Source organism: Scleropages formosus, chromosome 1 (genome assembly GCF_900964775.1).
Source record: "Scleropages formosus chromosome 1, fSclFor1.1, whole genome shotgun sequence".
Taxonomy (NCBI): Eukaryota; Metazoa; Chordata; class Actinopteri; order Osteoglossiformes; family Osteoglossidae; genus Scleropages; species Scleropages formosus.
The window spans coordinates 36825790-36968832 of record NC_041806.1 but is presented as its reverse complement, the minus strand read 5'-3'; the positions used below and the strand labels follow the sequence as shown (position 1 = coordinate 36968832).

The following is a 143043-nucleotide window of genomic DNA, read 5'->3' as shown; positions in this document are numbered from 1 at the left end:
TGATCACAAAGTACAAAGGCATCAATAGAAGAACTGAAAAAGTGTGGTGAATATATGCGCTGTATATTAATGCAAGGGAACTGAGGGTGAGTTGCCAGCACTGCATAGAATTATAATACATTTGAATAGAAAATGTATCGATAGCTTTGCCATAATTGAGCAAAAAGGTCCCGAAAGGTTCGAAGTAAGCCCTCAACTTGCGATATTTGTGGTACTTTACACAAATCTTACATTAATAAAATGCTTTGAAAGGACATCCTTTATGTCAAAGCAAAAAACAACATTGCTTTCAGCGATAAAACGAACAAACAGACAGAAAGATGAGGGAATATAAGGCCCTCTTATCTGAGGGCTGGGCAAGGCAAGCTTCCCGACATTGTCTAGGGGACATGGAGTCACGTGATCTGCGTTAGTGTGGCCATGCTGGCCTTTGATTGTCCCTCTACCTGAGAACCCTGCAAGTCTGTATATTTCCTTTACTTAGTTATTCACAGCTAAACCTCTGGCTGTCAAAAATTAGCCTGAGAAAACAAAGTAAAGTCACCAGATTCCTCCATTGCTTTGGATTGACTTCAGACATGTAAATAAGCAGAGTTAAAGACCATGCCATCACTTTGAAATAATGGATGAGACTGCACACACACACTATCTGAAACCGCTTGTCCAATATGGGGTCGCGGGGAGCCGGAGCCTAACCTGGCAACACAGGGCATAAGGCTGGAGGGGGAGGGGACACACCCAGGACGGGACACACCCAGGACGGGACACACCCAGGACGGGACACCAGTCTGTCACAAGGCACCCCAAGCAGGGCTTGAACCCCAGACCCACTGGAAAGCAAGACTTGGGTCAACCCACTGCACCACCATGCCCCCTGGGTGAAACTGAATATATGTCCTAACAGCAGCTTCTTGTCAAAGAAAAAACACTCCATGTCACTATCTTGGTGAAGCATTTTGGGAGGTGCATAATGATCCTGAAGAACTGTGAATGTGAAGTCTTTCCTTATATTAGTAAGAGCAGTTTTAAACACCATTCCACTATAAGGCTGTTACCCAAAATCTCTATCTTTATAATGCTAAGTAGCTTATTCTTACCATAAACAATGAAACTGATTAATTAGCAAAGCATCACTAAATCACTCACTGACATTGATGATACACTGCTTTTTGAAAAGTCAAGAGCACTGACAAAATTGTTTGTTTCACAGATACAGGTTGTTTCATATTAGATAATTGTTCTTAACTTAAAAGAAGCCTTCATTCAATGCTATTAAAGCTCAAATCTCTGGCTACTTGTCAATGGGACTGGTGTCCCACCTGGGTGTGTCCCCTCCCCCTCCGGCCTTGCGCCCTGTGTTGCCGGGTTAGGCTCCAGTTTGCCGCGACCCCACTTGGGGCAAGTGGTTTCAACCAATGTGTGTGTGTGTGTGTGTGTGTGTGTGTGTGTATATGTGTGTGAGAGTTACACAAGGGAAAAATCTGGAAACCATCAGGTTGTATGCTCCCAAACACATGCATAAGACATGATATGCAGAGAAATGAAAGCTTTAATCCAAATGAAACAAAAGGTTATTTTCCCAACAGTCAACCACTCGCCCAGAATGCAGCAATAATACATAGATCTGGCACTCCACCATCTGCTTATCTGTCCAGTGCTTGTAATCTGACACAGACATTTAGCAGGTCAAACTGGCAAATAAAGTAACTACACATTCCTACTTAATCCCCTTAAATCTATTGGTCATTACAAGCAGTCCTATAGAGGGAAAACAAACCCCATATGCCTAACTGAGGAATAATGGTTATTCCCGGGTCAGACATTCTTCCATAATTAAATGTGCAGTATTGTGTTTTTTCCCTCACATATACACATATTTAAAAACATATATATGGATATACAGATACATACACATAGATAGACTTTTGTCCAACAGTATTTTTTTTATTTTAGGAAAAAGCACTTAAAAACACTCAAAACTGTATTTCAGTCCATATGGCCCAGTTGCAGCTAGGAAAACTGTCGATCTGCACACACACACACACACACACTTGCTGAAACCGCTTGTCCCAAGAGGGGCACAGCAAACTGAAGTCTAACCTGGCAATACAGGGCGTAAGGCTGGAGGGGAGGGGGACACACCCAGGATGGGACACCAGTCCATCACGAGGCACCCCAAGTGGAACTCGAACCCCAGACCCACCAAAGAGCAGAACCCATCCAAACCCGCTGTGCCACTGCACCACCACACTCCCCTCTTGACCTGCGCAGTCAATCTGAATTAACTTCCTAACTGTTCAAGAGGAAAACCGTGAAACTACCAAGAGGCTAACTCTATAAATTGCCATCTTCAAATTTTACCATAAAAGAAGCTCTGTGGAGTACAAAAAGTGTAAAGAGTGAATACAAGTAATGACCGCTAACAATGCTGTAAGTGGTGTATAAATCTATTATATAGTACATTTTGGGGTAAGTACAATACATAAAATAAAGCAGTCGCTGTTTTAACAGCTCCAGCTCAGTATACATTAATCACGAGTTCCTTTTGGGTTCAACTGCTTAAAAATATAACTTTCCAGTAGCTCTTTGAAATTGAATGTCTCTCAAATTACTTGAACACTAGGCAATGGTCCATCTTGCAGCCATGTCTGGCTTTACCATGCTGACATATAAAAATACCCTGCTTTTGCCAGGTATTCTTAGGGTAGAAAAACAGGCCTAAAAGGTCACATGCAGGACATTTATCTTGGAAACAGGCAGCATGAGTCTCCCAGACCTGAATTTCCATGACAGGAAGTACAGTGAACCTGTACCACCCAGGTTCCATTCCCTGGAAAACTGAACACTTCAAAAATAAACATTTATAGAATCACTCACTTGGGTAAAAGATTTTTGAATTCAGTGACTAAATGAGTAAAACAGTGCAAAACTGATACTTTTTTATTACCTGTTTATTTCATACTATTAATTTTCACTGTTTTAATTAAAAGACATAAAATGATCTCTCAAAAACTTTTCTCCAAAAACAATTTTTAAAATGAAGTTTAACCATTTTTTTTCATCAAAGCGATGACTCTTATGCACTTTGACAGATCAGACCCATCTCCTAGACATAGGTATAAGCATGTTCTTTGCGTGACAACCCAGCTCTCACTCTTTTCCTTTTTCACATACATTACATGCATCTAATCTCTTTACTTCCTCTGCAGTGTAGCTCGGCTCTGTTGTCTGAGGGCGGATGTTTTCTAGATTTTCTTTCTTCTCTTGTTTGCCGATTTCCATGGGAAGTCAAACTACAGACCAATCATTCTAGTTTTTATTAAGATTTACTGATAAAGCTTCACATTCATTACTACGTGGAGATGCATGAGGAAAGGGTGGGGTGCCAGCCTCAATTAAGCCCAATTTGAAGAATCCATGGTAAGAGAGAAAAAACTGAATATTCTTAATCATACTAAAAATCACATTATGACACATACCTGTTCTTAGCCTGTTCTTCACCTGTTGCATAAATTTATTTGTGCATATGTCAAATACTGAAAAAATGCATGGCACTTGAATTACTGATCTAAAAATAAAGTGTGATTTCTGTCTTAGGGAACAAATTCAGAGATCACTGAAAGCTATAAACAAAGACTAAAGGGTACTGATGATCGGTTCAACGTAAGAAGCGTCATAATAATTAAATTGAAAAATCATTCAAACATGAACAGCAAAGTTGTCTGACAGTCAAAGTAGACTTTATCAGGAATTTCACATTTGCAGCCAAGTGAAACCTGATTTTGTTTTGTTATCTTAGTAATTGGGAAAACTCAAAGGAAAAGCCAAAGATGCTTTATCTGTCTGAAAAGTAAGAAGTCCCATGATATCCGAAAAAATAACTACGGGACTCTACCCGTCCCGCCTCACCTATTATTTCTCCAGTATCGTAGCCAAGTTGGCCGATTACAGCAGTCTTGCTACTACTGCACTACTTTGGAATAACACCTTAAACAGTGAATACAGACACTGGCTGAAACCACTTACATTTACATTTATTCATTTAGCAGATGCTTTTGTCCAAAGCGACGTACATCTCAGCAAAAGTACAATTGATGCATTACATTAAGAGAAGGAGACATGGCTGCAGACATGTGACTGTCAAGTAAACCTAGTTTGTTACCTTCCACTTGCTGCACCGATTTTCATTGTTCACTTGTCCCCAGCGGGGGTCGCGACAAACCGGAGCCTAACCCAGCAACACAGAGCGCAAGGGAACACACCCAGGACGGGACGCTAGTCTGTCGCAAGGCACCCCGAGCAGGACTTGATCCCAGACCCACCGGAGAAGAGGCCCCGACCAAACCCGCTGCACCACTGCACCCCCTAAACAACAAATAGCAAAAGCTAATTATGCAATTATTCAGTGACATATATCATACATTCATATATACACACTGACTCACTCACTCATTGCTAACAATCACTTGTCCCAAGCAGGGTCCCACAGGTAAAGGGTGCAAGGCTGGGTAGGGTTCTCCTTGGACAGGATATCATCCCATCGCAGAGTAGCCCCACAGGCAGTCACTCACACTTTCACAATCTCTGGGAGATTTAGAATCACCAGTCTACTTGAAAACTTGTCTTTGGACCATATTTCAATAACCAGTTGGCCTGAGCAGCATTGCGGTAAACTGGAGCCTACCCCAGAGGTATTGGGTACAAGACAGGGAGGGGTACACCCTGGGCGGGACGCCAGTCCATTGCAGGATTAGATAGATATGGGTATATTTAAACAGCCACACAGTTTTCTAGACTTTAAACTTCTATAAAATATGTAGAATGTCCGTAATCATGCATTATCTTCAAATTTTTCATGTTCAAACTTGGCATTAGCAATAAAATTGAGAACTAAGAAAAGTTCAGCCACAGTGAGGATTCTCTACAGCGTTTTTTCACGTCGCACGGAGGGTAATACATCAGTATTCCTCTTCACTTTTTCACACAATCTGGGCCTGTGGTACACGCTGTACTATACCATGCTTTTCTGCCCTCTAAGTGCTAAGGCTGTGGAGAATACCGCTCATCACCACTGTCAAACTGTGACATCATAATCTTTCAGGTTTTTGCCTTTATGGTAAAAATACCCGTATCAAATTGCAAATTTTTATTCAAGGGCACAGCCAGCACCTCTATGCTGTACTATAACAGGAATGATGAAAACTTTCTTGCTTACTTGCTTAAATGTGAAATAATATTTATGTCCGTATGCAAGTTTTTTAAATATTAATCAAGACAGGCATTAGATCTGTTTTCATGCATCGGTCTTTATAATAAAAACTGATTAAGGTATAATCCTTATAGGCCCAGAGTTTGATACGTACATGGTCGTGAGGGTAAAGCTGCTACCAGCGCAGCTGAGACAATGAGCACATGGAGAAGTGCTCCTGCACAGACTGTTCTGAAACAGCATATAAGGTTTTATGAAAATAAACAACATGTTGTTTCATGATTGTTCTTCATCAGCAACATGTAACAACCTGATTGCCTGCCTGCTTAGACTTCCGTCTGTGCCTGCTTATCAGGAATATACAAATTTTCCCTTATGCTGCAGGAAGCCAGTGGCGTAGTGATGGCCGAGTGGTCAGTTCAGGGACAGCAGCAGGAAGCTCTGTGATGTGAAGCACTCCAGGGTACCTCCTGTAAGCCTGCGGTCATCAGGTATCCGCTATTGCTTCAGAAAGGTCAGGGCTCATTTAATGCTTTAAACAGCTAATGAGTTTTTTTTTTTTACCCGTTTATAGCCGCATGTTTTACTGATGCATGAAAGCAGAGTAGACTGCTTTAATCCCTTATGTTACAGCAAGGTGCCTTCAAGGATGTGAGCCACTAATCTTCTGCTTATAAGTTCTGAATTTCTCTAGTAGCAGATTTAAAGCTTTTTGCTTTCTTTAGCTACCATTTTTTATGGAATAAAAGAATCACATCTTAAGCGGTAACATTTTGTAAAAGGCTAAAGAGGTAGATTACATCATAATTTTGACACTTCCCCGCAAATTTTAATCTGTTCTGACTTCATCTTAATTTCTATATACAGTACTTTCAGATATTATAACCAGAAAAGGTTGCTTTTATTTTTTATGTCTGTAACTGCTGAAATAGGTTTAAAAGTGAAGGAACACTGACAACCAGAGTGGTTTCATATTTAGATGTGCACTCATCTGCTTTCCTTGAAGCTAGTTTTTCAGCTGTTGCCTCCTAGAATTTAACACCAAGAAGGTTAACGTCACCAAATAGCTTCTTGGCAGCTGTGAGAAGACACTTATGATGGCTACATCTGGGAGGGCTTCTGGGAAACAGGTTGATGATATCCTGTTCCAGCTGCGCTCTTTGGGCTCCTTGGTAACATGAATAATATTTTTTGAGACACAATGGTGTCAAAATAATCAGTCTCTTGAAATGCATTCACAGGATCATGTGTCATAAAAACTTTTGTTCAAACGATTAAGATGAATCACTGTGTAATACAATTAGACCTAAGGTCAATTATTCTTTAAAGAAAACAGAGAATGTTGATTCTGTGTTAGGAGAAGAGTATTTAATTATCCTGATGTTGGGGTCTAGAAAGATATTTGAAGATAAAGTTGTGCATTTGACAACCTTTGCAGAATTCATTGGTATACCTCAAGGGCACCTGCATGGAATGACAGATCTCTAGGAAGCCTGTCTATACAGCATATATTTAGTGGCAGAAATACTATTTTTCACTGTTCATAAATGTTACCTTTTGTATTTACATCACACTGGTAAATTACACACACACACACAGTGAATGAAACCATTTATCCCAAGTGGGGTCACAGCAAGCCGGAGCCTAACCCAGCAACACAGGATGCAAGGCTGGAGGGGGAGGGAACACACCCAGGACGGGATGCCAGTCCATCACAAGGCACCCCAAGCAGGAATTGAACCCCAGACCCACCAGAGAGCAGGCACAGGCCAAACCCACTGCACCACCATGTCCTCCATTGCTTAATGAATGGAGTTATAATTATGGTTGGTATAATTAAAGTTCATTAAAATTCATGGAGTCATACACATTCAGATATAAACGTTTACCTTAGATAAAAGGAAAGGAAACGCTTTGGAACAAACACATTAATGGAACAGGTAATGAAGCTGCTGTGTTTCAGTGTTCTTTTGAAAGTAGTGTGGGCTTCACACTGAGGAGATTTACTGTCTGCAGGGAATTGTTTCCTGTTATGTAACTGTGAGTGCCAGATGGAGTACCCCCCTCTTCCAGAGACCTACTTGTGACCGCAGAAAAATAAAAATGTCAATGCTTGTTGCAGCCCACAGCTTGCTACATTCAGAACATAGAAAAAGCAGATATTGGTTGTGCCTTTAATGATGGTGATAGTTTTTAAGAAAGCGAGAAAAAAGTTGTCATTCTCAGTTGTTTTTCTTTTGTAAAAGTATTCTTACATTGTATCCAATCACAGCTCTGATTTGTTTCATTACTAACCTTGACGTTGTCCCCATATCTCTTGTAAAACTGGATTATAGCATCTCTCAATGACTTCAGTAGGAAGGCGTTATTGTGTTATTGTGTCTTTGTGTGACAAGCCTTCGTGAGCAGAAATGATTTCTTCTTGAAATTCATTCCATTGCAGTAATATCCTTTCCAATAGTTCTCAGTCCTATTTTTGGCATATCCGTATAAGGTCATTTTTATACTGACCGGTAAATGGGTGAATGTGATTTTTCAAATAATGTTATGATTTATGAAACTCGAGATATCTCATTCTCCCTCACTGCCTTTCATTAATGCCTTGTTCCTGTGAGGGTTCCAGTGGTCCAGTGCCTATCCCACAACTACTGAACACTCGGCTAGGAGGGGTTTACCCTGAACAGAACACCAGTCCATTGTAGACTCCAAATATCTTTAACAAAATATTACATGTTTCTGAGATTGTCTTGTAGTCTTTGGACAGTGTATTTCTGCATGCTGCATGAATCCCTTTATATCAGTCCTCCCCCTCCACGCCTTTTGGTGAAGCTGAGAATTTCACCATCAAAGTCATTTACATTTATTGGCTTTTCCTCTTTTAATTTAGTGTGCGTAAGTAATATTAATTTTTCCACCTGATCTCCTGGCCAAAACATTGCTAAGGTATAAAGTTTGACATACACATTAATTGGTATATCATCCCTTATCAGTACCACTGTAGGGTACATTACCACTTTATTCAGAGTATTCAAATTCATGTGGGTTCTAATGTATATTCCTTTCCTTATGTTAATCCCTTTGCCTACAAATCAGTTTTGTTTATTGACTTTTTGTGTATATAGCAGATGACATTGTACACAGCCCTATTTTTATTGCAGAGTTATGATTTATTTTTTCCTGGAATAACAGGAGCACCTTCCAATGTTATATTATGACATTTAAATCCTCATACTTGGAGATTTCAGGTATGGTTGAGAGAAGAGGTTTTTTATAACTTCTTTGTCTGCATAGTGAGTAACAGTTACCACGTGTGAGTTCCCAGTTTCCCCTTCCAACAACCTCTAATTTATAACTCAGCTACTCTAGGACAACATTTCTCCCATTGCACTGCTGTCCTCCTGTCTATGTACATTCGGTTTCAGAAAGTCTTCCAGGGCTTCTATTAATCTGAATTTCTCTCATGCACTAAACTTTTAGCCATGCTACAAGACAGCACTAGAAATTTACTATCTACATTAAATTTGCCAAACCTTCCTGTGAAAAATGAAGGGTTTGTCATGATATATTTTTGAATATCAACATATAAACAGATAGAACACAACAGGACATAGAATTTTTTTCTACTTCTACATTCCTGGGCTCTTTACTGTCTCATTATGCTCTAAATCCTAGCTGTTTTACTCACAACTAGTCTGCTAATTTCACGCTGTTAGAAATGTTGGGCAGCCAGGGTTCAAACAGGATTCTGATATACTTCACTACACAGCCAGTTCTGCTAAACTCTGCATCAAAAGCCAAAGATGTAATCAAAATATATAAGCATGTGATTTACCTGTGGTTAAGAAGGCCTTAAGGCTCAAAGAAACCCATTCATTCCACTGTAGTGTCAGAGCTGGTCAGTTATTTGCCTGATCAAGATAAAAAACTCAAATGTAATGTTTTTTGCTGAGGTATGTGTCTTGGGAGTCCCGCGCCATCACAGTACGAACTCAATTATTCATCGTAGACTGCTGAATGCTTGAGTTACACACAAAGGGAGTAGATAATGATACTATGTGGTGGTCTCTGTGGGAACACAAACTCACCCTTTGAACTAACTGCTTCTACAGAGACACATGGATCACAAACTTGAGTGATGGGGAGAGGTGCACTGACCTTTGTCCATCACAAGTGGCCTGCGATCAAGCCAGCAGCAGCTCAAAGACCTGTAATGAAATTCTCAAGGCCATAAATGTGGCTGTTGTGTAAGATCAGCTGCAGAAACACTTAATCAGCCTTGTAGCACAGAAATAAGATATAGGAACTAAGGCAATGCACAGATCATGGCCCTGGAGTCTATGGAATACCTTTAAACATCATTACAATGTTGAATGTGAGAACGAGACGTTTGAAGAAGAAACATGGCGAGGAGTTGAGTGTGGATAGATACTATCAGTCTTTACAAAAGAAGGAAAGCTTTGAAACATGTAAAAAATTTCAGCTGTGTACAGCACAACTACCCATATGCCATAGTAAAACATATGACTAGCATTAGACTCTCAGCTTCCAAGCTTTTGTATGCTGGACTGTTTTATCACTTATCAAGTATTAAGGGAGAAATTTGCTTGTTCCAGAATGTGGGAATGTGTGAAAAGAAGTTGATAAAATAAATAATAAATAAATAAATAAATAAAACTGCTAAAATAATAATGACTAAGAAAATCTGATCCAAAAAAAAGGACAGGTACTCATGAATTTGCACTAAGGGAAACGTAACATGAAGTTTACATTCGGAAATGGATGTGTATATACTCCTATGTTATGATATTCCATTTTTCAAGAGTATTTTAACATATTGTATGTTTTTCTTCAAGGTCAGTTATGAATTTTTACAAAATCATGACTGTCTACAAAATGTATTGTACAGCAGCTTGCATTTTATACAAGAAACAAAAATCTATACAGACTATACAGATGTGTTTTTTTTTTTTGTTGGTCTGTGGTTTACAGTGGACTTCAAGTTAGTACTGATAATGTCCTTAATGGCTTTCCTGGAATGCAGAGTTCACAAAACGGTTAGATTTAAATAAAGATTGGCCTTGATTAGAATACTCCTCTGCTGTTAGCAGCTGGAAGACTTAATTGGGGCGGGCTTTTATTCTTCGCAATAATAATTTCCCTTATGAGTGCAATCTTTAATTTCTTTTAAGACTGTCATGACGTACCCTGTGATTTGAAAATTTGCCTCACATTTAACAATGAAAAATACAGAACTGCATTTCAGAACTACGTTATTGAAATGTCAAAATTTTTACAACCATTTCAACCTTTTAATTGTAAATAAAATTTGAAATATACCTTTTATGATCTATGTATCATTAAATTGATACAAGACTCTTCCATGTATAATGTGAGAGTGTAACAGAGCGTGACCTCTGTGACCTTCAGTGATTAAGACAAACAACCTATGACTGCTGATAAATTCTTCTATAGGATTCCTCTAGTAGTGTTTTCTCATTTCCTCCAATAGATGCCTGCTCAGTCCTCAGAATGACAAAGCAAGGTACCACCTGATCATGGCACACATGCATGACACTCAGCAACCGAAGGAGTTCTGACCAGCGCCCATCTCACTCCTTAGCAATCCCCAGTGACCTTACTGGTCACTGGTACAGCTCTGGAGTGTAACCCTCTGCAGAGTGTCTCAGAAAAAGCCCAGCAGAAAGACATTACAAGGAGAACGCAGCAATGTTAATAGTCATACATTTAATAAATCGAGCACAGCTCCTGTTGTTTTTCTAAAGCTATTCAGTAGAGTGATATTACTGAAGAGCAATATAAAATTTTTAGTATGTTGATAAGTCAACCTGGGCCAAGAGGTAGCATTGCAGGTATAGTCCAGTGACCCATGTTCGAATCCTTGCCTCGACTGTAAAACCTTTGCTACAGGTACGTACCATGAAGTGCACGAGTAAAAATTCACGTAATGTCTAAGAAAACAAAATTTATATCATGAAAAATCTCACGCTGCTTGGCCGTCGACAAGCAATAACTGTAAAGAAGCATCAGATTCACTGAGTGCTTGTCCATAAAAAATGTTTTCAGAATTAGTATTTCAACACATGGATTCTACACGTTCAAAGCATACCTTTTGTGGCCGAGGCACTTAGAATTAAAGAGGAAATGGTTCCAAAAAGTTAGGACACAACAATCGGGCCACAGAGGCACATTTTGCCCAGTTATATTCTATCACAAAGAGTTGCTCAGGGTATACTTTTGCCATAGGTGAGTTAATAATCTCACACCTTCAGGCTTAGCCAGTTAACACAGATGGAACCGAATCCAGTTAGTGGAAAAATGATTATGTCTGTGCTGCAACGTAGGGTGTCTTGTCTGTGGTGAAATGTAGACACAGACGTAGGAGGAGGCCCATGCTCATAAAGGACAGGAATCGTCCTGGCCCCAGAGGAGGGGCTGTGATCGTTGAGCTTGCTCTCTTCTGCCCTGTCATTGGTCTCTACAAACTCTGTTGCCAATTTAAAGCCAGACTAGAGTCACTCTCCCTTATCAAAGCACTACAGTACCATCGGGACACAACCATGCCTGCCTACTCCACCAACATGAGGTTCAAGTTCCCCATTTTTGCCATCATCCTTGAGATTATAACCATCGTTCTGTTTGCCTTCTTTGTGGAATATGACAAAGGAGGTCATAGTCATGGGAGCAAAGAGCACGGAGGGCATGACAGGCAGAGCAACGACACAGAGGGCGACACGAACATCAGGCTGTACCCCAGTGAGTATTACCTGGTAAGGGTGACAAGTGGACTCACCGCTCCTCGACCGCAGTTCCTACAGGGGAAGCCGGTGGAGTCCGTGCACCTTCTTGTGGGCTCAGTCTTGTTATAGAACCCTTGTGGGAAAAGGGTCAGGAGGGTTTCACTAATAAGACATTATTAAATGAAGCAAGTGAATTTTTAAACTCTGTTTTGTTTCGTGAAGCGAGAAGCTTTGTTGGATGAATTGTGGATTGTAGGTTTGTCTGTTCTGGTGCTTTTTTTGTGAGTGTGTGAAGTTACACTAAAGCAGACTAATCGTGAGTAAAAGTGTGGCTTACAGCAGCTGATATCACTTCAAATGGAAGGAAGGCACACAGTACTGTCACTGATAGCAGTGCAGTGCAAAACTGCAAATAAAATGGGTCAGATGAGAATGGACAAGGTTTGTCAAACATTTTGTTCATAAAACAAGTAACACAGTATGTGACACAACTAGCAGATGTTCGGCGTGCCACAGACACACGTTCGTTCCTCTTAAGGGGTCAGTTCAATCCAATTATAACTACATTAGTAAACTGAATTACCCCTAGAATTTAATTCAGCGCCATGATAAAGTAAGTTTGTCTTTGAATCCTTTAATTTGTTTCCAGAGAAATCTTAAAATAGTACACACACACACACATTTTCAGAACCGCTTGTCCCATACGGGGGTCACGGGGAACCGGAGCCTACCCGGCAACACAGGGCGTAAGGCCAGAGGAGGAGGGGACACACCCAGGAAGGGACGCCAGTCCATCGCAAGGCACCCCAAGCGGGACTCGAACCCCAGACCCACCAGAGAGCAGGACCGTGGTCCAACCCACTGCGCCACCGCGCCACCGCGCCCCCCTCTTAAAATAGTATAATATATTATATATATTACATTGTAAAATTACACAAATGGGTTATGTGTATGTTTTAATTAAAGTAGTTTAGCTATGCCATAAAATTTTACTGTCAGAGTCATGCCAAGTTATCATTAACCACTGTCTTTATTAAACAGCTCAGCTCTTGCATAAATTTGTTGTTTTTATGGTTGTTCTTTTTCAGCAGGTTACTCTCAGTTCCTCCTCTGCTGTTTTTCAGTTCCACTGCACAAACATGTGAAGTATGTCAGTCATGCATCGGAGATGCTTGTAATGTCATCTCTTAGACATACAGAAAAATACACATTTATGTAAAGATAAAATTACATTCCGTATCATTTTCATCTTATTGCGTATTATTTCATATTAACATATTTTTCTGTTTTTTTTTTCAACCAGATATTGTAGGTTAAATTTACCTATTTATACAGTTATTTGCTGAAGTTAGATATAGCTGTTTGAAGAATGGGAACTCTGTCTGTACAATGAAGGATATTGCCACATGTACTAATAAGGTTGCAGATCCCATGCATGGAATTTGTTAATTCTATGAACATCTGCCCCTGTAAAACAACCTTGAATGGTAACTTTATTATCAGTTTCTTAGCTTTAATATGAGTTGCTCAGAGCTTATTTTAAATAAAAGTGTGCCCCCCCTAAAAAAAACACTAACTCTGTTAAGTAGAATGTCAAACTATATGGATTATAAAAACAGATGTTTCATGTAAGGTCATCCAAGTGGAAAGATTCATACTACCACAATTATCGGTTCAAAGAAAGAAAACAAGCACAAAAATGTGGCTGGAAATTGGCCCAGCTCTGTTGTCTAATCAAGCAACAAATCAGTGTGGAGAAATGTAATTGGGAGGTACCCATCATCCTAAAGTACTTAGCGCGAATACTCTTTGAACATGAGGCCATTTAGATGTTATCAGCCTCAATGGTTAAATGCAGTTAGTTAACATCCAAAGCTCGTCTGCAATTTCTTGATAAATATTCTACAACGGAAGACTGAAAACCACCCAACCTACTGTTATGGATACTACGTAACAATATGCTCATTTTAATGCAAGACATTGGATTCTTCGTTTTCTGGCTTATGTTAGCCAACACAAATTTTGCCTCAAATCTTGCAGTTCTATTCCACAGTATTTTAAAAAAGTTCATGACTGAAAAAAGTTGCAAAACTCAAGCTATAACAATCTTGTGTCAATACAAATTAGTCCTACATTACTGGGGTTACTCTTCTGAACTGGTAACACTTTTTCTTTTAAAGTCCCTTCCCCAAAGCATTCACTGCTGTAATGCCAGTGGCATCCCACGGACGAGACACTTTCCAAGCTGCCCCTAGCGGTCTCACACTGATACACCCCCCGATCTCTCAAGAAAACAGGAAAGGGTATCAATGATTTCCAGGTATCAAGAATGAGGTATAATGAACAATATAGCATGCTCATAAATTACATGAGACATTTACAGTTATTCACTTCTCTGACACTTTTCTCCAAAGCAACTTACAATTATTTACCTATTTATACAGCTGGTTAACAATACTAGAGCAATTTATAGTAATCAGGCTGCTGAAGGGTACTACAGACAGAGGTGGGGATCAAACCTGTAACCTCTGGGTCCTAAAGCAGCAGCTGTAACCACTATGCTACCAGCTGTCCTGAACAATGCTGTTAGCTATGGTTCTGTGAAAACTTTAATAGAGAAATAACAATACATTGACAGAAGCTGATGGTGCAATGATATTTTAAACTGCAGCTCTAGCATTACTGCATCTCATGGACATGTCAAGGAAACAAAAACCTAGCAGGAAGCCATCAAATTAATTTTTGTATAGAGTAAGTCTTTCAGAGCTAAAATATATGACAACTTATAAAATTAAGTACACACACACACACACATCTTCAGAGCCGCTTGTCCCATACGGGGTCACGGGGAACCGGAGCCTACCCGGCAACACAGGGCGTAAGGCCGGAGGGGGAGGGGACACACCCAGGACGGGACGCCAGTCCGTCGCAAGGTACCCCAAGTGGGACTCGAACCCCAGACCTACCGGACAGCAGGACTGTGGTCCAACCCACTGCGCCACCGCACCCCCTTTTAAAATTAAGTATACTGAAAAAAATGAAAACATCTGAGGACATTTCAGAAAAGTTGAAGTAATTTTATTGTGTATTATACAACAATCAATGCTTACAGTACAGTATAATATAGTACAGTATAGTATAGTACAATGCAGCATATGGTCACCGACAGCAAATATTGGAGGAGAGATATATCTTGAGTCCCAGACTGAAACAGAGCACTGACATCTCAATAACAGAGCATATCCTGGATCTGCATCATCTATACAGGATACAATGCTGACCAGACATTCTGTTTATTCTTACCCTCATGCACAGACCTGAAACTTAATTTTCCAGATGCTGATCACACAAAAGGCCAAATGTTTCCTTGACTTCCGGCTTACAGTACAGTGGAATTTGGAAGTGTTCGGCAAGGGAGGTGTATTGAGAAGGGTGGATCGAGTGGAAATGAAGATAACTTCCCGGTGCAAGGAACTGTGGTGCTCAGTTGATTGTGTATGACCCGCTGGGATTTCTCCCTGTGGTCCAGCCCAGTAACCCATACTATGTCTAGATGACACCTTGCCGGTGCGCACATCCTGTGAAAGGACACTTAATCACAGCAAGCTGACACTGATAAAGTATCTGCTTCTGTGGTAGCAAGTTTTAAGAGCTCACACCTTATTGTTCATGAAAGAGGGTCATTCACATGCTTTGGTTTGCAATAATATCTAGTACACACTTTGAATGCAAAACACAATTTCAAAGCCATATGCAGCAGTAATACAGAAAAAAACCTCAGGGGAAATTTTTAATTTGACCTCACCTACCAGGCAACCACAGTTTCCACACGCCCGCATTTTTAACAGACCGGTACTGTTAGGATCAGCTGCATTTGCATCCATCAATAATTGGGTCTCTCCCAAAAACTTATGGTCAGCATTTGCTCAAAGCACATATTTTTAGGTGACCGCTGCTTTTATTACGTGTATTTAACTTGATTAAGCTCTGCAGGTTCAAAATTGAACGAAGAATCAAATTTTGAAGAAACAAAATTTCTTTAAATAAGAAAAACAGTCTATGAAGGTTACAGTAAGTTGTCATCTCAGAATATCAGGGTTGTGGGAAGGTATTTTTAAAATTCCAGTTAGGACTTTACTAATGGAAATCACAAGTAGCAGATAAGAGAGTGAAAGGCCATGAATAAGTTAAACTGTTAAGAAAGGCATGTCTCGGTAATCTATTCAAAGCTTAATTCAGCTCCACTCCTCTCCCAGGCAGCAGAAAAGCCGTAGACACAAAATGTATAGAACTAATGTAATACTGTATTACTGAAAAAGTATGTTTTAGTACCAGGAGGATTAACTGAAGCACTGGAAGACAGACATATAATTCACATCCACATTTAGGAAGAAGTATCTTGAACAATCACAATGTTTATAAAAAGACAACAAATGGAATTACATTCTGTTTACACACACAGTTGCTATATTACAAATCATTTCTGTGAACTGTATATATTTTCCAATACGGGGTGCGAACCAGCAAACTTTAGGCTACAAGTTCACGTTCTTAATCGGTGCATCACTTACTGCCCCATCTGCTAGAAAAACTTGTTGACAGAAAAGTACAATTTTAATTCTTTCTCAAATTCTGTATCTTTTTGTCTGCAGTGTTCCAGGATGTGCATGTCATGATCTTCATTGGCTTTGGCTTCCTGATGACCTTCCTGAAGAAATATGGCTTCAGCAGCGTGGGCTTAAACATGCTCCTGGCTGCCTTTGGTCTGCAGTGGGGGCTGCTCATGCAGGGGTTCTGGCATGGTGGCGGAAAAATCCACGTGTCAGTCTATAGGTACGAGCACAGGTTTGCAGCATAACAGCTGGAAGCAGAATTATTAGCGCTGTTGCCTTCAGACCCCAAGGTCGCAAGGTAGAACGTCACCTCAAGCTCTAGTACTCTTGAGGATGGTGCTTAACCTAAATTGCTCCAGTAAATTTACCCAGCTGTATAAATGTGTAACTTATTGTAAGTCACTTTGGAGGAAAGCATCTACTAAGTGAATAAATGAAACTGTCACTGGAGCACAACAAATAAATTACAGGAAGCAAAGGAGCTACTCCACTCATACCTCATATATAAAAGCCATATGTAGAAACTGAGTGTGCTGTGCTGAACTCTTCTAGGGCAAATAGGGTACAAATTCACTATTGATTTGTGAAAATGTCTGTTTTTTATCACAACAATATTATGGCTCATTGTAGTTACCTAAAAATCTTCCATCTCACCCACAGGATGATAAATGCAGACTTCAGTACAGCAACAGTTTTAATTTCCTTCGGTGCTGTGCTTGGAAAAACCAGTCCTCTCCAGTTGCTGATCCTGACCCTCTTAGAAATCACCACATTTGCAGTCAATGAACACATTGTTGCTGACCTTCTAAAGGTATGTATATCAATTAATTTCTCAAATACGCTTCCACATATGAAGGAAAAACTAGCAAGCCTACACTATCGAACTGACATCACATGACAGATTCATCATATGACGGATCACAGACTCATGAAAACGAAGTATGCAGAGATTCACTTCAATGAACTCCTGAATGAACTTTTGTTTGGTTTACCCGAACAGTCTAGTGATGCTGTTTCGTTTGTTCTCCTGTCAGAGACCACTGATGCTGTTTTATTTGATTCTCCCACACAGAACAATGATGGTGTTATGCTTGTTTTACCCATACAGGCCAGTGATGCTGGAGCGTCAATGACTATACATGCTTTCGGAGCGTACTTTGGCCTGGCCGTGGCTCGCATGTTATATCGCCCAGGGCTGAAGAACGGCCACGAGAATGATGGCTCTGTCTACCACTCAGACATGTTTGCCATGATCGGTAGGGCTAAATGGGAGATTTTGTCACATTCACAGTTTATACTATCTTTCTCTGATTGAAAAATTCAGTACTGAGAGGATTTAAAATGCTGCGATGGGAAGTAAAATAATACCCTTTAACATTTTCACTATCAAAAACAATTTGTTTGATGATTCCTTCTACCTTTTTAATAACTAAAAATTAAAATGGAGATGGACAATTTTTGGGCGTAGCCTATCGAAAAAGATTAAACATCAGCAAATTAAAAATGAGCACTGAGCTGAGCACGCAGAAGTAAACTGCTATGCTGTACCATGTTGGAGGACCAGTCATTAAAGACATTTAAAACTACTTCTATGTGGCATAATACTAGACACTTCAATCCAACTCAGTTCAACTATTACTGAAAATCTTTTGTTTCTACTGTCATTACTGGTGAGATTTATTTATGACTAAATTTGTAAGGGATTCAAACTGTACCATATATCCCATCCCTTATATAATGGGTTTCTTTACAATGTAAAAACACAAAACTGCTTATGAAAATATAAAATATATGAAAATCACATACACACACAACGTCTACAACTGCTTGTCCCGAACCGGAGCCTAACCCGGCAACATGGGCGCAAAGCTGAAGGGGACGCACCCAGGACGGGACATCAGTCCGCCGCAGGGCACCCCAAGGAGGAGCAGTACCCCAGACCCGCCACACAGTGGGCCCTGGCCAAACCTGCTGTGCCACCATACCCCATAGATATGGAAATATATATCCTTTTTTAATAGAGTGGGCTTATTATTTAGTACAACAGCATTTTTCCCATTACATGGTCATTTTACTTCCATAATTTGTATTTTACTCTGTACAAAGGCATTGCCACTTGTATCAGACACACGAGGACAGAGACATACAGAGAGTGTTTCAAGCTACTAAGGTTTTGCCCCCAAGTGGTATCACTATGGCTGTTTTCTGGTTAATCTGCTGTATTAACATCAACGTTACCCTGGAAACAATGACCACTAGTGTAAATAATATGTTGAGCTCTGGCTCTGGCAACTGAAACCAAATTCTAACACTTCCAGGCACTGTCTTCCTCTGGATGTTCTGGCCCAGTTTCAACTCCGCCATCGCTGAGCCAGGTGTGCCGCAGCTAACGGCTGTGGTAAACACATACCTCTCACTGGCAGCATGTACCCTCTCAGCCTTTGCTGTGTCCAGCCTGGTAGAACACAGAGGGAAGCTGGACATGGTGAGTCATCTTTAAAGCAAGTATTTTACGAGGCCCTTGTCTCATCCTCTGGTATAAGGGGTCTTTATAAAAGACTTCAGTTCTTCCCCAACAACTTCATAAACATAATGCGTTTTTTTTAACTTAACCTATTTAAATTTAAAATTTCAATTTAATTTCCAGTTTAAACCATTCCTACCAAGAGAAAAATTAATACAGCAAAAAGTAATTAATCTTAGGAGAGTCACTCACCTCAACCACTTACTTGACACACTCGCATGCGGTGTTCTGTCTGTGTTTGCATGCCTTTCTCCAGGTGCACATCCAGAACGCAACGCTGGCCGGAGGCGTTGCTGTGGGAACGTGTGCCGACATGGCAATTGGTCCCTTTGGCGCCATGCTCATCGGATTCCTGGCTGGCATCATCTCCACCTTGGGCTTTAAATTTCTGTCTGTAAGTGCAGGACAGCAGTGTTTCTAGACAGCAGTGGTGGGCAGGAAGTCATGTCACACTAACTGCTAAAGGATGACACTTTCAGATTAAACATTTCTGCCCCTAACTTGAATGCTTGTGCTTCAGCCAATCCTCGCGGCAAACCTCGGCATCCAGGACACCTGCGGAGTGCACAACCTCCACGGCATGCCTGGCATTCTGGGTGGACTGGCTGGGATAGTGGCTGTGCAGTTTGGAAAAAAAGAGTAAGGCACAAGGATGCTCTTATTCATTGCATTTATTCCACTATTTAGATTCAACTTAATTGCTGAAATACAAATAACATCACACAGAGTATTTTAAAGCAAATTATGTGTCTAATCCCCAGTTGGTATTTGAGAGTTTTCAAAGTAGTATTCATACTATTATATTGTTAGAATCATGAGCAGCTCCATCAGATATAAATATTTCATGTAAACGATAACAGATCATAGAGCTGTGATTAGCCAGAGCGGTTGTATACATTTCATTGAAACAGCAATGTGAAAGTACTGGTAACCAAGGCAACATAACCACCTACAAGAAGCCTTGTGGTAATACTTGAGCATCTGACCACCAGTTATCATTTTCCATCCGGTGTTGTGCCAAAGTGTTAACTGTTATTATGGAAACAGTGTGTATGCGCTGTAAAGTGCCCATCGACAAAGCTTACAGTGTCATTTTTTTAAAAAACATTAATCGTTGGAAGTTCTTCTCTCTCACCTGCAGTATTTTTATGTTTACCTAGCGGCAGTGCTGGTATGCAGGCTGCAGCCTTGGGATCTTCCCTGGGATTCGCGCTTGTGGGAGGAACTATCACAGGTCATATGCTTTTGAAAAAATCATACAATGCACATCTGGGGGGGGGGGGGGGGGGGTGCGGTGGTGCAGTGGGTTGGACCAGGTCCTGCTCCTTGGTGGGTCTGGGGTTCAAGTCCTGCTTGGGGTGCCTTGCTCCGGCCTCCTGCAACCCCCTATGGGACAAGCGGTTCAGAAAGTGTGTGTGTGTGTGTGTGTGTGTGTGTGTGTGTGTGTGTGTGTGTGTGTGTGTGTGTACACATCTGGGTTCCTGGTACTGGGTTCTTGATTTATGGGCCAGACCAGTAAAAATTGGTCAAAACTGTTAACATATTTTACTCTAGAATCTGAAAAGCTTTCAGTTGAAATAAATGTCTGTGATTTCAATTTCTGCATGTGCTGTGCCACACCTTTTACCTAACAACCCAAAGGAATTTATGGTATTTCTCATTCCTCCAGGATATGTGAGGTAGCTATGATGCTCAAAGGTACTGCAGCAATGCCTTTGACTGGACTTGGAGCTACCTGATAGTGAACAACAAAGTGGCCAAAATCAGAAAGCCATGAAACAATGATTAATGATTAAAAACAATGTTTACTGCTGACTAACACTGACTTTATGATGCAGGTCTTATAATGAAACTTCCAATATGGGGACAGCCACCTGACCAAAACTGCTTTGATGATTCCATCTATTGGGAGGTGAGTGCGAAGGAGGACTTGGGCTGATGTGCCAAATCCTGCAGATTTTAAGGGAACGTGGATTTGCACGTTGCTGGCGTGCACATGTCAAGACCACACACAATTTCTGCAAGTTCCATGTGAACCCAAGATAAGCTGCTTATATTTACCTCATCTCCCCAACATGACTGCGACTTCCGAGGAAGTGGGGTGAACTACCGAATTGTGCCTTTTCCTGCATCTTCCATATTTTTGGGAACAGTTGAATATGATGTTCTTGTCAGTGTAACCGTAGTTTGTAGTTTTGCACTGAATCAATGTGGAATCTGCTCTGCTGGTCATGGCGTTGAACAGCAAAGCCTGGTGAAGGCATCAGGCCATCAGTCCGGTAGGTACTGACAAACATGTGCTTCCCCCAGGTACCCGAGGAGGAGGAGGAGAACAATGAGAGTCTTACTCATGGAGAGCATTCCAAGAACAAAGCTGAAGCCTAGAAACCTGTTTAAACACAACTTTTACAACTACCCCTCAAGTCTGGAAATTTTTGTTAGCATTGCACTGCCATGTGTGACTAACATTTCCTTACAGTATGTAAGCTACTTTGTTCTGTTATGACTACTCTGGCTCTAAACCACTTTAATGAAGTTGATTTTTTTTTTCTGTAACCATTTCATTATTATGATCGTTCAGGGACACGTTTTCTGGCAGTCACCGATCAATATGACACTGACCTGAGCCAAATCCAGGTTCATTATTGGTCTTTGGTGTAACATTGAGTGTACTGAAGGTTTTTTTAAAATGACAGCACATATATTGTCTCCCTCTATTTTAGAGTAACTATATAATTAGCTAAGGCATTTTTTCTAGTAGACATTTTAGACCATATTTATTATGCAGTATATTGCCATGTGCCATGCTATGAATGATATTCTACAATATATATACAGATAGAATAAATCAGGTCATAGCAAAACAGGTCATTCAAGAGCTACATGAGGCATTTTGTGGGCATAACAAAAAAGAGGAGCAGTCTGCACGGAAAACTTCAGAAAGATGCTATGTATAAAGCAACACGGCAGCTTCCTTCTGGGTATTAGTTCGGTATGCAACCAGAGGGCACCTGTTTCAGAAGTTCTCACTGATGCCCTACTACTCATCAGTACATCCGACAGCGTTAGGTTTGTCAACCTTGGCCGTACCTCTTGCTGTATGTATCGAGTGACATGTTTCACTACACCCTTGCATTTAAAATGGTAAGCAACAAGTTTCAGGGGACTATTTACTGAATAATTCACCCTAAAATGTGATTCCTTTTGTATGGTATTTGGGCATAATGTTCAACAATTGTGATAAACCTTACTAATATTTATGTCAAATGGCAAAACGTCTTTCCTCAGGCTAGGGAAAACTGAAGCAGGATAGCAGATTGATAAACACTTGACTTTGTTTATGTGACATACTGAAATATTACGCATCGAGCACCAATAATATAAAGACTTGTTGTTCTCAACCAAATACATGTGATAAACTAGACAAAATGTACTACTTTTTAAAATGTATTATATACTAGTAGTGTCATTTTAAATGCAATTTGACTTTGTAATGAATAAACTGTGCTATTTTCCACAAGTGCTTTATTAAACAGGATGTAATGTTCCTCTTACTGGGTGCTGTCAATATCCCACAGATCCATTCCAAATGAAGCATGCAGAGCATCTTACAGTATATGTAACACCGGCATTTTTATTATAACAATACAATTAATGTAAAATACATGAACTGTTTGGAGAAAAGCATTTGTTAAACGAATGAGTGTAAATTTAAGGCATATGTCTGACAGCTGTTCATGTTAAGTTTTTGTTTTTATCACATTCTTGCCAACTCCAGCAACCATAGTATTTGAATGTTTGAAGCTACTCAACTGTATTTGCTGCAAAACACCTCGGACCCCTACTTGAACCACTATGCATCGTTCATCGGCAGGCTCTCAGTTCACATATCCGACTGTGGTTGGACCTCAGAGGCTAGCAGACATGTCTGCCTATGTCAGTCTACCTGTATAAACATACACTAGAAGTCTAGAAGTCACATTGTACAGTAAACATGCAGGCCATATAATAATGGTTCTGCACTTTGAAGAAGCCGTGTATAAAATTGTACACCATTTCACTTGAATTTTCATCCTCTCGTTTGACAACAAACTTTAGCAACATTGTCTGTTTCAATGAATTATATTTCTTAAAAGGCAGTGAGGTTTAAAGGTTTTGGCTTGTGTATAACTCAGGAAAATGTTTTGATAAACATGAATCAGTGCACTTACAGGAAGGCTAAGAACAAGATTTAGTTTTCTAAATATTTTATAAAGCCAGCTTGTTCATATTTTATAGAATTATGCCACCTTAATCAAATGACTCTGGTATTAAGAGAGCTGAACAATCGAGTTTTTTATTGTAGAGCTACTGCCTTTGGACCCGAAGGTCACAGGTTCGATTCCCTCCTCTGGCTGGAGTACCCTTGAGCAAGGTACTAACCCTAAAAATTGCTGCAGTAAAAATTACCCAGCTGTATAAATGGGTAAATTGTAAGTACTTTTAACACTGTAAGCTGTTTTGGAGAAAAAGCTAAATGAATAAATGTAAATGTAAGCACTTTACCTGAAAGCAGCTCATCTCATATGTCAAACACAGTCAAGCGAAGAGCACAGAATAGCAACATGTATAATATGGTTTCTTTCATCTGACTGCCATAATGCTTCATGACATCCACCGCTCAAGACCACAAGGCATCTGAACACATAAAATTACTAATCACCAGCTTGAATTTTAGGTGTTTTACTCAAATTTTGTTAACCTATGGAGTTTCCGGTTAGATGTGCTCAGCTATAGAAAATGAATGGGTGCGACAATAATAAAGGACCAAGAGTATTAAATGCAGAACTCAGAAGTTCTAGTAAGTCTAAACCCACCTCACCATCCATCTTAGCACAGAATTGTTTTGACTGCAGCAGAGAACAGAGGAAAACATGTTCATGGTGCCACAAAGGAAATAAATGAGCTTATTTTGCCCAGGACCAAGTAGTAACTTCAGTTAAAAGACACCTATAAACCTAAACTTCCAAAAGGAAGAATACAAATTGTGATGAGTAGAAATGGAAGTTAGTTAAAAGTGTTACTGTCTCACAGCATCTGGGTGGTGCGAGAGGACGTGGATTCGATCCCCGCTCAGCCTGTGTGGAGTTTGCATGTTCTCCCCGTGTCTGCATGGGTTTCCGCCGGGTGCTCTGGTTTCCTCCCACAGTCCAAAGACATGCTCTTCAGGTTCCCCCATAGTGTGTGAGTGACAGAGAGAGTTTGTTCCACTGATGTATGAATGAGTGACCCATTGTAAGTAGTGTATCTAGCAGTGTAAGTCACCTTGGTGAATAAGGTGTGTGGGCTGGTCATCAGAAGTTGCTTTGGAGAAAAGTGTCTGCCGAATGAATAATGTAATGTATTTCAATGTAAACAAGCCACCTAAATTTGGAAGGGAACGGAAGGAGAGAGAAAGCAGTCTAAACTTGTCGCAACAAACTCCAGGCTACTCAAGGGCCGCGTTTGACAGACACGTGCCGAAAACACACTCCGCATTCCTCATCTTCTTACTCTGATCATGGGGAAAAATCAGTCAATTATTTTAAGCGGAAAATCAATGATTGATTCAATCAATTGATTCAATGTTAGCGCTGCAAAACCTGCAACGACTTGACAACATGAGGATCCAGTTTACATTCTGGATTAATTAAATGCTAAAATAGTTCGTTGAATTTAAATGATTTATTTACATTGTGCAAAAAAAAAAAAAATTCTGTCATGAATGAAAAAACGTTTCCAGTGGAAAAGCTCAGAAAACCAGCAGTTGCTTCGCACACGCACGCGCGCGCGCTGCGCGTGGCTAAAACAAGCCACCTAATGGATATGTGGCGACGCTGCAATTGATGACGTCAGAACGGCGGACGACGCACGCGCACTACTTTCCGGTCGTGGCTTTGAGCGTGTTGAATTCTGGGATACAACATGGCTCCTTTGTGTTATAATTTCAGATGTGTAGTTAACTCGTAATTATTCTTTGACAACATAACGACAGCTTTAGCGGGCTACTGGTTATGACGTATAAACAGCTGCAGTGTTCTAAGTGTTTTCAGTTTAAAACCTGGTTGTATATTTGAATTAAATAATGGTAAGTTACGGACTATTTTTAAACTAGTCTACTAGGCCACTGTGTATGATGGGCCGAGGGACGAGTGAGTGCTGAATTGCGAATAATACCGGGCTGTTAGTACAGTTTGCAGTTAAGCTGTTATTCACGAGTAAATGGAACACCCTTGTGTGGCTTGTCACTAATAATAAGTCCCTGTGTGTGTGTGTGTAACACTACTAACTTCATTCATTGCATTGAACCCAGGCAGCTGTACATAACTGACACCACAAATATAACCAACTGTTCTCTTGTTTAGTTTTGTTTAGGTTAAATAAATAAGCATAACTTTAATGGTCTTCTCGCTAATGTTGGTCTAACTGTTGTTTTCCAGTCAGACCAGGGTTCCAAAGTGAAACGACGCTCAGCTCAGTCCAGCACAACCTCTGAGGAAAGGCGGTCAAGGAGTACAGGTGAGGTTTTGTGCCACATTCTCCCCTTCATCTCTCCTTCTTTGTCTGTTCCTTTTGCCTCTGTACTCGGACTGCGTCCTCACCGTGAAGTCAGCATTGCAGAAAGGGACACAGAAAGCTACTTTTCTCCTACGCAGAGAAGGAGAAGAGGAAACGGAAACAAAGCCGCAGCCGATCTTCATCATCCTCCAGTTCGTCGAGCTCCTCCTCTTCATCGTCAGCATCGTCCTCCTCGTCCTGTTCCTCTCTCAGTAGGAGCAGCAGCAGTAGCAGTGGTAGGTGCATTGGTCCACAGCCAAGGAGGATTACTGTGTGTGGATGAGAGGAAGACCTGTCTCCTTGACATAATGTAGCTGAGGATTGTTTGGGTGATGATGGGTTGTTCTCTAACACGATGAACTGATGAGATGTTCAACACACAAGCACCATGTGGTATTGCAATTAAAACCATTACCTTACAGTCTCGAGGTCCAGAGTCTGAATCCCCACTGTTCTGTATACTACAGTTTTTCAGCATACTGTCTCTGAACTGCTCCACTAAAAATATCCAAGTTGTATAAATGGATAAATCATTGTAAATAGCTTAGTGTATCAAACTAACACATGGTCATCCATGAGACACACCCATTCGAGTTGCAAGAATTCAGCTTTATGAGGACTTTTAATACCCCCACTGTGGAGTTTATTTCCATTCGTGAGGACTGAGTTTGGATTTCTCGTGTCAGCTGAGTGGTGGAAGAAATTAACATTTATTCATTTAGTACATGCTTTTCTCTAAAGTGACTTACAGTGATTATGAGCTACTGTTTAGCTGACACCTTTGTCCAAGGTTACTTGGTGTTAGACACACTGCATTAAACAGCCTACACTCATTCATGCATTTATATAATACAGCAATGTAACTCACGTGGACACACACACACCAGTACATTCACACTAAGTCTAAGTGCAAGTTTATTGTAGCATATCCCATAAAGTTTATGTGGTGACAGGATTAAATGCAATCTTTGACTTTTACCCACAGTGTTAGCAGTAGCCAGCCATACAATATTGTAATTAATTAAGCCAAACTGCCTTGTTCTTATGAGAACTAGCACAGAGGTTCTCAGTTCTGGCTCTGTTGTGTTGGAATGATCTCCCCCTCTCTCTCAGAACTGCTGAAACTCTATCCAGATTTAAGAAGGGTCTGAAAACTCACCTCTTCCAGACTCACTTTGCCCAAGATCTCTGAAGCTCATGTAGGGTGTAAATGTTCATAACTTTATGATTATGCCCAGATAAGCCTTTACACAGCCACTACTCCTGTATTATATGTAAATGTTTGTGTACTGTTTCTATAAAAAAAAAAAAAAACTGTAGGAAGGAATCATCTATTCAGAGTTTTATGCACCTACTTGTGTGATGAACATCGGTGCATAAAGTGGAAAGAAACAAACTAAGTTTAAGAATCACATGTCTGCAACTACATTTACGTTTATTTATTTAGCAGATACTTTTCTCCAAAGCAACTTCCAATGAACTCTATGTAGTGTCATCAACCCACACACCTTATTCACCAAGGTGACTTACACAGACTTAAACTAAGTTCCTCTTTCTTCTAATGTAATGGACAAATTGTATTTCTCTGAGATGTACGTCGCTTTGGAGAAAAGCGTCTGCTAAATGAATAAATGTAAACTAATGTTTGTTCATGAAAATGGGATTTAGTGATATTTGGGTGTCCGTTTCAGGACTCAGAACTACATGAAGTTTGATCATTATCGAAATTATTGGTAGTTACATCTTTGACATGAGAATTCACTTTACAAAGGGTTTCTCTGCAGTGTATTACCCTTCGTAAGGTGGGGAGGGGGGAGGTAGTCAGTCATGTTCCACAGCTAATTAAGGATTAATAAACTGCTAATGGTCAGTTTTCCCTCATTTCCAAAATGTTCCCGCTGTGGTTTTTCTACAGACAAGTTATCAGAATTATTTTTATGGTATCTGAAATTTTGAATTTTTTTGTTCAGATTCCCACAGCAAGTCAAAATCGAAGAAAAGAAAGAAGGAAAAGCATCCCAGAAAGGTGTTTATGGCCTTTTGTATTTTCTTAGTGGTGAAAATAGTTATGCATTGTTGCTATAGAATTTCAGTGAATATATGAACAAAGGCAGGTGATACTAGTTTAGTCATAGCCATTTTCCAAGTGTAAAGTTAAATTCAGAGTAGCTAGTATCTTGATGTATTTTATTGTATAACCATGACTTTTGTAGTCATATAGTACAAAATGTGTGCATTTGTATTTATTAGCAATTAATGATAGTGACATTAAAGTTTACCACTAAGACATGTATTTTCATGTAGGGAATAAATGTATAAATCAAACTTTATCTTTTTAATTTTAATTATTAACTTGTTATTAAATTCATTGTTTTGAGAATTAACCAAATAGGTGTTGTGCTTTGAACAGAAGGGGAAAAAAGAGAAAAAACACAAGAGAAAGAAGGACAAAAAATCTAAGGCAGATAGTGAAAGCTCTGGGCCTGTTCAGATATCCAAGGTATGAACAGAATATTGTATAATGAAGTTTGAAGTGCTATCATTGTGTATTTATAGCATTTTACAAACACGCCTTTGTTTTTTAGTATCTGAAGGAAAAAAAGAAGGGTGGAAAGTACAGCATGATCTCAGGGAAGAGGATTAAAATGAAGGTGAAAAAATCTAAAAAGGATAAGCAGGTGATTATGAAATCAATATTTAATTGATTGCTTTGGTTAATTTTACATGAGTTCATTTTTAATATCTTGACTTCAGAATGTTTCCTCAAAATGGAGAGTTGAATATGATTTTTTTTTTATTGCTGAATTATAACAAAAATCAGTATTTGATTATTTTTTTATTGGTTTAGTCAGTGTTGAAATATATCCAGCATATCACTTCTGTTGTAAATATAAAATATTGTACTGAGTTACAGGCAACTGGTATGCTTCTTTGTAATAATTTTTCTTATAACTTATTTACAGAGGGACAAAAATCGTGCTGAACTGCTGGAGTTCCTCAACTCTGCCTTGTGACCTACGCCATTGTGACTGTAGAACTAAAACCCCTTCATTGTCCACAATCATGAGGAGTGACCTTGCAACAAGCTAGTAGTCTAACTCAGGGAAAGTTCATTAACTGTTCCTGCACCTGAGCTCAATCTCTATAATTGTTTCCAGATCAAATAAGAAAAAAAATTAGGACCTAATTAAAGTGTTGTCTCAACAAAATAGACCCTTCTTTTGATTGGGGAAAATTGAGTCCTTTTTTTCTTGTCTATTTAAAACTTGCTTAAGCTTTAAATATTTGGCATACTGTATTATAATATTTTCTATTGATATTTTAAATGTATGCTTTTGGAAGATGTGTGCAAGGTCCTTCAGAAAATCAGTGGACTGCACTGTAATAGAAACGGTATCAACACTTTCAGTAATTCCATAATTGGTTGTATTTCTCAAAACCTTCAATTAATGTAATATTCTGTACAGTACTGCAGTGTCTTTCCAGAATTTCAGTTTGGTCACATAGCGTTGTTCTTTCTTTTCCTTTTTTTTTTTAAAAAAAAAAAAAAAAAAAAAGATTTTTCATATTTTTGGATTTAGGTTTTTTATTTTACAGTATTTCATAGACCTATTGTAACAGAACATAAGGACTAGAGCAAAGATCTATGGAATGGTTTCAGAAAAAAACAATAGTTTGTAAGAGCTGGATAAAGGTTCAGACAGAACCATAATGTGTGTTACCCAGGGCTAATTGTTTTTACTACATTTAGATATTAAAATACCATTGCTGTCATAAATTTGTGTAAATATACAGCACCTAACCCCTTTAACAGTATAAATGTGATTTCTTTACAAATATTTTGGAATACACGAAACCAAAAATGTAGTCATGAAAGAAGGCTGAGTTGTGACATATGTCCTCAATTAGAATCTATGTACAATATTCCTCAGTCTAATAAATCAGTGTTTTATCCCTATTTTCATTATTTGAGCTTCAGCTGGTTGTCCATTCATGCTGTATGGTTCTTTATAACTTGACATCCGTTGTCGTCATAAGCCACTGGCATTGGTCTTACCGCTTTATGAGCCGCCGCATGCGATGTGCCAAATTTTTATTGGATTTTCCCAAGTTCACCCATCAAACTCCACATGCAGTTACTGTATTCCTGGAACGTCCCACGTGAACCTTTAATTGTTGTATATAATACAATTAAGTGATCAGATTTATACAGTGAATTCCAGTAATCACACAGCATGTTGTTCGTGTTTCATTTGCTCAGTAGCAATAAACATGGTAGGACACGAGGTGTGTGACATTGTTTTAAAGTGTGCTATAAAATTGTGTCAAAAGTTTAAAGCTGGGCTATGTATCCTAAAATATTATTTATTTGTATGCAACATCCTATAAAGGATGTTGTGCCATGTCCCTGCTGTCCTTAAAAAAGTGTCAAGAAAAAACTAGTCAGTTTTCAGCTAGTTTTTTTTTTTTTAAAAACTCTCCCATCTGAAATATCCAAAAAATTGAGCACTTGTCAGCCACTCATATAATCTACAAAAATTGTTTATATCAAAGTGATTTATCAAAAAAGGTTAAATATACACAATAGCCTTGTTTTTATACCATCTCTAAACGTCCCTATGAGGTGCAGGTGTGTAGGCTCATGTCCGCCTTGCTCCCGAGCCTCACATTCCTGCTGCAGGAACGTGTTCTGTGGTCACAGCTCCCCACCAGCCTTTCACACCCCTTTGCTGTTGTGGAACTCGGGCATGCTCCAGACCCGCTTGGCCCGCTCGGTGCTCTCCTGGGCCCTCTCCACATCCTCTGACACCGTCTTCACCTCGCTGCTGCCAAAGGGGTTTATCCTGACACGCGACTTGAAGTTCATGAGCGATGTGCTCACAGACCGCTTGTTGTTCCACTGACGCGAAAGCCTCTTGGCTTCCTCCTCCTCCTTCATTCGGTCCAGCGCCTCCAGTAGAACAGAGCGGAACAGACCAGACACCTCCTGTACTTCGGGCTCGTTCTCCGCCATCACCTGCCGGAACCTGCGCACGGAAAAGTGTTTTCCTCGTAGTAAGTATGGCTCAAATGGCAGCGTAAACAAATATTTGATTCTTGGGTGAGGCTTGTGCTACCCAAAACACCAAGTCCAACTACACAGAAAGGTCACACGTACAGATTCTTAGAGATTCAGTAGATACTCTGTGAAATTGTTCATCCCATCTCCAAGACATTACAAACAGAGAATATAGGTCTGTGTGGGCAGTTTATGTGAGGCCAGGCTGGTATAAACATTTGAGCACATTGCTGAAAACTAGTTTGTTTGTTTCTTCATTGATGATTTTTTTTTACATCCAGGTCATTAGTCTGAGTTGAACCTCATTCTCCACGTTGTTCTTGCATAACTGTGAACTGCATTTGAGGAACATTGAAGAACAAAGGACTACTTAAGTAGCCAAAATCCTGACGGATCAGCATGCCTGCGCACTACGCTGGTTGCGATTGCCATGGACTTGCGGATCACCCCCTCCGTGACCAGCAGTACAAACCCAGACCGCGGGCAGGACAGATATGCCCACCATCTGTTTTTTTGGCCCTGACAAGTCTGACATAGACTTTTGACCGATACTGCAGCGTGATCGTGGACTCCTCCTCCTTTCAGAATAAATGCTCTAGGCTGTGTTTCACGAGTTGTGTATAAACTGCCTAAAGACCTCTTGAATCTTTGCGATTGAGTGGAGCAGCAGTCGTCCATTACGTTTAGCCTGCTTGCGGTCGCTGTTGGGCATTCGCTAACCTGCCCGCACCATGTCCACAGGGGGGTCTACGTTAATCCACGAAGAGACAGCATCACACGTGAACGTGGTGCATTCCCGTCCCCGTCAAAGCGGACGCCTTATGCCAGGTAACAGTCCGAGGAAATAGATCGGCGCTTTGGCTGAAATAGACCTGTTTGCTGAGGGTAAGCTATAAGCCGCGGTGCAAGAAGCAGCTGCGGAAACACAAATCCCCCGTGGTTGGCCTGGCCCTGCGATGCAGCCTCACGGCATGGAACAAAGCAGCGCTGGCAGAGAGGCTGTGTGGGTGTTGTATTTTAAAACGCTCCTCGAGCAGAGGGCTCGGTTCATTTCAGCGAGGCCAACGTAGCGTCATCCTTAGCGCGGCGCTCGCCGCGGCGCCTCGGCCGTGTTCTCCGGGAGCTCCGGCGAATCGGTAAATGGCAGCGCTTTTAATTCCCCCCTGACGTCAGCCCTCGAGCACCTGTTCATCCAGCCACTGCAGATTACGGGTCCCCCCTCGAGATGCACGCCGCCTTTATGGGAGAAGAGCGAATGCTGCCAACCAAATCTACTTACTTTTATGAGTGCCTTTATAAGTTCGCCAGAGTCTTTAAATAAGCTGTGCTCATAGTTCTTATCGCTCTTTGACTCTGCCGTTTGGGCTTCTTGCCTTAGCCCGGGGTGAGGTGGCAGGGTACTCAGCCTGATTACAAGGGAGCGTGTTCTCTGCAGCGTTGTCTGCTCGAGGCTCTGGTGCGTGTCCGACCGTTCCTGCTGGACATTTTGTGACTGCGCCGCTAAAAATGTTCGAGTACCTCTCTTTATTTTCAGTCTCCGAGCGAGCTGATGCCGCGCCGAAACGGCCCCGTTCTCGCAGCTGAGCTCTTCGTGGAGGCCGGCGCGCCGCCCCTGTCCTCTTTGCGCAGGCAAACAATACCAGTCCACTAGCTGCTGGGGTGGTAGGTAGCATCGCGGTTACCACGGCCGCCTAGCAATTGGAACGACCCGGGCGTGAATCGCCGCTCCTGCTAAATTAACCTTGGGCATGAACTTCCTCTCAACCACTGCAGTAAAAAAAAAAAATTTACCTAATTGTATCAATTTACATTTATTCGTTTAACAAACATTTTTCTCCGAAGCAAATTTGCAAAGCAGTATTTGACACCTTTGGTCAATGCAAATTACAGTGCTGGACACACTCAACTGAACTGCCTACAGTCATTTATCGTAAAAGAGTGTACAAACCCAACGCTGCAAGTCACTCCGGAAAAAAGCAACAGCAAGATTGTTTGAGTTGCGTTGCTTTTGAGTATCCTTGCTATTAAGGATACTATTTACTATTATGGAAATGGGAATTAAATTATTAAAGAGGAATAGCCGTTTGATCGTTTTGTCTGCTCCGTAGATCGTGCGCTCTGTCGACTTTGTCGCCGCGAAGCTGACATTTTGCAAACTGTAGCAGCGGCGGTTCCGCAGTTCTTCTCATACTCATGCAACCAGTTGTTTAAGAGTCGCATTTTTGAGGAATGATTTGAATGAAAATCCAGGAATAGAATTGCAGGCCCAGAACTGGCAGACCAGTGGGTATCAGTTACCTGAGAATGACGGTCCCACAGTAAGAGGGGTGGAGCTTTGCGCAGAGGTCCTCCAATCCCAGCCTCTCCCCGGCCGTGATGTCATAGTTGGTGCGGGGCACGGTGGCCAGCCAGCTGTAGTCCACGCCGGTCTTCAGCCGCCGGTACTCGTTCTCGCGCTCGCGCTGTTGCCTCTCCGCCTCCTTCATCTGCCAGTTGAGCTCCAGCATCAAGGTGTCGGTCACCACTTCGGCCGGACTCCTGCGAGCGCTGCGGGGGTAGGGCTCGCTCCAGCCGAACCAGGAGGCCATGCCGTCCCCTCGCCTCACCTCGCCTCGCCTGCGGGACGGAAACGGGGACACCGCTGCCACTTTTCAGTCACTGCTCTCCAACTTCCGGGTCGCGGTTACGCGGGAAAGCGAATGTCACCGTTACGCGCCCCGCCGGGCCTCGGAAAAGCAGTTTCCCGTAACTTCTGCCGGATTCGGTGAAAATCAACTAAGAAACCTGCAGCGTTCTATGTAATACCTTCCCTTTGTTACACTGGGCCAAATACCCTTTTTTCTGCTCATCTTGGAAGTAACACAGCAAACACTCAAGGTGTTTACCATAGTGGCCACAAGGCATTACCGTTCTGGGTCCATGAAGATCACGTCCCTGAAGGTGAAGAGAGAACCAGATCCTACGAGAAGAGTTTGTGTGCTTACCAGGAAGAGCGAAGGCTTTTTACAATGAAATCAAAGGTGTGAAGTGATGAACAGAGCAGCTGGAATCACACTGACTCATCTCTCCTCGCAGTCCTCATCAGAGCCCATTAAAGGGATTCTTCAGGTCAAGGTGTCAGCGGGCATCTGGCGCTACAGACCTGTATACGGCCTGCTCCCCCCGTAGAGGAGATCGACAGGGATGGGAGGAAGGTCTTCTGCACGTCATTTCTGATCAGATGTTTACAAACAGATGTGACTTTTGGCTGAACCCCTCGCCTGATCAGTTAGAAAAGAAGAAACGAAATCCCGTTCACCAGCGACGCTGCCTGCCGCCGACATTCCGCGTCCTTCCCGCTGCAGATGCAAAGTCTACATTACAGCTTCTGCCACACGTCTTTTACTCTTTCCCATCCTCTTTAGCCGAACATTATCAATATACCTGCTGAGACATGACACGTAATCCACGGTCATATCAAGCAATGCTATTTTTGCTGCGTCCACTATATGTGAATATACAGTATGTAGCAATATCTGTTTGTAAAGCACATGTACTGTACCTACTGGTGTGTGCAAGTGACATTAGCTATGTGCTATATTGTTTATTCATAAGTTATACAATAATTACAAACAGGGCACATATGCTTTGTTACTTTTGGGCTGTGAAGCTTTCTTTTTTGGAAAATATAGTGCTCCTTTCGCTTTTATCATGACGACAATATTTAATTTCTTCACATATACAGAAGGTGTCAAAGAATTTCTTTACAGAGGCAGAAAATATTGGAAACGGAAATATTCCCAAATAATGTATACATCATAGTGAATAAATATGATCTGACTACCACTGTGCCGCAGATCTGCTCTTTCAGATGTACTTTTAAAGACAAGCATTCTTTTGTCTTGGATACCAGTCTATATGACGTTGCGTAACTCAATGAACTCCTTGTCGCTAATTGAATGATATGGTCCATGTCAGACAACCCTTAGGAGTAACGCTACACAACATCTGTCCGCATGGATCTTAACAAACCAGCTGTACTGCAGAGCTCTCATTCGCCTGTGTTTTTGCACAAAGTAATGCAACGCTGGCTGCTGTGAAACCGGCAAAGCCCCTCGTGCTAAACCTCTCAGCCTACCTGGTTCCTGTCCTCGACCCGGACTCTTCCGAAGTGACTTTTAAAGTGAGGGGGAGCTCCGGCGCCCACCGTACGGCTGCTCTGCCGCATGCGCTGCTCGAGAGCGTGTTGCTGTGAGCTCTGGCTCCGCGGGCTCCTCTCTCTCCGGTGGTCCCGAGGTGCCACCCCCCCTCACGCTCGCTGCACCCCAGCGAGCCTGTGCCTGCCTTCACTTGTCGCTCAAGGCTGGCTGCACTCTCTCAAGGGACCTCGGCAGATCACAGCTTCGTGAAGCTTTCACTCCTTGATAATGATTTACGGTTGCCATAGCAATGATTCTAAGCCTATTTGGCCACAATAAGCTTTAAGTACGAAGGAGAGAGAGAGAGAGGGAGAGAGGAAGGGAGGGAGCGCAAGGGAGAGAGAAGAGGGCGTGAGATGCAAGATAGATGTATTACGTGGATGAGCCGATGACTCCATAGCACAGTTCTTGGGGAAAATTTCAGTGGGAGGGTCTACGTGTTGCTTTCAACATCAAAACTGTAACACAAACTGTGTCCGATTGAAGCCTGCGAAAAGGCAGAGGAACACAAAGTGAATTGTCATGATTTATTCTGAAAGCGGAGCTCAGCACATACAGGAGAGCGTATTCTTATTCAAATGAATTCCAGCCTGGCCTAGTCACGACTGCTGGAGCACGTTAGAGACCATAAGCTGTTCCTGCACGAGCGCGGCGTTGTGGGTCCTGGTAATTTTCCACCCTGTTGTGCACCAGCTGTCCTGCTTCGTTGCCGCTGTTCCTCTGGCCGGCGGCTCTGCGGTCTCGGCCCATGTGCCCGGTCGGCCTGTGCCGCAAAACCAGGCTCGGGTCAGTAGATTGTCAGGTAGGATCTCCTGCTAATCCAAGCAGACGTCCACGCTAAGCCCTCCTCGCTGAGGCTGCCAGCAGGAGGTGAGGTCGCTCTCTACAGGCGGTCACATGGCACGAGAGTTACCCCACGCTTCGCGGGCCGAGTCCCTTGGTGCTCGACTGCAGTGCCACCCAGTTTGGGAAGCGAGCAGTGTCCAGTGGCTGGAGTCCTAGAGACAACCGTCCTTCGTGTCATCACGGTCCAGTCCCTGTCCTCGTGCTTCTTCTCACCACATCTTCAGAGCCTCTTTGTCCCCTTGAAGAGCTCATCCTGAACACGACACACAGGGGTTCGCTACAGGGCCATTTCTTTTCGTTTACAGATTATACCGATGTTTGGTATGCTTTTATTTTCCGCAGACAGTATGTTCCACAAAAAACTGGGCATCATCACCACAATCAGTTCATGTTGGCTGATGCTAGGATGTAGAAATATACCGCTGGTTTAAAAACTCTCTCACACACACACACACACACACACACACACACACACACACACACACACACACACACACACACACACACACACACACACAGTTTCAGAACCGCTTGTCCCATACGGGGTCACGGGGGAACCGGAGCCTACCCGGCAACACAGGGCGTAAGGCCGGAGGGGGAAGGGGACACACCCAGGACAGGACGCCAGTCCGTCGCAAGGCACCCTAAGCGGGACTCGAACCCCAGACCCACCAGACAGCAGGACCGTGGTCCAACCCACTGCGCCACCGCACCCCTTGGTTTAAAAACTCAAAAGAAACAAAAACTGTGTTCATAATTAAAATGCAATTTTTTTGGTCCAATTTTGTTTTTTTTCCTCATGTAATGTCATCATCCATGTGAATCATTTTAATGAAATCGGTAATTCGATTTCAGTACTGATTTCATTGCCCTACTACCTTGGAATTTATGAAGCAACTACATATTTGTATATTTTTATGCATATGCAAAATTTTGAAAATGATTGCCATGCTATGTCTCGGTAAAATGGAACATATTCTGTTGTGTTTAAAATGCTGGTTTGTGTTATGATTTGGCCACATCACCACGCTCGTGGTGTGGGCAGTGGATTTCCGTGTTTGAATATGAAAATGAAGAATGAATCATGTGAAGTTGTGTGGAGCTGCCATGGGGTCATTGAGTTCCGTCTGCAGAAATTAATTTAGTCACTGCTGTGCGTCTGAAAAATTATCCCATATTATCAGCTAAAGCTGCAGCAGGATTATGGAATTTTCACTGTTCAGTCTATAGGCACATTCAGTTCCGAAAATTTCAGATTACTGCTTTTAAACATTGACATTTTTCTTGAATTCTGTCTGACCTTTTCCTCTGGGAGAACAATGTGTTTCGGAAATTATCTTAATTAGTTAAATTATCTTAAGGTGAAATGGAAAATATATCAGAAATCGAAGCGACATATGTAAGTAAACTGTTCTGGGTTCTGTATGTGTTGTTGACTGTAAAAAACTGAAAATTTAGTGACTGCAATGTATATATAGTGTGTGAGTGACAGTGGCAGAGAGAGTATGTGTGTTCCATTGATGTATGGATGAGTGACCCATTGTAAGTAGTGTATCTAGCAGTGTAAGTCACCTTGGTGAATAAGGTGTGTGGACTGGTCATCATAAGTTGCTTTGGAGAAAAGTGTCTGCTAAATACGTAAATGTAATGTCTAAAAAAATATTGTACTTTACTGTATTATTATAGGACTGTATAATCCTGACCATTATGTTCTATAGTGAAGCATGTAAACAGTTTACTCACTTTCATTAACAGTTCAGTTATTTTATATATCCCCTCAGGGTTGTGACCCCCAGAGTGGGAGAGGGACTCCAGCAGATTCCAGGAACAACATCTAAAGTCTCTGACATCCAGAAGAGTGCAGTCCTAGGGACAGCTAAGATACTGCACAGAACCCTCAAATTCAATTTATACAGCCGGGAAATATTACTGGAGCAATTTTTTGCGCTAAGTACCTTACTCAAGGGTACTACAGCCAGAGGTGGGGATTGAACCTGCAACCTTTGGGGCCAAACGCAGTAGCGATGGATGGATGGATGGATGGATGGATGGATGGATGGAAGGAAGGAAGGAAATAAATAAATAAATAAATAAATAAATAACTGAGCTGTTAATGACAGTGAGTGAGTAAACTGTTTACACATATTTTATGTGAGTATATATCATAGATACAGTGCCATAGGACTAACAGTATATATATATATATATATGTGATCCACTGCGCCTTGAAAACGTTATTCACCGTTCGGCCGCTAGAGGGCGCAGGAAGCCCAGTACATCTGCTCACGTTTAAGCGCTTTCAATGCTGAAGTGTCAGTGCGACAGTTTCTACTCACAGAAAGGGTCACTTCACTTGAGTCGTTTTTCTCTGTTTCCCAGTTACAGGATCTACTGGGATTTAACCACTGATTTCTTGACAGTCTTTAGAACTGATTCTCTGCTGTTGCATTCGGGGTTTTCTCAGATTTCGGACTCTTGCGCCGTTGCCGCAGAGTCAGCCTGTCGCGTTGTCCGAATTTCTCAGCAGCGACCTTCCCCGAGAATGACTCTCCGCTTTGCCATTAAAGCACTCCCACGATGCTGTACGTAGCACCGGATGCGTGTCTGTGGGTGTGGGTGCGTGTTCTCCGGAAAGCAAAGGGAGAAAGTAGCCCCAGGCCGGTGGGCCAAACTCTCCTGAGAAGAGCTCCGCGCATTGGCCGAAAGGCACGAATGAGAGCACAGGGCTACAGAGGGGAGCAATGGGGCAAATGGAGCAGAACCCATCACCAAGTACTCTCCCGTCTCCTTCGCCTTTCACTCGTGCGCCGTTGCCCGGTTACGACCCTCCATCGCCTGACCGCTACGCAAAACCAGGCAGATAACAAAGAGAAATTGCCCCCTGATGCTAGCAGTAATGTGACAGTGTCCTTTTTTTACCTTTAAGTTCACATTTATTCATTTAGCAGATGCTTTTCTCCAGGCCGACTTCCAGCGAACACTATGTAGCATGCAGTAGCGTTGAGCTGCAGCGTTTCATACAGTCGAGTGAGACTCCTGCTGATGACTTGCTCTTCTTCACAATGAGGAGACAAGAGCCGTTGCGTTGAGGAACAATCACATCTTTTCACTCCTTGGAAAGCAGGAGAAGTTAAAGCCCACCCCCCCCACCAACGACAAGTGAGAGAGCACTGGGGCAGTCGGGGGTCTGAATGCTGGCTTTGTTCCATTGTTTGTTCAGCGCCCCACGTCCCGTGTCCCACCAGGCGTCTGTCCGCTCGCTGCCGAGGCGCCGTGTCCAGATGCCCTCCTCCTCTCCGTTCGCGAGGAAGCCCTTCAGGCCGCACAGTGTGCAATCCAGAAATGAGGAGACCCCATTTGTCACCACAGCACCCAAGACGGGCTCCACTCTTATACCGTGGAATGAGGTACTGAACAAGGTAAAGCTGTGCTGAGGCTGAGTTCCCAGTCCTGTACGTGTGCGTGTGTGTGTGTGTGTGTGTGTGCGTGTACCTGTACACTCTTTCTCATGCAACTGCTGCCATCTAAGAAACACAATTAACTCGGGTTTCCCCAAAAAGGAGGTCTCTACAATTGGCTGTGTGTGCCAGCATTTAAATTAATACATTTTTGTAGCAAGAAACTCCAAATTATCACACACAGATACACTTGGATGCTTCTGATATGAGCACAGATGTACAGGCTCGTGGCAATGATCACCATATGCTGTGTTCATTCATAAAAAATTCGATGTAAAAATACTAATTAAACTCAAAAATAATTATGCTATATTATGGAAATAGACAATATAACAGAGCTGGCTGAGCTCAGAAAGAAGAAAGTTGTCAGGAAAATGTGTGCTGCTCTTTATCTGAATACAATGTCCCTACACATCACCGGAAAGCAAAATGTACACTTTCTCCTTTGGGAGATGATTTAAATTGGTCCTCTGAGTGGTTTAAGAAAAAAAAAACATTCCTTGCATGTCCTTGTTAAACCTGTTCTTGAATTACCTTTACTGGAGTACGACTGAAATGAATGTGCAAATACATACATTTTATTGTATTTCTACATATTACTGAGTTTCAGGACTAAAGGAACCGTGTCTTATGACTTTAAGGAAGGCCGCCTTGTGCTGATTTTATGAAACCAATGTAAAAGAGTACATTTGCTGACATCCCTTTTTTAGGTTTGCCTTGGCCTAAGGCCTGATTCGAGTGATAGTGATCAGAGGTCAGGGTCTGCCGAAGCTCAGACGGCAGCACAGTGGCTCCTTCTACAGGCTTAATAATAGCACACTCATGACCTTATGGAAAATGGAAAAAACCCAATCCTATGGGTAAAACTAAACATAAGTTGTTTCTTTTAAAGCACAATTGTAGTGTACTCTTTACTCCTTACATTACTCTTTGTAATTTACTGGGGACACTGAATCTGGCAAAATTTAAATAGTTTTAGCTAAGCCTAGAGAAGGGGAAAAATGAATCATTAGAACACAGCTTCTGCAAAGAGCAGAGGTTCGGACGGAAACAAACATTCATCTTATAGACTTGTAATCTGGAGACTCCGATAATAGTTTTCAGGGCATGTTTTCGTAAACTAATGGAACAGCTGAACTAATATAACATACCGGCATAATCTGAATGTGTAAAACAAGTCTCCTTCTGTACCAGCTGGTAGTGCAGTGGTTAAATCTGCTGCCTTTGGACCCCGAAGGTACAGGTTTGGTTCCTACCTTTAGCTATAGTACCCATGAGCAAAGTACACACACACACTTTCTGAACTGCTTGTCCCTTTCAGGGTTCTGGGGAGCCAGAGCCTAACCTGGCAACACAGGGCATGAGGGGGGAGGGGACACACCCAGGACAGGATGCCAGTCTGTTGCAAGGCACCCCAAGTGGGACTCGAACCCTAGACCCACTGGAGAGCAGGACCCAGTCCAAGCCACTGTGTCCCCCTTGAGCAAAGTACTTACCCTAAAGTACTCCAGTAAAGTTACCCAGCTGTATAAATGGGTAAATAATTGTAGGTACCTTAACACTGTAAATAGCTGGGGGAAGTGTGAGCTGAGTGAGTCAATGTATTGCAAGTCTTTAGCTGATGTTTTTCTCCAAAACAACTTATAATGTTAAGGTCATAATTATTGCATGCTTACAATCATTTACTCATTCATACAGCTGTATAATTTTACAGGAGCAATTGAGGGTAAGTATCATATTACAGCTAGAGGTGGGGATCAAACCTGCAACCTTTGGGTCCAAAGGCAGTAATTCTAACCACTACACTACCAGCTCTCCTGACATAGTAACACATGGCTGGCAACAGTAACTCAGAAGTAAGAGCCCAAGTTGTTCCACACAGATTCTTTGTGTTTCATTCGTCCTGAGAGACTCTCTGCTTTATTTTTAGGAAGGCTTGGTGGCAGCACAGCACAAGGAGCACCGGGCAGATAGGTGGGGTGTCACGTGAACCCGAGTCCGCAGCAGTACGCTTTATGGAACAACTCATTCCATCAGTCCCACATTTGTCAGACAAGGATTTCATCAGTTTTCCCTAAAACCAGCAGATTCCTTGACCACATGCACAAAGAATAGCAGTTATATATTAATGATGAAGCAGTTTCCTGACCCATTTTGGTTCCATATGGCATGTCTGCTGCACTGAGTATGTCAGTGGTTTGGGGTTCGTTATAAGAGAAATCTTTAGTCTCTCGGAGACGTTTCGATCTCTAAAAAAGAAGGTTTGCACAAGAAGTGCAGTCCTTCCTTTTCACGTGATTGCGCAGATGTCGGTGACTCAATGGAATCCATCGAAAAAGGAAGTCAATCTGCCTGCGACTGCCGTCAGAAACCAAGCGGTTGCCGTCACCGGCTGCTTCTACTACGTCTCACGCTCCCGTGCTCCTCCAGCGCCCATGAGGATTGCTTCCAGTTTGGCTTTCCAGGGAATGCAATTATGCTGCGGCGTCACAAATGCCCCCAGCGAGGGCTGTGCTCTAGTAACTCACATGTAGGGCTTGCGAATCTGGCGGCTCACCATGACTGCACCCGTTGAAGTGCTGCCCTCGTGCCTGTGGCCCCGAGAGCGTTTCACTCTCACGGTCATCACAAAGTCTTTGAATTCAGCAGACATGGCCATGAAGGGCCAGATCATCATCTGCTTGGAAAAAAACATCTTCATTTCATTCATTTATGTTCGGTGCCCCTCTCCAGCAGCCTTATTTTGGCGCTGAATTAACATCCAGAGAGGACTCACTTCTAGATGTTGGATTCACATTCAGATTCAGCTGTTTGTGAAATTAAATTTCACTATTTTAATACGGCGGTGGGGCACCGTGGTGCAGCGACTTCGTCCGGGTCCTGCTCTCTGGCGGGTCTGGGGTTCGAGTCCTGCTTGGGGTGCCTCGTGAGGGACTGGCTTCCTGTCCTAAGTCCGTCCCCTACCTCCTGTGTTGCTGACTTAGGCTTTGGCTTGCTGCAACCCCATTTGGGACAAGCGGTTTGTGTGCGTTTGTTTGTTTTAAGATGTTAATTTTAGGATGATTCAGCCTTAGTTCCCAGTTTTTGTGGTGGAGTGGAGAAGCCCAACACATAGATGGACATACAAATGACAGTTGGACATATATGAACCTATAAAAAGACATACATGGACACACTGGACTCACAAATGAGCGCTGGGTACGGGGAAAAAAAAAAAAAAACCATCTGTGCTGACATAATTCTGTTCGCACAGTTGTTTGGGTAGGACCCAATAACAGCTACCGCTTACCAAGAGATTCAATTTACATGTCGAACGAGTGATTCGTTCATCGTACCTAAGCGTCGCTTCTCTGCCTATTAAGGGACAAAGATAATATTGTCACCAAAGATTCCCTCTCAATTTCATATCTCGTTTACACATATTGTACATGTTTACATAAGCCAGAGATGCAATGAAAATATGTGTCAAAGGTGATTCAAGAGTTGCACAAGCACGCTGGAGTTAGAAACATGTCAAAGCGAACTGAGCAAATATCTCAGAGGCTGTCTATCTGTCAGCACGTTGCCCTTTGATCGCACGTCCCCTTGGATCTTCCGTCTGTACCGCCATACGAGTAATAGGAAGAATCATAAACTTTCACGGGTGAGATCTGATCGCCTAATCCGCTCAGAACAGAAGTCCTACTTGTTCCGCAAAAGCGACTTTTTGGGGTCGGTAATACAGCACGTTCAATATTTCTCTTTCGGTTTCTCGCCGCTGATCCGCTCGCAACTTCTAAGTCAGCTTGAAACTTTCCGGTCACAAGAACATCCCTCCTTCTCTACTTTCTCTTTTCGCCGACTTGTATGAGAACGGAGGATTGAAACTCAACAATTTCCACTATTGCAGTCATTAAAAACGTTTCACTTTTTCCATGATGACCTAATAAAGACAAAGCTTCCTTACGTAAAACTGATATCTAAACCACTTTTGAGTACATTGTACAAAAATTCACCTCTGCGTAGCACACGGCCTGCTCTCAGAGTGGGTTTAACACATTCTTTGTTCCGCTAATCCATGGAAATCAGTGTTGCTAAGTAAGTCATTGAACGGCACTCTTAATTCCTAATCCAGATCCCTTTCTGAAAAATATAGCTGTTAAGCCACTGATAGTAAGTTGTAAAAGATCTGGAACGATTAAAACGAGGGGAAGGTTTGAAAAATATTAAGGGGTTTAATTCGACAGAGTATAAAATCTTAATGACATGAACATGCGAAGGAAAAACAAAATCCCACTAACTACTTACCGAGTTCACCTCGTGTTAATCTGCGGGGGGTCCAGCGTGGTTATTTTTACTGCTTTGTGTTCATTTCATTTATGTCTTCTTTTCATTCTATGCCTCTACAAGAAAACATGCATTGTTCCATTGTTTATTGCTCTGTCGCTTCCTCTTGTCTTCTTAAATGCCGTCGAGCACCTGGAAAGCCCTAAAGGTTTTTAGGGACACGGAGAGTCAGGTTACACTGCTTTGTGGTAAACGAACATTCTGGTCCCTGTGGTCATTCTCCCCACTTTCGGCTCCCTGCAAAATTTCACACAGGTGGACGTTCTTTTAACGATGAGGCTTAATTATATTATTAACCATTGTGGTAAAGCTCTGACTTCAGGATTCGAGTAGTCATCCACGTCTTCAAGCACAGAGAAATGCAAATACATTAAAAATTAATTAGAACTATTTGGAAAAACATTTAACAGCCCCCAGAAGGAAGATAAAACAGAGGAATCAAAGTCACACCTGCTCGGGTACGCTGCGACGATGTACAGTACAAGTCAAAAGTTTGGGTACAACCTGGGCGATAATTGTGTTGTTCCAACTGGGCAGAAGAATAAAAGCAAAGCAATCCATAAGTGTCCTGAATCTCTCTGGGAACTGCTGCAGAAGACTTGAGAAGGCTTGTCAGCTCATTTCCTGCTCTCTCACACACACACACACACACACACACACACACACACACACACACACACACACATTGACTGAAACCGCTTGTCCCAAGCAGGTTCACGGTCAGCTGGAGCCTAACCCAGCAACACTGGAGGGGGAGGGACACACCCAGGACGGGACGCCAGTCCACCGCAAGGCACCCCAAGCAGGACTCAAACCCCAGACCCACCAGAGACCAGGCACAGGCCAAACCCTCCTGCTCAGACATGTTAACCAAGCTCCTTGTGAATACAAACTAGTTTCCTGTAAGTGTACTCTAACTCTACGCTAAGCGTCAGGTGAAGTTATAACCAGCACCAGTAGCCGATTGTCCCAACTAAGTCAAGCGGTACCTGTAACATTGTAGGCCAGTGGTGTCAGAAATATGACCAGTGGCCAGATAGAGACCATAGAAGGTTCTTATTGCGCCCAGTGGATGACTAAGTGAATTTGGGAATGATGAATTACAGAGTCTCCTCCCTGAATCTGGTATTTATCCATGGTCCTCAATAAAGAATTGTTTAATGTATAACAGCGATTTCCTTAATGGGAACCCATCCCCATTCACCAAAATCACTTTTTCAGTTTAAATGTCTGCAACAATACCAATATGGCACAGTACACTGTTCTACGGGACTATAGGTGGATATATCTTTCAATACCTATGAATAGTGCTCTCCCTTTCTGTTATTGAAATACCACGTACAAAACCAACCCACAGCAGGCACCATGATTCCTGTTCAGCCCACAGTATAAAAAAGTTTTTACACCCCATCCTAGGTAATGAGCATACTGCATTAAACTCCTCTTCCTAGAGCAAAATATAAATAACCCATGACCCTTTGACTGCTAAAGCACATCACCAAATTGTGGTTGTGACAACTGAGAAATTAAAAACTGTTCATTATAGGTACAAACTATGTCCAGAAGTACTTTTGGGGTATAATAATAGTAACAATATAATGTTGAGTAAAGGAAAGATCTTTGAAACAGCACTTTGTACCACGGTATGTGTTGCTCTCTCACTCTTTCTGTATAGAGCGTCACGGTAGATAAGACCTTCGATCTGCATGTGACATGATGGCTGAGAAACAGCTTGTTTTTCCGCAAACATTTACCGCCAGTAAAAGCAGTCCAGTGCCTGAAGAACTAGGAGTTCTCAGTCTTAATCAGAAGAACATCTGTTCTTCCTAAAAACAGGGATCCATTGTGCCTTTGAATTCGCTCTCCCTAGAAGGCATTTCATGACAAAGTGGTCCAGTGCTTTTATTTTTGAAGAAAAACTGTCATATTCTGCCTTGTACGGTCCAGCAGCTTTCACTAGGATGGTATGACCCAGTGTTGCTCACACAAAAGAAGGAATAAGGTGTTTCATCATGTTGCAGTGAAAGCGCTCTCACATGCGCTCACTTTTGTTAACCACTTGTCCTCACCAGGGTTGCAGCTGTCTGGAGCCCATCCCAGAATCACTGTGAGCCAGGTTGAGGGCTATACACTAGATAGGGTTCCAGTCCATAGCAGGGTAGCCACCCACACACACGCTCCAGACACTTGGAGTGTCTACCTGAACCACAAGTGTTTGACCCAATGGGAGGAAACCCGAAGAACCCAGAGAAAACCCACGCAGACACAGTTTGATCATGCAAACTCATCACAGCCTGAGTTGAATTCAAACCTACACCCGATCAACCCAGGTAACATCCCAGGCGTCACGACAGGCCGAGAGAACCGGGACGGAAAGGCCCAAGTGCGGAGTCGTTCGTCTGAAGTCAGAGGATCCGGCAAGTTCTCGGTATCGGGGACAGGAGGAGGGTCGGTCAATCGGCGGTTGGGATCAGAGCGGGAATCCATGGGCAAGGTCAGGAGACGAAGCGAAGAGTTGGTCGAACGGCGATCAGAGTTGAAACGAAGATCCGTGGACGTGGTCGAGAAACAAAGCTAGGGGTCAAAACCGGAGAACGTGAACTAATAACTGGAGATGCGTATGAGCGAGGAGTCACAAGGAAGGGCGGTTGTCCCTGACGAGATTCCGCAAAGGTATGGGAGCTGAGGAGGCTCTTTTAAAGGGTGAGCGGTTAATCGGGTGTTGTCAGCTGAGTTGTGGGCGTGGACATGACACCAGGTAACAGCCCAGGTAATATATTGCTATATTTTCCTCTACTGAACGTAGTCAGAATGGCACATAAGCAGAGATACTGCTCTATAAAACTACACAAAATTGACAACGCAGAGAGATATGTTTCATGTATTCGTATTAAAATCCACAAAACAGTTCCTTTTCTCCACAGTACAGTGCACTGACCACAACGCTCCAATTATCTCGACACTCACAACTAGAGTCTATTGCTCTGTGCTTAGCTTGATAAATAGTTTAAGTTCCCTGTTTTAGTCTTGCTTCACTTCTAAAGTGTTTTTTTTTTTTTTACAAGGAGGTGCAGGGGTCAGGCACAGCATACAGAGGATCTTATCTCTAATCAGTAAGAGATTTACCATAGTTTACCTCTCTCGACCTACTGAGGTGTGTCCAAAGAGGGAGACCACCTGGTATGTTGTTTCGCACCCAGGCCCATGGAAGTGGTGGAGGTGATTACGTCAAGCGCTGGCAATCCAGTCTCTACCTCTGACTCACACGTCCTCTCATATCTGTTCTTCTACTGCCGAACTGAAAAGCAGTGAAAAGGATCCCCATGTTTTTCTTGTTCACCCCCCAGAAAACATTCAAGTTCAAGTTCCAGGTCTACTGTCGTAAGTACAAGTGCTGTGTACAAAGTAGTATGAAATTCTTGCTTGAATGCTTCTCCACAGACTACAGACAGCATAAGATAAAACAGAAAATAACAATAAATAGACAAAATAATTAAAAGTGACCATGCAAGTACCATGCCACCTTCTGTAACTAGAGTTGGACTGCTCCTTCCAGGCACATTGGTAAATTACACTGTTACTTTAAGCATTCTCATGTTTTGAGTTCTCTGGATGCCTGCTGTTATTTATTGTTATTGGTATTAGCATTACTCATTGTCATTGTTATTGTTTTGTTTTGTGCAGTATTTCTGTTGTTTCTGTTCATAGTCTGTGGAGAAGCATTCAAGGAGAATTTCATAATACTTGCACACGGTACTTGTACCTATGACAATAAACTTGAAACTTGAAACTTGATGTGCTTGGAGGGATCAGTGCAAATTCTAGTTGCAAAAAGTGACAGTGTAAAGTCCAGTATATCAACAACGATACTGGACTTTAGATTCACTTGCAACTAGAATTTGCACTGATCCCTCCAAGCACTTCACTTGCATTGTATATTATATCCTTATATCATGTTATACTATACTATGTAATATATACTATATAATGTGTATATATATATATATATATTATATATATATATATATACATAGATATATCCTTATATTATTATTATTATTATTATTACTGTTATTATTATTATATCATCCCTATAATACATACTATATCCCTGTGCCGACTCAACCCATTTACACACCAACAAAGGATCCAAACCGCTGTGTGATTTCTACACGAGCTGCGATTATTTTCTGACAAAGCGAGTATTCTGAGATACGATGAGCTGCATTATCCATGATCAATGGATATCCATGTCCCTTGTCCCTGGCCACTTACCTGCACTGTTGAGGACTCCTGGGCTTCTAGGTAAACTATTGAAAATGTCTGTTATTTTTCACTTTAAAAGGTAGGGAGATGCGCGGGAAACGGGGCCGTACTTGAGTGTGACTGCAAACAGCGCATGAAGTAGGCGAGATGAAATAAGCTACACACCAGGTAGCTGGGTGACCTGTTTATACGGACATTTTTTTAAAACCTCTCGACGTTTCTATTTAAAAATTGGCCGTTCGAACATGGCTCACCTTGACACGGTTTCCGTGCCATTGTAGCAATAGCACCACCCTTTTTACACACCAGAATATTCCTAAAGACACACCTGCACCAGTGACAGGAGCCCGAAACACACCTCATTCACACTCGACTGCTGCTCTGAGAATTTCGGAAGTGCTACCCACTCATGGATTGGTTTTTGACTTCCCCGATTCCTCTTGGAGAACTGTACACCTCTACAATTCGCACGAAAGCTGCTAATTATATTTATTTATTTATTTATTTATTTATTTAGCAGATGCTTTTCTCCAAAGCAACTTCCAGTGAACTATGTAGTGTTATCGGCTCATACACCTTATTCACCGTGGTGACTTACACTGCTAGATACACTACTTACAATGGGTCACTCATCCATACATCGGTGGAACACACGCTCTCTGTGTCACTCACACACTATAATTAAGTAATAAGCATAACTATAATTTAATCAGTAAAGTGTGTTGCGAACACAGCTTTGAGAAATGTGTGAAACGTGAGGCCTAAGAGCAAACGCAGCTCTGGTCCGCCACAACAGCGGCTCCGAAGCAGGTAGCCAATTACCGTAAATGATTCTGCATCGCCTCACCTCGCTGTGTCATAATAATTGAATTCAGAGAAATTAGCGGCAACTATTGTCACGTGACCCGGAAAGCAAATGCGCTGCGAGGAATGAACGGCACAACGCTGCCGTAGCGCTGTAAACCCAAGAGAGGTGGCCTGTGCCGACTCAGCCCACGTGCTGCGTGTAACGGAGTGAAATTTGTTCGTTGAAAGACTGGACATAGTAACTAGAGTGAATAGAATTTATTTCAGCTTCTAAACATGTATGCAGGTCAGGGAGCTGAGAAGTATTTTGCGAATGTAATAATTCTGTAAGATACGGTCAAATTCCAACTACAAAGAAATGGCTGTTTGGATCTGGATACATACGGGGCTTTCAGAAAGTATTCAGACCCCTTCACTTTTTTCACATGTTGCAGCCTTATGGTAAGATCGTTTAAATTAATTTTTCCCCATCATCAATCTTTCCTCATTACTGCCAAAGGGCCTTCAACTAATAAAGGGTCTGAATACTTATGTCAATGTGATATTTCTTTCTTTTTTTTTTTTAAATAAATTTGCAAAAATTTCTAAAAACATGTTTTCACTTTGTCTTTACGAGGTATTGAGTGTAGATTGATCAGGGAAAAAATGGATTTAAATTATTTTAGCAGAAGGCTGCAATACTTTTTTTAAAAATGTGAAGGGGTCTGAATACTTTCCGAATGCACTGTATGTACATGCATACAACGGGCAGCACGGTGGCACAGTGGGTAGCGCTGCTGTCTCACAGCGCTTGGGTGGTACAAAAGGATGTGGGTTTGATTCCCACTCAGTCTGCGTGGGTTTCCTCCAGGTGCTCTGGTTTCCACCCACACTCCAAAGACTTGCTGTTCAGGTTCCCCCATAGTGTGTGAGTGACACAGAGAGAGCATGTTCCACTGATGTATGGATTGTGGAGTGACCCAGTGTAAGCAGTGTGTATCTAGCAGTGTAAGTCAACTTGGTGAATGAGGTGTGTCGGCTCATAACACTACATAAAGTCCATTGGAAGTTGCTTTGGAGAAACGTGTCTGCTGAATAAATAAATACACATACATACACTGAGTTGTGTTCCCAAAGATACACAAGAGGTTTGCTATTTGGCTACTAATATAATAATTACTACACCTTAAGTCCATTTTATGTGTGCATCATGTTGTGTCGAAGTCCCTTTCTCATTTGGAGGTAGTTCTTGGTTCTGGTAGCGATCTTCGAAGGTGAGGATCGCGAAATCAGGTCTACTGTGAAGACCAGCTGCCTTCTCACACGACGTAGCACTTTAGACTTTGACACACCTGATAAAATTACATTTTTTACTGCCATTCTAGAGCCTCTTGCCATTTGTGTCCAGCAAGGGTGTAATAAAAGACCTGCCATGCTGAACGTGGTGGTCAAGGTCTCACGTTGACATGGGCTGAGTGAATGTGGCACCTCTATTCTTCTCGCGCCTCCTTTGGCTGTGTAACGGCTCCATTTATGTTGGCTTAACGCTGTGAGCTCAGTCGCTCTGGAATGTCCCCGATGCTCCCAGCAGCGCAGGAGCCCGAGGTTTGCGGTCAACCCCGCAGCACCGCAGACACACGCATCATTGCGGCAGTGCTACTTAGGGATGATGGTGGATCATTTACATTTATTCCTTTAGCTGACACTTTTCTCCAAAGTGACTTAAAATGTTAAGATCCTTGCAATTATTCACTCATCTGTACAGCTGGGTATTTTTACCGAAGCAATTCAGGGTACGGACCTTGCTCGAGGGTACTACAGCTGGTGGTGGGATTCAAACCGGCGACCTTTGGATGCAAAGACAGAAGCTCTACACTACACTAGGCAGCGGGTAGTAGAGCTATTGCCTTGTTCCTTGGTTCAAATCCCACTCTTTTTGCAGTACCCTTGATGAAGTTATTTACCTGAACTGATAAGAACAATAAGACCCTGCAGCGCAAATGGTAAATCACAGTAAAATTACCTAACAATGGTAAAACCATGGAGAAAGGTGTCCGCTGCATAAAGGCTAAGAATAACAGCTGGTACTGGTTAAGGTTGTCGCAGAGGTCGGCGGGAAGGATTGCGAGCGGTCAGCGAACATCGTGACACTATTTCATTCAGTGCCGCGTCGTCCTGCGAAGCGCTACAGGGGGTCACCTCACTTCAGAGCCGTTCTTTCCTCTTCAGTGCGGCCGGCAGCTGATTTATCAGTTACAGCAGTGGGAACTGCAGCTTGTCCTCCGTGAACTTGCTGATCAAAGTCTGCTAGATTGGCGACTGAAGCGTACCTAAAGCCAAGAAACATTAACCATTTCCTTCCTTCGGCTCATTCAGGGGCGAGTCACCCTCGAAACTGTGTCGACACACACAACGTCCACGACCGCTTGTCCCAAGCAGGGTCGCAGTGAGCCAGAGCCTAACCCAGCAACGCAGGATGCAAGGCTGGAGGGGGAGGGGACACACCCAGGATGGGACGCCAGTCCATCACAAGGCACCCCAAGCGGGACTCGAACCCCAGACCCACCAGAGCGCAGACCCGGCCAAACCTGCTGCACCACCGCACCCCCCAGCCATGTATGGAGAACCATTAATAGTTTTATTAATAATACCTTCACTTGTCAACAATCTGCCTCGTTAGCTCATTTTATTCTCATGTTCAAGTCAGGTTCTGAACGTTCAGCTGTTTCTTGATTTTGACTCCAGATACATTTTGCATAAATTTTGTAAAATGAAAAAACTTTTATGAAACATTAAGTGAAGCACCTGCTTCGATGTCCGAATGCCGTTTATACATCAACGTTTATTTATTGTTTATTTCGGATCTCACTGTAGTCATTATAGCAATTGATCGGTTTGTTTTACTTGAGACATTAATAATCAGCCCCTTTATTATTTATTTCGTAATAACGTAAGCGTTATTATTTCAAGTAAAACTTTGTTTTCATACCTGCAAAGATAACATTTGACATTACTGGCAAAACCCACATACTTAAGGCTGAAGAACACATTCGCCCACAAGAAGGGTTGAGAAAACGAGCTTTCAAGTAACGCTTTCAGTTTCTATAAGCACTTTTAATCCTTGTGTAATCAGAACCTTCTCAGAAGTGACAACTGGGTTACATGAAGAATGGACTCTGGTATCTAAATTATAGCCCCAGAGAGGCACCGTGGCATGAAGAATAATACCACCCCTCTCTAAAGAACATTTTCAGTTGCGCATAAAGCTCAGATTTTTGCTCTCCTGGTTGAGGTCACTTGGGGCCCATTACAGTGTCAGATACAATAATCTCTTTTTAAAATCCCACACTTACAATCTCTTTTATGGGCAATTATTTTCTTCTGTAAGGTTGTCTTGTGATTAAGCTTTAAAGATAGGACAGTATTATAGCAGCGTTACCAGGACTTCACAATCAGCTTGGGTTTTTTTTTTTGTTTTTTTTAACATGTAATCCGCCTCAACTCCAAGCCCAATCTGGCCTCCACAGACTCTATAGATCCAGCACAGTAAGGTCATGAGACCATCACCCTTCATTTGCTGGGCCGTCGGGCTCCTCGGAGAGCCGGTTTTAACCTAAAGTTCATACCGTTCATTTTAAAAAGACTCAAGTCATAACTAAAGACTCAAGTCATAACTACCTGTGAACACGAGAACACGCAACGCGCTTTCACGAGCGTTCTTCTAGGTCAATGTCTTTCAGTCTTAAATCTGTTGCTTTTGTCTAGAATGTAACAGGTTGTTGTCTTTGTACTGCATATGAAAACATCCCTTTGCAGGTGATTTATGACTTCAGTAAATTCATACTGATGTTGTCAACTGTTACCTTCAATTACATGCTAAAAAAAAAAAAAATCTATATTTGACCCTAAACACTACACTTATACTACATAATCAAATATGTGCACATTGTGGGCTAATAAGGATGGCAGGAGTCTGGAACTGTAGAATTTAACATTAGGAGATCCGCATGTTTACCGGCCAGATCGAGACGGGACAAAAAACCAGGTGGGACAAAAAAAATGTCCTGATAAGGACATAAATGGTCTTCACAGCAATTGTACACTGCTTTAATTTTTGTTCCACTATTATTACAATTACACAAGAAAGCAAGCTCTAGTGCAGAACTCCTGTGATGACAGCTTACCTGTTACTAGTAACAAGTAATTATAAACGGATAAAAACTTGTTAGGATAAAAGTGTCAGCTGAGTAACAAAATTATTAAAATTCTAACGCACGGCCTTTGTGTACAACGGTATCCCGTGGAAATAGCACGGTGAATGCGCGGGGAATATAAACAAACAGTAATGTGCACTGTATAGTTATCCACGCCTTTGTCCATGCCTTGGCATTGTTGGAGAACAATGGATCCAAGTCATCCTGTTTACAGGCGACTGAACATTCCAGCTGAGCAGCTGCCTTGAAACATGACCTTGTGTAAAAGGAACGAAAAATCATTTGGGGGAAAACACTGAAGAAAGCGGTGTGTACTGTCACTACTCTCTTTGATTCAAGTGCTGAAATAAATTTGGTGGGCAAGATGTGATCAGTTTGTTTACAGTAATCAATATCACTTAAAACTACTTCATTGTAATTTGGTTTTTTTCTCTAAACAGCTTTATTAAATATCTCATCTTGAATCCTAATGTACAGTGATGGTATGATGATACCTCGATCACAAGTTCTGCTTGTACGTATTCAGATATTTGGAGGCACAAACCGAAATACTTAGATCCCATTTCCTCCAGAGCACTTAGTCAGACCTCTTACCATATTTCCCATGGTAAGAAGGTGCGAACATGTGCACTGACACCATAGCGGTAGACCAACAGTGCAGGGAACCTGTAATTTTGGGTCGCTCCATTATCGAGGGAGACTATTGAACGACTGAGCACCTGGACTACTGACACTATTGCTGGGATTAGGGAGGCACTGGGACAGACAAGGTGACACACACATAGAACGGTCTTTAAGCTTCCTGCGAAGCCTGGGCAGGTAGACAGTGGCACAAGAAGGTTGGAGGTTAAGTGGAAATGAATGTCATGTGGAAAACAATGCTTGAGAACATGAAGGTCAGACACAAAGTCAGCAAAATACAGCGGGTCCAAATGCTTCACCTAATTTCAGCCAATTACTTTCAGCAAGACGCACATAAGACTATTAATGAACATTACAATTGACTGGCGATTCATAATTATTTCAAGAGAGAAAATAGAATGCACATCTGGTTGAAGCGTAGCTTTGGTGAACCACAGTGGGCAATGGAGAAAGGATCTCAGCATGGTTAACTTTTTGGGTTTTCCTTTTCATTGACAGTGGGTGCTAACTTGCTCACCTGAAATTCTGACCTGGATCTCTAATGTTAAAGTGTAAGGAATATTTCCATTTTATTTATTTTTTTAAAAAAAAAAAAAAAAAAGCCACCTAATGAATTCCACCTGAATCAAACATGTCTTATACTTTTAAATGGAAGCAGGAGTATCAACCATATTACCAACTGTACATCCTGCTGCTTTAAGTTTCCATAATTCAGTATTTTTTGCCAATATGAAAATGTTTTAGTGGCAAACACTAGTGCACTTTTGACAAGCAACTGTCATGCATACCCCCCCCCCCAAGGTCACTGTTCTCCTGACAGCAGTCCATCTCCTCAAGCATAAGAAGGACAACTCAGCTAATTTTAAAAAATAAAAATACTAGCAGTTTTCCCTCAGAGTTACTGATAGAAGTTACATTTTGTAGCCTTGCTTTTATTAGTTTCATTCTGTGTTTAAAGTGAATGAGAAATATAGGTTCTAACACCGAGATACACACAGGAAAAATTAAACATCAGTTGTACCAAATAGCCATATTTAATTCACAAAGACATTTTTACATGAATGTCCAAAAAATCTCAGCCAATATGGTACATTTAAAAACGTAACTGAAATGACTAATTTTGCACACACAAAACTACAGGAAACCTCCTAGCTCCAGTTACCTTTTTTTTTTTTTATAAACACTCTAATTCTTTTGGAGGTTCATCTCAAGTTGCGCTTCCAGATATTTTCTACACTGCATACATTTGGGTGAAAATCTGTAATGCATCCAAGGATCATCACTCAAACAATAGCCTACATCCTTTCACAACAGATAGAATATGCAGCTCTCAAAGCTTTAAAAAGGCCACTAAAATGATTGAATTCAGCACACAAAATCTGACTAACATCAAAATTCAAACACCCTCAATAACAACACAGAGAAGGAGGAAAAAAAAAGAAAAAAGTACATTTCTCTTTTGGATTGAAAACCCTGCTTCAGGGGGATGTTTTCCCCTGTCTGAGTAACAAAGTAGTACCCTTTAGCACCTTTGGAGTCATAGGGCTTCTTCTACAGATCACCGACTCACACGACACACGTCAGTTTGGTCATGCAAAATAGTACTTTGATACTTTAAATAAGTAGTAAAACCCTTAAGAGTGAATTTCACAAGCTTGCTTTCTGGAACATTCATTTTGGAGTAGTACAACAATATAATTCACCCACACATAATGAGCTCTCTGGTACAGTACATTAAACACCAGAGGCAGCAGACTCTTTATCCAGTTCATTCAGATGTTTGAATGCATTTCAATTATATGCAAGGCATCTGATTTTCAAATATATAATTTTGCCACTTCTACTAAATAACAAATACGTAGCTAACCATTTTCAGTGCTATTTAAAGTAGTTTCAGTTAAAGGCATGGTGGGAAAACATGTGGACCAGAAACAATGTGAAAGAGTGAATCTCAAGGCAAGAAAACAAGTACACAAACAGCACTTTGAAAACATCACTTCTCAAATTTAACATTACAGAACAGATATTTTTATGCTAGAGTCCAATACCAGAGGCAGCAAACTTGAGATTCTAACATCGGAGCTAAATTTTAAAAGCATCTACATACAGATAACTAATAACTTAAATACATAAATTATTTTCCATAAAATAATTTTCAATAGGGGCTAATGGCTCAAAGATACTGTGCAAAGCCTACTAAAAAAAAAATTAAATAAACTTTAACAAAAGGTCCAAGGGGAGGAGGAAAAAAAAAAAAATACAAGCTTCTTACACTAAAACCTGCAGGTGTGCATTGAGGTGTGTGTTCTTGTTACCGTTTTGTCCCCACAGCAGAAAAGAGTCCGCCATGTAGTATGCTGAGATGCTTTGGCACAACCACTCTGGTCCAACAATGTTCCAGTGTAGTAAAAATGAAGCACGGACAGCTGGCCCTCATTGTGGCTGGGTGAGAGGTGACCTAACGTGGATTACCACGGTACTGCAAATGCAGTTCTGTCAGGGTGAGGACCCAGGGCAGAGAAGGCTTAACCGGCATGGAAATTACAAGCAAGAGCTCTACGAACAAGTGTGGGATGTCGTCTCTCTGCTGCCTCTGCAGGCCTCCTTACAATGAGGACTCGACCTCTCTTGGTACAACCACCTCGAAGTCCTGCCTGGCAACCACCTGGATGCTCGCGTTCGAAGGGGCCTGCTCCCGGGATGAGCTCTCCTGAGACTCACTGATGACATCCAACACCGGCGCCCTGGCAGGGTCAGCCTTCTTCTCGGGCCCAACTTTTTCGTTGGCACCACAGCACAGCTTGGGAGCACACTGGGTCCGGCACGACAGCTCACACAGCGAGATGCGGGACTCCGAGTTGACGGTGACAAACTCAGGCTGGATCGTGGTGGCATGTATGCCCTCATTGTGGAAGAAGTCTTTGAGGCGTTTGGCAACATCCATGTAGGACGCCGGGTCGTGGCACTTAATGTGGGCCGTGGCGATGATGCGGCTGCCAGCCAGCTGCCAGATGTGAAGCTCATGGACCGCCAGCACACCCTCCAGCCTCTGGAGCTTCTCATTGAGCTGGTGCATGTCTATCTGCTTGGGCACCGTCTGCAGCAGGATGAGCGCCGACTCCTTCAACAGGGGATAGGTAGTGTACAGCAGGATACACACCATGATGATGCATAGTGTAGGGTCGAGGTAGAGCACCCAGCAGGGCCCGGCTGAGAGCACAGGCCGAGTGCCATTGCCCAGCACATCCACCAAAGTCTGGTTCACGTGCTGGTGGTCAGTGCAATGTCCATTGGCACAGGGATTCACACAAGGCTCTCCCGGTTGGCAGGGTTGCCACACAAAGGTGAAGATGAGAGCGTTCACCACCACAATGACAGAACCCAATGCATCTCCCAGCACATGAAGGAAGACCCCACGCATGTTGAGCTGGGAGGCAGAATCCGAGCTCTGTTCGAGCTCCTCGTAGGGCGCGCTGCCGTTCATCTGCACCTCCAGGCTGTCTGGCTGCTGGATGTCTGTAGGAGAGAGGGCTGCCATTACAGCAGTTCCAGTGAGAAACAGGTTTTTATGACCCTGTAGTAGTTATGAAGGCACATCACAAGTCATCATGAGAAGCATCACACTCAAACGGTTGGGTACAATGTTAGAAAATCATTAGAAAAACTTTTTCCTCCCTCTTTCGCAACAACGGAATAAGTCTGCTCACAACTTTAACCATTAAGTCACAACAAATAAAAGCTTAATACAGCATCAACCTTCAAATAATTCATAGGTTTTGTTCCATAAAAATCATCAGATAAAGATGCAATGAATTACATTTCTCAAAGGCCTCACTCTTCATCAACAGCTTATGCAGTGCAGACTCTCGGTGTTTCGCTACACCGGAAACACAAGGTATGAGGCAGGGAACACTACAGACTTATTAATTCGAGGGAAAACTGAAGACTATTTTTAAATTACTGAAAATAAAGTAACCATCTATTCAATGGGTTTTGTTCTCCGTTAAACACGGAAGATGGTGCTGTGCATCAGGTGGCAGGGGAGTGTAATGGAGGATTGTGTGGAGCGAACATAAGAATGGTTTGACCTTAAATCCAAACTACCTGCCTCATTTGTGTCAGGCTATGAGGTTGGAACTGATTCATAACCTAAATATGTCCAATCTTTAGCATCTAGTCACTTCCAGTTTGCGATCGAGAAAGCGCAAGACAGGCATCTCTATTTTTATGGGTACTTTCTGTAGAAGTTATGGCTATAGCGACAAGTTAAAAATAAATAAAGTGAATGAAAAGTGGTCCTGCACACATCTGTTTCTATTCTGAATTTCTTAGAGTTTGTTTTGCTGCCAACTAATGACAACCGGAACCGCAGATAATTTTCGCTCTGCCTCAGGTTTTTCGAGAATTCCTGAAACTGTGAATATGCAATTTAAAAAAAAAAAAAAAGTGTTCATACCTTGAAAACTTTAAGACTCAGATGGTCATAACGACATAGGAGTGCTTTGCAGAACAATGTGAAATTTATGTACGTTTTCAAATAAAATCTGACCTAAAATTATTGTAAACTTAAAATAGAACAGAAAGAGTCAGGACATGCCTTTACAGAAATCACCTTCGGAACAAAGACAGAGCTGAACACACACCAGTCACATCAAATTAGCTGCTTTTCTAAGAGTGCAGGTGTTCTTGCCCGTTACAAACACATCCTTCATTTCAGATTTTTTGATTCAGTTTCCATTTCAAAAATCTATTACCCAATTAAAAAGGCAAAAAAACAGTAGCTGTCTTATACTCCAATATCACTCCGAATTGCTTCCTTCACTTGCAAAAACTACTGGTGAGCAAATGAGATGTAAATTAAGGTGCACACGTGCACTTTATATAACTCGTGCGAGTGGCATTCTGCGTAGCTACAGTCGCTGGGCGCAGACGGACATCCCCTCCATCAGCAGCGGAACGTCTCCGTATCGGTTAACTCCTGCTCTAGCTGTGGCCGTCGCCCCGCTGTTGCTGATGATATATAACTGGCGAAGATATAATCAGCACTCCAAGAGGAGGAAAATGGGGTCCATTATTCGAAAGCGACAGCGCTTACCTCTCCGTTTTAACCCATTCCACCTCAAAAGGCCTGGCACTGAGTGCATCACATGGGATATTTTTCACCATCCTGAACCTCTGCGGTTAGGGTGAGGACCGGCACGGGTCCACGCTTACCGCACGCTGTTCCGGGCATCTCGCAGCATCCGTTTCGCAGGAAACTGCAACGATGCCTTGAATCAGTGGAAGGTGCGGAAAAGTCAGGGCCTGAATTATAGCAACCTCATACGCTGACAACTGAACCCACCAACTCCTTGCTGAACGTGGCCTTACAGAACACGGTTGCCTGAGCCTTTGCCCGGATTTGCCTCTTTCTGACATAACAATGCAAAAGAACAGTTTTTTTTAATATGGAAAAAGTCCTGATGGAAAAGACGGGGCCGGGCATCTTTTCGAAAGTTGAGGGGACATCTCCGACCCCTCGCCCCTCTGCCGCGCACACTGATCATTTCAGGGAAGCACTGGACATTCTGAAACATAAGACTCACTGGATGACACCGCGGTCCTCAAAATGAACGGCTGCGCCAGGGAAAGAATATCTACACGGCGCCGAGTGACATTCCGCGATGGACCGAAGGCGCGCGAGACTCACAAGGGAGTACGATCAACGGTTTCTTTGCATTGCACACGAAAGCTGCAGAACAAAAGACGCGAACAAACAGCACTTCTGGCACAGAGGCCATTTGGCACACATTCATATCTCCAGTGCTGATCTACTTAGCGTTAGTCATATCTGCCCTCCCCCCCTCTGGATTTCAGACACGATCGCTAGTGGGAAGACAGGTCCGATAGGCAGCCGGGGCTCATCCGCTCAGGAATGAACCTCCGGCGAAAAGCAGTAGGGTTCCTGCCAGGGAGCCGTCACTTCAGCTCCACGAGAGAGCAGCAGGTGGCGCAGTGGTTGAGGCGGTCATTTTTGTTAAGCAACCAAGTGCGCCGGGTTCAAATCCCCGCTCCTTCCCTCCCTTGTGCCCCTAGTCAGGAAACTTATTCTAAATTGAAAAGAAAGAAGAGCCCGCCGTGTATATGGACAAAAAACAAGCCCGAATTTGCTTGCGAGCTGAACACCGCAAGTCGCCTCGCAGAGAAACGCGTCAGGAAAAATAATGGCTAACGGTGGTGATATTAACGATGACAAACTGCATGGTTCATTGCGTAAGACAAAGGGCGGCACCTTCCTCCACATCGGAGCAGCTCCTCAACCCCCCCACACACACACGGTTTAGGAAGACATTTGATTTGTACGTTTCCGCGATGCGGACCGAGAGACCCCCCCGCTGTGGGACACGACGGGAACCGCGCAGTTCGCGGAGGCTCCTGTCCGTCGTCAGTCCGCTCAGCGGAGTCCACTCTCTTTTCTTTCCACCACCAATTGACCGACTTAGTCTATCCCACTCGTTCGCTCCATGACCTCGGCCCAGTCTCAGTCTCCCTCACTCGCTCGCTAACACTCTCTTCCACTCGGACCGCGCGTGCCAAACATGGAGGGAGCCCGCAGCCCGCTCAACTTTCGAGAATTATTTACCGCGCCTAGTACTAGTCGAGCCCGCAGTGGAGCGCGCGCACGGACGCGCGCGTCGCGAGACAATGACGGCGACGTACCGGGTTTGTCCGCCTTCTCGGGGTTCACTCCGTTCGGGCTGCTGTTGCACTTCGCCACCAGGATGTTGGTCTCTTCGCCCGACGCTCCTCCGCCGCCGCCGCCGCCGCCACAGGGGCTTTTTTCCGACTTGCACGCTTTCCCCCTCTTGCTCTTCTTACCGCCGTGCGAATGGCCTCCGTGGGAGTGCCCGTGCCCGCCGCCCCCCGCGTGCCCGTGGAACATACAGAGCCCCAGCAAGTTGATGAGGAGCCCCGCGGCCCCGACCCCGATGACCACCCGCGGGCTCTCGATTTCTTGCGGCTCAGTGAAGCGCTCGATGGCCTCGAGCACGATGGTGAAGCAGAGCGCCGTGAGGAAGACGGCGTTCACGAGGGCGCCCATCACCTCCGCCCGGATCCAGCCGAACGTGTTCTTGTTGGTCGCCTGCGTCTTCTCGGCGAAGCGCACCGCCACCAGCGCCACGACCAGGGCGATCACGTCCGACAGCATGTGGAAGGAGTCCGACAGCATGGCCAGAGACGACGTGACTCGGCTGACCACCACCTCCACGACAAAGAAGCCGAATGTCAGCGACAGCATGAAGAGCAGGCGGACGCGGTTGGGCTCGCAAGCCATTTTTCCCCCTCAGCAGTGCGCTCGACTCGACTCGAGCGGGAGAGAGAGAGCTGAGCTGAAGACGAGAGCGAGGTGTTTGAAAACGCACGGCGTGCCCTTAATTGTCGTGCGGCTATGAACGCGCCACAATTCTCCTATTTCTCTATATAACAACGCGAGTCGGCCGAGGAGAGCGGGAACGCGCTGACGAAGAGCGAGCACCGCGGACACATATTCCAGCGCTCCGCCGTTTGCAGACGGGTTGAAACTTTGCACCCGGACCGGCAAAGTTTTCACACGGAACACGGCGATTCGGCGACAGGCACGCCCCGCCTCTCCGCCATTGGTCGCTAGGGAACTAGGCGCGTGCGTTTCCCCGTGTGGGGGACCGTCGACGTTTTGCGGTGGTTTTACAAAGGCGGAGAGTCCCTTCCGACAGCCTGCCGCGTCTTTTGTGAAAAAAATGAAAAACCTCAAATACGCGGTGCATTCGCACGCTCGGGTGGTGCTTTTTACTTAACGGCCGGAAAGTCGCGAACGTATTGTGTGTGTGTCTGTGTCTCTGCGTTTCTCACTGGCAGTCGGTCCCTCAATTGCAGCCGGCGCTTGCCTTGAGTAGAGATGCGCGCTGTAATTGGAGGCCGGTATTAAAATTAAAAAAACCAAGTGTACAGTAACATATAAGCCTGTATATAACTACATTATACTGCTGCTGACATTTTTTTGAATCAATACCTGAAAAGCTGACCCCCTGCTGAAGCCAATTTTCGCTGGTGTGCTGCTGTGCTGTATTAAGTCTATCTATGTATTTACTCTGGACACTCAAGCACTAATAATTATAAAATAATGTTGATGGGAAAATGAATATCAGTATTAGAAAAGCTGTAGGACCTGGTTAAATCTGGCACCAGGGCTGGCTGCACAAGGCCAGATATGTGATATTAAATTAATACAGAGAATGACAGTAAAATAGGTCACTTTGCTGGAGCTACTGGTTCAGCTTCTGCATCTAGTCTAGTGTACCTTATATGTGCAGAGTAATTTGCTGCCATGTAGCTCAGAAACCAGTGCAGTGATCTGATTTCCACGGCCATATGCAGCCATGTTGCCATCTACCTGGTTCGTTTGAGTAATGCACACACACACACACACACACACACACACACATCTTGGGCTGTGCTTCCAGATTGAAGACATTGATTGATATTTAACTTTATGTTGCATGAATTAAATTAAAATTTCATTCTATTTTTTCTTTTATTTTCGTCTTGCAATGTATTATGCGATAATACAGAATTACATTAATCCGATTTGATTTTCTAGTGCGGCCGGATAAGTGGGATTTTTGAAACAATATAAAAGTAGTTGGAAGGAGATGTGAGGAGCTGCCCCGTTTGGCGTTTTGCACACCGCCACGGTGAAGCTGATGCGCCCGGATTGCGCTCCGAGGATGACAGCTTGGTGTTGTGTGGCTTTTCCACACCGCCCCGAAATCGCGTGTCGGACATCACGAGTGGAAAACATGAGTCACCTTCAGTGCGCTTTCATAACCTCAATCAAAACGCTGGACTGCTCTGGAAAAAACACCACACCAAACGTGGACCACGCATGACAAAGGAATATCTCTAATTCCAACATCGCATAAAGCCAGTTTAATATTATTTATCCATCTGGAACTCAAAATGATCAAATGCGAATAATAATTCTAATCATGATCATAATGCATATTCGGAGAGGAGAAGCATAATGGAGTTAAACGGTTTACTCGATTTTCTTCGTATCGTTTTTGTCAATATTTGTTGGTTTTCACTTTTCTCTTCGCTCGTGTGTGTTTTGAAATTCAGTAAAGCTGTTCACCACAGAAAGTAAAACTGTTTTTCTCTGGCTTTTGACCTTGGAATCTTGGACCTTGGAGCAGCTAGAGGAATTTTCCGATAATGGAGAAATGCGTATTTTAAAAATGATACTTTCTGTAGCGTTAAAAGTTTCGAAACAAAAAAATACAAAGTATTGAAGGTGAACGTTTGAAATGACCTTCGCCAGCAGACGGTTGTTACGAGGCGATGGCAGCCGCGCTGAGTGATCAGCTTGGGATGGAAACACCAGAATCCGAAACATGCAAACTACACTTTTCTTACATGATTACAGATATGAACGAAACTAAATTTTCGCGCTGACTTCTTTGTTAAAGTGCTCAGTGGATTTTGTGCCAGCATTGCAGCTTTGTAAGGCAGCGCATATACAGATGAATGAGATGCACTAATACCATGGAAAAAAAGGGTTTATCTGAAGTTACCTTGAATCCTTACAGTATTTTTAAAAGGGGGTCGGACGACCCCTTGTGGACGCTACTACTGTATGTCCCCCGTGTAATAGGCCCAGAATGTGTATGGCCTACATGTACTCTACGTGTAACATTGATTGATTTAGCAAAAGATTTTCCCTAAAGCAGCACATAGCTCTGAAACAGAAGCAATCCTCACTAAGAAAGGGAGAGAGACATCCCAGTGATCACATAATTCAGTTACACTTCCTGGAGTGGATAGATCAGGAAAGAAGTGGATTTGCAAGAGATGTGTTTTGGGTTTGTCATCAGCCGGAAAACCTACTTCAGTCAAAATCACCCACAAAAACCACCCTCTTCCCACTGCAGTCCAACATTTCCTCCCAGCCACTGCGCTTCCCAAAGTGCTGATGGCAGCAGCAAACCCTTCTTGAATGTTGAGAAGGATTCAGCAGTTCTGAGTGGGAGAGGGAGCACCTTCCACCACATTATAAGCAGAACAGAGAACCTTCTGGCTTTTGATTTTGAACCTCTTGAGCATGGAACCACCAAGCCATTAGAGGTGAAGAAGTGTAGCAGTCTGCCTGGGGATGTTGTGAGTGATCAGGTGCTGTAGATGCATTAGGAAGCAGAGTCATTGATGGTCTTGTTAGCTATAACCAGAGTCTTGAACTTCATATAGGCAGCTACAGGAAGTGAATGGACAGAGGCGACACGGAGGGTACAAGGGGATGCGTTGGCAAGTCAAACAAGTTGTGCAGCTTATTCGTTGGGTATAGCCTGTGATAGATCCCATCCCATCTAGCATGTCCCCTGCTCAGCCATGCATCCTGTGCTTCGAGGATACGCCCTGGACTGCCATAACCTTGACTTGCAAAAGCGGATAAGGAAATGCTGGAGCTACTTGAGCAAGTGAGTGTCAATGATAGCAAGCATAGTACACCAATGAGAAAAAAGTACGCTCTCTTTCAGTGCTGTGAATTTACATATTATGATATAACTACCCTCAGTCAGCCCTCACCAATTCCTGACTCAAGCAAAAACATAACACGCAGAACCCCTGTGTGAAAAAGCAAGCCCCATGCTTCAGTTGCACATGGTACCCCAATTACTGTGTCAAATGGCAAAGCAATAACTTTGACATCACCCTCTTTCATTGCATTAGAGGAATTCAGGCCCCAGTTGGTTGAGCTCATTGATGTCTGAAGGAATTCGTTTATAAACAGTTCTTGTAAGATCCCATCACAACATCTCAGTGGAGCTGAGGTCTGGTGTTTTGCCAAGCTGCTCGAAAACCCTTCTTCCAGATAAGCTTAATTTAAATATCTTAACATGATATACTGTTGTTCTCACATTGGCAGATGATTAATCTTCTGGTTACTGCACATTAAAAATGCAAATTTGGAGAGGAACTTGATGTTAGTGTCTTACATAATACAGCAAATATTCTGTACATTACAAAATCTAATTTTAATTTAAATCATTTTAACTGATGTTTCCACCTTTTAAAATCAATTTTATTTTACATTATTGAAACCTTTACAAAATACAGATTTCATAATGTACCAAGTATAAAGTGTGTGCAATGAAACAACTAAAGACCTGTCTAATGCAGAATATGATCATGCTAATAAACAAAGAGCTGACTGATCCCACAGGTCATTATATTCATGATATCTGGAAAACGTCTGGAATTCAAAATGAGGAACTGCCAAAAACCATTAGACCTCTGCTTGCTATGAGCAAAGTTTGTATGCAGTCTTTTTAAAAAGTAATTACATTTGCTGGACAGACTTCCTGCTGTTTCTCCTCTGATTCTTTCAATTATTTTGTTCATATATATATATATATATATATATATATATGTTATATGTATAAAAAGAGTCACAAGTATTAAATTATATGTTTCTAAACACAAACAAAAGTCTCAGTCTTCTTCAATGGCTAAACACACATACACATCCATTATATACAATAATTTAGAAGTGAACTATATTAGGCTTTTCACATTCCCAGATGTGACCTGTCATTTTACACAAGTTGGTCTTCACATCTCTCAGACACCTGATGTCCATGCGGCCAGAGCGGCTCTCTGGTTAGCGAAATCCCAGGATCTGGAGGCTTTTCAGTTGGTAGCTCCCCTTTATTTCACTCAAGGCATGAGATTGCAGGTCTCCGAAGCCCTTAGCAAAGCTGACCTTCCCTGGCGCACGGTTCTCCGCAAACTCATCTAGGATGAAGACGATAAGTGTTAACCTTACAGTTCGCAACCTCCAAATTATATGTTAGGTGTAGTTTTTCAGTCCTAACCAGTCGTTAGGAGCTTTGCACACAAGGGAAGAGTCCTTTGAATAGATTGCATGTTTCCCCAGAATGACACTTTCTCTGCATGTATACAAGTTGTCAATGGAGGAACATGGTTCACCTTTTATTGATGTTTTGAGCCTCATCAAAAAATATGCTTTTAACATAGAGGTTAATGTCAAAAGCTCTCTTCAAACAAATATGACTTTTGATCAGGAATTTACGTCTTTTTAAATAATTTCTTTAAAGAATAATAAGCAATGTGTCCACAAAAGTTTCTGGTGCAGTTTCACTTAAATAAAATGAAGAAATTCAGCATGTTTAAATTAATAAAAAGTACAGCAGCACGTCTTCACAGCATCATAGCTAAAAATTAACACTTTCTTAAATCTCTAAAAAAAATTTATTTGCACATTGGACAAGCAAACAGTCATTTGAAGTGATAAAAGCACGTCTGGAATTAGCAGTGTCCGACATTCAAGGGATCCAGCGGTCTTCGCCTCTTCTCCATACCTATTTCACTCGAAACCGGTGATACCGGGGCCTCCTGCACCTTCCCCACTCTGTAGTTCTTCAGCAGCGAATGGGCTCTGTTAAAGATCACATTTCGACACCTGATGGCCAACACACTCACAGGTAAGAGAATCTGCCTCTTTCTGGAACAAATGATGTGCTCGGGTTGCGTGAGTCAGCAAAGCCGCGCCAGACGCACTATCAACAAAGCATAAGCTGTAGCACTAACAACACTTCAGAATGTCTGTGCCGCAACAATGAAAAGCAGCAATAATTGCTTGCGCTCTAAAAAAAATAACTGCTGACTGCAGCAATTCCATGACAGCCATGTGTCACGGTGGCACAGCAAGTAGCGCTGCTGTCTCTCAGCACCTGGGTGGTGCGAGACAACATGGGTTCTATCCCCGCTCAGTCTGTGTGGAGTTTGCATGTTCTCCCTGTGTCTGTGTGGGTTTCCTCTGGGTGCTCTGGTTTCCTCCCACACTCCAAAGACATACTGCTCAGGTTCCCCCATAGTGTGTGAGTGACACAGAGAGAGTGTGTTCCATTGATGTATGGATGAGTGACCCATTGAAAAGTAGTGTATCTAACAGTGCAAGTCACCTTGGTGAATAAGGTGTGTGGGGCTAGTAACACTACATAGTATCCATTGTAAGTCGCTATGGACGAAAGCGTCTAAGTCAAATGTAAATGTGTCAAAGTCAGTCTTGAAACTAACATTCATCTTCTTCACAGACTTTATTTAGGCTGCTGTGAAAAAGTGTGGCCTGAACTGTACTAAAAGATGAGTACTTAAAAGAAATTTAAAATTAACTTAAAAAAAAAAAATTACAGGCTCACCTTGCAAGCTTCTCTTCAAACAGTCTTTGCTCAGCGAGAAGTTCTTGCTCTCGTTCTTTCGGAAAAACGAGAAATGTGCATGAAAAAAAAACATGCCTTGTATAATAATACTTACGACTACATTATCTGTGTTGAGAACAAATGTACTCTACTAAGACTACCTACAGCTACTTGTGTAACGTATGCTTGTTAACGGTGGTTGACTGCACTCCAGGATTTTTATCGGCGCATCTCTCTCTCTCTCTCTCTCTCTCTCTCTCTCAGAATAATACACTATTCCTGGAGTTGTGCATCTCCTTGGAGAAAAGTGTCTACTAAATGAGTAAAGACTAAGCCATTAAACTTTATGTTGATTAAATACTGACACTGCAATCAGATATCCCTTTAGATTTCCACAATTATTTTAACATATCGTTTAAGAGACCGGTTCCCGCTGTGTGGCGGGTCTGGGGTTCGAGCCCCGCTTGGGGTGCCTTGTGGCGGGCTGGTGTCTCGTCCTGGGTGTGTTGCTCGCGATTGATTGGTTGGCTTAGGAGATCCTAAACAACTTACAACTTCACCCATTTATACAGCTGGTAATTTTACTGTAGAAATTATGGATAAGGACCAATCTGAAGGGCACCACAGCCGGGCCTCGCGCCCAGATCCTTAACTATAACGCTACCAGTTCTATTTACAGTTAGAGCACATGTCAGGAAGACTACTGCTTGTGTGGTGCAGTAGAGAGTGTGGATCCCGCCCCCCGCTCACTCTCCAGCCTCTCCTCACGCTCCTTCAGGGCCTTCTCACGCTCCTGCAGCTGTTGCTCTTTCAACTTCAGCTGAACGAGCGACGGACAGTCCGAGGGCTTCTCCCGCTCTGTCTGGGAGGGCCTCCGCTGCCGCTTCACCTGGATCCTCCTCTCCTCCTCCGCCACCATATGGGCAATCAGGTCACTCTGGAGGATGGACTCTACAGAGGGCCTCATGTAGTCCTAAGTCACAAGTCGGGACTATAGTCAGTCCAAGTAGTCCTTGGCTGTGCAGTTTTGTATTCTGCAGTAACTGCAACACCAGTAATTACGCTGGAACAAGTTAATATATCGAGGCACCAACCAAATAATTATTACGCATAAATTTTAACCAGTAACGAAATTAGTGAAACATCCATTCAAGTCTCACGATGTAATTTCCACCGAACGCAACATTACAATAACGGCTCCACCATGTAACCAGAACCTGCCGACCTTGCTGCACAACTGAATCTAGAATTATGAACCCATTCAGTTACTTATAATTATACTCTGACCTCTTAGGATAAGAACATTTCACGTATGAATTTTCAAAGACACATTTTCCAGTTTATTCATTAATTGCCTTTTCTTCACCGTTCTATTTCAGTTTGTGGGGGGAGCGGAACCCTTGTCCCTTAAAGGACATCGGGTACGGTGGCGCATTCAACCTTTACTGGGATTTTGACCCAACGCATCACAAAATTCAGACCAAATGTACAAGGAATGTTTGAACACGTGAGCAATTTTATTCATTAGTGTTCTTCATGAACTAATACGGCTCCATTCCCGCAACTCTGGAAACTGCCACCCCACCGTTCCCTCTAACTGCCGGTGCCCCCCCCTACACCCCAGGGGTACTCGCAGTCAGGACTGACCTTCAGGTGAAGCATTCTGGACAGGAGAGTGTTCAGCTCACTGGAATACACATATGGAATCCGTCTGAACTTCCCCACACAGATTTTCTCCGCCAGCTCTTTCTGGTTGTAGGCTGTGAACGGAGGTCTACGCAGCAGTAACAAGTTATAATCGATCATTCAGAACGACACGAAACGCTCATCCCTCTGTCCCGGATACTTACGACAGGGCACAGAGCTCATACACCAAGCAGCCCAGAGACCAGATGTCCGACTTCTCGTCATATGAAAGCCGGTTAATTTGTTCCTGTGCAAGAGAATGGGTCGGGGATGGTGGTCAGTGGACAGCGTCTGCAACATACAGGCCATCGCAATGCACGAAAAAATATCAACCGCATGAAAACCATGTTTTCTGAAGAATTACTTCTACCGGAGACATGTAGTACGGCGTCCCCACAAACGTTTTGGCGAAACTAGTGTCGTGGTTGAGGATTCTGGCCAGACCAAAGTCACCAAGCTTGACATTTTTCTTGACATCTAGAAAGATGTTGGCAGGCTTCAGGTCCCGGTGCAGCACCGTGCGCATGTCGCTGCCCCTGCGGTGACACTCTTTCAGTGCCAGGCTGAGCTGCGTGAGAACCCGCAAGATGAAATCCTCCTCCAGGTAACGCCTGGGAGAGACAATGAGATGCGCGATGAAGTCGACACATCATTGTGCATCTTGAAGCAAACCTATATGGGCCTTTGCAAGTACATTTGTACCAAGTGTTACAAATGCTCAGTTTTCAAAGATGCCAACATTTCCCCAGCTCATTCGTTTATTTTTTTTTTTTTTCCCCCCCACCATTTTATTCTCTAAAACTTCTCTAACAAAGTGAAAACAGCCTCAGAATAGGAACTCAATAGTGGAGCAGGACCAATCATTACATGCACGCCTAACAGTTTATGGTGGGTACAGCTTTTACAAGTTTATACAAAGAAACTAAGACTTACAGCATATATAGTATGTTGAATTGCAATAGTGGAACGTTTAACAGAAAATACCCAGTAAATAAATTCAGATACGCGTCTACTACACTGGTGGGTTTGACCTGTGCATGCTCTCTGGTGGATCTGGGGTTCGAGCCTCACTTGGGGTGCCTTGTGATGGACTGCTGTCCCATCCTAGGTATGTCCCCTCCCCCTCCAGCCCTGCACCCTGTGTTGCCGGGTTAGGCTCCGGTTCACCGCGACCCCACTTGGGTTCAGTCTGTGTGTGTCTATGAAACTGTTCAATTGCAAACTGAACGTGACAAGAAGAACCAATTCCATCTTCATAGCCACTGGTGTTTTGTCCCCAGCCATAAATGAGACACCTAGTTGGTATTTAAGGTCACATTTAATACAGTCTTCTCACACCATCCTCCATTAAACTGTAGGGTGCTCTGAAGCGAACAATGGTTCCTTCCTGGGGTAACTCCCCTTCCTCTGCTCCACCATTTCCTTTGCTGTGCCTCTGTTTCATCGACCCATGTAGACTTAACTTTAATGTTGCTATTAATCCTTTTTAAAAGTCCTGCAACGAACTCTCGTCCTCTCCACAGCGTACCCTATGGAGTGTACAGTGTACAGTGTACAGCCTGTGCTTCCAGGAGAGGAACGCCAAGGCCCTGGATTGTTCAAGTGGTCGATGAAAACAACAGTCTTACAGTGAGTTCATAATCCATTATAACTTTGTTAACTCTTGTTTTCACACAAGGTAACGCAAGTAAATTGAGGGACTGAACTTAAGCTGACTGGCCTTACATGCACTATTAAACCAATTTCCAGTCTCAGATGTAAGTTGAGGTACATGTGTATGTAGAACCTTTGACCAGTTGACTGACACACACACACACACACACACACACACACACACACACACACCTTTCCTTGATGCACTTGGAGATGATGGTGGATAGGTCACCCCCCTCGCAGTGCTCCATGATGATGTACAGGGTCTTGTTGGTGCGGTCCACGATACGGTCATAGTACCGCACAATGTTGGGGTGCTTTAGCTCCCGCAGAAGGTTCACCTCCGACACCAACATCTGTTTTTCTGCCTCTGCCATGGCCCCATAGTCCAGCACTTTCCATACTAAAATCTTCAGAAAAAAAAAGTAATGCACCAAGTAATTGAAGCCATTTTTTTCACTTTAAAAAAAAAAAAAAAAAAAAAAAATTCCTTTTAACTATTATAGTAGTCATTGACTTGTAACCGTTTGTTAGTTCGAGACCCAGTCCTTAGTAATACAGGTGGTCCCCGATTTACAATGGGGTTAAGTTCCACGAAACCCATCGTAAGTTAAAACTGCATTTAATACACACGTGCTTGACAGACTACGAGGTACGGATCGCTGGCCAGCATCGCGAGAGAGTATTGCTCTGTGTATCACTTGGCCGGGTGGGGGAGAGGATATCAAAATTCGAAGTACAGTTTCTACTGAATGTCTATCGCTAGCTCACCACCATGAAGTTAAAAAAAAAAAAAAAAAAAAAAAAAAAATCATAAGTCAAATCATAATAAGTCAGGGACCACCTGTATTGGTAAGGGTATTTAACCCTGAATTACATCAGATAAAACTGTTTCTGTAAGGACATGTTAGCTAAGCTACTAATCACCAACAATACACTAGCTCCGCACGTTATCAACATACAAGTTACAAATTTTTGAAAACAGACATTTTCTAGTTTACTGAGGCAGTTTCCACTTTTTGTGTTCACTGAACTCATTTCAATAGTGTTTACAGTTCACGTATGGCATTAGTGATGTTATCAATAACATGATGACACAAGTTGAGCATTTACTGATCATTCAGTTAAAAAGTCAACATTGAACAGAAGATTGTGGAGACAGTATTTTCCAGCTATAATAAGTTTATTTTAACTTAAAATACATAAAATGTATTTTAATTTTTTTTTTTTTTTTTTTTTAATTTACTATAGCTATGCTTAAGATTTTTAAATTGCCTTATGCATAAATAAAACTGAGGAACGCATTTAATTAAGCTTTTATTAACTGGACACACAAAGTTGAAAAAGGCCTGAAGCAGATCAACACCGGACAGGCTTATAATTATATGATCAATCTGCAGTGTCATTGAATGGGTGGGTGTGGACATTACATGTAGTTATTTTTTTAAAACAAGTTTTAATATAGTATAAAATTATTATATTTTTATCAAGAGTTTTTCCACTTTATTGTCTTACAGTACAATGTCCTAGAACCCTATCCAGGCTGTACACGGCCTCACACCTAATGTTTGATAGGCTTTAGCCCATCACAGCCGAACAGCGGGCAAGGCAAGCAGTTATTGATCGATAACAGATGAATACATGGAAGCAGTGCTTTTTTTATAGAGCATTTATAGAACCTTGGAGTTACGAACTAAATGATTCGAGTTACAAACACACTTCCCCCAAGCTCCCGAGTCCCGGCCACCTGTTCATAAGTCGAGGACCTATTTTGTACAACTCCCTTCAATCTAGCTGTGACATAACTAATACGAAGTCAAAGAAATCTTAATCTAGAGAATACGTGATTTCATTAAACTCACAATAAGCCAAAAGATGACGAGAAAAACAATACATAAAGTTTATAGTGAACCGGCCTTAGCTGTGACGCACGGAGGTCGCAGCTGAGCGTTTAACACAGACAGATTTAAACGACAGGGGGCGCAACAGACCACATCGAGCGAAGGTGACGGGAAAGAAAAAAAAAATAGTGTCAATTAACAACCATCATTACCTTTCCATCGCTCTTCCTCCGTATTTTTTGACATTGCCCAAAAGATCCGGAGCCTATTGCGTGCAAGATTTCGTAATCGTCCGCGCAGGACGGCATCTCGCCTGCAGCGAATCTCCGTCCGTTTTCGGTCTTGCTTTTCCGAATTACTCTGAAACTCAAGACGACTCAATCCGTGACGTAGACAACCAGTGCAGAAAACTCAGTAAAATATTTTATTCCCGCAATGCCGGTGGCCGTGAAGCTGCTAAGCAGTTTTACACTGGTGGACACGCGCTTCTTTTAAGCTGGGAGATGATTCTGAGGAACAACGTGCCCAGCGCACACAAACCACGACAGCTCGACGAACGTTTAAAATCGGTTCCCTAAATTCGTGACCTGATTGGCTATCTCGGCACGCCAGGAGTGTTTTCATTGGTCAGAGATGAATGCATGTTATGGGTTGCCAGGACCTTGAAACCCGCGAAAGAATGGCGCGTAATTAAAGGGGCAAGAAGCTGTTAAAGGAGGTTTTTTTTTTTTTTTTTTTTTTCTGTCGGCTAAAATATATATGCCAAATCGCAGCGGTTAAGTTGTGGTAAATCTTGTGTGGAAAAGACATAGTATATAGTTTAACTTTTTAAACGAAATTGTTTAACAGCTGTATAATAATTAGTTATTGTTACTTTATAATATCATCAGATGATAGAAATTAGCCATTGTTTGCTATTCAGATTATTAAAAGAAATCTAAAACTTTTAGTGAAAAGGTTTCATTGAAATCGCCCATGTAGCTACAATATTATTATAATTGGTCACTGTGCTTTATGTCTTCACCCGTTTGTAAACATCGTTAAAATACAGCAAATATGCTGTAGAATATTTTGAATTGAATATATTTATATTGTAGAATATTTTTGAATATGTATTTTTTGAATATATTTATTTTGAATATATTTATAATATATTAATATCCATCCATCCATCTTCCTCCGCTTTTATCCGGGGCCGGGTCGCGGGGGCAGCAGTCCGAGCAGAGTACTCCAGACCTCCCTCTCCCCGCACACCTCCTCCAGTTCCTCTGGGGGAACCCCAAGGCGTTCCCAGGCCAGCCGGGAGACATAGTCTCTCCAACGTGTCCTGGGTCTGCCCCAAGGCCTCCTCCCAGTGGGACAAGCCCGGAGCACCTCCCCAGGGAGGCGTCCAGGAGGCATCCGGAACAGATGCCCGAGCCACCTCAACTGGCTCCTCTCGATGCGGAGGAGCAGCGGCTCTACTCCGAGCTCCTCCCGGGTGACTGAGCTCCTCACCCTATCCCTAAGGGTGCGCCCAGCCACTCTGCGGAGGAAACTCATTTCTGCCGCTTGTATCCGCGATCTCATTCTTTCGGTCATGATCCAGAGTTCATGACCATAGGTGAGGGTAGGAACGTAGATCGACCGGTAAATTGAGAGCTTCGCCTTACGACTCAGCTCCCTCTTCACCACAACAGACCGGTACAATGACCGCATTACTGCGGACGCCGCACCGATCCGTCTGTCAACCTGCCGCTCCATTTTTCCCTCACTCGTGAACAAGACCCCGAGATACTTAAACTCCTCCACTTGAGGGAGCAACTCCCCCCTAACCCGGAGGGGGCAATCCACCTTTTTCCGACTGAGAACCATGGCCTCGGATTTGGAGGTGCTGATTCTCATCCCCGCCGCTTCGCACTCGGCTGCAAACCTCCCCAGTGCACGCTGCAAGTCTTGACTTGATGAAGCCAACAGGACCACATCGTCCGCAAAAAGCAGAGACGAGATCTCGCGGCCACCAAAACAGACACCCTCCGTTCCCTGACTGCACCTAGAAATTCTGTCCATAAAAATAATGAACAGAATCGGTGACAAAGGGCAGCCCTGGCGGAGTCCAACATGCACCGGGAACAGGTCTGACTTACTGCCGGCAATGCGAACCAAGCTCCTGCTCCGGTCATACAGGGAACGAACAGCCCGTAGCAACGAGCCCCGAACCCCATAACCCCGAAGCACCCCCCACAGGATGCCACGAGGGACACGGTCGAATGCCTTCTCCAGCTCCACAAAACACATATGGACTGGTTGGGCAAACTCCCACGAACCCTCCAGCACCCTAGTGAGGGTATAGAGCTGGTCCAGTGTTCCACGGCCAGGGCGAAAACCGCATTGCTCCTCCTGAATCCGAGGTTCGACTATCGGTCGGATTCTCCTTTCCAGTACCCTGGCATAGACTTTCCCAGGGAGGCTAAGGAGTGTGATCCCCCTGTAGTTGGAACACAATCTCCGGTCCCCCTTCTTAAAAAGAGGGACCACCACCCCGGTCTGCCAGTCCAGAGGCACCGTTCCCGAACTCCACGCGATGCTGCAGAGGCGTGTCAGCCAAGACAGCCCCACAACATCCAGAGACTTGAGAAACTCGGGGCGGATCTCATCCACCCCCGAAGCCTTGCCACCGAGGAGTTTTTTGACTACCTCAGCAACTTCAGCCAGGGTAATGGACGAGTCCCCCTCCAAGTCCCCAGCCTCAGCTTCCTCTACGGAAGGCGTGTCGGAGGGATTGAGGAGATCCTCAAAGTACTCCTTCCACCGCCCGAGAACATCCTCAGCTGAGGTCAGCAGCGCACCACTTCCACTGTAAACAGTGTTCGTGGAACACCGCTTCCCCCCTCTGAGTCGCCGGACGGTTTGCCAGAATCTCTTTGAGGCCGACCGAAAGTCTTCCTCCATGGCCTCACCGAACTCCTCCCAAGCCCGAGTTTTTGCCGCGGCGACTGCCAGAGCCGCGCTCCGTTTGGCCCGTCGGTACCTGTCAGCTGCTTCAGGAGTCCCATGAGCCAGCCAGGCCCGATAGAACTCCTTCTTCAGCTTGACGGCATCCCTTACTTCCGGTGTCCACCACCGTGTTCGGGGATTGCCGCCGCGACAGGCACCGGAGACCTTATGGCCGCAGCTCCGAACCGCCGCACCGACAATGGAGGAGCGGAACATAGTCCATTCAGACTCAATGTCCCCCACCTCCCTCGGGACCTGGTTGAAACTCTGTCGGAGGTGGGAGTTGAAGACCTCTCTGACAGGGGCCTCCGCCAAACGTTCCCAACAGACCCTCACTATGCGTTTGGGCCTGCCAGGTCTGTCCAGCTTTTTCCCCCGCCATCGAATCCAACTCACCACCAGGTGGTGATCAGTTGACAGCTCAGCCCCTCTCTTCACCCGAGTGTCCAAGACATATGGCCGAAGGTCAGAAGAAACGACTACAAAGTCGATCATCGACCTCCGACCTAGGGTGTCCTGGTGCCAAGTGCACTGGTGGACACCCTTATGCATGAACATGGTGTTCGTTATGGATAAACCGCGACTAGCACAGAAATCCAATAACAACTCACCGCTCGGGTTCAGATCAGGGAGGCCGTTCCTCCCAATCACGCCCCTCCAGGTATCACTGTCGCTGCCCACGTGGGCGTTAAAGTCCCCCAGTAGAACGACAGAGTCCCCAGTGGGAGCGCTTTCCAGCACGCCCCCCAGGGACTCTAAAAAGGCCGGGTACTCTACACTGCCGCTAGGCGCATAAGCACAAACGACAGTGAGAGACCGTTCCCTGACCCGAAGGCGTAGGGAGATGACCCTCTCATTCACCGGGGTAGACTCCAACACATGGCGGCTGAACTGGGGGGCTATTAATAAGCCCACACCAGCCCGCCGCCTCTCACCTTGGGCAACGCCAGAATAGTGGAGAGTCCACCCTCGATCGAGTAGAGTGGTTCCAGAACCCAAGCTGTGAGTGGAAGTGAGCCCGACTATATCTAGACGGTATCTCTCAACTTCCCGCACCAGCTCAGGCTCCTTCCCCGCCAGTGAGGTGACATTCCAAGTCCCAAAAACCAGAGTTGGCGCCCAAGGTTTGGGTCGGCCGGGCACTCGGCCCCGACCACCGCCCAAATCACAACGCACCGGCCCCTTACGGTTTCTCCGGCAGGTGGTGAGCCCACCGAAGAGCGGCTCCACGTTGTGGCTTCGGGCTGAGCCCGGCCAGGCCCCGTGGGCATAGACCTGGCCACCAGGCGCTCGCATGCGAGCCCCCCCCCCCAGGCCTGGCTCCAGGGTGGGGCCCCGGTGACCCCATACCGGGCGGGGTAAACGGACGCCTTGATTTTTTCGTCATAAGGGGTTTTTGAACCGCGCTTTGTCTCGTCTGTCATCCAGGACCTGTCTGCCATGGGAGACCCTACCAGGGGCATGTAGCCCCAGACAACATAGCTCCTGGACTCATTCAGGCACTCAAACCCCTCCACCACGATAAGGTGGCGGTTCATGGAGGAGCTATATATATTAATATATGATTGATATATCTATATCAATGTATCTTGAAAATATTTATTATTGAATATATATTTTCAATATATTTGAAATATATTGTAGAATATTTTGATTTTTTTTTTTGCATCAATACCTAAGTTATGTATTTCCAACTAAGGGTTTTCTTAATTCAAATATAGTGCTAAATTAATATATAAAAATTCAGAAAAATGTTTCTGATTTCTAATTACATCTACAGTGGGTTGTATATTGTCCATAATGTGTTACATCTGCACAGGTGTTGTGTGTTAACAATACATATTATTATTATTATTATATAAGCAGCCATCATGAAAACCTACAAATATCCTTTTGCCATATTGCAGTAAAATACCACCACAAGATGTCAGCAAAATATGTAGATACCTAAACATTTGTTGAGGGGTGTAGATATAAATAACAGGGCTCCTCACCTTACAAATGGAAAGGGGGCAGGAGGGTTCATAACTTATTTTGTTTGTAACTCAAGCCAAATTTACAACACAGTCAAAATTAATAAAAGCTGTATAATGCTGGGATGCACTCAGATTATATTAATAGAATTACATGCATGAACCAGACTAGAGGTGTGAGATGCAATCATTAATAATCTTGAAGGACTCCCATATGCACAAGGAACACATGTAATAACCTCCACTCAAAAATAACAGTTATCCACCGATTAGACATCCAAAATCTCCCCCTCCCACCATTTCCTAAAGGTTGATTTTTAATCCAATTACATGATCATAAAGCTAATGCCAGTTTTATCTCTAACATTTTTATTCTGCTCCATACCTTATATATCACATACTCTTATCTTACATACTCTTATCACATTATTTCTTCTTATATCATTTAGTGATCCAAAGTGGCTTAAAGTCCACTTAATGTTTTACATTTTAGCATTTTACCTGCTTCACATTAGCTCCTGTCAGGACGATACTGTACATTAGTAGGGCTTTAGCAAAGGTTATGGTAGGGAACCACGGTGATTTTACAATAACCTTTTACATCCCGCACTTTTTTTGAAGAAATAACTGAATACTGTTAGATCATTTTCTTCCTGTCATTTTAATGTAGATTGCACTTGGCGCTATCAGCTTTTCTGCAATAAAACTAAACAGTACAGTAAAAAGCTCACATTATGCAACACGTTGAACATAATGCAGTTTTACAATGCTTGTTTTTACTGGCGCACTTTGGAAGAAACATCATGTAGAGTTTTAGAACATTACCCATTTTGTGAATGACACCTTTACCAAAGGGAACTTACTATGTTAATAGAATATATTGTATATTGTTGAGTGTTTTAAAAAGGTCCAAAATATGAAGCACATTAAATACGTAAGTCAAAGAGTAAAACACTAATCAACTCTAGGCGGTCGTATGACATTGTCGGATTACTCTGATCAGTCGTTAATCGTAAACGGTTGTCCTTAGAGACAACGTAATCGAACGTATTTGTGACTGCTACACCAGGCTCCTTCAGATGCTTGTTATGTCACAGCAGAGTCTAGAGACCAAATGCCAAGTGCCTTCAAATGAGAGCGCGCCCTTGACGCGACCTCTTCTGAATGATATTCATACTGTAAAGCCACATGCTTCTCTAAAGCCAACGTGAGGGATCCCCGCACTGGAAAGGTCATGCCTACAAAGGGCTACCTTCTAGAGGGCGGAGTCTGTCAGTGAATGTGGACCGCCGTGCTGATGGCTGATGGAGAAGTGACAGAAAAATAGCGGTGGCCCGCAGAGCTCAAGTCATGGCGAACCCCCCCCAGCCACTGATGAACTTGGGTGGAGTATGACATGGATGCATCTGCCACAGAAGGTCTTTGCTGCAACGAGTCTAATTCTCCATGAGATGGAAAGAGGGCAGGATGCATCACTGCGAGTGAGTCTCAACGCTCTCTGTGGCTGTGAGGTCGCCATGCCCTGGGGAAATGATGGAGTGCAGTGCAATGCAGTGATTGGAAAGCTGGGAATGCTAACCAGGGGCCCACAGCAGATGGCACGAATGATCTCCCTTCTTGAAAAGGCGTGCGAGATACTAACAAGGCTGGCAGACTGCAGAAAAGAGCATTCTGTTTCGATGTGTTCAAGCCTCGATCTGCAGCGACCGGGAGCTGACTGATGCAAACAGGTCATGACAGCTACATCTAGTATGCAGAGCAAGATCAAAGATTGCTCGAGTCAAATTTCAACAGAAAACAAGCCAAAGAGCAACTTTTCCAAGAACTGGCTCCTTTACTAAAACAAGTTGTCAGGTTAAATAAATTAATAAAAAAAATTTAAAAACCTGGGAAAGGCCTTGAATTATCTGGATAGTGGTCTTTGTTTGCAGCTACATAACCCTAACCCCCCTGCCGATAAAACACTGCGGTTACTCACTTCCTGTAGCTGCCATTACAGCAGCGAAACCATCGTGTGCCGTTAGATTAGGCTGTCACGGTACATAAAAATAGAACCCCCCCCCGATGAAGGCACGCATTCTCCACAGCACTTCCGACTAACGCACCGGGGATTAAACCGAAATCACCGGGTTACTGAAAGAAAGTATGCGTTGGGTCCTGTGGCAGTCACTTCACTGAATCCATATTCTTTGCTACATTTTTTCACTTTCAGATTTGCACAAGTTCTTAGAACCCGGAACTATTAGTATAATTTATTGCTGTACTCCGCCAGTATGGATCACAGTTTTATCCAGTAAACTATTGCATGTTAAGAGCGCTACATGGTGGAGTAATAGGTAGCACTGCTGACTTACAGCTTCTGGGCTATCAGTGGAGATGTGGGTTTCAACGGGTCTGTACAGCCCCTGCGTTCACATGGGTTTCCTCGAACAGTCCAAAGACGTGTTTCAGATGAACTGCACACTGCCCGCCGTATACGAATGCGAGTATGAGCGAGATATTGTCCTGTGACGGACTGGCAGCGCTGGCCGTCTGTGTCCTATCTCCAGAAGCATGAGACGCTTTACAACCCCGCAATGGACAGACAGTCATTGCCCATACGTGGAGGGAAGGAAGGGCGAGTGCTGAAAATTAAATTTCTGGGTAGCGTTTTGGTGGAAAAACCACTGTCTGCTAGGACGATGCATCACAGCAGGTGGAGCGGAGTGAGGATGCTGCCATTCCTGGCTGCTGCTCTAGATTTCACAGCCTTCGTGGACACAGCTGGACATTCCAGTGTTTGCTGACTCAAGGGGAACCTGCCAACCTCAGAAAAGCAAGCTATGTGCTGAGTACGCCCAGCTGGAGCCCAAGGGCACTCTTGTTCTGCAGTCCCCTGCTTCGACAGTTGTGCGTGCTACATATTTTATTGTCCTTGTGCCATTCCAGTATTTCAGTGCAATTCACATGTAAGGTCAGACCACTTTAGAACCGTCACTAAGTCCTTAAAATAAGCGCCTGTTGGGGGAGGTCCTGGACCGTATGGCTTCCTCATTCTTGAGTCTGGCTGCTCTGTTCATACTATTGACATACTTCATGCATGGGGCAGGTACTGGAAGACATTGGATTGGTACGGAAAGAGGCAATAATGGACACATATATAGATGTTTAAAGAAGTGTACATACTAACACATACACCAGATAACGGACATTGATGACACAAATATGTCAACTTTAATATTAATATCCAGCCTTGTAACTGGGTGCCAAGTGTGAATGCACCTCTATAGTCAATCTGCATGACTGCTATGACAGCAGAGGAAAAAAAAAAAAAAAAAAAAAAAAAAAAAACCTCATCCATGTCATCAAGATAGCAGCTGGTTATAGAGCTGAAAGTACTTAACTACTGAAAAATTAATGGTGTTAATATAAGATTCAGAAATCCAGCAGATTGACAGGAAGCCACACAAATCAGGCGCACAACTTGTTCCTTTGCCCCGTATGGAGTAAAAGCTGTAAAGTATATTAAAGATTTCCTTACCTGAGAGAACATTGACATACAGTCTCTGGTAACGCAAAACTGTTTAGTAACCAAGCTTAACTCATAAGGACAGACTTCATGTATGGGGGGGTGGGGAAGAAGGGAGGGGGGAAAAAAAAGCTGCTCCATTTTTATGTAAGAAGATTTATTGTAATGGCATTGTGAAACAGGGTTTGCTTACACTTGATAGTCACAATCTTAAAATAGTTATTCACTAATAAAATGAGTCTCTGCTTCCATTCAAGATTCAGTCATCTTTTCACCTTCAAAAGTGGAAATATATCATTTTATACAACACACACAGTGATTACTAAAACAATTATAATGGCATTGAAAATAAACTGGTTAAAAGATTTGTGGACGTTATGTTTTCCCCAGAAAGCCGGTGCCACAGGGCAACCCATGTTACACACCTGAAGGTATGACCAAGGTACACGGCTACCGTGATGTGGTATCCTCAGTTAAGGGTTCAATCAATTGTAATTACTCAGGTAACAAAACCAAGAGGCCACAGTTTACAACTCAAAGTTAAAAATTAAAAAAGGTTCAGTACGGTGCATTACACTGAAAACCACAGCGGAGACTTGAGGTCAAAAGTGGTGTATCCACAAACAGGATGTTCATCACTGCTCATAACCAACATGTAACCATCTGAATGCTTGAAGCACTTGGGCAGGAGTTAATGTCACAGCCACAAAGCCATGATTGCTTTGGAAAACCCAATTTCTGGTCCAAATGACCGTTTCCAACTGAGATGCATGGTTAAATGGTCATTTCCGAATTAAGATCACGGTGACCGAGTCATCGGTTACGATTGCCCGAGTCACCACTAACCACTCGAGAGTCACGTCCCCTTGTTCATTACAACCACTCTGAAGCACCATCTCCCTCACCCTTAGAAATTCATTTTCAGACAAAGAGCAAGTCCCATTTGGCCATTAAGCCAGATATATCACAGACTTTAAGGCCATCTTAGAGTGAACAAACATCTTTCAGGAAGTTAGGAACCAATCAACATTAAGTGGGCTAGCTGAATTACATGTTTTAAAAAAAAAAAAAAAAAAAAAAAAAAAAAAAAAAAAAAAAAAAAAAAAAAACTGAAATGAAGGTAAGCAAATCAGAAGATGGAGGGGGAAGAAGAAAAAAAAAAAAAAAAAAAAACTGCAAGGGAGCCACAAGGCTCATTTTACATTGTTGGTTTCAGGAAACTGGCAGTGTTTCAACAGTCCAACAAGAGCAGGATGACAGTTAACCTTTGACTAATAGCTAACTGTTTGTGGAATACATTTAGACTGCATAAATAGAGGAAAAGCAAATGATCAAATCAGACCTTCTCAGGCTGACAGGCAGGTGTGTGAGCTTGTCAAATTCCATGTCAAACTCATCAGCGGAGCCAACACTCACCTCCAGCGTCATGTAAACATTTCAATGATGTTCATACGAAAAGAATCCTTTGTCTTAAAAGCAATCTGAGCACACCGGACTGAAAGCGCTTTGTACATAGCATAGTTCGTGTTCCAAAGGTCAATTCTATGTATAAATTGCAAAGTGCAATGACACACAACACCTTAGAATCCCCAAGACAAAGATCATTCCCTTTAGCACACAAGTGTGCCTAACAAAGTAAACAATTCTGAGGTGTATTGACTCGGATAAGTACAATTAAAAGCCACCAGTGAACGGACTGTTTTCTGTAACCACTGCAGTTATCACTTTGCTTGTCTAAAATTGGAGGTGGAAGGGGTGGGAAGGAGAAGAAAAAAAAAAAAAATGCATTCACCCTCCTGAATTGTAGCCACTACACATGGTCATAAAATGAGGAAAAAGGAATATGTGTGTGAGACTACTGAACTGCAAATTTAAAACCTTTTTTGTTGAGGGAAAAAAAAAAAAAAAAAAAACCACTTATCTGACAAAACTGAAAGAAGGTGAGATTTAACTTTGTTCACCACCACATATTTTATGTAAACTGTGGATTAACTTTGGAGAAACTCAAGATCTTCACCGCTGATGCAAATTAGGACAAATGTATAATTACCTGGCCATTTGTTCAAATTCTTAAAGGAACATAAAAATGTTCCTACTGCAGAGTTTCAGCTGATATGAACAATTAATTGTACAAGTCATGTAAAACATGAGGCCAAGTAAAATTAGTATTTTACAACCATCGCACACTAGAATTGTAAGGGTCAGAAGTAATTGCCTTCATATCACATGGTTTGTAAGACGGTATTGATCAAATTTAGAGCCACACATGGGGAGCACCAACAACGCTTCATTTCCGTCAAAGAAAGGTAAGCAGCTATGCAGGTCAATGGGGAATGAACAGGTCCACACAGCAACGTGGACACAGGAGAAATGCAGTGGAGAAGATTTGGTCCTAAAACCATCACCCGGGAGTCAAACAGTACTGCTTCAGTCAAAACATACTGCAAAATGCAAGTGTGAACAAACCTGACAAATAGAACTAAAACTCTTCATTTACCCATAATCAGAGAGGCAGTGGATGGAATAACCAATGAAGCACATTAATGAAATCTATTCTTAGAGGCTGAGACACATCATGAGGTGAGGAGGGAAGCAGCATATCGGAACTGCGATACATATTTAACGGAAACAAAATATTTCGGTCTAAAACAGGCCGGACTTAAATACGACGTCCTAGCAACAACGCTTTCTGCTCCTGCTCTTATAGAGAAGACTGAGCATGACTCACGGTTCATTTCAAGTTATTAAAACGAGAGAGACAAAAGAAAAAGATGCCAAACACTGTGGGTTCTCACACGGGGGTCACAAAAAAAAAAAGAAAAAAAAAAGGGGACCAAGTATTTCACACACTCACATAGGCAGGTTATGCTGTCAAGTTACAGTAACACCTAAAATTTTATCCGCCATTTCCCCAACTTTAGAACGCAGACAAAAATTGGTTGAGTTTTTAAAATACATTTTCCCCTCCCACAAAATAAAAGGTTTCTCCCGTCTAAGCTTATGGCTTAAATATTTGAAACAGTGTTCTATGCAGACATTTCAGCAATCCTGGGGCATCTGCCAGATGCATCTAGGCAATATCAGCAAAATGTCAGCTTCGCGTGGCACAGCTGCACTGTGGCTGTCCGCAGGGCTGATGGGGGCGGACACACCGGGGTCCAAAGGCTGAGACTCGCCACTCCTGTGTCGCGGGAGGAGCGTGGATTGAGCCCTGCCCTCACACCGTCATGGGCACGCAGGCCTTGCTCTGCTGCTGCCTCGGGGTCTTTGCTGTGGCCAGCCCTCCTCTGGACGACAAACAGCAGAGCCGGCCAATGTGCCATCGTACCGCACAGGTGACCGGTGTAAACACGTACACCGTCAGCCAGAGTCAACTGTAGGTACTGGAAAGGAAATGTACAGATAACAAATGGCTGCTGAAAGCACACATACAGCAACGATGGACATACTTCTGGGCGGTTCCGGAGACAGATGGGTGGAAGGGCACAATGGAACCATAGTGCAACTGAGATGAGGAGGCCGAGACGACAATTGCAGTGGAGCACGCACCCCTCCCAGCCGAGGAGCACCAGTGGGCCACAAAGTTCTGGGTGTTCCATGTTCAGCAAGCCTCCGATCCGCGTACCCAAAGGAACGAGTCTCAAGTCGGGCTGGACCGCCTCCGTTGGGTTTGAAAGGAAGGAGAGCGGAGGCAGCAAGAGCAAAGGGCCGTCTTCAGTCAAGCCTCCAAGAACTCAACTGCTACGTCTACGCGACAGACTAAATGAAATCCATGTCCTTCTTCGTGTTAATCCTGAGCCTTATTTCAAATAGTGTTTCTGTATGCACATTTGCATCACTGAGTGTGTGGGTGTACATCTGTTGATGCGAGTCTTGCTCTCTGTGTGTGTGTGTGTGTGTGTGTGTGTGTGTGTGTGCGCGCACGCATGCAGGCACATGCACACACATGTTAAGGGGAAATGTGGTTTGCACAGAAGTACCCTTTTCAAAGCCTCGACTTTGCAAATTTACATTCACACATCAAGAGGAGGACTTCTGGGTCAGAGACTGATCAAGGTTCAATCTTTGTCCATTGGACTCGTCTTCGAATCTCCACGGAATTAAAAGAAACAGCAGTAGAAATACTTGAGAATATTGTACCACATGTAGCCAGATGCAAAGGCAAGTGACTGTATAACACAAAGCCACACAGGGTCAAGTGTCATCTCCTTGGAAACGGCTTGTTTCTGCCCTTTAGGTGGTGGGAATGCCCCTAGGGGGAGGAAGAGAAAACAATGAATAAATAAAACTTAAAAAGAGGGTAAAGACCTGATAATTGGACACAGATCAAAATTTCTCCTTCAGAGCCCAAGTGCATCGAGTAGACGAAAATTACACCGACTCCCCACGCAGGGTCCGTTCTCATGCATGCATTTGTCTCAGATCATTTCTAGCTTGTCTTTTAACAGTACATTTTCAATTGTCATCAGTAACTGCTTGTCCAGCACAGGGTCTATCCTGAAAGCAGAGTGTGAGAGGCAGGACACACCCTGGACACACACCCACCCACACAGTGCTGTTAGCGGTGCTGTAGTGTTAGATGTTTGACACTAGGCGATTTTTGACCCCAAGACTAGAATTTGAATCAGTCTAAGGGTATTCATGTTACTAAAGCGGTTCAGTTTATGGTCAATTTCAAATGTAGCATTAAGGTAGGAGAAAGGTTCAGATTCTACCTCCTGCTGTAGTACCTTTGAACAAGGTACTCTGAAGAGCTATGGCAAAAATTAAATTGATTTATATATGGGCAAATTACCATATGCAGCTGAACAAGTCACTTTAGAGATGTTTCTTGTAAATGAGTTAATAGTATTAAATGTTTTAGCTGTGATTCACATTGACCAAATTTACACCACTGAGGGACAAAAACCCTTTGTGCCTGAGACATCAAGTGCATCTCTAAAACATCCAAGACAAGCAGTTTTGTTTGAATAAAATACTTTGAGAAAGTGACTGATTGCTTGATGGGCAAAAACGCTGTACTGAACAAGTTTATCGAATGAAAAGCATATAAGCCACCGTACTGGTTTTCCATAGTACAGGACCCCAGTATGAGCACTGAGGGTGCAACACCAGAGCCAACTGTAGTTTTGTTGGAAAGGAGCCGAAAAACAATATTGTCCAACACTGAGATGTGCACAATTACTAAACACAAAATGAAGCCCGACTAAGAGCCAATGGCAGTTTTCCTTTATTGGGAATGCCCTATATCCATCTTATTCCTTCTACAAATTTCCTGGCTCACATCAGGCCCCAACTCTCACTCCACCAGTATCAGTGCATCCTGTGCGATATGGTGTCAGAGCTAGTAAACCTAGGAGTGCCACTCGTAGCACCAAGCCCTTCTCATGTGTCGCCACCATTTCCCTGTAGGACTTAAAGCAGAAACACAAACCAAACGAGTCCCTGTGCAGAGAAGGGACAAGGCCCAACTCCCCTTGCACTTATCACCTAGCAACAAAGTGTGTGTGTGTGTGTGGGAAGAGGCAAAGAGGCGCTGAATGGCAGCGCAGACCTGTTTCGTAGAAGTGGGCCAGGAGCTCCTCCTTCTCCACAAACCGCTGGTACAGCCAGTCCGTCAGTGGCTCCGTCTCCACCGGGACCTCCCTGATCGGGTAAATCCTGCAAGAGGCATGGACACCGTTAGAGGGCAGGTCGAAGCTGGCAGACCACCCTTGGCTGTTACAAGTGACCACTGATTTTCTGGGAAGGACAAAGAACATGAAGATGGATTGAAGCGTTTTATATATCTAAAAAGTCAGAAATGGACATAACGAGCTAATAAAGGCTACATCAACATGGGAGATCTCCCTTAGCACAACTTGAAAAGCGCTTGGGGTGGTAGGGGTGAAAACATCCTTTAGAAGCTGTGCTGTAAGAGCATCATTTACAACCGGAAGCTTCACCAAGGCACAATACTTGACCTAACACATAAGCAGCCATATTAATAATAAATAATAATAATAATAATAATAATAATAATAATAATGTTTCATATTTAAACTAAATAAAATGACAACTATTGCCCCATTTTAGCCAGTAGATGTCCCCAGAAGGCAGCAACAAATGCAAAGCTGGAGGGTGTCTATTTTAAAAAAAAAAAAAAAAAAAAAAAAAAAAAAAAAAAAAAAAAAAAAAAAGATCCTTGACCCTTCCACGAGACAAACAAGAGGACAAAGGTAAAATCAAACAAACACCAGAACTGCAGACATTGACATTATGTCACTACAGCAAGGAGGAAGAAGGGGGGGGGGGAAGAGATATTGAGAATTACTTGACCACAATCCTTTACTCTCCAAGGAAGGTTCTCTTTCCCAAGGGTTACCAAGGGGAGGGTGGGTAACCTAAGTAACAACAGCTCGTGTATCAAGTATTCCAACAGCTCTGTATAACCCTGAGAGGCCAGGCCCCAACAGGTGTAGTCAGCACTAGCAACTCACTGGCTCCCACTCATCTCCAAGGCCAAAGCAATGCAGAGAATTGCGCTGAGAAACGAGCACCGACGCCCAACCACTCGCCCCTCGCCGCCGGGAGAAAGACAGGTCAAATCTACATCAGATAGTCTGGCCCAACGATTCCTTTGTTCGATCATCCACACTTAGACCAATTTATTCCTCAAGTTGAGGTGTCTGTCAGTCATTTGTAAATGAGCTCAAGACAGAGCAGAGTCTAAGAATGGGAGGGAAACCTGGCTAAAAAGGCCTTCACACCCTTCCAGGTGTCCTACATGAAGATCACGGTAACGGGTAGATGGTAAGAGTCCTGTTAAAAGGGAATGGTAGAAAGCACACCAATCACCAATAACTACACCAAGACCCTTTGGTGTCGGTCACCAACTCTATACCCACAAAGCACATTCACTTTAGAGCTCATATGTGCAGTGTTTTAAAATATGTTGAGATGTATCACAGCAATGTCTAACGCCAGACACTAACTCATTCTCCATGAGGTCTAACCATCTTTTTAGGCGTTTTAAACAAGGACAACCGACCGCCACATGCAGGGCAAGAATTTTGCCCAGATTTAAGGGGAAACTATGGAGGGTTTTTGCATAGTTACCCATACTGTACATAACGACAGTGTCAGAACGATGAATGTTTGTTTTCCTCAAACTGTTTCAATTGTACATGCGAGCAAGCAGGACGGACATTCCAGTTAATGCGTTTTCCAGCCTTGCCTTCTCCTTAAGAGCCTTCAAATGGCCTTCCATTTCCTCGCACGCTACCGCGTCCTGACGAACCGCACACCATTCCAACGTTATGCAACGCTCCCCGTGTTCCATATACAGCGGTGCAGTCATTGCTGTGGTAACCACATTTTGCCCAGCTGGAGGAGGGAATAAGTGCTAAGGATGCACGTTGTCTTCAAGTTGGAAACGCAAGCCCTTATCCTTCCCGTATGGTTCTGCTGCTCCTCTAATGGGCCTTTCAAGGGCACTTTAAACTTGCAAATCAAGAACTCAAAGGGACATTTTATTCATCATACAGGCATGAATACTAAAAACAGACAAATAAGCATCTCAATGACTACGCAACCAAAAGGAAGACTCCCCTGCTTCCAGTTGCACGAGTTTCACTTTTCCTGGTCGTCACCCCCTGGCTTCGGCAAATGAGCGATGGAGAATGGGTAACCAATAACTCTGGTTTCCGTCCCACACGCTATTTGCCGTGCAATTATTTGAACATGACACAAGTCTGCTCTACAACTCTTATTACAGGCTGTAGTTCGCCAAACCGCAAGCGCCATGGTACTTAATCCAAACACCGTCGGCAATGCATGTTGTGATTAAAGGGACGGACAAGCAAACCGAGGATTGCGCAGAACACACTTCCCGTAACACCCCTTTGGAGCCATGAATCACATCCACTTGAAACTGATGCAGTGTCACAAGACTTAATATATATATTTTTTTAAAAAACAGCTCAACAATCATTTTGACAAACTGAAAAAAAAAATAAAAGCAGCTAGTACATGCAGCAGCTAACAGAGAGCAGGGTATCAGACACTCCTTTTGTTACAGAGAGACACATGGGCTTTCAGACCCTGTAGGTCAAAGTAAAAATAACTGTTGGATGGAAGCCACGATGTTTGGCACCTATGAGCAAGTTCGACAGCTTCAGGTGTTCTGTTTGCACAACTGGGGAAAGAAACATTAGATGAAGGGAAAACACGAGCAGAGCAGGGCAGCCCCTCAGCTCCTTGTTTAAGGGGAAAACAAGCTGTCGTGAACAGTGCTGCAGGCCACTGGGAAAGCATCATGTGAGCAGCATGGGTCTTGTCTCCCTGCATGTTGACACTTAAGGCAGGAGAGAAGGGGGAGGGGGAGAAAAAAAAAAGGCTCAGCAAGTTCCAAAAATGGGGCCAGTTCTGACTGAGAGGTCCATCTCACACAAAGCTGTACGAAGAGGTGGCTTTGGAGCCCGCGTTAATTACGAAAAGGTGCAAGTGCAGCATTAGCTTGCTGAAGCGTCAGTTACTACAACTCATTCTGCAGTTACTAACTGCAGCACTTTTATAGCTGCATGTATGAAATGGGTAATGAACACCTTCCATATTACCTTGCAAGCCACACATTGCCATTGTGAGACCCCTTGCTTTGGTTCATCACTAACGCAAAGACATATGGGGGGGGAATAATTTTCCCAAAACATCTACCTTCCAGTTCCCCCCCCATTCAAGACAGTAATGTCAGGACTGCCATGGAGTTTCATTCAACTGTCGGACTGGATATGACGCCGAGCCCGTTGGCGGCAGAAACACTACCTCCGCTTCTGCTGCAAGTTTCCGCCGGGCAGCGACTGGAGCAGTAACCTGAAACCCCACAGCGGAGACAGTTGGCAGCAGCTTCGAGATTGGACCTGCCACTGCTTTGGCTAGACGCATCCCGATCGCCACTCCAGACAGTCCACCCGGAAGGGAATGCCAACAGACAAAAACACGACCGCAGGAGCAGCCCTCTCGAATATATACTGAGAAACCAGATTGTTTTAGTGAGCCTCAAAAGATAAGTGACCTAATGAAACGTTAAGAATATAACATCCCTCTGCCCCGTATGCATTTCCTTCATTTCCTCCTTGCAGAAGGCTTATCTGCCCCTGTGAGGTATATCTGTTTTCACAGAGGTCACCACATCAGATAGCTCTACAACTTAGTGCTGCCTTAAGCAGTCTCCATGGCAACCAAATAAACAGCTTGTTTGCACCGTTCGCTTGCAACCTAATCAGATGGCAAAACTCAAGCCACAAGTCTCCCCTTTTAGCCACAAAACAAAACTCCCCTGAATTACAAAGGCCATAATCAAACTCAACAAGCACAAGGGGAGATCAAGTGCAGGCCGGAAAAACCGGAGGGGGCGCGCGCACGCACGCACGCACTCCTCAGCTGGGTCAGAAGCGAAGATCACAGCATATTTCCTCAAATGCAGTCCTGTACATCTCACAGTACTCATCTTTCATACCAGTTAAAGAAATCTTGATGCCTTTACCAGCTAAGAACTAAAACACGCCCCCAACTAATCTGAGGGCAGACACACAGATTACACAAAAACAGGTAGGCATTGCAAAAGAAAAAGGTAAAAGCAAACAGATCTGCGCCATGTCAAACACGACCTCTTGCTCCACCCAAAGAGAGGTTCATGACACCAACTTGGAAAGGGAACTTTGCTAGTTGGAGTAGCACTGCTTTGCTCTGCTCCAGCACAACCGAGTGAGGAACTTACCCCAAACCGCTGCAGTAAAACAGCACGTTGCGCAAATAAGTCAAACTGTCAGTGATTTTGACGTGCCAGCGAAGCAAGTAATTAACTGCGGGGGGGGGGGGGGGGGCGCGATAGGCTCAGCTGGCAATGGTAAATTGCCCCCCCAGCTCCTGTTTTTGGGATGGGGGCCAGCAAGGGTTTGCCGCATTTTAGAGAAACTGAGGACCACAGACTGACAGGCTCTGAAAATGCCTCCGGAACAGGGCTCACGCGGCTGCTCCGAGACCACCGACCTGATGAACCGACTAACCCTAACCCACGTCAACATCCCCGAGCAGGGCACAAACACCGTATCGCCGACAGCGAAACGGACAAGTGGTTGTAATACAGCTTGCGTACTACTCATTAAGCCTCGCTTTCTTGGAGGGGTGGGGGAGAAGAAAAACACCCACTCCGTCCTGGTAAAGTCATAAATCACACAAATACCATTAACTCAGGGGCACGCTGTCGTCAGTCAATATTTGCTAGGAGTTCGAAGCAACACACACTTCGATGTCCAGCACAAGTGACGGGACACTGTGCCTCAACTCAAATTCTTGGTCTTCCCAAAGTGACCCCGGTCCACCGTTGCGCAACGCGCTCCCACAGCCAGAACAAAAACGCCAACAGTACACTTTCCCCCAATGATTCAAACGCATATTTGACACGTGTACCAACAAACTCTACGCTAAACACCATTTCAAAAAAAGGTCGGCGATTCAGAAAAGCTCCTTATGTACATCAGGGCGCACACTGCAAGCTTTCCTAGATAAAGCATCTCCAGGAGCCATTTCCACCAACAGCCTCTGTTTCTGTTCCACTCCACAGAGATGCTGTACTGTTCAGTTTTTGGATTCCAAATCCCCAGGTCCCCAGTAGCAGAGGCAGCTGGGGGGGGAGGAAAAAAAGAGCTATTTGTGACCGTGATCTCAGGCAGCCAAAACATATGCCAGTTGTGCGATCGGGGTGGCACCCGGTAAAGACTTCGTTCCCGGAAAGGTCAGCTTTGTCCGCACGACAACAGAGCAACCTGAACGACGGCAAAAAATCTTATTGGTCCATCAAGATCAAGTGTGCCGGTGAGAAAATAAAGGCCCGGAACTGCGCGTTTAGCAGTAACGGCAGAGCAACACACCCACTCAACGGGTCCTGTCAAAACAGAACCAGCGGCACGACTGGCAGCGTGTACCATGTCTCACTCCCCATCTTACTTGAACAATCACCTCTTCCTAGAAACCAGCACATGAATCTTCTAATCAGTTATAGCAGATCCCATGTAACAGATAAAAATGCATTATAGAACCAAAAAAAAAGGACAAGAACAAGTCAATATCAGGTAGAATATTACAATGCTGTTTCAAAGAAAAAACAAAAAAGCTGGGGAAAGTGTCAGAAGTGCACAGATGTTGGACTAAAACAACTACTCTGGTGTGTAACTGAACAGTAAAGACCTACTTCAACAGGATCAGGACAATTAGGGTTCTGCAACAACACTAAATGTGACAAACAAGGTTTCTGACATAAACCTTGAATACAATTCTATATAGGAATTTTAATAAAATAAAATAAAAAAAAAACCCACCTCTTCATCTGAACCCTAAGAGTGATATTGCTGCACACTGCCCAGACACATGGAGAGCAGGTGCAGAGAAAGGAAGGAAGAAAAAGCCTGATGACAACAGAAGCCAAACGCAATAAATCACATCACCTTTCCTCACGGTTGCGCCAGCAGAAACGCACACGCTTGCGAAAACCATAACCTGGAACCGGAAAAAGGATTAAGCAATTTCACCATATACCCAACTCTCCCCCTGGCCTTAACATCTGTCAAGGTCCATCATGAATACGTTAATACTGCTCTACAAGAAAGTAAAAATACCAACCACTATGAATTATTTCCACGCTAGAAAACATTGTATATAAAGCAAACATTTATTTAGCTGATGCTTTGTTCAATGTGACTGGGAATGTTAGGTTTGTATTAGATCTCCTTACAATGACCTCCCTATTTACAGATTTTTTAAAACCACATCATTTCAGGGTGCAGCAAGAATGGGATGTAAACCCAGTCAGTTTCATTGCAAAGCGGTTTCTGTAAGTGCCAGGCCACCCGCTTCCCTGAAAAGCAGGTAGGTTGCATCAAGGGATCAACCGATATCTCCACGCAAATGACAGCAGGGAGGCAGGCCACATATACAGAGAAGCTGAACAATTTGCGTATCAGTCCGGGCAGAAGGAGCAGGAACAGTGAAAAGACACCGATCCCTGTCGTTCGGTCTCCTGACGGCTGGGGACATTTACCCAGCGTGACAGGATTGCATTTTGGCAAGCAGTTACGACGCACACATTGCGCTTTAATTAAGTATGACACGTAGCCTCTATAGTCCTCAAGCCATTCCATGGACACAAATCTCTCTCTCTCTCACACACACACACACACACACACACACACACACACACACACCATCTGAAACGGCTCATCCCATACGGGGTCACGGGGAGCCGGAGCCTAACCTGGCAACACAGGACACGAGGCCGGAGGGGGACACACCCAGGACGGGACGCCAGTCCGTTGCAAGGCACTCCAAGCAGGACTTGAACCCCAGACCCACTGGAGAACAGGACCCGGTCAGGCCTGCTGCGCCACTGCACCCCTGACTTCAGGAAATCATTACGTTCAACATACATGACCCTTCACAGAAGTTTCCTCAAGTTTACCATTAGAGATTCCGTAAGTCTTAAGCAACTATAAATCTTATTCCTGTAAAATTTAGAATTATCTAGTGAAAGTTGAATGTATAAAAGTTAAAATATAATGAACTGTTCTTACTGCTACTACATATATGTAGAAAAATTAAAATGGCGAGGAAACATTTATACAGGCCTAGGTTTGCTACTATAATCCCACATGCAATTCAAAAATGTTATACTGATGTTTAAAAAGGCTATATTGATGTGATGGGATGAAAAGCTATGGGCATTCATTCTATTTTAATGAAACATATCTTTCCTTTTGGCATGAGGCATCATTTAGGGTGATTTTCAGGTAAACTTGGAAAGGGCTCGAAACAAGTACACATTTTTCCCGGCATAAGAAATAACTGAATAAGTAATTCTATCTGGTTGTAATTACACAACGCTAAAAAGACTAAGTTTAGCGACGCTGATTTTTGCATTGATTACGATTAAAGTTTACAAAAATACCACTAGTTCTACCAGTGTCAGTTTGGTACTTCACAGCCACTGGAAGATTCAAGAAGGCACCAGAACATTCCAGAAAGCATCAGATCTTCAAAGGTACTGAAATAGTCGGTGCTCGGAACCTGGTGCCAAAATTTGCTAAGTTCGAGAACGAGGAATACTTTTCTAAAAACAGACAGACATAGTACAAACCAACGCCAAAAGTATGCTTAATCTAACAAAACTGAAGGGAAAAATGCAAAAAACAAAGACATAAAACTTAGTGTTGGGGTCATTTTCAGAATTTATTCACATTTATTCATGTAGCAGACGTTCTTCTCCAAAGTGACGCACATCGCCAAAAAAAGCCTGCTTGGAGTTCGAGCCGTTAACAGGGATGTGTGTATTTTCGAGGAGGAAATGGGCTGACCGTTCGGACCAGGTGAGGGCTGTCAGAGCATCGAGTGCCACAGACAGCAGTGTATGACGACACACCTCCAGGATGTGGAGATGGAGCTACACTTATTGAGTAAAAAGATGTCACAGCGACAAGACCAAGACACTACCCGCAACACAAATTTTCTCCCAGCTCCACAGCTTCATAAAACACAAGCTGCTGTTTCTTGTGGGGAGGAGCCATTACACAGAGGGGTGTAATACCATGGTAAGATGTTCGCATGTAGGTTTTCCACTCTTATGATAGCAATCCATGCAGCAGCTTAGGAGGAGCTTGCAGGGGCCGACCCCGAAGAGGACCTTACAGAGAAGGCCCCCCCCAGGAGAGGCACCCCAAAGAGGGGACGATTGAGGCACAGTCCTGCCAGAGACCATCTCAGGGAATTTAATTAGCATCCTAATGAGTCTTTGCATTTAATCTGGAGAAGTGAGAAGCCCTGCTGGGAAAAGCCTCATTGACTATGAGGAAGATGAGCCACGAACAACTACACCACACGAACTGTAAGGGATGGAGCCACGTTCACCCCAGCGGTCACACAAGAGCCATACGATCAAAATCCTTCCATTTAGAAAAGGATGACAGGTCAGCTTAGCACATCTTAACACTTAAAAGATTAGTTAAAACTGATTACCAGCTAAATAACCACTAATTTTCCCCAAGTTACTTCTTGTAAGATTGCTGTTCACTGACAATTACTTTTCTAAGTCCTTAATTTTTATAAACACTCAGTATCAGAGCTGAATACTGAGCTTTCCCAGGCTTGCTTAGTTCTCAGTAGTACAGCAGATGTTTTGTAGAAGTACCCTTTCATACTCTGGACCTCCGGTTTATCAATTACCCAATGTGGACTTTGACATAATGGAACGTGTTGATTTCAACATGGCAGTTGACACAAAATACGGTTCAAGTCAAGTGACCGCGTCAACACAGATAAGCACAATCAGGGATGCTGGCCGAAACAAAAAGCTTTTCACGTGGATAAGAATTCTCTCGAACCAAGACAATAAAAACCTACCTAGAGTGAACAGCACGAGTCCAAGATGCTACAACCAACCAACTTACATTTACAAATATTTGTTGAACTGACATTTTCTTGAAAGTGACTTACAACATTAATGTACCTACAATTACTTACCTTTTTATACAGCTGGGTAATTTTACTGGAGTAATTTAGGGTAATAACCTTGTTCAAGGATTCCACAGACAGAGGTGACACTTGAACCTGTGACCTTTGGGTCCAAAGGCAGCAGCTCCAACCACTACGCTACCAGCTGTCCCTTTAGTGGACATACAGCAGTGCTTAACACTGGTTACCTTACAAAGAACTCAGGTTTAAACCCAGCTCCTGGTGCAATAGACCAAGGCATTTATGCTGAACTGACAATTAAAATTACCATGATTTCTGAAAGGATAAGTAATTTTAAGTGGCTTAGTGTACAAACCTAACATGGGGCAGCTGGTAGCGGAGAGGTTAGAGCAGCTGCCTTTGGACCCAAAGCTGGCACTGCTTTTCCTAAATCACTGTTGTAAAATTACCCAGCTGCATAAGTGTGTAAATCATCGCAAAGTTTAACTTTATAAGTTCCTTCGGAGGAAAGTATCAGATAAATGAATAAAAGTTCCCTTGGACAATGGAGTCACCCAAGTAGTAGTAATTACCATTACAGTCTTTATATATTTACACACTTCTTTCATACATCAACAAGCAGTTAAATTCTGAAGGGTATGGCTGTATTTACTACCCCCCCCCCAACAAAAACAGCTGAGCAAGGGAACAACTGGATTTAACCAAAAAATTCTGAACTCTATACCTCTCCTTGCTGACAATTTTGAGCTTAAGTGTAAAAGTCAGTCTGACCGAGGATAAATGTTTGACCAAAGTTTGATGCATGTGTTGCATGTACGGGGGGGGGGGGGGGCAGACGGATGGACTCTGGTGCTCCTCTAAGGTGGTGTGCGGAGCCCTATGCGCCTGCTTTTTGCACACCATCACAATTCCACCCGTTTGCATTAAAGATATAACCTACCCTTGACCGTCAGACTCGTTTCATTGTTGGCTTTTTTGTATTCTATTATTATTAACTGGGATAGAAGCTTAAAATGGTGCCAACTATAATTAGTTAGTTATTACAGTAAAGAGCAGTAGTACCATAGCAGTGCAAAAGCATCTTAGTATTAAGCTTTAGAAAAATTACATTTAGACATTAATTCCACTGGGAAATCTTGTCTGACATATTAGACTACCAAAATAGTATAAAGCATCACTCCAGAGTGTGAGCCCATGCACATACTTTAAGAGTAAAGAGTTATACATTTGTTTACAGTGTCCTACCTGTAATGTACATGCGTGACCGTGGGAGGCCTGTAACCGAAGATCCAGGTCTGAATGTCCATGGGCCGCGCTTTGGGATAGGCAATGGTGACATCCACCACCCACTGCAGCCCCTTGGGTTTGGTCACTGCCAACCAGAGAAAGCAAGCAGGCATATGGCCACATGGTCAGTCACCAAGGCTTCTGCACAGCACTTGAAGGACATGCACACTGCACTTGACTCATGCAACTGGAAATCCCCACCCCCCTTTTTCTTAAATAAAAAAGCTGAATAATTAAAATGGGAACAGAATCTGGGAACCCAAACACTGACTTATACTTTTGAGTATTTTGCATAAATAATTAAAGCTGAACAAATTGTATAAATCACAAAAAACCTCCACTTGCACATGCTTTGGATGGTAAAAGGTCCTGAACCTTACCATTATGTTACAGCTGCATTAACTTTATTTAAAAAGGCATTGAAATAAGACCTTTGTCGAAATAAACTCTTGGGGTGAAAGCACTTTTTCAAACTTCCGTTACTGGAGTTAAGACTTGGAAGAAACAGTAATGCTCACATCAATTCTCGCTGTCTGTACTGGCTCAGTTTAAAAAGGGAAGGTAAGAAGACGTTAAGCACACAAAAGGGCATATTTATCATACAACAGGCCATAAAACGGAGGTTGCTCTCGTTTACCCCCCACACAGAAAATGGGAGCATGTTGTCAACAGCAAGGCAGAGGTCCTAATGTGACAGGACACAAGTACATCAGACCGTGATCAATGGGAAGGGAAACCAATAGATCTGCACACCTTCCCAGTGCAGATATCACTTGCAACTCTGTATATTTAGCACCAATCCCTGGCTGGCAAAATTATGTTCCCAGTTAATCACCAGTGGGAATCAAGGGACCTCAATCCAATTTGAACAACGCCGGAATATGAAGCACCTTTCAAAAGTACTTTCACATATACTCAAGTCTTCCATTGAGAAGTATGAGGATAAGCTCAACAGAAACTGTGAAACGGTTCTACTCAACTGACGCGACAAAGCATTTCATTTTTCATCCTTTCATGGTGTCGATTTAATCGCTTAACTTAGCAACGCAACTGGAACCAGCCCAAAACCACATGGCTGCTTTAATTTGTCTCAGCGTAATTAGAAAGGTTCGACATCGGTCGAACGTGCATAACCAGAATTTCTACCGTTCCTTCAGACCAAACATTTAAATAAGAAAATGTACACTTGAGACCTTCAACCACTGGAATACGTTAAAGTAGCAGACCGTAAAATGACGGATGGTTTTTAAAACGGTCCCGGGAACCGTGTACGAAGGAGGAGCACTGGATCATGGGTGAGAATAGCAGCGGCTTCGCCGGGCAGAGCACATGCAGGAGTACAGTAGCCCCAGACTTCCTGTTGCAGGAAACACACATTATTTGCTACTGGATTCAGAAGCATCCATTTTCCTTCCATCCATCCAGGAAGAACTGGCGTCGCGAGCAAATGTCGCCCTGCTGCGGTTTCCCTCGTCGTTATGGCTGCGGCTCCGCTTCCCTCCATTAACATGATGCTTTATGACAGGACATAACGCTAATGGCCCACGTTGACCTTCGTTCATCTGCCTTTTATCTCGTTTATGCCGTCCAGAGCCATGCCGGAACACCGCACCTCCCGACGCGCCCGTCCTTTCATCTGCACCATCCACGAGGTGTCCCCCGAAACGCGAGCGAGCCATGGCTGCAGCCCTTACCGCCCAGCTGCACGAACGGTCTCGACCGCGCTGCCTTCGGCACCACATGCGAGCCACTCCCCACTTACAAGACACGTGACCAAGGGATTGCTGAGATTAGTTATTTTGCCCAACGCCATCCCTCGCGGCTGGTGCCCAAAACATACACGAGGGCAAGCAAAGGCCACCATTCCCATCCTTCTGATGCATTACCTATGTGATATTTACCAAGTTTTACTTATGTAGGTTATGATGCATAAGTTGACTGGGTATGGCTCCACATACTTTGAAATAGTACATGGAGGTTTACATCAATTTACACACACCAAAAACAGCTGAGGAACAGGTTTTTTTTTTTTTTTTTTTTTGGGGGGGGGTCTTAGGTGGTTTAGCAACTACTCTTTTTCCCCCTACACATACCATAATTGACACTTGATTTTGTGTTTCCCCCGTTACATGCGATAAGTAATATTTAATTCAAATGTATTTGTAAAACAATATATTCCCGCAACATCCCTCCGCGGGCCACTCGGTCGTTCGGCGAAGGTATGACGCTGCTTTGCTACGGTTTGGGTTTCGCCGAAGGCCATCGTTCCTTCACATGAGTTCACTTAGGCAAACAGCAGACTTCTGTTACATGTTTACAACCTCAATCTTCTCCCTTTACTGCTGCAGTTTGATAAGACTTTCACTGAACATTTATTAAAAGTAATCAAATGAGTGGGGCATTTCCACAGGACCACATGTGCTGACAAGCACTGGTCAGAAAGGAGGGGGGGGAGAAAAAAAAAAAAAAAAAAAAAAAAAAAAAAGTAAAAATCTAAAAATTGGATTTAGATCTTTGATCCAAAACGGACAAAAAGTACTGGGTAAAGGAAAAAAAAAAAAAAAAATGAATAAAATATGGGGGGAGGACTGCAACTTCAAGGAAAAAGATTAAAAATATTTTATGTACATGCCTGACTGCTTAAAGTTCAAAAAAGTAAAAATTTACCCCCCCATGTTTTCCATGGAAACACAAAACCTTTTAAAATGATTATGAAAACCAACCAGCCTCATGTGACAGTCCGTTCCACTTACAACGCAGTAAAACCTGCACTGAGCGCAACGCTGCACTTTTAACAGTTTACACAAGGGAGATGAGCATTAAACGATGTAGACCTCAGCGCAGCACTACCCAAAACTGATGTCGAACAGATGGCCATGTACCCATCACTTTGAAACGGAGATTAAACACTGGAATAGGCAACGTTAAAAAAAAACAGAGTCCCTCCGTATCTGCTTTACGGAGCTAAATGTGATGGAGGCCTCGATGTATTGGAAGATGCATATGAATTTGGGGTTGGGGGGGGGTGAGGTTAGGTTCTCAGGTTCGACTCCTGTTTCAGCTCATTCTCACTTGGGGAAACCATAGCAGCTGCGTTTCAGGCTGGGATCCTCAAGCAGTCGTCATGAACTTGAGTTCAGTCATCAATTTCCATTATCAAAAACCGCATGTCTGTTGCAGGGTCACGGTGGTCCAGAGCCTATCCTTGAATCCTACACGCGAACCCACAACCCAAGAGCTGTGAAGCACCACCTTTACTTTCAGTGCCACCCACATGGATCAGCATCTCCATCATACCACTGAAGTCATACTGCTTTGTCTTAAATGTCCTTCAATTCATGACATGTCAGGTAACTAATTAACACCATCAGTCACATTTGTGCTAAAGCGGTTAAGGGAATTCCAATCATGTGCAGCAGAACTGCAGTTACAGGGATCAAGTCGGCCTGAAATTTCCATAGCAAATTGTGATGAACAGATGAATAAAGGATATGGTTTTTACACTGGTCAGAAACAAGAATGATGGGTGCAGTGAAACCGTACAAAAATGGCATCTGTTTTAACACACCATGAAAAGAGTTGGGAAATCATTTTAAAATATTTTATGCTAAAACTTGAAGCAGACATTTAATATACTATTAGCTCTGTAGAAATATTCAGTCACACCATTTCAGGTTTATGTTCTACATATACTTTTAAAAAAATATTAAACCACGTGTAGCACGCGCTGTGCTGCAGTTCATGAGATCGAGTACTCAACATATTTTACGAGGGGGAGAAAAAAAAAAAAGTTACATTAACAAAAAAAGGAACGAACTGGAGCTGCAGGAATATTTACCGGGGGACAAAACTGCACGTGGACAGCTGAGCTGCCCATGTCCATCTAAAGAGCAATTACAGGTGTGGTCTCACTTCCGCTTTTACCACATTGTTCATTAGAGCGTTTCAGACCGATTCAACCCGTGCACGTTCATTTCATGGAACGCACAAGGCTTCAAGGTCCACACAGAACCGTGAGCTGTTAACAGGACATTCGCCTGGCTGGTTACATGTTGTAGACTAGCTGCGTTACGTACCGTGTAGTTCACAGCTTTCCACTGAAGTGTCGCGCCCTCAGACCTCGTACAACGCTCCATAAACGGCGCCCCGCAATAAAATGCTTTAAACGCAATACTGGTTACATTGAAACGTGTAATGAATGATATGTTGCACGTAGGGCAAAAATGCACAAACATATTAGGTTGTTAATGAGGGGAAAGGTATGTATAGTGCATTTAGAGCCCGGTGCAATACTGCACATTAGTCCATATGGTGCAACGTGAACTGTACTTTCGAATCACGCATCTGCATCCAAGTCTATTTCTGCTGATATAATGCACACACTGTATTTTCTATCAGATGTATATCGCTTGGGGGGAAAAAAAGTGTCTGCTAAATGAATAAAATGTAAAACTGCCACCAGCAAGTGACGGCAACTACCTGAGAACTTTGCAAACAAGGCAATGTAACAAGACACCAATTACAATAAATTGAGAGCTTGAGAAGGTCAATAGTCTGACAGAAGACATTTTAATACTAGTTACTGTTGGGGACACACATGCACACACACAGAAACTGCTTGTCCCAAGCGGGGTCGTGAGGAGCCGGAACATAACCCAGCAACACTGGGCGCAAGGCTGGAGGGGGAGGAGACGCAGCCAGGACAGGACACCAGTCCATCACAAGGCACCCCAAGAGGGACTTGAGCCCCAGACCTACCAGAGAGCAGGCACAGGCCAAATCTGCTGCACCGGGGGGGGGGGGGGGGGGATATTTTACACACACACACACACACACACACACAGTCATGCGCAACTTAACCGACCGCATATATGACTGTGGTCCAAAAAGATAATGGAATGAAAACAGGCTAGCAACGTCGTAGCACCATGTGTTACGCGTTTGTGGTGCTGTCAACAAACTTACTGTGCTGCCAGTCATATAAAAGTATTGCATACAATTATGTACAGTACATGATACTTTGATAACACATATGTTATTGGTTTAGGCATTAACTGTAGTGTACTTTCTACTTATTAAAAAGTAAACTAAAACAGCATGCTGTGAGACATAAGAATGTAGCATTTTTTCTAGCTGTAATAACATTCGACTGACAAAAGGAGTCATGTCCCTGCTTTAGAAGCCCATTAGTACAGCACGTAATGCACAAAGCCAGGCTTGCACGAGTTATTTCACTTAATTCCTAGAAGCAGCCGTTACCCCAACAGAGTGGTTGTTAGGGACGTTACGCATTTCTGCTTTAACCGTGTCTCCATATAGCTGCCTTCACACCTACTGACCACAAAGAGGAGAGGGAACTGGATTGTGTGGTTGACTGAAGACACTGTTGAGCCTGTCAAAAGGTGAAGGGGGTGGACCAAAAATCTCTCTCTCTCTCACACACACACACACACACACACACACACACACACACACACACACACCTACCTATTGTGCTGGCATCCCCCATTCCAAGGCTGCCGTTCTCCTGCTGCGGGCCCAGGGTCTTCAGGATGACCTGTGTCGCCCCCAGGCGGGGCAGGGTCACATGTGTCAGGTGTGGCAAGCCATTTTTCTTGGCAAACAACTGGCTGGTTTCCCGCCGCTTGCGTAAGAAGCCCCCCTCGGGGAACAAGACAATCCACTTCCTGTCACGATTATAGTAGAACTTGTCCAGGTGGTCTTTCAGGTAAACCAGCTGCTTGTCCCGGTGTGCTTTACCCTGTTCAGGAGGGGGGGCGGGGGGAAGAGAGGGAGGGGAAAAAAAAAAAAAAACCCTGATTACTGATGATGCTCAAGCACCTGGTGCTGAAACTGCAGAAACAGACTATCCCATACAGCAAAAGGAGTTGTGGTGGGAGCCACTTCCATGCAGATTTTTTATTCCAGAGTTCAGTAATGCCTGGCAACTGTAAGGGGCACTGGAGGGTAGGCACACTAGGATGTTGGCAGGGCCAACATTAGAGGCATACTGAGCCTGTGGGGATAGGTGGGGGCTCTGTGAGGAAAAGCAGAGGATCAGAGGGCATGAAGGGGACAGCTGGCGCAGATCCTCAGCAGGGTGGTGGAGGGGACAGCTGGAAAGGGCACCAGTGCACTGGGCACTACATCAAGCCCACACTCCTGGCCCATAACCTGTACAGCCAGAGTGGTGTGAGAAATACCTGTACTTCTGCCCTCAAAAAGCAACCCTTCCCCTTCCACCATCCAGCCATTTGAAGCGCGTCTTGAGCTGTGAGCGGAGCAGTTTAAGGCAGCGTTGAGGCACTTACCTGTCTGATGAAGAAATCCCCGTGGATTAGCGACACCAGGCCAAAGTTTGTGTATTTGAACACGTGATCCATCAACCACATCATCTTTCGGACCACCTAAAAGGAATAAAGTAAGAACCAAGGTCAGAGTAGAATAGTGAATGCATGTTTTTGTGAATTACACCCTGTGAAACAGCCCAGAATAAGGCAAAGGAAAAGACTAAGAGCCCAACAGAACAGCAGCAATTAACAGTAAACTAGAATGAGCCATCAATTCTTACATTAGCTGTCTGCCTCCACCCTTGACCTACATAAATAAATAAATTGGAGGCAGGCAGTCCGGAGGTCACCTGTCACAGTCCTTTGACCTCTAGCTTGAGCCTAAACACTCGAGGGCCAATGAGCTCTACATCCAACTGTTAGAGCACATCACATCACGACAATAAACGGCTCCCGGGCAGAAGCCCTCGGGCCTGTACAAGACGCACGTTCTCCGAAATGACAAGCTGTCACGCAGGGCGCTCTCCCGGTGGGTGCGCGGCGCTGTCATTCCCCGTCAGCAGCTCTTGGCTCAACTGTGCGACTTGCAGCCAGAGCGAAATCTAATGTCACCGGAAGGATTAACGGCACAATTACAGCCGCCGCGTTTCGTCTTTGCCGCAACATACAGATGAGAAGCGCTGCAGAACGTTTGCCAACGGTGGGCCAACCGTGCGCACTACTGCGAGTGGCACTAAAACCCAGACAGTGACGGATGAGCGTACGAGCAGCACGTGCCGTCGTCTGCTTTTTTCGAGCTCCGTAAGGATCCAGCCTTCGATACGTCGTACTACCTCCATCAGGGTTTCTTGCCAGGATTTAATTGTATTAAGGGGACCTATTGATTACTGTTTGAAATAAGGCCAGAGATTGGAACTTGATACCATTAGGACAGCATATAAAGTTTCACAATTGTATTATGCATCAACGGTGCACTCTACTGTAAAATCTGGAGCCGGCGATCAGATACCCAGCAACCACCTTCTAACCCATGGCTGGTATTCCTATAATGTTGCCGAGGAAAAATGACAGCGCTTACGAGCAAACCTAAAAATAACACAAAACGCACATGCAAGCAGAAGCTTTGAACGGGAAAACTGTTTAAATTTTTTTTAAATAAGGAAAAAAGGTTTTTTTGGGCCAATTTAGTTTCAGGTATTTACGAAAATTAGATTCTAAACTGAAGAGTGTACGAGACAGCTTTAGCACTCAAATTAGTAATTAAGTTTATTTAATATAACCCCCTCCTCCACCCTTTTCAAAAGATACGGCCTGTTTTCCCACTCAAGCTTCTGTCACACAGTAAGTGTGTAAAACCATACAACAATGTCTTGCGCTCCTCAGTTACCCCTTGCAGGTAAAACCTGGCAGTTGACAATGCCAGCCGCAGTGATGCGGATGCCACCAAACGTGGCACGCGTTCACGGGCGAACACGTACCGTTCCTTTGTCCTGCAGGCACATCATTAGGGTGCAGACGTCGCCCGTGGCTTGGTGGTTGACAATGACAACGGCTTCCTCCTCAGAGATGGCCTTCACGTCATCGCCCCACTCCATCACTGGGGAGAGGGAACAGCAGTCAACGAGGACATACTCGTGTATGACAAAGCGCATGGCAACCAAAGGATCAGTGTCCAGTATGGACTTGTCTGTGCAGCGGTTACACCATTCTGGTTCCTCAACTCTTGGGTTAACCTAAACAAGTTTCTACAAGCTCATCATCGGTTAATTCCTCCACAAACACTGAACTTTTTGGTTCGATCACAACCGACACAATGCTAACGTCTTCATATCTTTAGCTTACGCCTTCCTTCAAAGTAACATTCATTACGATGCAACATATAGTCAAAATCAACTTTGTCATTCTGCATATGCAAGGCATGTGTACAGGAGAACGAAATTCCATTTCTCTTGGACCTCCGTGCCACATATGACACACACACACACACACACACACACACACACACACACACACACACACAGCATTGTGTGTGTATGTATGCATGTATGTATGTATGTGTCACACACAAATATATTAAAAACCAGACACTAGCCATAGGAGCAGTAATAAATATAACACACTCAAAACAGTATTAATGTTATGTTATATACACCATGCTTTGCTACTTGTGATGATTTACCCATTAATAGTTAGGTGATTACCAGCACAATTCAGGGTAAATACTTTTATCAACTGCACTATAGCCTGCTTTGATTTGAACTTTTGTCCATCAAGACCAAGGTGACAACTCCAACATTACATAAAGTACCAAAAGAAATAGGGACGTTAATTGTACACACATTTTGCAGCGTCAATGTCCATGTTAATGCCTGGAAAAAAAAAAAAAAAAAAAAAAAAGGGCCTCTGATTTAATACATTTTAAAAAAAAAAGTTTATTTTATTAGGCTACAAATTGAGACTTTAACATACATGGACTTACTGCCACCCACCTGCTGAGAGATGACAGAGTGGTACGTTAGCCTGCCGACAGCACCGTGCCAATACGTCAATATCATGATGGCATATGTGCCTTGGAGTTGCACAGCTTGACGTGAAACAGATGAGCCTGTAGTGCATCTCATAACATCCTCAACCTTAGGTCTGAGAGAGAGGAGCGCAAAGCCCCAGGCTTTTCGCTGACCACTGAAGGAATGCATGGCACCAAAAGAGGAAACACAGGTTCCATTCATTAGGTGCTAAAATTCATTTAAAGTTCTTCAATCAGAAGCTTGCGTACCGTTAAACAACTTTTTAGAACTCAGAGCAGCAAAACACTAACAAGCCTTGCGGAGAAGATCAACCACACTACCTTAGAAGTAGTTTGTCTCCCACAAACCCATTTGGCGAAGAAAGGTCTCACCAGAGCGTTGGCTGAGGAAAGCACATGATCCGAGAACGTTACCTTTCATACTAACCGTTATTTGTGTTGTGTGTGCTCTACCTACTCCACCATGCAGTAGCACTGGCTTAGAGGAACACACACACACACACACACACACACAAGCTGGGATATAGGAATAAGACTTTTGGGAAAAGTGTGACACTTCCAAGAACAAAAAAGGCAGCAACTTAATGTCAAAGGTTTTAAAAAAAGGGAAACTATGTGTGACAATATATCGGATGAGGACACCAATACACATCCAACTATAAGCTTTGTCATCACAATCCCAGGCAGCATTTTCTTTATCTTCATCACTCTTGACAGAGTCATGTGTCACTTCCTTAAAGCACCAAATGCTACTGGAGGGGGAATGATAGGTCTACATCCACATGTCCTCAGCTTAAATTTAGAAAGACCGATCCCCATGATGGGATATAGTCAAAGGATCAAGAGCCTTGAAACCTGAAGTTTAGGCTCAACAAAAGGGGGGGAATAGAAGCGAAGCATCAGTTTCATCAAACACCAGAGCATCTTCATGCAGTGCACAGATGCCTTTCACTAGTGGATTGTGTCAAAGATAAACGGATTGGCCTAACATTGGACCAAATTCACCAGTTCACTGACTAAGGCAACAGACAAAAGGATGAGCAATGGATAAATAACAGGTTATAAATAACTTGCCCATCATTTCATGGTGACACAATACTTGTTTCCTACAATCGTGGCCAAAGGTTGGTTGACTATGCAAGACTGTTCAACATGTCAAGACTTAAGTTTTGTTGCTGATCCCTACTTTGCTAAAATTTGGCGGAAGAGAGCCGAGAGGAAATGCTTACATATCCAAACTAATTACGAATTATCAATGTGATTTATGATGCTGAGATTTTACAAACATCATTTAGAAAACTGCCCTTAAAGAGCATCACACCTATTTTGTAAAATATGGCTGAAAACTTCAGGATAATTTCAAAAGGTGCGTTACGGTGACCCTAAAGGTAAAGCTACGAAGCTGCTCAGCGATCCATGCGGACAGAATATGGCTCTTATTTCACTCATTTTCATATTCAAATTTCACATTAGCCTATCAATGTTTTTCATTTATGAAAATATTTTTAGATGTTTCTGCAGAAAATGGCAACATGTAATCAGACCATGACTTCCCAAACAAGCTCCGAGTGGCCTTTAAAAATTTTCATTCGGACAAATTCCGCCCACAGCGAACAGCCATAGTGTCCTTGAGTTGCCGCCGCGTCTTAATGTGGCCTTTAATGAGGTTCTCAGTACCAGGAAGTGGTTTATTGCTTTAAGAGCTCATCTCCCCGAACATTTAAAATGAAGCTTCTGAAAGAGAAACTATGACTGGCCTGACATTGGATTAGTTCAGCGTTATTAGACAGCTCCTGGAAGAGTGTGTAAGCTCTTCTTCCAGTGGTGTGCCTTACCCATTTCCAAATGTTACATCAGTACAGGCCACGTAACTGAATCATAGGAAGCAACCCCTCCTTAACTGAAGGCAACAGCTTCCTCATCTCCCCGGATGGCAGGATTATGCACAAAACCCACCGAGCACCGAACAAAGAGCTTCACCGGATCGCCAATCAGAGGACGCAGCCCAGCAGGCGACGTGAACGGCAAATTCAAACAAACATTCAGGTTTGTGTGTTCAGTGCCTTAGGAAAGCCAAGTTCAACAATCCATGGGGACTCGGTGCAAAACACAGAAGAGAGACCACCCCCCGTGCCGTCCCCCCCAGCTTTTAAGAACACTTTGAGGAACATACCTTACAGCTCTTTAGCAGTTAAGAAAGCGGAGCAATAAAAAAGCTGGGCGAGGACTGATCCGACTGCTCGGATGTGGGCGAAAGGGAGAGACGGCGCATTTCGGGTGGAGTTAATTAGTAAACTCGGTGGATGACGGTGTGATTCATACAGGAAGAGCAAGGCCATACTGGACTCCAGTGCTGTGCTGCTTGAAACAGTGACTCAGTCACAGGAGAAGCCATGAAACCTTCATGACACACCTATGGACTAATCCCAGGACTGCCGAGCAGCAGCTGGAGGGCAGCTCGCGTAGCCGTACGCTCAAAACGTGAACAGGATGGTGCACACACCACGGTGGATGCCACTTATCTAGCAGTGAAGTAAAGGGTCGGGTACGCCCGATGGGAGCGCCTCATTTTTTCAGAGACTTGAGGAGCAGTAAAACCATGCCCGGGGGGGGGGGTAAATCAGCATCATTCCCTGACAAAACAGCACCTCCTCCCTAACATTCCAGAGAGTTCAACCCCAGCAGCTTCAAGCCAAAGTGTGTCAGAGGAGCACAGGTATCAAGTTTCAAAGCTATCAAGCAGTATGTGCTCCAGGAATGAGGTTCCTGCTGAGGGCCCCAGTTGCTACCTGCCTTCACATTTCTTGCTGAACCATCCCACACAAACCTGGACCAGTAAAGTGGTGTCACAGAATCTATTTCACTGACTTTAGATACCTTACACCTGTAGTGTATTTCTTTAAATTCACCCAGGATCTCTCCAGCTCATGTGTGGTGTAAATGTTCATGCACCGTAACTTTGATCATCCCCAGATAACCCTTTACATAGCCACTACTCCTGTATTGTATGTAAATGTTTGTGTACCTTAAAATTTGTAGGAAGGTTATCAGGATTCATCTACTCTGCGCTTGATGCACCTACTCGAGCGATGAACATCGGTGCATCAAGTGCAAAGTAAACTAGGTTTACTTAAATGCACGTCTGCAACTGTCTTTCTCCTAATGTAATGCACTAATTGTATTTTCGCTGAGATGTACGTCGCTGGAGAAAGGCATCTGCTAAATGAATAAATGTAAATGCGTTCAGGAATGTTAGGCTCCCTTCAAATTTCAACTAAAAAATTTCAGATCAAAAAACTATCAAGCTTTCTCAGTACAGGAAAGGGAGGAAAAAAAAAAATATACAGCACACATGAAAGATCAGTCAACTGATTGTATCAAAACCCCAGGGGTATCGCAAAAGCAACTGGTTGCTAGTCTGAATGGAGGCACCGATGCATGCATCATACCCTTAAACACTAAAGAAATTTCCTTTTTTGCAAACTTTTGCATGTGAAATTTCAAATCTACATACCCAAACCAACACATAAATGTCAAAAAGAATAAAGCAGCAATTAACATCATCATAATCCGTTGTTTGTGGAAGGGAGAGGAGTCAAAATGACATTGGTCACTAACAAGAACGACCATTTAAAGGAAATTGTAATAAGGGTCTGAACAGCATACAAAACGAATATCCTTGATGCGGCTGAATTGCAGTCTACCATTAGGTGCGTAATCTCAGGTATAATCATTTAATCTTCCCGATGAATCACAGGGTGTTGAGGGATGGCTCACTGCAGTCGGTGTCAGCAGCTAGACTCAATCGTCTTACCTAACATTCCAGACGGACACGCTATGCCTGAAAGAGTGACATCGCCGTGCAACCGGCCACATCAACACAACCCCTTAATCTGCTTTGCAGTCCCCGAGAGGAACACCAGGTATGGCTGTACGCTGGGGTCAGATGCGCCACACTTTTATTCCCATTAGTCGGCACAGTTTTTCCCAACGTAACATGCAACTGTTCTTTAGCTGACACCTATGGCCTGGATGACTCAACACTAAACATACTACACTAGACACCCCGCAACTACATCTTTTGATTATGGGAGGAAACCAGAGTACCTGCAGAAAACCTACATGAGCACAGGGAGAAGATGTGAACTCCTCATGGAGCAAGCTGGACTCAAACCCACAGCTGAACTTTGTTACTCAACCTTGACAGGGATTCTCAAATCTGTTCGCATCTCCTTAAACCAACAGTATTTCTACACAACTTGTCATCCCCCACCCATCATACAAAGCCGAATGAGTGATAACCGACAAATAAGTTTACTTAATGGAGAAAACATTTCTGCCCCTGACTGCTTAGTCAATTAAGGATTGATAAACAGATTTGATAGTGTTGGGGTTTTAGTCTCAAAGGAACGTTAGCACAAGAGGACACACACACACACACACACACACACAATGGCTGAATAAAATAATTTGGTTAAAAAAAAGTGAACTAATGCATTCGGTTTAATGTTAATCATGCGATGCATTCAATCGAAATCCAAATGAAGGCGGAGTAATTAAGAGCTCAGCCGGAGAGAAAAGCAACGCAACCCGCAGCACAAAAGGACTACAGTTGCCCACTCCCGGTCTACACACTGCATTAAAATCGGCCTCATGGCATTTAGCAGTTCAGAAATTGCCCACATCCACAGAAATCCCTGCCAGCAGCCACGTCCCGACTGAGGAAATGAGACAAAAGTAAATGTTACGCAGTCCTGGACCACTGCCCCGTCAGCCTATAGAGCTCTTCCATAACACCACGAGCCCACACCTGTGCCAGGCTGCGAACTGCCAACACCGGAGGGCAGGAAGATACTGTACAGTAGCGGTCAGCTCCTGTCGGGAGGTAGGGGACAGACAGAATGCATTGTGTGGAGAAGGAGGTGGGGGAAGGGTAAAGGCCCACAGGATTCCAGGACCATGAGGGCTGTGTGCAATATTAAAGTGTGGGAAGAAGGCCCTCCATCACCTTCAGCATCATATCCTACTCCCATTTTTTTTTTTTTTTTTTAAAAAAGAAATCCCAGCAGCAGCAACCAAAGTATGTCACAAGAGTGCACATATCACCTGATCTCAAAGCAATCAAGTTACATGGGCTGCAGGATGATGTTCCTGCTGAGGAGCCTGGTTGCTACTCACATTCGCATTTCTCGCCAACACATCCCAGATTAACCTGGAACAGTAAACTCTTGTTGCACAGAGTTTCACGTACACGTCTTCAGTTCTGGATCGTATCGAAACCTCGGAGGGGCACCGCGCCAACTGGCAGTCTCTTCCATGGACTGTGCCTGCTGATGAAACCACGTGTTACAGAAGCACGTTGTGGAGGACAGGACCCAACAGGCACTCGTATTGCCACGGTCACCTCGTTACGGCAGAGCACGACATGGGGCCGAACCATCAGACACTCCTGGCCTTCTGCTCCACGACTCAGGAAATTACTCCGAAGGGAAAGGGAGAGGTAACGCGCAGCTGTCAGATCAGTTACTGAGCAGTGATTCATCCTCATACTGCAACTCCTTCTAAGGGAAAGATCTCAGTTTACGATTGACCCATACTTGGGGGAGGGGGGCATGTTTTAAGCGGTAGAAATGTTATGCATTCCAAAAATAAACTATGCCAACTTCCTATTTGTCCTTTGTTAAAAGCCATGCGTAAGAAACCTGTTACTTCAGAGTAAAAGGACAGCCCAACACAGCGATGCTTGTTGGAAGTAGGGCTACATGCCACCCCATATCTTCAAACATAAAAACCTCATACATTAGACATACATCTGCAGTTGTAATTTACATGTTGTACTGTGTTTGTAGAATCCAAGTTTCCTGCGTCAGCCACAACATCAACTAGGACTCAAAAGAATGAGCTTGGGCCCAGCTGAAATGCGGCACTGCTGCTACTTCGGCAACCGTGACACCTCTGAAATGCCCACCGCACGTCAACTGCATTCACTTCCGGGATAACGAAACTAAGCGAAAACACCAAGACTCAATTTAACATGAGCAAGCAACGCAGCATCAGTGTCCCGATGGTACAGCACGAGCAGGGTGAGGAAACTGGGTCCTCCCGCTGACAAGGGCTCTTGGCAGAGCAGAGAAAGCAGGGGACAGAGGCATCCATCCGTCAGCACCGGTTCAGTTAACTCGGAGCTACAGGGGACCGCCCATCCGAAGCCCAATGCAGCAACAGCTTGCATGCATCCAGGGAACACTGCTTTCAGGTCACTCTCTGGAAGCAGAGGCCTCCCATATCTGCCCACCCTATGCTCTCCTTTCAGTGCCGAACCAACAACCCTCCACGTCGCCAGTTGCTCCCATTTCTCTGCTGCCGGGGAGGTTCGCGTAAAGTTTCCTGAACGCTTCTCCCCCTGGAGCCTGAGTGTTTATCAGGAGTGATCCTCCCTGATAAGAGGAATGCTGATTCATTCCAGCCTACAGTCCCTCACCCAGCAAGTCATGGGGTTCCGACTAAAGTGCAACTTTCACAAAGACCTCCGTTGACTCCAGGCAACATCTAATTGAATGTGCAGTTCCAGACTTTGATGTACAAACAGGCCTGACAATTCAGCAGTGATTTAAAGTACCAAGAAACGTGATGGGGAAGGTCACCTTAACCCAAAAACAAAAAGACGCAGGAATCCAGACTGCTCCCCCACTTTGGTGCTACTCGGATCCCTTGGCAATGACATGGGATGACAGTCAGTCATGTTGCTGAATGATTTTGGGCAAGTTAACCTTTTAAAACCAGAAAAGGAAATACCCCAAGCCATTGGGAGGGCTTGCAGTAACCAGTTGAGGTTTCCTAGCCAAACTCCAACTGCAATCCAATTCAATGTGGAAGGGAACTAAACCAACTATTCTTTACCCAGTCTACCCTTTTTCAGGTCATCACCTATCCCTTAATTCAGAACCAAAGGGCAAAACAGAACATACCTGTACCAGTAAACTGCAGGGTAATACCTCATGTCTTAACCTGGCTAGTAAACTGGGTACTTGTGTCACTTGTGTATTTTATAGTATTTGGTAAGAGTCAGGTTCTTCCACTACTAAACAAAAACAGCCAAAATAGAGTCTCCTGGAGAAACAAGTTAACTGCAAATTAGTCAGTCAATGAAAATCTTATTTAGCAACTTGGGGGAAGGGGCTGAGCATCCTTGCAAATATTGTACCTAAAAAGGTAAGTGTGGGGCTGCTTTAAAATATTCATCAGCTGGTGTGTGTGAGTGAGAGAGAGAGAGAAATGCTTTCAAAGATCTGAAGCATCACTTTCAATTCAGTGCAGTGCTCTAGAAAGATCAGGGCACCTTCCCCACATTCCAGTCTGTAAAATTACGCCGCCTGCCTCTCGCACCAACCCCCTTCAATAAGGAGGCAGCCCAAGATTCCTTAATCAACTGGACATAAGAAAGGTTACAGTTAACTAGATGTGGTCACAAGTCAAGCAGGACCTACACCCCTTTGTTCATAATTCCACAGTGGTAGCCAGCACCATTCATTCTGCTTTACAGTTATACAGTATATATGTATATGCAGAGCAGCACAGGGCTGCCATGTGCACCGCTGGTGCCATACAGCTCCTGAGTTGTGGGTTCAAACATGTGTTGAAATGCAGCTCTATTTGTACGGACTTCACATGTTTATGTGCGCTTCCTCCGGGTACTCTGGTTTCCTCCCATAGTACAAAAAGCATACACCTTTTAGGTGAACCGGTGATTAAATTACCCAATTTTACACGAGTGACTGCAGGGAGTTTAGTGTGGTGAATAAATATGATTGCCCCTGAGACGGACTGGCATTCCATGCAAGGTGCACCCTGTCTCACGCTCCATGTCTCCAGACAACTGCAGCCCTATATTGAACAAACAGTTAAAGGATAGATGGGACACATTCGTGCTGTACGTCACTGTACGACCCACTGCCCAAACAGACACATTTCGGCCAGATTAGGATGACGTGGTTCAGACGGAGCTGCTTACATTGTATCACAGTTGTCCTGCAGGGAAAGTAAGTAACTGGCCAAGTCCGCCATGACAGATGGCAACAGCACATCACATAACATAATACTAAACCAAGGAAGCATCTGAACACTAATGAGGTGTGCCAGACAAGTTCTGGACACTAGCGCCACACCAAGATTTGGCATTGATTAAAAAAAGAAAAACACACATTTTCATTCATGTATCAATTAAGTCTCTGCATATAAATATCACACCCACATCTTCACATCAGTCTTCCATACCGCAACACAAAGCAAAAGAGAGGTGATACTAATAAGGCAGTCACCCTTACAAAGGACTTTACCTGTGTAACCTGCAACCCAGCCCCAGGATGCCACCATCGCCAACATCCACTTGAACATCACTCCTTCGATGTACCAGAAAGTGCGACTGTCCATGACACGCAGCGGCTGTAGTAGCAGCAGGTACAAGCAGTAGGAGGGTATGGCGACACAGTTGTTGATGAACATGAACGTGAAACGCATCAAGGCCTTCAGCAGGATCCAGCCCAGTTTCCGGGCCTCTTCCAAACGCAGTGCCATCCTCTCTAGCGGGGCTCTCCCTGCACGTGGAGAAAAGAGGTAAAGAAATTATTCATTCATTCATTGTTGAAAACCACTTGCCTGAACACAGGACCCCAGTGGCCCACAGCCTATCCTGGAACCACAGGGCAAGAAGCACCAGACAGCCTAGGCAGGGTCCCAGCCTACTGCAGCCCATTACTACTTAAATCATTGTGGATACAGCATAGTGCACGGTGGGCAGCGCTGGCTCCTCAGAGCTCCTCGGCTCTGGATTCAGACCCGAGTTCGAATCAGGCTCCGCATGGAGTTTCCAAGTTCACAGAGATTCAACCTTCGGTGTTCTAGTTCCCGCAGTCTAGAGACACGTTTCAGCAGGACTGGCGGCCCTTAGCTAGAAACGCTAGAGAAGATCGGTGGTGTTCGTAGCTCGGGTCGTTGATCCGGATGTCCAGGTGTTCGGCGAGGTCGGCTTTTGGATCGCAAACGTTTCATCGCCAGTCGAGGCTCTGGTGAAACGTCCGCAATCCAAAAGCCAACCTCGAACACCTGGACCGGTGGTCTGTACTTTTACGTTAATAGACGCGTGTCGGTGACTGCAGTGCAGTGAAGCAGCATCCTGTCCAGGGTACATTCCACCTAGTACTGTCTCCCAGGACTGACCGCAACCCAGAACTGGATAAGCAGCCTCTGTAGATGGATGGATAAGGTGTTGCTCAGTTGACTGGTTGCAGACTTCCAGGATTACACCCATTTACACAAAGGGGTAGGGGGTGCAACGGCGCAGTGGGTTGGTCCTGGTCTTCGGCAGGTCTGGGGTTCAAGTCCTGCCTGGGGTGCCTTGTGACCGACTGGCATCCCGCCCTGGGTGCGTCCCCTCCCCCTCCGGCCTTATGCCCGCGTTAGGCTCCGGTACGCCGCGACCCCAGTTGAGACAAGCGATTTCAGTGTGTGTGTGTGTGGTATTCTTACTGGAGTCATCTGGGGTCAGTAACTTGCTCAAGGGCACTGCAGCAGTATCAATGACTGGTGGCTGAACCAACAACCTCTCCGAGACAAACAGGTCAGCGCCTGCTTGACAGAAGGCTGAAGCGGATGTGTCTAGAGCCCCACGGAGAGACACTGCGTTCAAAGTTCTGGCGCACAGCACATCATCATCAGCGCTGTCGCCGCTCTCCGACCTCTCGTCACGTCGTCAGAGCGTTATTATTGCCGCCGCCGCCACGTTATGGAGCGCGAGGATGATGATGATGATGATGATCATCATCATCATCATCATCATCATGTCCTTCACGAGCGGGCGCCTCGTGTCAGCAGCAAAGCAGAGGAGCTTCCACCGCATAGCCGCTCCGACTCCACGCCCGGTTCCCAACACGATCTGCTGTGTCAATAGCGCAACATACATTTATTTTACGGGGCCAATTCAATAATATAGCTAAGCCGGCAAGAAGAGCTTCTCGGATGGCGGGGCTGGAGCAGCGCAGCAGCGATTATACGCGGACGGAGAAACGTTACCCGACAGAACCGCTAGTTGCGCGTCGGCTATATAGTATACAAGATTATTTTTCAAAAATAAAACAAGCAACTCTGAGGGTTTCGGGCTCACATCCTCCTGCCGCCTTGCACCACCCACCTGAATATGGAGCCTTGGCTTGGCGCCGCGTTCCCGTCGATGGAGCCGCCGAGGCCGCCGCCGCGTTCACAGCGCGTCCCCGCCGAGCCGAGTGTGCGCCGTCCGCGGCGCTGAGGTCATGGGGACGCGGGGGGAGCCCGGCCTCCTGGAGCACCGAGGAGGAGCAGCAGCAGGAGGAGGAGAGCCAGGGGGTGGAAGCACGGCTGTAAACCAGGAAATGGTGTGAGAAGACGGACAGGCGCTTCGCCCCTCACAGAACAGCGACGGCGAGATGTGCTGCGGGAGGGACTCGCGCCGCGGCGGCCGCAGCAATGAATATAACCCTACGGTCGCTCCCCTTCGGCGGCTCTGGGTCTGGCCTGGTTGGTAGCGGCGCCGCCGCCGTCGCCGGCGGCCGAGCCGTTTATTTACCGGCTGCCACTCAACCGCACTTCTTAGGCGGACGTCGTGTCGACTGCTTGGCAGCGAAGCCGGTCCGCAGACCGCCAGTGCGACACTGACCAAGAGCAGAGAAAGCGGCGCCAGAGGGCTTCCGTCCGAGGGCGGCCGCACTTGCGATTTAAGGCTCGGCTGGATGCTCAGCGCGCCCCCCGGGTTTAATCCGCCAAGTGGTACAGAGAGACACGGCGCCGGCGTGTGAGAGCTACAGGAGCGAGCGCAGAGTGGACGTAGCGGCGTTTAAACCGCGCGTTAAAATGAGCCGTCAGCCCGCGTCCGAAGTACCCCGCCGGGTCGCGCAGCCACCATCATCGTAGCAGACCGAGCGGCAGCCCGAAGGGAGTCAATGAATGTCAGTCACATGTAGTCAGTCCCTGCGAGCCCCGCCGCCCGTCTTAGGCCGCCGAGCGTCCCGTAACGGTCACCGTCCATCTACAGTCCGCCATCCGCTCAAATCATGTGCTGCGAAGCAGTCGAATCCCAGCCGGCGGCGGCACCTACATTTCAGCCGCGAAAACAGGAGGATCCTCACTTCAAAGTTGTCCGAGTCCTTCTCGTTTGCGTTCACCCTTATTAATCCAAATGGTTTTTTTTTTTTTTTTTTTTTTTCTTTCCTCTTCTTCTCTCTCTCGCTCTCTCTCTGCTGTTGCCCTTTTATCGTTTACTATTACTGCTCACGATACCCTAGCACTTCGGCTCCTCTTATTTACAAGGCTAATTTACACAGTCGTTTCCATTATCTGCTCTCGTGCAGCTGCCCCGGAGAGAATCTTCGCGTGACGTCACCAGTGACAGAGAACGTAGTTGGGCGGGCGCGGGCACGGCGCGGTGAGCGCGCGAGTGGAAGTAGCGCGGGGCTGCGCCTTCGTTGCCTCCATTACGAGGCAACTAATGAGAACCGCGAAGATTTATTGATTGAGCGATCGGTTGACTGAATTTCTGGAAGCAAACTGTGCGCGCGCGCGCGCTCTGGCCGCATAATCGCGAAGCCCCCCCCGCTGAGGGTTCAAGGTCAGATCAGATATCCAAAGAGAATGACCTTGTAAGAAACATCGCGCGCGCTGTGTGTTTGCTTTTTTTTATGCATGTGGTTTTTTTTTTACTAAAGCTTCATGTTGGCCCTATTCGCCTTTCTAAAATAAAAATTGCACAGATCTGGTCTGATAAGAATAACTCGAGTTGCGGCATTGTGACGTTACAACCTTTTCTAAGCTTAAAACCCATTTTCACTTTTTTTTTTTTTTTTTCTTTTTTTCATTTTAGCAGTTCAATTTATTGCATGCATGTATATATTTTAATGGCCGGTCTCATGTTTGTTAATGGGGGCCTGCGATGTCCACTTTCGCAATACAGTACAGCGTTAGGCGACCTGGCTGTACTGTGTTGTGTGAGGTAATCGGCCACTGCCCCCTGCTGGAGGACGTGCCATCACTTCCAGGGGAGCTGGACTGGGATCAGGGTAAGACGCACAGATCCCAGGTCAGGGTTGGGATCAGGGTAAGATGCACAGATCCCAGGTCAGGGTTGGGATCAGGGTAAGATGCACAGATCCCAAGTCAGCAACCCTTTTCTGCATGCAGTGTTTAGCAACCTGAGCAGTAGGAATCAAACCAAAAGCTGCCTCCATAATGCCTCCATCTAAGGCATTAACATGCAGACTTTCAACCGTGTGAGTGTGCTGAGTTCATGCATCCTCCAGTACTATTTAAGTCCAAGATCGATATAGTTATGCAATTTGCTTGGCGTTACAGTGAGAGTGTCTCTCTGGTGCACACCGGACCAACGGGCGCGGTTGTGCATCTTGAGATTGCACGTGACCCCCCCCCCCCATGATGGCAACTTATTATGCAGCATTACCGTTGCCTAATGGAATCAGCAGGACCAGGGCCATGCCAGGAATAAGCAGTTCCTGGAACAAGAACCTTTTAGTGTTGTAAGCAGGGAGTCGGCGCTGTACGATTCCCGGGGATTTTACCACACGCAATGACAGGCGGTTTTGCATGACTGCTGCGCTGGCTCGAACGCCACTCGCTGTTGCCCTCGTGCAGTGGATATCGGATCTTTCCGGAAGACAGATGTCATAGATGTTTTTCTACATTTATGTTTTAGACCATTTTATAGTGACATTTAGAACAGAATCGCTGGTACTGAGGACACGTTTTGCACAAAATGTATTGCTATCCTCTGGCCACTTTTTAATGCATGCTGCAACCTGTTGTGTAAGAGTGATTTATTTTAAAAGCAGGTACTGCTCTTACCCAAGGCCTTAATTTACTGTTTCACAGTTGGGGAAAGATTTAATCTATAGCTGTCATTGTCAGCTGTGTACTTGAAAAAGTATTGATGTTGTAATTGAAATTGTAAAAAATGTGTAAGTGTCAGCCAATCATCCCACCCTTGGTGACCACTTGCACGGATTTCTAGGCACAGGAGGTACGGAAGCGGTTTGTAAGCACCTTATTCCGCACCTCTCTGAGCGGTACAAACACAGGCCAAACATTCAAACTGCACACACTCTGAGCTGGAGTCGAACCCATGCACACTGAGCATTTCGGGAGGTGCCCGGCGCCAGCTGTAGCTGCTGTGCCACCATGTTCCATTGTATAAAATACAACTGACCAAATTCATACCAATAATTATAAATACACACACACACACACACACACACATTTTCAGAACCGCTTGTCCCTTACAGGGTCACGGGGAACCGGAGCCTACCCGGCAACACAGGGCGTAAGGCCGGAGGGGGAAGGGGACACACCCAGGACGGGACGCCAGTCCGCCACAAGGCACCCCCAGCGGGACTTGAACCCCAGACCCACCGGAGAGCAGGACTACGGCCCAACCCACTGCGCCACCGCACCCCCTCTAATTATAAATAATGCAATGTAAATTTTAGGGAAGACTACAGTGTCAAAAACATTTGATTGTTGCCTGATTAAAGTTGAAATGCACAACTGAATATTAGAACGACTGAGAAATTAGTATCTGTCCCATTTTTCAGAATAAGTCCAGTTCATTTAGGTTTGCTTTTTCTGTTTTAAGTGAGCGAGGAAACCTCCATATTTATTTGTTATATGTCATTTTGGCAACCAGCTAGTTTTTAAATTAGTTTTCCTCTTATTTAGAGCTAATCTAACACTCTCTCCATTTCATCTTAATATTGGTTCCTTTTCAGTTACAATATTTCACCTGAGTAAGTAAAGGAAATCATAGACGAAAGCGTGTGAGAGCCAGAATAAATTCTACGGTTAAAAGGGAAATAATGTTTGGCCATATTAAGGAGCCAGATTGCATTGCCAATATGGAGCTTTAAAGGAAAACAAATAGATATATATTACAAATGACCACTGCATAACACTAAATTATTGATGAACTGTCCTATTAGATTGATGGCCTACTGAAGAAATCAATAGGAACCATGAAATAGACCCCATAAAATACAGAAATGAAATGATTATATGCATTTCAGGAAAAAAAAATCTGCATCAATAACTAGAAGGTAATTTACATCAATGCCTCAAAACTGTTTTTTTTCTGTCAGTTGATTTTAACATTTCTTTGGAGTTATTTGTGACAAAAAATTACACAAACGGTTAAATGTGAAATGCAGATATTTTAATACTCAGAGCAGCACTGCTGTCGACCACGGTAATAAGGGAAGTCAGTGAGATGCACAGTGGAGACTACGGTCATTTCAGATCATTTCAAACTGTCACCATGTGCCACTCTTGTACGGACACAGAGCAGCTGCTTGAACGCAATAACCCGGTGCGAAGAGCAGACCAAAGGAACTCTCGTGGAATAATGATCTCACATTGGATGGAGCCCGGCACTGCTCAGTGTGTGCTCATTACACAAGTAAACAGTGGGGGCGTCGCTCACAATGTCAGTTCCGCTGATCTGGGACATGGCTAATGAGTTCATTTGGACCTCCAGCGTTTGTTTCATCGCTGACATTCTAACATTTTAACTTCGTTGCTAAATAAAACATAAATACAAAAAAATCCTCGGCTGTAACAAAAGATTGTATAAACAGTTTTATTTTCTCGAAAAAAATTGTTTCTTCGTAATTAGGTATGGTGCCATTTTAGCATTTCTTTAACTGAGGCTTTAGAATGTAAGGCTTTTCAGGATTCTTTTAGTTTGTCCCTTTTATTTCATATTACTTAGACACATTAGCTATCCAATATGCAAACTAATGAAGATTGGTCAGTCAAAGTATATTTTACAAAAACACGTACGCTGTCCCAGCTATACAAATTATGAAGAGCACAAAAGTTAACGTCAAAAAGGGACTTTGTGAAATGTTTGACATTGAACTGTATCTTCATCCTGCATTTTTTAAAATTTAAGGTGAAATTTCAGTACTTTTTCTGCCACTGAAGTTGAATTGGTCATTTACACACACACACACACACACACACACACACACACACACACACACACACACCTTACCACATAGTTCCATAACCCACAGCAGTACAGAGGTGTTTTTAAGTGAGATTATGAAAATTACCTTCTTAACTTTCATCAGCTGAGTAAAAGCTGCCCAACTATGAAACAAATGGCAGGATTATCCCTGTTGGACAACTGGACTTCTTCCAATGTGTCACCAAGTAAATATCTTGCAATTCAGACTGCAAAAACGAAGATGGGGACGTTATGGGAAGCGGCCATAGACAGTCCTCTGGGGGCCGGGCTGTGGCACGGCCTGCTGGGCTTGCTGGTGACGAAGCTGCTGGGAGAAAGGGTCCTCCAAGGACTTAATGGCTATGGTTGTCTTGGGTCCAGTCTTCCACTCAATGCCACTGCAGTCCACAACAGATGCCTCCACTGTGACTGTGTGGTTCCCCAGGGTGGAGAAGTTCAGGAGAAACTGGGTGCTGAAGTAATCGTTGTGGGGCTCCACCCTTTGCTCAATGTCATTCGTCTTGTTGTCTGATGAAATCTATGAAGAATCAGTTTCTGGTATTAGCTCTCTACAAGTTCTGAAAACTATTACTTTGAGCCATGCAAAGGTCTGAGTACACCTGGGCAAGACTCCTATGGGACAAACTAAAAGAAGAGTGAAAGAAAACCTACAAGTATCATGTACATCTGTGGGAACTATTGCAGAAGAACTAGGAAAAGATGTTGATTATTTCCTCTCAAAGTTGTGTTCACATTTTGTAACATCAGACACTAACAAAGATCTCAGTTCTCCCAGCTCAGCCAAAGACGGGGCTGCATCAGAGCTACCCATCACCAACACCGACAGCTCTGTGAGACACACCTCGCTGTGACCGCATTACTTACTGTAGTGCATCAATGCTCTGTACTTACAGCAATTAGCACAAAGTATAGCAAAACTGCATGCTCTACATTGACACGTTGTTCAACTGGCCCTTTAGAATTTTGTCGGCTGTTTCTGCCAGCAGTCATAAATAGCACTTTGCAAAACGGTGACATTTGGAAACCATAACAAACTAACAATGTCTGGCTTTCTGCAGTAGTGCCAGCGTGACCATTTGGCCGTGTGCTCAGAACAATTCTGCATCTGGTTTGCTTGTTCATGTAAATCCTGCGTTATGTACTGTTAACTTCCGGAAGGGACCTGATCTGACACAGACCACTGCATGGGCTCCTTTACCTTGTATTCCTGACCAGACTTGCTCTGCAGTGTGGAGCTGACATTGAGACTGACTGACTGAATCTTCCGAAACAATCCAGGGGCAGATCCATGCTGCACAACACCCTCCACCTTCAGAGTCAGTTGTTGGTTGTTCTGGACTGCGATTGGTTCAGTTGGGCTCCGAGGCGAAGGTGAGAGAGCAAGCTGGGAATTAAAATGCAAAGAAAAATATGGGTTTACGCAAGTTAAACTCCATGTCGATTTTAGAGGCAATGAACTGCTGACCCATTAGTCAGGCTCAAAACCTTGTTATTGCTGTATATCGCCACACTTGCCTTGATACTGGTAGACTGCAGTTTCTGGAAAAAATATCTCTCAAACGATAGGGGAACCTTCAACAAGGCAATCACAGCATCACAGAGGCAGCGCGTGTGCTAAATTGAAGAAAGTAACAGAAGGAAAAAGGAAAACACATGACAAAAGTATAATATCTAAAAGTATAATAATATCTAAAAGATGTTCCTGTTCATATCACTGGTTGCTATAATTTTTTTTCTTTAAAAAAAAGGTACTTCTGGCATATGCTCTCACCAAGTACGACACCGGTGGATGCTTCCTGCTGAGTGTCTCCACCTCCTCCAGGACATGGTTGAACACTGACATCATGCGCCGCTCATACTCGCTCTCTGCCTGCATTTGGCCCAGGGTGCTGTACTCCTGGAAGCTGAGAAGGAGGAAGATTGCACTCCTCTCTGTTGCTTTTACACTGACAACTTCCAAGTGCTTGGATTAACACAGGGGCAGCATGACAGCAAACACAACTTTCTATCGGAGGAGCATACATGTGAAATTGTATATGAGAACTGCTTGGCTGCGCTTTGTTTAAGAGGATTTACTGATTTTACCTGGTTGTGTGTGGGTCGAGTACGAGGGCTTCCACAACATAAGAGATTAGCAGACAGCTTTGCTGTTGTCTAGCTTGAGAGTTAAGAGAAAACTCAGCAACAAATAATGCCTTTTCTAACATAGTTCCTGCAATGTTCTCCATTTAGGAACAATGATGACAGTACAAAGAATCTTGTCATTATGGACAAACATGCTATTATTGTGCTTTGAAGGATACAGCTCCACATTCCTGAGGGTGGCAGAGTCTGCATCAAATGAAGACTGGTATAGGTCGGCGTAACGGGTCGCCAGGTTCCTGAACTCATCCATCGATAGCCTCATCTGTTGGATAAAGTACGGTGGTAAAGGACCGCTCTCACACAATCCTGCACCAACTGCCGCTTCTCCCTGCGATAAACTAAATATGGCTCCATTTCATGGCTGCAGTCTCTGTTAAGCAGCTCATACAGCAAAACACACTCTTGTTCATGAATTCATCTCCGATAAAGTGGATTACACCTTTGTGTTTTTGCAGGCCCCCTAGATTCAGAATGATGTTTCCCATGGTTATCCAGCTAAAGCTCTGCAGATACCGAGAGTGCCACATTCAAGGTCACATCTGCTCTTTCTCACTTAAGAGTAATTGCCAAGGTACACTATGTCACTCTTCTTGATTTCAGCACAAGTGCCACCAAGGGTGAGGCTACAGCACCTGCGTGGAGATGCGTCCACAGCGCTGCAGCTCATTTCCTGAAGCAAGGGCAATAGTGGTGGCGATGGCAGGCGGTGGGCTGGTCTTTAGGCTGTTGCAGGTGCAGATGAGCTGGGAGAGAGCCTGCAGCATGTCAATACGCAGCTTCACGTACTCGCACTGGAAGGCCAGCGGGCTCAGGGGTGTGCTGGCTGCCTGGGGACCAGAGGGAGAGGTGCATCACTAAGGTGTACAGACACTGCTCTCCTGAGGCAATGCAGCTAACTGTGCTTAAAAATAACGCAATAATTTTGAAATGTTTGCATTCTATTTTAAATATAGACCTTTAAATATTGCTGTGCTCCATCACTATTGTTTTCACCTCCATATTTAAAACTAGATTTGAGAACTTTGTCATCTGGTCTCAACATTCATCTCCCATTTCGATCAGAAATGGGTAATTTTGTGTGGTACCAGTCTTTTGTCTCATATTTTAATATTTAGTTTTGCTATAATCGTTTCAAGTGCCAATTGCTGTTTTTGCCACAATTCAGTTGAAAAGCACCAATAATTCACACCTGCACAAAAGTGGTTGATGTCTGAAAGCTCTGATACCATGGGGGCCTCACTCTGCAGGCTTCACTCACACTTACCGTGAGGGAGGCGATGCCCTTCTGGTATGAACGAAGGGCATCCGCAATGGCTCCCATGGCACCGCTGTAGTCTCCATTAGCTAGGCCACTTAGGCACTGCTCGGCCTGCGAGAACTCTTTCAGACTGTTGAGCCAGAAGTAAAAATGCTCCGATGCAACACGAGTTCGCAAGCTCTGGTATAGCTCGCTGGACAGCTGGTGGCAGCCCTGGGAATAGACAGAACAAAGGGGAGCACACTGGGTCAATTGCAGCACCAAGGAGGGGGCATCTCTCAGCCTCTGAACCATATCAAACAAACAGGAAGACACAACAAGTAAACTGCAGTCTCTGGAATCTTTACTCAGTCAAAATGCCCACCATGCGGGAAGCTTGCCGGGCGATTCGGTACACAGTCCAACAGTTTGCCACGTTCTCCAGTTCCTGCTTGATCACCGTCTTCACTTCGGCAGAAAGAGATGCCTGACTGGACACAAAGATAACCGTCGCCAGGGAAACCTGCGGGATATATAGATTGTCACCCAGTAGTGGACAAAGTTAGGACAGAGAAGTCATTAGCGCAAGCTTCCATTACTACAGATATAGTTTGTGATGGAATGATCACATTAAGGCAAATGTTTGGTGCAAAAAATTAAAATGTTCTGAACCCAAGCCAAGAGTACTCAAAACAGTGTTTTTCCCCTGTAGTAAACATTCCACCCTTTGAGACAAATTAGTGAGCAGGACGGTCCACTCACCAGCAGTTCCTGCTGTTTATCTGAGGCGGATGTGCCGGCGACCTTGTAGAGGTCCAGCAGGTCTCCCAACATGCCCTCCCCCAGCACTGGCTGCTGCATGGCAATGGCAGCCAGGGCATGGCACATGAGGACACGCGCAGAGTCCCGGGCCGAATGTAGCTGGCAGAGCAGGAACTCCACGGCTGCCTGGCTCAGATGAGGTTGGCTCTTAAGCAGCTTCGCCAAGCAGGCCAGTGCCGTCTGAGGACCCATTACAGACAACAGGGCTTACATATCTTTACAGGAGCAACAGTCTACCATTCAAAGCCACCTATAGCTGTTCTTACTGAAAAGAATAAAACACTTAAACCCCTTAACAATTATAACACATAATTTGTGGGAACTATTTGCCTTGCAGGGCGGCTCCGTGTACACGTAAAATAAATTATATCTTTAGTCTATGGAACATCCAGGGAGGACAACATACCTTGAGAGTAGCCTGTGCACTGGTGCCATCATCCTGGCTGCACAGCACCAGCAGCGACTCCACCCCTAGCACCGTGTCCTGCTCCAGCTGCAGTGAGTCTATGGAAAAGGAATAGGAAGCATTGGCAACCTTTAACTGCTTCCAAGCTCAAAATCAGTTGTGTGAATGGGCTACAGAATAGGGAATATTGTGACTACAGCAACTGCTATACAGTACAATAACAAAGACTTAAAACACACATCTAATTTGTTACTTCAAACTGAACTGCCTAACATTTATGGTTTCTTATCCAAAATGCAGGAAAAATTATGCATTTGGAGCATGATACATTTGCTTAACTCTAAAGTTGTAGTTGGAGGTATTAAAGGGTAAGTGATGGGTAGCTTGAAAGTAAATATGCGCTGCCCCGCACTTAGGAGAGCATGAACGGTGTGAAAACGCCTACCTTTTTCCAGACCGGAAATGGCAATGTTGGAAAGCACAGTGACCCCGTGGGCAGCCACAGCCAAGTTGCTGTGGTAACAGCATTCCTGAGCCAACCTGACCAAATCAGTAGGTCTTGAGGGGGTTGGAGTGCTGCCTGTGAGGGGGAGACTGCATTACACAACATCCTCTATTGCCCTTGCCATCTTCCCTCAACAGCACTGCTAATAAGAAGTTTCACTTCAGCACCTTCATTGATAACAAACTGACAATATATCACCTTGGTTGGTTTTTGCAATGTTAAAATGTTAATCATATGGTATTTTGAAACACATTCAAAATGCTCAGATATTATGGCTTTATTTATGAAGCCTGAGCAAAAAATATAAACGAGTTTACAGTTAAAATTCCAAAGGCATGAAAAGGAAAATATGACTCAAGTGTCTGCTTAACCACTGTGCTTCAGGCAAGAACACGAAAATGCTATAGAAGGCATGGGAATCCTGTCACACCTGCACCAGGACTGAAGTACTGCTTGATTGCAATTGTCCCAGAGAGTGTAGAGAGCACTGACAACATGCCGAGCTTCAGGCTGTTGTAGGGGATGGTCAGTGCACACTCGCACAGGGCCTGCAGTGAACCAGAGTAGTTGGGTCAAAGGAGCCAGATGGAGACAACAAATTCAACTGCTGTATTTACACATACATCACAAAGTGTGGTTAGGCTATTTGGCCTCCTTCCTGCATGAGAAAGCAGAGAAAACTACTTATCTGTATCCCAAATGATTTCACATCAGGACAGAAATAACTGTGGAACCTGAGTGTTTTCCTTAGTCCAAAGGTGCGGTGCCTTCTTGGCCAATAACTTCAGGTCCTGGATGGAGAGTCTTTTAACAGCTTTCCTTGGGTCCTCCCTCAGGTAGTGCAGGAGCAGTTGTATCTAAACAGGGGTACAACAGAACCCATGAACCTGTGTACTCATCTAGGATAACTTGTTCTCTGGCCGAGACATACCAAAAATTACAGTTAAATGTCCTCTCGTTACATCAATCGACTGTAGCACACTCCAGGCAAGAAATAATAAAACTGAAGATGATCATTATTTCACTATACAGCACAGCAGTATTGCTGCAGCTTTAAACCACTTGCACATCTCCCAAATAGATGTGTGTGGATTAAATTATGCACGTGGATAAGTGTCAGTGTTATTAGCCTAGCGTTGACGGACTGGAATGTGAAACTGTCCCAGAGGCGCGGGGAGTGATGGACTCCAACCTGCTTAGGGATGTCAATAAGAGACGAGGTGGCAAGTTGGGTAAACGTGTGCAAGGTGACAATGACCATCTGCGTGGATGGGTATGAGGTGACCAGTTGCTGTAAGAGCTGTCTGCTGTTGGAAGCAAGACTGGCATCATGATGCATGTGCTGCAACATGGGAATCAGCTTCAGCTTCAGATCCACAGGTGTGTCCAGACCTGAGTGGCAAAGTCACCACAGAACTTCATGTGATACACAATAAGGACACTGAAAGCAGTGCTTACAAGGTGTAGCGTTATTAGCAACACTACCCAAAAATCATCAAAAAATATGAACATTAATTACTTACCCTGAATCATTTCACTTATTTTGTTGCAAATTCCTGCTGCAAAATCCCTGGATATTAAGAAAGCACACAAGTTTAAAAATGTTAAATGATTGACAGTACAAAATTAGCTGAATGAATGCATTTCATAAAGCAAGACACAACAGTAAAAATGTATCCAATAATGCTTAGCAACCAAAAAAGGAAGTGCAGCATAAATTACAGGATGTTCATTTTGAACACTGATTCTTACTTTGATTGTGCAGAGAAACTGGCAGCTGCAAATATGGCAGCTTCCACCTCAACGTTGTCATGCGAGTCCAGGCTCTGACGAATACTGTGGTGGGCATTCTTTCTTTCTGGTATTATGGAGGCCATACTCCCTAGCATCCTAGAGTAGGGGGGGGATCACACACACACACATTTTCAGAACCGCTTGTCCCTTACGGGGTCACGGGGAACCGGAGCCTACCCGGCAACACAGGGCGTAAGGCCAGAGGGGGAAGGGGACACACCCAGGACGGGACGCCAGTCCGTCACAAGGCACCCCAAGCGGGACTCGAACCCCAGACCCACCGGAGAGTAGGACTGCGGTCCAACCCACTGCGCCACCGCGCCACCGCACCCCCTGGGGGGGGATCAATTTTTAGATATTTCAATACAATGCTTAAAGGAAAAATACTAGGAAAGGGCTACTGTTTATTCATTCTACACTTCAAAATGTGAAAAACACAAAAGGCTTCAGATATACATATATCACTTTTTAACTTGGTGCATTCTATATTGAACACTGCAATAAAACATGTGGTACCTGAGAGTTATGGCTCTGGCAACTGGATCATTGCTATGAATGACTGAAAAGATCCTCTTGACAAACTCATCCACATTCAGAATCTTCTCCAGGTGCTTCTCGCTCTGCTGAGTGACTTTCAGCACACAGAATCGGAGGAAATTGTTTCTAAGACACAAACAGGCAGACCGCAAATACAAAGGTTTAACCAACAAGTGTTACAAAAACAAAACAACAAAAAAAACATGTATACAGAAAGATACTCCATACAAGAGATATAAAGTAGAATTCCACTACCTACCCTAGCCGAAAGACATCTGCCAGCTTCAGGAAGGCTGAATTGATAAGGATGGGGAATGGGTACTTTTGGAATAGCTTGGGGAAGAGGACCACAGCTTCACACTGCTCCCCCAGTTTGCCTGAGCGCAATCCTTCACATTAGAAAACACCAGGAGCACACATTAATACGAATCAGATTATTATTATTGTTATTATTATTATTTCCTTAACTCACACTTTTATTGTAAGAAACAAAATAATATGTACCCATTTATACTGGCTGCTCATTCTTACAGGGTCAGTACCTTGATTAAAGGCACAACTGCAAATGAGGGACTCAAACCTAAAGCATTCACAAGGCAACACACATCCACAGGCACAGCTGGTAGCCTAGTGGTTAGAGGTCTACTGCCTTTGGACCCCAAGGTCGCAGGTTTGATTCCCCACCTCTGGCTGTAGTACCCTTGTCAAGGGCCTTGAGCAAGGTACTTACCTTAAAATTGCTCCAGTAAAATTACCCAGCTGTATAAATGGGTAAATGATTGATTGTAAGCATGATGTAATAACTGTGACCTTAGATTGGAAGTCGCTAGTAAGTTAGTTGGGGGGGGGGGGGGGCATCAGCTAATAAGTAATATATATAATATATATAGGGTGAAGGGTAACAACTACCTGCTCTGCCAAACATCTGCTACACAAATTCTAACGCTTGCAAAGTGTATGGGAAAACTAGTTAATATATATATATAAAAAAAACACACACAGCCTATGATCTGGAAAAAATGTAAAACTAAATGAATGAAACTTATGTACACATCCAAACAATCAGTTACGATGTAGATGTTAACTGTTTGGACGGGAGATATATAATTAAAGTATGTATTAGCAGACCGCACCAGAGCAGATGTCTCTGGAGGATGTTACTACTACTGGAAGAGTAGCTAAACTAGTTAGCAGCTAAGCTACACACCTTTGTCCAGTTCCATGAGAGCAGAATTTGCATCCAGTTCCTGCTCCCCGTAACCAGCTTCTGACAGGAACGAACGCGCAGTAGAAAGCGACATTGCTCATATAAACACAAGGCTTATTTCTGCTTTGCAAAACCTAATATAAACGACTATAAAACAAAATAAGTTCCTTTAAAATTACAGTACTGTATTATCATAACCCAGGCAGCCGGAAGACACGTGAGAAATAACGCGGAAGTAACGTCACGCTTTCTTTGGACCAATCGTTGCGTTTTACGTCACTTTAGCGCGGAGTTTGGTTTCGAGCCGCTCTCTTTCTTCGCGGGAAAATCGAAGAGACTCCGTTGAGTGGGGAGGGCTGTTTTTCAAAATACACATTATTGCTAATACTTTACTGATTAGCTCGTTCAGTTCACACTGTAGAATGCTTTTTCGTACTATAGTTAACAATGGAGTCGTGTGTAGCAGAAGGCGCCACCACGCCGGTAAGTTTTCATCATGTAACTGAGTGTTTGTAAGTTTGCCTAATCGGACGTCGGACGTTTTTTTTTATTTTTATTATTAAATAATGGACTCTAACGAACGAAAGATCTTACCAGTTGTTGTGTTAAATATAAATAATTTATAGTTTATATACTATGATCATGATTCAATCAATGGGGATACTTCTCCTGGCTTGAAAATACCGGCTGGCCCCCCCTCTTTGAACGGCAGCAGGCAGCGGGTAATTAGTGATCTTTGGGCAGCAATATGAATGAATGGCTCGAATGGTTAAAGAGCAGCAGTCGAAAAGGTAAGTGTATCAGGATTTGTGATTTAGATACCGCGAGTGGGAGACGAGAGTGTTTGCCGCGGGACGCTGAACGCCATCACTGGGGGAGTCCCCCCGGAGTGCGACCCGGAAGGGCCGCCGGGAGCGCGCATGGGCGCGCTGATCTCCGCCATCAGCCTGGGCGGCGGGATCTCACCGCTCGCTCGGTCTCCTCTTTCGTTTTCTCTCCAGGGTTCCCTCTGTCTTCTCTGCTCGAGTGCTACCAGTGTGCGCGGCAGGATGAGCACATCTCCTTTGGCAGCATGGGCACTGCGGTGCCTCCCTTCGTCTGCAGCTTCTCCACCGGTGAGACTCTCCCCTCCCCTCCCTCGGGAGCCGGGTTATAACTAGACTCTAGAGTGGAGAGAGCGGGGAACGGGGCTCCTGGTCACCGGTCCAACGCTGGTAGCCTAGTGCTTCGAGCTGCTGCCTTTGGATCCGAAGGGTGCAGGTTCGATCCCCACCTCCAGCAGTTTACTGCTTTCAGTAAGCATCCTTGTAGAGATTTACCCCTTTATATAACAGATTATTCTTACAGCATCAATTCTTGGTAAGTAGCTCGAGCAAGAGTACTAGAGCAGGGATGGGAACCTGAACAGATCTTCACATTGCTCAACAAGGACAGTATCTTGCATCTCTTTGCATTAAGGCACATCATGTCGGTTAGGTGTTGGAAATGCCCTTTTCTCCAAAGCGACTTACGATGGTGTGGTTACAGTTATTACCCATTTACACCTCTGGGTAATTTTACTGGGGCAATTTAGGGTAAGCCGCTTGCTCAAGGGTACTACTGTAGTCTTTTGGTTCTGGCTCCGATGAGATGGAATGACCTCCCCTTCTCACTCAGAACTGCTGAATCTCTCTCTACATTTAAGAAGGCTCTCAAAACTCACCTCTTTCGGACTCACTTCTCCTCCGATCTCTGAAGTGCATGATAAACGTGTAAATTCTCATATTCAGTAATGTTGTGGTTACATCTTCTTAAATACCGGATAAACCTTTATGCAGCTACTACATGTGATGTGGTTCATATGGTGAATTGTGATAAATTTCTTGTTCCCCAGAATCACATGTCTGCATCCAAATCGCTCCTTCTGTTGATGTAATTCACTTTCTGTATTTTTATCAGAGATGTACATCGCTTTGGAGAAAAGCATCTGCTAAATGAATGAATGTGAACGTATGAACGTCTCCCAGTGAGTGTTTGCCTTCTGCTTTGTGTGTGTGTGTAGAGCTCCAGAGTGTTCTGGCTGTGTCCAATGAAGAAGGGATCGTCAGGATATATGACACCGACAAGCAGAAGAACCAGGTTTTAAAAGGTAAGGAAGCATGTCGCAAAACTTTTAAATGCATTGAACTGATAACTGTTTCACCTCTGGATTGTTTTTGCCATTTCAGACTATTAGATTTCAGAAAACGTGTTTTTATCGATTTTTAAAGGAATGCTGCTGTCAATGCAGAAGTTTTCCTGAAGTCACACAAGGATTTTCTGCTTTCATTACTTTATGGTGGTCATTTCAAGTCCAAATCTGAGTCCATGTCTTAAGTTCAAAGAGGTTTACATTCCAAGGAAGAGCAGACTACTGTCCCTCAAATGTGTGTATTGCTCCTCTGCTACAGTTAAACGCACAGAAGACGCTTTTCCTATGTCTGTTTTGAAAACCATGTTTTCCACACACTCGTGATGGGAGTGAATCAATGACTGAATGAGACAATGGATACGTGAAGATTCTGCGAATCCCAGATGGAAAGGGCAAATGGCCACATCGGCGATGTGATAACGGGGAAAAGAGAAAACTGTGACTGAGGCAGAACCTGCACGAAGACTGCATGGACAGAAATGATGCATGAAATAAGAAAAATAACTGCGCTTATTTAGAGTGAGGTGGAATGAGGGTGTTGGGGAGGAAGCTCCGTACCGCTCGGTCAGTGAGAGGTCACTGCCTCGACCCCAAGAGCGGTCATAGAGCTTAATGTCTGTTGGAGGGAACGACCTCGGGTGGCTCAGCTGGACCGGCCTGTTGCTGAAGATGCTGCCCTGTTCAGCCGTGGCACCATGCGGAGTGTGATGGCCAGGAGTTTTAGTCCTTTTCTCTGCCACTTCTAGAGGGAAAGGGAGTGTTGTACTCATGCACAATAGGTTTTATTTAATAATTTAGCATCATAGTTTTTTTTTTTTTTTTTTTTTTTTTTTTTTGCAGAATGGATGGCCCATGATAATGCGGTGTTCGATATCGCCTGGGTACCAGGAGAGCCCAAACTGGTGAGCTGCAGCACGTCTCGCTCCGTTGCGCTGAGCTCGGCGGTGGACTTGATTGTGCTTGGAGCTGATGTGCGGGATTCGCCGGCTCTGCTTGCAGGTTACTGCTTCCGGGGATCAGATGGCTAAGCTTTGGGATGTGAACGCAGGAGAGATGCTGGGCATCTTCAAGGGACACCAGTGCAGCCTGAAGTCGGTGGCCTTTACAAGGCAGGAGAAAGGTAGTACTTGCGTTCCGGTGGAACCTCGACGTGCCGCTCGTGACGGCTCTATTTAAAGCTGATATTTTGTGAGTCGTCTCACCTCGGCGTCTTTTGTGTTCCTTTTAATGGCGACTAGTAGCAGAACGCCCTTCTGTGGCATTGACGCAGGTCTCGTTGGTTCGTTTTGATTGGCAGCAGTTGAAAACGAGTGTCTTTCTTTCTCGGCAGCTGTGTTTTGCACTGGTGGTCGTGACGGGAACATCATGATTTGGGATACAAGATGTAGTAAAAAAGGTGCGGCTTTTTTTTTTTTTTTTTTTTTTAAACTTATTTTGCTATTATGGGTGTGGTGACATTATAGAGGCTTTGTTACTCTACACAAGATACCAGATTATGGGTTTCAATCTGTCCATGCTGAGTTTACATGTTTTATCAATGTTTTTACTCTGGGCGCTCTGGTTTCCTCCCACAGCCCAGTACTCTAAATTAAACTCTGTGTGAGTGCATGCACATGGCTACCTGTGGTGGACTGGTGTCCCACCCAGAGTGTACCCAACCTCTCACAGGGTGAACAGATGGATGCATGGTGTGGAACACCGTAGCTGTAGTTTCTGAATTTGGTGCTCTGTCGGAAAAGGTCTGACACAATGTTTAATGAACGGGCTCTTATGGTTCGCCCCACAGATGGCTATTACAGGCAAGTGAAGCAGATCAGCGGCGCCCACAACAAGGTGGATCGACACACGCCCTCCAAGACGAAGAGGAGGAGGCTGCCCATCAGGGGAATGGCACCTTCGGTGGTGAGTGTGGCCTCATCTCCTCCGTCGAGGAGTCTGAGCAGCTCTGACAGCTCTGGCCAGGCTGTTAAACTCTGCCGCGTCTCCTTGCAGGATTCTCAGCAGAGTGTCACCGTGGTTCTGTTCCGTGACGGAAACACCCTCATCTCCTCGGGCGCGGTGGATGGGTGGGTGTCCGGAAAGAAATTAGCCGTAGACCTAGAACTCGTTCCTTCACGTACAGCGGGATGTGATCATAGTGCTTTTGCTCTTCCTAGAACAATTAAGATGTGGGACCTTCGAAAGAACTACACGGCTCACCTCCACGACCCAGTGCCTCTGCAGATGTATCTGTACCCGGGTTCCAGCACACGCAAGCTAGGCATGTGTCCCAACTACTCCTGAAAGTTCTGCATCCTTCGACTCGGTTTGCTTTGTTTCCGATGCCTGCGAGCTCATGGAATTTCTATGGTGGTACGTCAGTTTTCTCCAGCTGTTGCTCGCAGATTCATTGTGTGTGTGTGTTAAACAGGTTATTCTGGACTCACATTGGACTCCACTGGCTCCAGTTTGTTTTCAAACTGCACCGACGACAACATCTACATGTTCAATTTAACTGGACTCAGAACAGCTCCAGGTAAAGTCTGCTCGATTCTACAGCTTTGTCGAGTTTTCACTTAATTCCCTCGTTATTCAAGGGCAGGTTACTGTGAGTCACACAACCGAACTGTTGCTTTACTAGTACGGTACAGTTAAAAGCACAAAACGCTTTGCTTCTCTGTGATGTTCCTTTCTTTACTCTATTTTCTATTCTGCCTACTAGGGAATGTGGGTCATAGTTACTTTCATTAATCCCTTTGTGTCATCTGGGCAGATTCTTAGAAACAAATTTTAATTAAAACTTGCACCGTGAAGATTTGCATGTTTTGTAAGTACTGTACACGGGTGGCTTCGGCTGAAAGAGACAAACGAGCTTAGCGTGTCTCCTGTATTTGTGTGTAATTCCACGGAGTCCCATTGCTGGTGTTTTTTCTTGATCCCCCACACGTTCTTTCCTTTTATTTATATGTTATGCCACTTTTTCTCTCCTGGGGGGCAGGTTTGTTTGTGTGTCTGTCTCGCTCTCTCATATATACTGTGTGTGTAAGTAAAGTTTAGTTTATCAGAAGGTAGTCAGCTTTATATATATATATATATACACACACACACACACACATACACACACACACACTATGCATTTTCCCCACTCTTCCTCCTGCACTTGCCTTCTTGTTGTTGAATTTGCCGGAAGGGTCTATGTTCCTCTGCGGCACTGGAGGGCACTGCTGCACCGTGTTCGATGACGGGAAGAGTGCGCCGTGTGCTGTGCCAGCAGTTACCCGGGAAAAATCAGCTGTTTGTTGCTGCTATAAGCAGAGCCTTGACAGTGAAGACACCTGTGTATCTCCCAGAATCCTTCCCAGCCAATGTAGTACACGTATTCTTTGAGTGCAGGTGGTCCCCGACTTACGATGGGTTTCGCCGAACGTAAGCCCATCGTAGGTCGAAAATGCATTTGATACACCCCTCTGCGCGACAGACTGGGAGGTGCTGATCACTGCCGCTGCCCAGCATCACGAGAGAGTATCGCTCCGCATATCGCTTGGCCGGGGGAAAAAAATCAAAATTCAAAGTACGGTTTCTATTGAATGTCTATCGCAAACTCACCATCGTTAAGTCGAAAAATCGTAAGTTGGGAGCACCTGTGTTCATGTGAAGCTGATTGTATTGGACCACCTCCTATATTTAGTGTGGTTTCATGGGCACTGAAATCCACCAGCATGTCAATCAACTTTTTTTTTTTTTTTTTTTTTATTTTTTAACACTATCATTGCTTGAATGAGATTAGATTATTTGACTGATTTCTGGTATATTCTTTGTCACCCACATGAAATGCATAATCAGTTTAAGTCTTCAGCGCATTACCTTTGCTGAAAGGGTAAATATGTTGGTCATGTAATAAACTTTAATGAAAATGCCGACCGGTTTAGGGTAAAGCAGAGTTCTTTCCCAGTACTTGACGACAATCTTCTTTCAGAAAACTCTTAATGTCAGTAAAGTAGGTAAATAAAGGTAACTTTCCTGTGAGAAGCCGTCCAGATACAAATGTCTTAATGTGGAATTATTGGACTTGATAGCAGAATAGTCCCTGTCCTGCTCTTTCGCCTCTGTCCTTTATTACCGCAGTTACAGGTAAAATTACGCTGAGTTAATTGACTTGATTTCTTGTTGTTCTGCCTTGTGATGTTTTATATTTGGGCTTTAATTTCAAAATCGCATGAGCCGCTCTTTGCCACTCATGCATGATTGCCGTGCGAATGGCTCTTCCGGGCGACTGCAGCTACTTGTCTTGACAAGAGCATGCTGGAGCAGAGACCACAGAGTGGAGGGATGTCCCTGTCATAACAGGACCTAGCGCTGCTGTCTGTTCCCCGTCCTCCTCCCCCGCCGCTTTGTATTGTTATGTCACAGCTGTCGAGGGTCTGTGGTACTTTCTGGGAACGTGTCCCCGCTAGCTGCCCTGGGAAATGATGCAGGAGCCCTGCCTGGAAGCTCCCATGTGTGTTGATGGATTTTGGAAGCAACTTCAGCTTTCAAGAAACCATTCTCGCCAATAAGAGGGATCTGCGTAGTGTGAAAATGCTGTGCCGCACTGCTTTTACGTTGCAGATGTATTTACACGCTTATGCTTGGTTATTTTTACCCCTCCAGTGGCAGTCTTCAGCGGTCACCTGAATTCATCTTTTTATGTCAAGTCGTCTGTGAGTCCGGACAACCAGTTCTTGGCTAGTGGCTCCAGTGACCACGACGCTTATATATGGAAGGTGAGAACTTCTATTCCCAGACTTACCACTTGTGGTGCAATAAGGTTTACACCCTTCTCTTGGTAGAGGACATTCAGATCCACTTGTGTGTGTGTGTGTGTGTGTGTGTGTGTGTGTGAGAGAGAGAGAGAGGGAGACCCTTCCCTAGCTGAACTGCCTAGTGGGAAATGCAATAATAGTCGTCATAAAATGAATCGGTTCATTTGTTTTATTTATCCATTTCCAGATTTCCGATCCAAAAAGTCCTCCCGTGATGCTCCAGGGCCACAGCCAGGAAGTGACCTCCGTGGCCTGGTGTCCCACAGATTTCACCAAGGTGACTTTGCTTTGCAGTTGTCTCGAGTGGACGTGGAAACCATAGGATTTCAAGCACTTTGGCAGCTGCTGAGGGAAGTTTAGTCAAAGCGGGTAGCTAATTTCCTTAAGTGTAAAACAAAGTGTACCTGGTCCTGGCTCGTGTAAATCATCAGGCCGGGTTGGCTACAAAGGGTCAAATTCACAATGCGAAATGACCACCCCCGAGGCCTGGTAACTTTACTGTGATCTGCTCAAAATCAGTGTTCCACGCCAGATGTGTGACATTCTACATGCAGTAAAGTCGTGTTCGGAAAGTCAGAGCTTTGAGACGGACGGGAAATGTCGGGTCGTGTGTCATCTCTGAAGTTATCTTGGCAGATCGCTTCCTGTTCGGATGACAACACTGTCCGGATCTGGCGCCTGAACCGCAGACCAGGCGGAACGAAGCCCTCCGCTGGGGAGACGAACCTCGTGGGCTGGGCGTGCCCAAAACCGGCTCTTGAAGCTCAGCGCTCCAGTAAGCATGTCCATGATTTGATGGAGTCTTGCTGTTTGTTTGGCTAATCTGAGGGCTTTAAAAAAAGTGTTCCGCTACCCTCCTTCCGTTCTCTTCTGAGGAGTCCGATGGCCGTTAGCCAAAGTGCAATAAAATCCAAGAGTGGGCAACAGTAGTCTCTGCTAATGGAAAAGCACTCGGGCCACTAGCCTTACTTTTCGGGCCACGTGCAGCTCTTGTCTGAAGTTGCTCACATGTTACGATGGCCTGGTAAGCACCTGAAGCTTTCTTCATAAACTGACCTCATCCTTTGTTTCGATCTCAAAAAGGCCCTCTCCGGACCTCTGAGCTCAGCCCATCCAAGAGCCCGAGAGCCACGAGCCTGGGCCTGATGTTGTCCCCGCAAGCTGCGTCCTGTGCCCCCAGTGGTGCTGAGCTCCCCTTGCCCTCCACCACGTCGACCACCTTCTCATCGCCCAGCAGCAAAACTCGTCCAGCATCTGGCAGCCCAAGACAACGACTGACTTCTTCCTCTATCCGGGATTGGATTACGCGTACCCCTGGATCCCCGGAAGCGAGGAGTCCCAGGTCTCATGGTGCCTCCCCTCTGAAGGAGATCCCCAGGCCAAGCTCACAGAGCTGTAGCCAGGCAGCAGCCCCCACGCTGTCGCAGGGGCGGGCGAAGCGCAGACTGGAGACCGTTGCAGAGGGGAAGCCGGATTGCCCAGAGGACAGTGAATGTGACATGGAGCTGGCACCCCCTGTCAAGAGGGAAAGGGGCCTGAGCAGTGGGTGTCGTCACATCCCGGAAGAGCAGGAGCACTGGAAGGAAGGCGAGGCGCAAATGACTGAGGAGAATGAGATTCCCACTTCCTCTAGACAGACTAATAAGGAGAACAGTGTCCCAGGAGGTGCAGACTGGCTGTCAGCTTTGGGCCAAAAGCTCAGAAGTGGGTCTGTGAGCCCCTCGCACTCCAGGACTACCACTGGTGCTTCTAAGAAACAGGTAATGACATTTCCCTCCTCAAAGGTTTACTTTCTTGCAGACATGTTCATTAGTAAAGTCAGACCTTGCCAGAACAGAGATTAGTAGTAGTAGTACAAGTGTTAACCCTTCATTGCAGTGCTTAGAGCTGCTGCCTATGGACCCAAAGATTGCAGGTTCGATCCCCACCTCCGGCTGTAGTACCCTTGAGCAAGGTACTTATCCTAAATTGCTCCCATAACAGCCTGTTGTATAAATGGGTAAATTGTTTTAAACAACTATCTTAACATTTTATGTTGCTTTGGAGAAAAGTGTCAGCTAAATGAATAAATGTAAATGCGTAGGTGGTGCCTGTATCCAAGCAATTTGAAACTTTTTTTTTTTTATACATTAGAGCAGTACAGATTATGGCTGAGCTCAATGCATCTGCAGTTAAGGAAAAAAGTGAAACGTTAAAGCAGTGGTTCATTGTGCACTCTTGATTATTTAGTAATGGGTGTCGTTCTGGGTTTCCTTCAATGTCCACTTTATTTTTCTGTTTTCAGGCACAGTCCTCTCCACGCTCCATGAAGAAGATCTCCTCATACTTCCAGAAAAATGCTCCAGAGTGAGTGGCCGTGGCTGGATGATTGACAAAGTGCCTTTAAAATGCCTTTTGGCTTTGAGCAGACAGGGGTCACTTCCTTCTACTCCATCTTTTCTCTGGATTAACTGGTATGAGCAAAGCAGACGGACTTTGAGTTTCTGTAAGGCTGACAGAGTCCATATATCTTTGTGACTTGTTTCCCTTCGGATCACTTTGGATGGATCATTGCTGTGTGAGTGTACACAGTTTGTCCATACTAGATCCCTGACACTGTACAATTTTAAAGATTTTTGTCTACCCAAAAAAAGTGTCTTTTTAGTTTTCTTTTAGTGTCCGGAGTCTTTGCACTCTTCAACTCAATTGAAAAATATTTCACTGGCTTCATTAACTGGTCAGAGAAATGGTTTTTATGTCTGTATTCAGACATAAGTTTAAATAGGACGTTAATTTATTTTGGTGTGATATCAAATTAAAGTTTTCTCAGAATACACTGTGACCAAGGGGAGCTACTGAAGGAAAGTATGACAAACAATTGCTGAAATGAATCTTGTCTGTGCAATTTGATCAAGGATGTGACTTGTTACATTGGCGAGTTTTCGAGATTCAGTATGTATTAATACTTTTCTCCTACCATGTTAATGATTTTCCTCTGACCTCCTAAAGGAACACTAAGCAATTAAGAGCATTTCTTTTAAGTGGAAATTTAATGGAGTATTTGCTGTTAACTGTTGCGTAATCATTCGCATCAAATGTTACTACATCAAGGTGGACTGAATATATTTCATTCTTTAGTCTTTGGTACATTTAATTGATAATGTCAATTGACCTCTACAGATGTTTTATATGATATAAATATGTACATAAACTGGTGACTGTTCAAGATTTCTATAAATTTACACTGGGAAGTTTGCGTGATCATTGAATGTTGCCAAAAGGTCATGTCTGTGTTGTATTTGGTTTGTAAAATTTCTTGTTGCATCTATATTTTGCCTTTGCCTTTATTCCAGTTTTCTATACCGTTAATGTGAACAGGCCTTTTGAAGTGATTAAAGATTGGAATTACTGGTGGATCAAAACTAACTCAGCAGCTCTAACATGTTCTTGTCAGTTTCTCTTGGTTTGTTTTTTTGTGTGTATAATTACAGCTAAATCCTACTCAAACTTTTTCATTGGTTTTGTGTACAGTGTATACAGCATACAAATTGAGAAATACAAATATATCCACATACATAGAGCAAGGATTCGGTGTCAAAAGGTTAGTGTATCACAGGTACGATCATTTAACATTTTCTAATAACTTCCAGAAGGGTGTCCAGATGTTATAGAATTCGTTGGAGTTGTCGTTCAACTCAAATGGGAGACATTTACATACTTCAGTCATTCACATGTTACAGAGGGAACTTCAGGCTTATACCACAGCTTTAAAATACATTTCTTTGCCGAGTGTCTAAGAGTAGTTTGTGTCAAAGTTCCTGGTGAGGGTTTACATTTAAGATACAACTGATATGTTTCCAGGAACATCTTGTGAAGGAGCACTGGAGTGAGACATTGTGAATGAATCTGAAGTTTTCTTTCTGGATGCTGAGGGAGGATCAGACAGGGAAGACTCCAGCACGTATAGATGATCATTCATGGTCACTAAAAGATATATGTCATGGTCTTGTTCCCAAGTCTCCTTCAGTGCATCAAAAAAGCCAGTACCAGTGCTGTATAAAGTATATAATACATTGCAGAAATCATGGCCCTGGAATTGTCTGGTCTAATGAGCTGTTTCTCATTTTTAATTCAGTCTGTAATCTGGTCTTCTCTAGGGCAGGAATAAAGTGACAAAGTTGTAGATATTTATAGAAGTCTGTAATCGCTAGATTGAAAGCATTTCTTAAAGGTTGAAGCTCATCAGTGATTGATCTGCAAATAAAATGAAAAATCCAACACCCCTTTAGACAGGCATTTCTGAAGCCCAATTGGCTGAATAGTTGGGGTAGATCTGAGTTGAGAGCAAGAGTAAACCATAATGATAAACTGTTCAGAATCCCCAGGTGTCTCAACATCCTTCCAAAACGAGAAGAGTTGAATACGAGTACATGGTGTTTAGAAGGTGGAGATCGGCAGCAACAAAGAAACTTAGGTACCTAAAACCAGACTTTGCCAGTTTAAAGGAGAAACGCACAAGCACAGTCTAAAGCCACTTGTCCTGAACAGGGTTGCAGCGAACCAGAGCCTAACCCGGCAACACAGAGACCAAGGCTGGAGGGGGAGGGGACACACCTAGGACGGCACGCCAGTCCATCACAAGGCACCCAAAACAGGACTCAAACTCCAGACCCACCAGAGAGCAGGCACTGGCCAAACCTGCTGCATCACTTCTCCCCCCGCTAAAGAAGAAACACCAAGTAGAATTTAGAGGGGTATTGAACTGCATGGCTAGAGACTTCAAGAGATTAGTTTTATAATATCAAAGTGTACCATAGTGGGATATCAGCTTTAGTATTTCTGGGACTCATGTTTCAGGGTGACTCAAGTACAACTACATCATTAGCATACAGAAAAACACGATAGTCCTCTTCATCTACCCTAACTGCAGATATGTGTTGACCGCTTCTAATAGCTTCTGCCAAAGGTTTGATCAAGAGGGAGAGTGGGCAGCCTTGTCGGCACTCTTCCAGCAGAGCAACTGTCCAACTGAAAGCCATTTGTGTTGACTTGTGCCAAAGGGTTAGAATACAAGAGTTTGATTAGGTTGGTAAAGTTATTACCCATTTGAAGTCTGTCCAAGACAGCAAATAAACTCCATTCTACTCTCTCAAATACATTTTCAGCATCAAGAGAGATTATTAGAGCCAGTTCTTGCTTTTCGGCAATGAAGTTCACAATATTCGAGGCACAATGTGCGTCATTGGAGCTGAACATGGCTTTAACAAGTCCAGTTTGATCAGGTTTAATCATGTTTGGAAGGACAGTCTCAGGCCTACATTGGTAATAATTTTAAGATCTGCGTTCAGCAAATTGATCAGAAAAAAAGACAAACATTCTAATGGATTTTTGTTTTTCTTTAAATCAACCTAAGAGAAGCAAAATTCCTAGAGTGGGGATACAGCCCTCTTTAAGGATGAATTAATTACTGGTGCAAGGAAAGGGCATAATTTGCCTATAATTTCTTATATTCTTCAACAGGAAAACCATCAGAGGTCTGTTGATTTCCCAGAAGACATTGAATAGTGTCCCAGATCTCTTCATTACTAAATGGAGAGTTTAGGAAAGAATGGTCCTCATCGGAGACACAAGGCAGTGATAAACATTTTACGTATGAATGTATTTCATCCATTGAACTCTGCCCCTGAGAGGAGTAAAAGGACCTATAGTATTTTCTAAAAATATTATTCATCATGTGCGGTGGTGCAGTGGGTTGGACCGCAGTCCTGCTCTCCGGTGGGTCTGGGGTTCGAGTCCTGCTTGGAGTGCCTTGTGACGGACTGGCGTCCCGTCCTGGGTGTGTCCCCTCCGGCCTTACGCCCTATGTTGCTGGGTAGGCTCCGGTTCCCCTGTGACCCTGTATGGGACAAGCGGTTCTGAAAATGTGTGTGTGTGTTATTCATCACCAGTGGATCATGTAAGTAGACCTGTAGGTGTGTATATTGCTTTAATCAACCTCTTATTCTGTTGTGATTTTAGCTGATAGGTCAGAAGATGACTAGGTTTATTTCCAAATTCATAGTAAGCTGTTTCACAAAGAGCATTATTTTTTAACGATTTGTGTAAGGCATTATTTGGCCTTTGCCTTAGTTCGTTGGTTCCAGTTTTCCTGGGTTGGAGAATGTTTGTGCTGTTGCTGTAGGTACTTCACTTCTAATTCTATTTTTGTATATTCCTTCTCTCATAGTTTTTTTTTTTTTCCCTGATAGGAAGCTTTGTAAATGATTAGACCCCATATTGTGGCTTTGGCTGCATCCAGTACAGCAGCGGCTGAGATTGCAGGCTGCTGGTTATTGTGACAATAGGTGTGTGCCTTCATAAATCTCCCTACAGAAGGCTTCACTAGTATCTAAAAGAGTGGAGTTTAGTCTCCATTGTTACATGGGTTGGAATAAAATGTGTAATCCTTAATTTTGGGCTGCATTTCTCTCCAGATGTTGACCAAAACTGGAGCTCATGTTCTTAAGAGTAGCAGAAGACTTAATTTTTCACATGGAAGACATGGATGATTTATCCAAGTTTCTAAGGCACAATGAAAATCGCTGGGTAGCAAAAAACTTTACAATACTGGCATGAACAGTGCACTGAGAAAAAATGGAAAGTAGCTCTACTGAAAATATTAACAATACATTTACAGACAACTTAACACATGTGTGTTTGAGATGAGAACATAATTACATTGCATAAAGTCCGAGTGAAATTCAACAGTCATCAAAAAGTGATGATCACGTTGCAAGAAAATGTTCCAGACCGTTAGACTTCTAACAGACGGTGTTCACTCAACATCATTTTTACTGCTTGTTCAATTCACTTAGTTAAAATTAGTCAATGCAACACAATTCTTTTGCATTTTGCCACAACTTCATTGTGTACAATCCATCTACGTTTACTTAATCCAGTTGTTGGGATTCTGTGAATAATATTTGTTGGGTCAGTGTGTGTTGCTGAAACCGAACTGAAAAAGGGAGGCTCTATTAAAAATATATATCTATTTATATAGTATATTGTATTATATATAGTTAAAATTTATTATATAGTTTAACTTTATATTAAATATATGAATGACACGTAATTAATAAGAAATATAACTAAGAATGTTATGCAGATGATATAGGGATACATGTTTTCTCTGTCTTTTTTTTTTCTCGAATAAAGCATAAAACCTCAAGCTTCTTTTCGAGATGATAAAAACAAGACAGAAAATCGTTGGCTTCGGTATGTTCCGAGTCTCAACTGTTTGCGAATGAATGCGTGTTTCCACTAAGGTTTATCACAGCTTCATTTCTATGGGGAAAAAAAATAGATGGACTTCTATTGAAACGCTGTCCATGTATTTAGCTTGCATTCAAGAAATATCAAGTTTATTCCTCACATATTTTTCTCTCTGCCTTCTGCGAGTTTTTTTTTTCTTTTTCTTTTTTTTTCGTTTGCGC

At 44.0% G+C, this 143043-nt stretch overlaps 8 protein-coding genes across 15 annotated transcripts; 3 read left to right on the top strand and 5 right to left on the bottom strand.

Moving 5' to 3' along the window:
- Positions 1-11736: 11736 nt before the first annotated feature.
- On the top strand, positions 11737-22727 carry rhag (Rh associated glycoprotein). Its single transcript, XM_018743441.1, has 10 exons — positions 11737-11983; positions 16620-16800; positions 17241-17391; positions 17689-17836; positions 18899-19065; positions 19361-19498; positions 19625-19743; positions 20265-20338; positions 20943-21016; positions 21415-22727. Exons 1-10 carry the CDS (start codon positions 11788-11790, stop codon positions 21487-21489), a joined length of 1323 nt encoding a protein of 440 aa, XP_018598957.1. The 5' UTR covers positions 11737-11787; the 3' UTR covers positions 21490-22727.
- Positions 22728-25033: 2306 nt separating this feature from the next.
- Positions 25034-29088, top strand: LOC108929128 (corepressor interacting with RBPJ 1). Its single transcript, XM_018743477.1, has 7 exons — positions 25034-25210; positions 25563-25641; positions 25779-25916; positions 27651-27706; positions 28091-28180; positions 28266-28358; positions 28644-29088. The coding sequence occupies exons 1-7, from the start codon at positions 25208-25210 to the stop codon at positions 28692-28694; spliced, it is 510 nt and encodes a 169-aa protein (XP_018598993.1). The 5' UTR covers positions 25034-25207; the 3' UTR covers positions 28695-29088.
- Positions 29089-29246: 158 nt separating this feature from the next.
- rd3 (retinal degeneration 3, GUCY2D regulator) lies at positions 29247-35476 on the bottom strand. 4 transcript variants are annotated; one of them, XM_018743475.2, is made up of 3 exons: positions 33724-35476; positions 33038-33355; positions 29247-30707 (listed from the first exon to the last, which is right to left on the bottom strand). In XM_018743475.2, the coding sequence occupies exons 2-3, from the start codon at positions 33325-33327 to the stop codon at positions 30398-30400; spliced, it is 600 nt and encodes a 199-aa protein (XP_018598991.1). In that variant the 5' UTR covers positions 33328-33355; positions 33724-35476; the 3' UTR covers positions 29247-30397. The 4 variants fall into 4 exon arrangements, with proteins under 4 accessions (XP_018598991.1, XP_018598989.1, XP_018598992.1 ...); XM_018743473.2 differs by having other exon boundaries at positions 33038-33345; positions 34857-35476; XM_018743476.2 differs by having other exon boundaries at positions 34857-35095.
- A 19168-nt stretch (positions 35477-54644) lies between these two features.
- Positions 54645-61497, bottom strand: slc30a1a (solute carrier family 30 member 1a). 2 transcript variants are annotated; one of them, XM_018743424.2, is made up of 2 exons: positions 60155-61497; positions 54645-56986 (listed from the first exon to the last, which is right to left on the bottom strand). In XM_018743424.2, exons 1-2 carry the CDS (start codon positions 60768-60770, stop codon positions 56061-56063), a joined length of 1542 nt encoding a protein of 513 aa, XP_018598940.1. In that variant the 5' UTR covers positions 60771-61497; the 3' UTR covers positions 54645-56060. The 2 variants fall into 2 exon arrangements, with proteins under 2 accessions (XP_018598940.1, XP_018598941.1); XM_018743425.2 differs by having other exon boundaries at positions 54645-56971.
- A 3528-nt stretch (positions 61498-65025) lies between these two features.
- Positions 65026-72253, bottom strand: nek2 (NIMA-related kinase 2). Of its 2 annotated transcripts, none has more exons than XM_018743642.2 (9): positions 72083-72253; positions 70222-70439; positions 68747-68987; positions 68541-68623; positions 68338-68464; positions 67441-67663; positions 66691-66745; positions 65851-65927; positions 65026-65263 (listed from the first exon to the last, which is right to left on the bottom strand). In XM_018743642.2, the coding sequence occupies exons 1-9, from the start codon at positions 72176-72178 to the stop codon at positions 65130-65132; spliced, it is 1254 nt and encodes a 417-aa protein (XP_018599158.2). In that variant the 5' UTR covers positions 72179-72253; the 3' UTR covers positions 65026-65129. The 2 variants fall into 2 exon arrangements, with proteins under 2 accessions (XP_018599158.2, XP_018599159.2); XM_018743643.2 differs by having other exon boundaries at positions 68338-68377.
- A 10876-nt stretch (positions 72254-83129) lies between these two features.
- On the bottom strand, positions 83130-116134 carry lpgat1 (lysophosphatidylglycerol acyltransferase 1). Of its 3 annotated transcripts, none has more exons than XM_029257582.1 (9): positions 116056-116134; positions 115117-115319; positions 113267-113524; positions 103882-104000; positions 102425-102520; positions 101601-101874; positions 96072-96198; positions 85882-85988; positions 83130-84579 (listed from the first exon to the last, which is right to left on the bottom strand). In XM_029257582.1, the coding sequence occupies exons 3-9, from the start codon at positions 113502-113504 to the stop codon at positions 84428-84430; spliced, it is 1113 nt and encodes a 370-aa protein (XP_029113415.1). In that variant the 5' UTR covers positions 113505-113524; positions 115117-115319; positions 116056-116134; the 3' UTR covers positions 83130-84427. The 3 variants fall into 3 exon arrangements, with proteins under 3 accessions (XP_029113415.1, XP_018598969.1, XP_018598968.1); XM_018743453.2 differs by having other exon boundaries at positions 83130-84558; XM_018743452.2 differs by lacking the exon at positions 116056-116134 and having other exon boundaries at positions 115117-116047.
- A 3060-nt stretch (positions 116135-119194) lies between these two features.
- ints7 (integrator complex subunit 7) lies at positions 119195-128846 on the bottom strand. The gene is made up of 20 exons (XM_018743488.2): positions 128642-128846; positions 127694-127823; positions 127414-127560; positions 126856-126993; positions 126627-126673; positions 126296-126495; positions 125838-125960; positions 125534-125651; positions 125044-125178; positions 124599-124696; positions 124133-124372; positions 123756-123893; positions 123398-123604; positions 122766-122960; positions 122292-122395; positions 122074-122142; positions 121760-121892; positions 121504-121602; positions 121187-121372; positions 119195-120505 (listed from the first exon to the last, which is right to left on the bottom strand). Exons 1-20 carry the CDS (start codon positions 128733-128735, stop codon positions 120218-120220), a joined length of 2889 nt encoding a protein of 962 aa, XP_018599004.2. The 5' UTR covers positions 128736-128846; the 3' UTR covers positions 119195-120217.
- A 217-nt stretch (positions 128847-129063) lies between these two features.
- On the top strand, positions 129064-137942 carry dtl (denticleless E3 ubiquitin protein ligase homolog (Drosophila)). The gene is made up of 15 exons (XM_029253040.1): positions 129064-129124; positions 129643-129790; positions 130693-130769; positions 131652-131713; positions 131811-131931; positions 132142-132207; positions 132598-132713; positions 132804-132877; positions 132968-133071; positions 133222-133326; positions 135441-135553; positions 135780-135869; positions 136229-136367; positions 136676-137352; positions 137877-137942. Exons 1-15 carry the CDS (start codon positions 129064-129066, stop codon positions 137940-137942), a joined length of 2019 nt encoding a protein of 672 aa, XP_029108873.1.
- Positions 137943-143043: the final 5101 nt, after the last annotated feature.

Excerpts from the sequence above, each read along its gene's own strand:
- rhag (XM_018743441.1), top strand. The coding sequence starts at position 11,788 with ATGCCTGCCTACTCCACCAACATGAGGTTCAAGTTCCCCATTTTTGCC. Across the intron at positions 17,392-17,688 it reads TTGTTGCTGACCTTCTAAAG|GCCAGTGATGCTGGAGCGTC; the intron begins GTATGTATATCA and ends TTACCCATACAG. Across the intron at positions 19,499-19,624 it reads TGGGCTTTAAATTTCTGTCT|CCAATCCTCGCGGCAAACCT; the intron begins GTAAGTGCAGGA and ends CTTGTGCTTCAG.
- LOC108929128 (XM_018743477.1), top strand. Across the intron at positions 25,642-25,778 it reads AAGGCGGTCAAGGAGTACAG|AGAAGGAGAAGAGGAAACGG; the intron begins GTGAGGTTTTGT and ends TCTCCTACGCAG. Across the intron at positions 25,917-27,650 it reads GAGCAGCAGCAGTAGCAGTG|ATTCCCACAGCAAGTCAAAA; the intron begins GTAGGTGCATTG and ends TTTTTTGTTCAG.
- rd3 (XM_018743473.2), bottom strand. The coding sequence starts at position 34,946 with ATGCGGCAGAGCAGCCGTACGGTGGGCGCCGGAGCTCCCCCTCACTTT. Across the intron at positions 33,346-34,856 it reads GGGTCGAGGACAGGAACCAG|GTGAGGCGAGGGGACGGCAT; the intron begins GTAGGCTGAGAG and ends AGGCGAGGCGAG. Across the intron at positions 30,708-33,037 it reads TGTGGGACCGTCATTCTCAG|GTTCCGGCAGGTGATGGCGG; the intron begins GTAACTGATACC and ends TTCCGTGCGCAG.
- slc30a1a (XM_018743424.2), bottom strand. The coding sequence starts at position 60,770 with ATGGCTTGCGAGCCCAACCGCGTCCGCCTGCTCTTCATGCTGTCGCTG. Across the intron at positions 56,987-60,154 it reads CGAGAAGGCGGACAAACCCG|CCCTCTCTCCTACAGACATC; the intron begins GTACGTCGCCGT and ends CTGTAATGGCAG.
- nek2 (XM_018743642.2), bottom strand. The coding sequence starts at position 72,178 with ATGCCGTCCTGCGCGGACGATTACGAAATCTTGCACGCAATAGGCTCC. Across the intron at positions 68,988-70,221 it reads TCCAAGTGCATCAAGGAAAG|GCGTTACCTGGAGGAGGATT; the intron begins GTGTGTGTGTGT and ends TGTCTCTCCCAG. Across the intron at positions 66,746-67,440 it reads GCGTGAGGAGAGGCTGGAGA|AACGAGAGCAAGAACTTCTC; the intron begins GTGAGCGGGGGG and ends TTTTTCCGAAAG.
- lpgat1 (XM_029257582.1), bottom strand. The coding sequence starts at position 113,504 with ATGGCACTGCGTTTGGAAGAGGCCCGGAAACTGGGCTGGATCCTGCTG. Across the intron at positions 101,875-102,424 it reads GGGATTTCTTCATCAGACAG|GGTAAAGCACACCGGGACAA; the intron begins GTAAGTGCCTCA and ends CCTCCTGAACAG. Across the intron at positions 85,989-96,071 it reads GTCACGCATGTACATTACAG|GATTTACCCGATCAGGGAGG; the intron begins GTAGGACACTGT and ends TGCCTCTTGCAG.
- ints7 (XM_018743488.2), bottom strand. The coding sequence starts at position 128,735 with ATGTCGCTTTCTACTGCGCGTTCGTTCCTGTCAGAAGCTGGTTACGGG. Across the intron at positions 122,143-122,291 it reads ACCCTCAGGAATGTGGAGCT|ACAACAGCAAAGCTGTCTGC; the intron begins GTATCCTTCAAA and ends CTCTCAAGCTAG. Across the intron at positions 120,506-121,186 it reads AGTCTGGTCAGGAATACAAG|ATTTCATCAGACAACAAGAC; the intron begins GTAAAGGAGCCC and ends GATTCTTCATAG.
- dtl (XM_029253040.1), top strand. The coding sequence starts at position 129,064 with ATGCTTTTTCGTACTATAGTTAACAATGGAGTCGTGTGTAGCAGAAGG. Across the intron at positions 130,770-131,651 it reads GAAGAACCAGGTTTTAAAAG|AATGGATGGCCCATGATAAT; the intron begins GTAAGGAAGCAT and ends TTTTTTTTGCAG. Across the intron at positions 132,208-132,597 it reads TACAAGATGTAGTAAAAAAG|ATGGCTATTACAGGCAAGTG; the intron begins GTGCGGCTTTTT and ends TTCGCCCCACAG.